Raw genomic sequence first — 144,179 nt, 5'->3', positions numbered from 1 at the left:
TTTTAATAATTAATAAAATAATAATAATAATAATAATCTGTTAAATTGATTATGTTGATTGATTATTGAAAAAGAATAATATATTGATATATTGATGTTTAATATTTTAATATAGGGCTATTTTCTGTTCCCTTTTTTTCCTGTGTTGTTTAATTAGGTGATTCTAAGTTTAAATATTGATGATTACAAGCTTGGGGGAAGCGCAATTAATTGCAATTAATTACAGAAATTGTGCAATTAATTAGTTAATTTTTTTTAATCGATTCCCAGCCCTAAAATATATATATATATATATATATATATATATATATATATATATATATATATATATATATATATATATATATATATATATATATATATATATGTATATATATATAACTGACATCTCAGATGCATTCAATCCTTGTCACCTCTTTTTAACCCAAAAAAAACTAAAAAGGTCAGTAAAAAGTTTAGCTCCTGTAATCTTAAGATTGTAATCTTGTAAATGAGTGTGTGTGTGTGTGTGTGTGTGTGTGTGTGTGTGTGTGTGTGTGTGTGTGTGTGTGTGTGTGTGTGTGTGTGTGTGTGTGTGTGTGTGTGTGTGTGTGTGTGTGTGTGTGTGTGTGTGTGTGTGTGTGTACGTGCGTGCGTGCATGTGAGTGCATGTGTGTATGTGTGTGTGCTTGGCTGAATGTGGATAATCTTCAGTGCTGGAATGTTTAAAGCTCTTTCCGACTTGCTTTCCTTTGATTAAATGCTCCCTGTAAGTGCATTCCTCATGAAAATGTCATACTTCAAACTGGAGTAACTGGGCCACGTATCCTCACCACAACTCAAAAACAGGGCATCCGTTGATTTATGAGATAAAATAACAGCTCAGGTGGGCCCAGCAATTTAAAATGGATATATGTTTGTTATTTGTTGTGTTCATGAGAAGAATTGTATTGTTGACTACTATTTTGAAGTGTTGTGTTCTGACATAATGTGTGGAAAATGGAAGTGATGAGTAAAGAAATGAAGGATGAAGTTTGCTACTCCTGTCTCGTGTGCTGTTTAATAACTCATGACAGATACCCCAAATTGGCGATGAGGATTAGACTTTTTTTTTTCATTATCGTTGGTCAAAAAAAGTGTCTGTTACAAACGTACTGTCACGTAACGTGGTAGCAAGCACACAAAGATGAGGAGGAACAGGAAAAAGGATCTTTTAATAACAAAAACTCAGGAAAACACGCTATAACAGACGAGAACGGACGAAGAATGAGGGAGAACACGTATAAATGCAAGGGCAAACAAAGGAACTTAGGCCACATTTACACATAGCCGGGTATTTAGAGAAACGAATATTTCTCCCCCTCCGTTTTCAAAAATAACATCGTGCACGCAATATCGTTTTCAAAAAAAGTTGTCGTTTACATCAACCCGCATAAATACAAAGGGGCGGCAGTGTAAGGAGAAGGATAAAGCCATGCAAGCCAATCAGAATCCTCAAAATCGACAACGACGAATAGCACGAGCGACTTCCTGTTCCTTTCAAAACAATAGACATGGCGCGAGGTTCGTTCGTGTGGACAGACAGCGAAGCAAATGCAAACAGGCCAAAAGCGTTTTCACAAAAGTAAAAATGAGTACCACTTTAACAGCATCCATGATCAAATAGTAGCCAAACAAACTCATAGACAGTATGGAACAAACTCTGAACATAGGGCGCTCACATGACGTAAGCATTTTCTGGCGCATAATGTGACGTTTGAGAACCTAAAACCCCGTTTCTCCTAGTTGACACGGCAACACATAACCGGCGTTTTCAGAAATCTCCACTTTGGCCGGAGTTTTTAGAAATAATCGTTCTCTGGGATAAAAACTGCGTTTTCGTGTAAATGACAGGCCAAAACGCAGGGAAATATCTGCGTTTTCCCATCGTGTAAACGGGGCCTTAATCAGGTAATTAACTGGACACAGGTGAATGAAATGACTAATTACACTGACTGGGGAAAACTAGGTCACAGGGACTGAACCAAAAACAAAATGAAGGGGGAAACAGAGCACATACGTTACAGAACGCCCCCTCCAAAAAAGGCGCGTCCTCGCACCGTAACTAGACCAACTGAGGAGGGAGGGATGGGGCTCTGGAGGAGGGCGTAGAGTAAAAGAAAATGATGCAGAGTCCGGGGAACAAAATACTGTCCATGGAGGAGTGGAAGGTGGGAGGATCCAGTGAGAGGCCAGGAGCAGAAGTCGGATGGATATCCAGAGACCAGCCAGGATGCTTCCCCATGGCGGAGTCGAGCAAGCGAGGAGCCATGGTGTAAATCTCATCGACGAGGCCATGGGGATGACGGATGGAGACAGAGCTGGTGGAGAAGGAGCCAAGAGGGCTGTAACGTAAATGACTCTGGGTCAATGCGAATTAGCTCAAGAATATAGGGAATTTGGGAAATATTACTAATCATAACTCATGGTCATAATTCATAAATCGCATATACATTACTTTATCAATTTTCGGAAATACCTCGTTCTGTAACTGGTCTCGTCATCAGTCATTCGTCCAGCGAATAAATGTAAGATTATCAGTTAAGAAGGAGTATCCCTGTTTACAAACTCCAAGAAAGTTTCATCTTCTGGCCACGAACATCAAACTTTCTGAGTTTATGAATTAAAACTACTCAAGGTAGTCAATATCGAGCTTGTAGCTTAGATCTTTGATTTAATTGACTTACAAGGTGGTTTTCAAACACAGAGACAGTTAAAAGTATAAATGGATTTTTAATAAATGTAAACTAGAGAGATTATATGAGCTACAATATAAACGTACGTAAAAATGCAAACAGTAAAACAAACAAACATTTAACCAAACAAAAACATAAAACATAACGTGATAGAGAGAATAAAAAAAAAGAAAGAAAGAAAGAAAGAAAGAAAGAAAGAAAGAAAGAAAGAAAGAAAGAAAGAAAGAAAGAAAGAAAGAAAGAAAGAAGAGATAGAGGGTAACTTAATTCACAGACCTAAGAGCTGGACACCTGAAATCAGCTTTTAGAGAGAGATAACGTTACTTGCAAGATTCTGTGCTCTTTCAGTGTGGTGCTGAAGAGGGGGGCGCGCGTGTGCGCGTGTCCGGCTGGTTTGCGTCTAGCTTCGTCTTCTGGGTCATTTCGCAAGACGATGTAAAGGCTCACTTGAATTTAACGTTACCGAGAAAGTTCAGATCATTTCCCTTGTGGAGGGGAAAGGCGAGTAGGAACTTAGTTGCAAAAGAACGGCAGCTTCTACATGACGCGGGGCATGCGTCCAGAGGCCAAGGCAAGGCCTGTCCAGCTGGTTGCGTTGGGAGGAGAAGCGCTGCGCGTGGAGGAGAAGGTCAGAAGAGAGGATGAGAGTTGAGAGTTGAGAGTTGAGAGCGGGAGCAAACTGAAAGTTTGGACTTTTATCAGTGTCCCGTGAGCAGTGTCCCACGCCCCCTTTTTCGTGGCGACAGCGAATCGGATCTTCTGATCTGAAGCGGGAAGAGGTTTCTTTGTTTGTGAAGAAACCCCTACTTTGACTGTCATGTGAGAGATCGAAAACAACATTCATATTTAGAAATATGGTATTTCCTGGAATAAATGCATATTATTGTACTTTGCAGTCAAGATTCCACTCCGACATGTTTTTCCCATTACATTGACACCTCGAATGACGTTTTTGCATGAAAGAAATACAGGGTTACATAATTTCCTCATAATCACTAGCATAGTGATTTTGATTAACATAATAACGTTGCATAGATACCTCAGACATTATCTGGCCAATTATACACACATAAAAATACATATCAAAAACATTGCTATTGGATCACATGTGTGGAAATGTCCGTTTCAAAGTCCACACGTGTGTGTGTGTGTGTGTGTGTGTGTGTGTGTGTGTGTGTGTGTGTGTGTGTGTGTGTGTGTGTAAAGTCACGCGGTGCTGCGGGAGGTTTCAGCACTAGGGAATTAACCCTAAGGCGGTCAAAACAGAAGCTCTTGTTTTCTCCTCTGACAAAAGAGGTTGTGTATGAAAATCATGATTCGCTACTTCAGAACATCTGAGTTACATACAAAGGACATTTGTGCGTTTATGTGTGGTGACTTCTCAGTCTGGAATGTCGCATAGAGTTTCGTTATCTCTTTGCACATAGAGAGAAATGGGGGCTTGGAATGCAGAAACTTTGCAAGGCTGGGGGATGTGGTGTCCTGTATCTAGTTACCCTCAAAAGGGCCATAAAGTGTCGCGAAACGACCATTTGTTGCGACTAGCTGGAGCCGATGTGTGATTTGTATTTGTTTGAAGCTCACCGCGTGGTGCGGTTTGTTGATTTTGAGGAGGGGGTCTGTTTGATAACCCCATGATTCACTTGATGCAGAACCCATCTGGCAGGATGTCATAGTCATTGTTGCTACAGGGCAGACGGAGAACCGATGGCCAGGCATGATACCGCAGCCTCCGGTGGCCGCGACGGATCTCCCGAGGTGGAACAAGGGTACCGGAGGTCTGAGGTGGAGCCGGAGCAACTGAGGGCCGGAGGGAGGCGGAGCCAGATGGAGACGTAGAGGTGGAGAGATGGCACACAGCAAATGGCTCGCAAGTCCGTCCCGTAGGCATGGTAACATACGACCGAGGTGGAGCCGGAGGGTTGAGGGAGCCCGGTGAAGCTAATGGCCGATGGTCCCAGATGGAGCTGAGGGAGGGAGGAGCCAGGGCAGAGTCTGGACGTGATGGAGTGACAGGATCAGTGGCTGGAGGCAGAGCACAGAGGAGCCATGGTGTAAATCTCCTGGAGAAGGAACTGAGGGGCTGACGGGAAACAGCAGCGAATGGGAAGAGGAACTGGCGGGGATCTGAAGAGGAGGCGGGAGAGGAAGGCTGGGAGGGCATACTGGAAGCACAGGAGAACTTTTGCTGGACGGGACCAGTGGAAACACAGGAGTATAGTTGGGTGGGATCAGCGGGGGGAGGGGATAATCCTCTTCAAAACAAAAGAAATAGTCCAGAAGCATCTCACCCTCTGTGGCGGGAGTATAAGCGGGGCCTATACATTCCCTTACATTCCCTCGAACTCTACGAGGACTCCCTCGACGGCGCACGTTGTTGCCGGCTCACACACCTGCTCAGACGTTAGTTGAGGCTCCTGCTCTGCGGCGATGGAAACTTTTGAATAATTTGAAATTATTTAAATAAGAGGTTTAATAACAGCCAGCTTGAAAGTTTTTGGTACATATCCTGATGACAATAATGAATTTATAATATTAAGAAGAGGATCTATGACTTCAGAAAGCATTTCTTTCAGTAGCTAGTCAGTATAGGATCTAACATATTGTTGATTTTGATGATTTAACAAGTTTAGACAATTCTTCCTCTCCTATAGCAAAACATTTATGGGTTGTTCCTCAGGGGGTCTATAGCATGACGTTTGGAAACATATGAAGTTGAAGCTTTTTTTCTCGTTAATTTAGCCACTATATCAAATAAATACCTACGGTTGTGTTTGTTCATTTCTAAGAGAGTGGAAAAGTAAGCAGATTCAGCCGTTTTTTAAGGCATTTCTGTAGGCAATAACACTTTCCTTCCACGAAATGTGAAATACCTCTAGTTTTCTTTTCTTCTTAGCTAACACTACGAACTGCCCAGCTGCAACTGCAACATGCGGGAAGTATAAAAAGAATGGACATTGTGCTAAACGTGCGAGGTCTGTGAAATTGAATTTCCTGATGTTACTGTACTGTACACAGAATACTCAGCTTGTACTCCCAGCATTACAAGCACAGTGACATTTACTTTTGGCTCACAGACTTGTGTGGTGGATTCGGTGGTTGACAGTGGGTCTTCCATATCTATCCTGCCCTACAGCACTTATGCATTTCAGTAACGTTGTGCTGTCGCAACCCACAGCTAGGCTTGTTAAAAATTAAAAATTCCTAATTCCGGTGGTTGGATGTTTGTCAGCGAACGTTTCCCTACATGACCACTCTATGACCGTTCCTGCTAAGTTCTTCATTGTGTACAAAGGGACACTCTTCATGGGGAGGGACCTAATGTCTGCACTGCATGTGAGGATTGCAAACAATATAGGCCTGCCTCCTAATGTCGTTTCTGTGTAAACACCGTGTAAAGCTGGATGAAACCGTCACACCTGTGCACCAAAAACTTCTGCCACTCTCTGGTTGTAGTTCTGGGTCAAAGGAATGAAATTGCTGCTGGGGTGATAAAACACATCGACGGCTTTGCATGGGTGTCACCAATTATTGTTACGCAGAAAAAGTCAGGTAAAATGAAGATGTGCGTTGACCTCAGAGAGCCAAATAAAGCAGTGATTGTGGACTCTTTTCCATTGCCACACATGGATGAACTACTCTCTGCTCTAAAAGGTGCTACTGTTTTCTCTACAATCGACCTGACTACCACTTACTACCAAGTGCTGCAGCATGAGGACAGTCATGACCTAATGGCCTTTATTAATCACTACAGACTGTTCCGTTTTTGTCGTGTTCCTTACAGATTGGCTTCAGCACCTGAGGCATTTCAGAAGATGATGACCATCATCCTGCCTGACATTATCATCCATGGAAGTGACATGTCCCTGCATGACAAAGCACTTCAAGCAGTCTTACAACGACTAGAAGCTGTTGGCTTTTAGCTCAATAAAGACAAGTGTCACTTCCGGCAAACCAGCCAGCTGTTCTTAGGTCATACTGTTTCAGTGGACGGTCTTCTTCCAGATGAATCACGTGTACAGGTGTTTTAAAATGCTCCTGCTGATTATCTGTCAAATTTGCCCTTACCATGGTTCTCCTGCAGAGAATGCTGTTGCTTCAGCTCCTGATGATGATGTTGATGAGGAGTTTGTTGCTTTTCTATCTGCTGCCTGTAATTCTCTGTCTGCTGCTGATGTTGATGCTTCTTGTCCAGCTCTAACCAAACTTTGTACACAGATTTCTAATGGTTGGCCTCCTTCACCCAAGGGACTGGGCGTTAGGTTGTTGCTGTACTATAAACTGTGACTGGAACTGTCTGTTAAGGACAACTTCATCTTCCGAGGCTCACAGCTGATTTCACCTGCTGCTCTTAGCACAAAGTAGCTGGTCTCCATAGCGCACAAAGGACATCAGGGAGAGATGAGAACCAAACAACGCCTTTGTAATCTCAATTGTTAGACAGGGATGGATGTTCAGGGTTATGATGCTGTCCATTCCTGCCACAAGTATCAGCTCTATGACAAAACTGTCAAGTCACATCCTGCTCTTCTCCAGCCAGTGCCGCTACCAGATGGACTATGGCAGAAAGTGGCTGTGGATATAGTCGGGCCATTTGACACTACTGTATCCAACTGCAGGTTTGCTATAACATTAACGGATTATAACAGCAAATGACCTGAGGTCTCCTTTACTCACACTGTCATTACGGATTCTGTGGTTTTGTTTCTGTCATCAGTCTTCAGCCACCAATGCAGTCCATTGAGTATTGTCTGCAACTTTCGCTTTTTTGCTGGAAGGAAGGGATATCTGTCACCATCATTCTTCTTTCTACTACCCGGCAGCTAATGGTGCTGTAGAGAGGTTCAACCGTGTGCTCAAACACACTGTACAAATGGCCATCCAGCAACATAAGTCATGGAAACCTGTGGTAACTGACTTCTTGGAGGTGTACCGTGCCACTCTACACGCTGCAACTGGTACTTCACCCTTTCAGTTCCTCTATGGCAGGCAAATGCACACAAGGCTGTCTATTTTGCCATCTGCTCCAGTGTACCACCAACTGACATGACTATTCGCTGAAGGGTTACACGGGTGCAACACAAAATGAAAAAGTACACTAATGCCAAGCGTGGTGCTCGCACTCCTTGTTTGCAGGATTGGGATAAAGTGAGGGTATGGAACCCCTTGCATGTTGCTAAGGGACACCGAAAGTTTACTGATCCTCTAGTTGCCAAAAGACTGGGGCTGGGAACATACATTTTTGGTGATGGAAAGACATGGAAGACACCAACAACTCTGGCTAAGAACACTGCTCCTACACATACACTCATAATATTAGACTTAAACGTGATGTTCAAAAGCCAGTTAGTTGAAGGAGTGAGTTACTTTGTTAGATCTGATGTGTAGATGTGTCTGCATTGCCGATGCAACTCTGATGTTCTATTCTGTTTTGTTTTGGGTTTTTTAAAGGGGGAAAATGCTGTGTTCATCAGATGAATTGTATTGTTGACTACAATTATGAAGTGTTGTGTTCTGACGTAATGTGTGGAGAAAGGAAGTGATGAGTAAAGATGATGGATGAAGTTCGCTATTCCTGTCTTTTATGCTTTATTGTTGTTAAACAACTCGTGACAGATACTACACAATTGCGTGGAAAAATTTAAATAAGTTCTGTCAGAACCACTATCGTCAAATACGATTGACAATTAACCTAGCATGGATAAGAGCAGGGAGAGCAGCAATAACCCCCCTTAGGGTAAACAGAACAGAACCAACATGAATGTATTGCAGATATCATTAATTAATTTTAATGTACAACATAATTAGAGAATTTTAGTCTGATTCAGGGGTAATCAGAATGCCAAATCCTGACTGACGAGAGGAGGAGTCAAATAACTAAGTTATAGTGAGGGTCAGAAAATACAGAAAGGAGTTTTGAAACAGAATGAATTGATTTCAGAAAGTCATGATTAAAAAAAAGAAAGCCAGTAGATCAGTCAGAATGTCAGAAGGCAGCACTTTCTCTTATCTCATATTAAAACACTGGATTTTCCTTTCATCTTTTCATTTTTTTTATTCCAGCCTGTATTTAATAATGAGGTCATTTTGAGGTTTTACCGCCTGCTGAAGTCAAATAAAAATAATTAATGTATGACAGAAAATTCTTAAAACTGATTCTTTTCTTTTTTTTATCTTTGCTAAGCATATAGTATAATTTGCAATCAAAATGGGTTACACTTCATTTCGATGGTCCACTTTAGACATTCTACTAAACTATAAGTAACTTTGCACTACACGTCATCTAACTCTCAGAGTATTAGTTACAAAGTTACAAAGTTGCATACTAATATAGAATAGAAAATAGAAGCATTTAATTTTGAACCCAGAGTATCAGTGGAAATCGGTTAGAAAGTTGTCAGTGTCTCCACAGAGCTTTAGACAGATTTGCTACAATAGGTATGGTGCAGATGTTGACACACACTAACACACACCACAAGATGTACTGTAGAAGCGCCCAAGTGTGGTCAAGTTGGTTTTGAGATCTGCTTTGATCCCATCTATGGGTTTTAGTCTCATACATGTGTAGCCATGGAAACAGATCAAACATCTCTACAGCACACCACCTAAACATCACTAAAACCGATCTCTGGTCAAATCAGTGGAGTGGGAGAACCAAGACCTGCAATCTCCTGAGCCATTACCATCTCTCTTTAACTCACTCACTCCCTTTACATTCACTTGTTCCTACTATTTGGGTTTCGTTGTGTCCTTGTGCCCAACAACACTCACTCATTCATTTGTGGTTACATGTTTTCCACTTTTGTACCACTTTACAGCTGCAATTGGCATTAAAAAAAAAAAAGAAGTAGTTTTTTAAGTTGATTAAACTTTGACAGATAATCATTTGTTCTGTTGAAGTTCTCAGTGGTTTCACATTCTACATTTATTGTGCAATTTTGGCACTTTCTGTGTTTTTTTTTTGTTGTTTTTTTTGTAGGGAGAACTAAACCAGCACATTAAAAACTGCCAACCTCAAATAAAATACAAAATAAAACAGCTTATTTAATATTTAGTTGGACTACCTGAGGTTGACAATTGACAATTGTTTTTCAAATAAATGGTATTATTTTAACTTTCTATTCATTAAAGAAAAAAAGTAACATCACGGTTTCCACAATGATATTAAGCAGCAACTGTTTTCAACAGTGATAATAATAAGAATTGTTTCTTGAGCACCAAAACGGCATACGAGTGACAAAATGATATTTGAAGGATCATGTGACACTGTAGACTGGAGTAATGGCTTTTATGTCATGTCAGTGCATGAGATATCAGTGTTCTACTTCCTTATTTGTATGTGCTTGTATTTCTCTGAGGCCCCGTTTACACGAAGGGAAGACGCAGATATTTCCCTGTGGTTTGGCCTCTCATTCACACGAAAACCCAGTTTTTATCACAGAAAACAATAATTTCTAAAAACTCCGGCCAAAGTGGAGATTTCTGATAACGCCGGTTATGTGTTGAAGTGTCAACTGGGAGAAACAGGGTTTTAGGTTCTCAAACGTCACATTATGCACCAGAAAATGCTTAACGTCATGTGAGCGCCCTAGGAAGTCACTCGTGTTATTCGTTGTTGTCGATTCTGAGGATTCTGATTGGCTTGCATGGCTTTATCCTTCTCCCTACGCTGCCACCCATAGGTTTGGCATAGTTATGATGGCGCTCAATGGCGTATTTATGCGGGTTGATGTAAATGACAACTTTTTTGAAAACGATGTTGTGTGCACAATGTTATTATTGAAAACGGAGGGGGGGAAATACTCATTTCTCGAAATACCCGGCTATGTGTAAATGTGGCCTGATTGATCTGGTTCTCTCTCTCTCTTTCAGACTAGGCTCCGCCCCTGCGCACCTGCAGCCTGTTCAGTGATGTTCTGGACTGGATATATAACGAGAGAGCGGGGAGAGAAGGGCGTGGGGGTTGACCTACTACGATTTGTTTCTAGCGTCGTGATCGCTTCGATCACTGTTTCAGCTCTGGCAAGAGCTTGGCGTGCACTGAAGGAGAAGGGCTTGAGTAGAGTGTCGAGAGAGCCCTGTGTGCGTCATGATGTTTCCGCCAGCTGCTGATAAGCTTTGTTTCATTGGTGCTTGTTTCAATGTTTCGTTGTTCTATGTTTTTTTTTTTTTTTTTCTGTTAACATTATCTGTTGCCTGCTGATACGTGGTGTAGTTCCAAGAATAAACAGTTAAAACACATCTCATGACTCCACAATCACCTTAGTGGGGTCAAAGGCTCCACTGACCTAGGACCCGAAGATAGCCTTAAGATCCTAATTAGATCCTAAGAACACTAAAAATCTTCTAAAACAATAAATTAGTTCACCTCAAATGATTTCCTGCAGAGTAGCTCTGCTAAGCAGCAGGGATGGTGGACCAAAATGGTGCTGTTTGCCAAAGGTGTGAATTTATGAAGGATTACCTGTCTGGTTGCTGAGGTTCTTAGACAGCATGACTAAGCTTCTAGTATTACTCAACTTCATTGTTTACAATGCTTTAAGCAACCATCTGGCAGCAGAGTCAGTGACGTTTGCAAATCTAGTGATATAGCCAGTGATATGTATTGAATGTGGGTGGATGGTGTGCATTATGCATTGGACTGAAGTATGTGGCATCTGATTGTTTACCACAGCAGTTTCAGAGTTTGATGTACCGATACAACAGAGCTTAGGCTGTTTTATTTGAGTCTGCAGTGCCAATCTGTTAGACAAACAGTGTGTATTTACTTAGAAAAGAGAGAGAAGGAGAGAGACAGATCAAAATCATTCTTAAAGGGATAGTTCACACACAAAATAAAAATTCTGTCATCATTCACTCACCCTTATTTCGTGTTTAACCCATAAAACTTTCTTTGCTCTGTAGAAAACAAAAGGAGATATGTTGAATAATGTTCAGACTTCTCTTTTTTATACAGTGAAAGTAAATAATGAGTTATACTGTTCAGCTCTAAAAAAGAAAATTCTAAATAAAGTCTTTTGAAGCCATACAATAGCTTTATATGACGGTGTCATGATCCCGGCCCCCCTGGTCCGCACCAGTTCTAAGCTGGCTGCTAGGCGTTGCACTGGGGGGTCGCCTGCCCAGCCTCACCCCCGGCCTCCAGACTCCCCCGAGCTACCCGACTTTCCCACCGCCGGACAGACAACAAGGGAAGGTGATGGGGGGGGATTCAGATGGGAACGGGAAAGGCTGCCGCAGATCGGCCTCTCCCCCAGCTGCGCTGGACTTGGGCCCAGCCCCGCTGCACACCTCAGCCTGACGGTCCAGTCCTTAGAACAACTTCTGAACCCTTTGCCTGTTCTGTCACAGCCAAGGACGCCATGTCTGAACAGTGAGTTACTCGATCTTAGTGCTGCATTTGATACTATTGACCACAACATTCTTTTAAATAGACTCGAAAATTATGTTGGCATTAGTGGAATTGCATTAGCATGGTTTAAATCATACTTATCTGACCGTTATCAGTTTGTAGCAGTAAATGAAGAGATGTCTCATCGATCACAAGTTCAGTATTGCGTACCACAAGGCTCAGTACTAGGACCAATGCTTGTCACTCTGTACATGCTACCCTTGGGAGATATCATTAGGAAGCATGAAATTTGTTTTCATTGTTATGCTGATGATACTCAGCTCTTTATTTCTTCACGCCCTGACGAAACTTACCAATTCACAAAATTAATGGAATGGGTGATAGGTGATATAAAAAATTGGATGACTAGTAAATTCCTACTACTATTTCTGAAAAAAAAAACAGGGATTCTAATTATTGGACAAAAAACTTCCTCACGTAATAACCTAGAATACTGTCTAACACTTGATGGCTGCTCTGTCAAGTCTTCGTCGTCGGTTAGGAACCTGGCTATGCTCTTTGATACCAATCTTTCATTTGAAAGTCACGTTTCTAGTATCTGTAAAACCGCATTTTTCCATCTTAAAAATATATCTAAATTACATCATATGCTATCATTGACAAATGCGGAACAATTAGTCCATGCATTCATGACATCAAGGCTAGATTATTGTAATGCTATTATGGGTGGTTGCCCTGCACGCTTAATGAACAAATTACAGCTGGTCCAAAACGCAGCAGCTAGAGTTCTTACTAGAACCAGGAAGTATGACCATATTAGCCCAGTTCTGTCAACACTGCATTGGCTCCCTATCAAACATTGTATACATTTTAAAATATTGCTGATTACTTACAAAGCACTAAATGGTTTTTCTCTGCAGTACTTGAGCGAGCTCTTAACGCATTATAGTCCTTCACGTCTATTGCGATCTCAAAATTCCGGCCAGTTGATAATACCTAGAATATCAAAATCGACTACTGGCGGTAGATCCTTTTCCTATTTAGCACCAAAACTTTGGAGAAGTCTTCCTCCGGGAAGCTGACACACTCAGTCAGTTCAAAGCTAGACTAAAAACACATCTCTTTGACCTAGCATACACATAACACATTATAGACTTCTATAATTCAATGTTAGGCTGCATAGATTAGGTCAGCTGGAACCGGGAACACTGCCCATAAATCCTGATGTACTTGTTACATCATCAGAAGAATGGCGTCTACGCTAATATTAGTCTCTCTATTTATCCAGAGGTTTACTGCAGTCCGCCGGATCCAGGCTGTATCCAGATCTGATGAAGGACATGCGCCTGGACGTGACGACAGCGCAGTCCTGAAATGTCATCTAGTATCTCCCCTGTGAAGGCCTCCCTACCCTCCCTTTACCTCTCTACAGATAAAGCGTTGTCGGGATAATTCCGGTTTGCGTGGCTACGCGGAAGCGATACAAATTCTGTATTATAAATTTTAAGGCCAGACAAGTAGTATGTTGAGGGTTGATTTGTAGGGAAGGACTACATGCCTGCGCACATATATTCAAACGCGCATACCTATAGACTGAACTCGTAATGTGCATGTGCACGCCATCTGCATTCTTACTGGTTCGCGTTTTTGAAGTTTGTGCAGAAAGAACGTAAGAGTTTTCTGTTAAAACGGTGTTGTGTTAGCGGCCCCTAAGTTAACAGCTAATGATCCTTGCGACGGAAGTGAATCAATCAAACTAACTTTAGCTGGACAATAACTTTATTCTAGAGCTGCTATAAAGCCAAAACAATCTCTGTTACTTTAATTTCCTATTATCAATGTAAAGCCGCTTTGGAACAATCTACATTGTTAAAAGCGCTATATAAATGAAGATGACTTGACTTGAACCCTCTGCCTGCCCTTGTACGGCCAAAGGGGCAATCTGTAAACTTCCTGTCTGCCCTGACATGACCACGGAGGTCGTCCCTGAACATCTGCTCTGCTGTGGTGGTCTTTAGCTGGTTCTCAAGTATCAAACGCGAAACGCAAGTAACTTGGGCGGATCCCGACGCAAATCTAAAATGGGTTGGTCTGAAGTAGCTACATTACTCCTAGGTGTTGTTTGGGCATAACGTGAAATAAACCAACCAGAGCGTCATCTCACATTCCCTTTAAAAGCAGCCGCGCTTGTTCCATGGCGGATTTGCCAGGCGCATGCAAGGAGCAGTTCACAGCCGAGTAGACCAACGTTCTCGTCAAGGCCATAAAAGACAGAGAAGTGACATTGTATGGGGATGGGAGAAACCGACCCAAATTAGCTTCGGTTAAACAGGCGTATATTAACTTGGGTAAATGTGTAAGCTAGGTTTATGTATTAACTTATGTATTAAGATTTCCGTCCTTCGGATGAGACGTTAAACCGAGGTCCTGACTCTCTGTGGTCATTAAAAATCCCAGGATGTCCTTCGAAAAAGAGTAAGGGTGTAACCCCGGCATCCTGGCCAAATTTGCCCATTGGTGCCTGTCCATCATGGCTTCCTAATCATCCCCATATACTGATTGACTTCATCACTGTCTCCTCTCCACCAGTAAGCTGGTGTGTGGTGGGCATTCTGGCTCAATATGGCTGCCGTCGCATCATCCAAGTGGATGCTGCACATTGGTGGTGGTTGAGGAGAATCCCCCCTTCCATATGTGAAGCGCTTTGAGGACTTACAAATAAATGTAACAAATTATTATGCCTATTTTTTCACATCTTCATGGACACCACAGTGATTTCCCTTATGTGGTAATATTTTTTCCTTGTAATTATGTATGGTTTGCAAAAATGGGAAGCAAAGTGTATGGGTGTTGTGCACACTCTACATTATGGCCTATTTTAAGCATGCGCCGTTGCACCCTTAAAATAGCATCTGAATAATGCGCCACTGACTTTAGACTAGGTTTTTCCTGGTCTGTGGCGGAATTGTTTTCTGAAACTGCAAAATTGCACCAGGGAACATTTGCGCCGGAACACGCCTCCTCTTTTCGCTGAACCGCCCCGGGAGCGCAAGTTCATTCCCTAATTTACCGACGTGCGTCTGTGGAGGAAAAAGTCAGCTGTGTGTCGGGTGCAAAATAGGAATGATACATGCGTCGGTGTACAAAGTCAATTGCGCTGGGTGCAAGATAGGGCCCTATATATTACTTTGATATAAATGATAGGAGAAAGTAATTTGACAAAAAAAATACTGCACAAATAGCTACAGTACATACACTAATTTTAAACAAACACACAGAACTGACAAAATAGATGTTCTATAGACATTTACAGTTTACATGCAGCCTCCTCTCTCTCACACACACAAAGTCAGACAATATCCCATGGCCTTGAAAGCACTTGATGAATTTTCATCTTCATTTGGCAAAAAATAACTAACTCCCCCAAGTCTACAAAACCAATCACTCTACAAAACTAAAAAAGAACAGGAGCTTTGTGTTGATTTATGATTCAATAAATAAAATAAAATAATTTTGTGTCCTGACTGTATAAAGTGTTTGATGGCAGAACAGACGATTTTTTCCCTCATCTTCAGTCTCACTGTTTCTCAACAGGTTCATTTTCTCTCTGGTTCATGCTTGAGGTTGAGGGGGTGGAAATCTGACACACACACAACAGCAGTAACAGCAGCAGCTTAAAGCATGACTAATCAAGCATGAAGTGGCATGGACGCAATTGAGCAAATTAACAACCAAAAACAAATGCTAAACAAACCATGACTCATATAACAAGTCAATTTCTTTGTGTGCCATTCTGTGCCTCCAAAAACCTCACTCATCTTTGACGTCCATGCCAAATTATGGCATTCAAATCTCAATGAGCTTTTAAAGCAGGTATGCCAGGTGCTTAAAGAAAAATGGAACGTTTTTATACATTTAAAACATCCTAACATTCTGGTTCATAAACATGGCGAACCACTGAGGTAATGGAGAGATTGCCCTTGACTATGCAGACATGCAGAATAAGACCTTGAGCACCAGGGCCAATTTCCCACATTTGTTCGTGTGCGAGTTATGTGGCCTGCCTATTAAAATGGTAATCTCAGCTCACAGCTGTTTTCATCATCATTCCAGATTGAAGTTTTGTGTCCTGGTTACTCTTATATGCCACACGGACAATTGAGATGTGCAACAGATGGTAATAAACCGACATTTAAGAAAAGCAGTGACATACAGCTCTGGCACAAGACTTTCCAGATTGGCACTAACAGTCATGGAGAGATGAGGCAGATGAAGATATATCTGTTTCTGTCATAATCTGTCAGACTTGTTCATGATAAGTAATAATGAATAGTAACCATTAAATTTGCATACTGTCTATCCATCCACTCTCCGAACTGCTTGTTCTCTGTAGGGTGATGCCTCGATGCCTGGAGCCTATCCCGGCCAAAGGCAGGGAAACAACCTGGAAAGATGGCCAGTCCATCATAGGGCTTTTGCATACTGTACTGTATACGTTAATCTAATGTGAAATGTGACAATGAACACATACTATTCTGAAACAATATTATTATTTGTTTTAGCAACAAAACAAAAAAACATACTCGGTTACTAACGTAACCTCGGTTCTCTCTAGAAGAGGGAACGAGTACTTGCGTAAGTATCTTACGCTAGGGGAAAACCTCTTTTCCTCGAGATATTGAAGCTAAAAATTATCCTTAATTTTGCAATAATGTAAAACGCATTGCAGCAGCATGCAGACATGGGTGAGACAGCTCGCGCGCCCATTGGCTGCACTGCGGCAACTGCACCAGCCTATCGATAGAGGCCCCTCATGACGTCAGAACCAATGAGGGTGCTTCGCGCCCATTACGTCATGTCCCGCCGAAAGCGGGTGGGGCTAGGGCTATAAATACGGCCCAGAGAGGCTGGTTTGGTCAGTTTTTCATTGCTGAAGCGGCAAGATACATACACGGCAAGATACGCAAGTACTCGTTCCCTCTTCTAGAGAGAACCGAGGTTACGTTAGTAACCGAGTACGTTCTCTTACGAGAGGTCTCTCGTACTTGCGTAAGTATCTTACGCTAGGGGAACACAATGTAAAACGCTGTGCGTGCTTGAGACATAACACTAAAGTCCCAAGGGCAGGTGCCCGGGGCTCATACAGTGCCTAATCACAAGGGACTCACAGAGAATCCGGGAAGAGGGGCTAGAATAGCATCATTCCTGTAATATGGAGCTCTGATAAGAGCATGTTATATCAAGTGTTCCACACAGCCAGGGCGAACTCGGCCTGGACTGGTAAATATGGGGGACTTACGCACTGCCCACAGAAGTATACAGACGATCAGTGATCGACGCTCTAGCAGTTTCAGCATCCTGAGCCGATAGCATCGGGCGGGCAATACTGAAAAATTAAACCGAGAGCAACCTAGCTTGTAAAGCGGGAACCTCGAGGTTATAAAACCTTATAAATGTAGACGGGGAGGCCCAGCCTGCCGCCATACAGATATCTTGCAAGGCAATCCCACTGGACCAAGCCCACGACGAGGCCATGCCTCTTGTGGAGTGCGCTTTGACACCTATCGGGCATTGCAGGCCCTTGGATGTGTAAGCTAGCGCTATAGCATCAACTATCCATCTGGATAGACTCTGTTTTGATGCAGCTAGTCCCTTAGAACGTCCGCTGAACAAAACAAAGAGCTGCTCCGTCTGTCTGAAAACAGATGAGCGAGACACATAGGCTCTTAACGCCTTGACCAGGCAAATGAAGCCTGCGTCCCCTTCCTCTTCAGATACCGGCAGGCCCTACAGGGAGATAACCTGTGCCCTAAACGGTGTATTGAGGGATTTAGGAACATATCCGTGCTTTGGTTTGAGTATGACTCTCGAGTCATTAGGCCCAAACTCCATACACGTCGCGCTCACTGAGAGCGCTTGCAAATCCCCTATGCGCTTCACTGAAGCGAGAGCCAGAAGAAACACTGTTTTGAAAGACAAGAGTTTCAGGTCTATTGACTGTATTGGCTCGAATGGGGCACCTTTCATGGCTTCCAGAACCGTGAAAGGTCCCAAACGGGAACTGAGGAAGGTCTGGGAGGGTTCAGCCTCTTAGCTCCTCTAAGGAAGCGAATGACCAGATCGATCCTTTCTAATGACTGGCCAAGCGGTGGTTCAGCGAACGCTGCTATGGCCGCCACATAAACTTTGAGCGTGGATGGGGTTCTGCCCCTCGCTGTACACCAGCTAGTGAACACAGACCATTTTGAGGAATAGAGCCGCCTCGTAGATGGAGCTCTAGCCTGTGTGATCGTGTTTAACACTCCCGCTGGGAGGTTAACGGGTACCCGTTGATGGCCCACACATGTAGGGACCAAAGCTCCGGGTGAGGATGCCAGATCGAGCCATTTGCCTGCGAGAGGATATCCCTCCTCACCGGTATCGGCCACGGGGCGGTACTCGTCAGCTGCATCAGGACTGGAAACCAGACTTGGTTTGTCCAAAAATGGGGCGACGAGTAGCACCGGGCATCCGCTCTCCCTGATTCGCTCTAACACCTGGGGTAGGAGCGTGACAGGGGGAACCGCATAGAGCGGGCAGCAGGGCCACGTGAGCCAGCGCATCCCTGCTCTTGGAGAAAAATTCCTGACAATGAGCGTTCTCTTGAGACGCAAATAGGTCTATTTTCGCTCTGCCAAATGTCCTCCATAGCAGTTTGATTGTCTGTGGGTGTAAAGACCATTCTCCTGCCGGAAGATGGTTTCTGGACAGTCTGTCTGGTCCCACATTCAGATCGCCGGGCACATGCGCTGCCCTGAGCGAGCGAAGATTGTGCTGAGCCCAGACCAGGAGGTGTTCCGTCAGCCTGTGAAGGATTCTGGATCTGATACCTCCTTGGTGATTTATATAAGCCACCACTGAACGGACCAAGACGTGGTGTCTTATCTGGGGACAAAAAACGCCTCAGCGCATTGTCGACTGCCATCATTTCCAGGCAGTTTATATGCAGAAGCTTCTCCCGTTCCGACCACTGGCCGAATAACGGTCTGCCCTCGAGCAGCGCTCCCCATCCCGAGGTTGAGGCATCCGTAGACACCACCTTCACACTCGAGGAAGTCCCCAGGCTTACTCCTGACCGGTACCAGTCGGTCACTGTCCAAGGTTTCAGAGCTGCGACGCATTTCTGATCGACCTTGAGGCGCGCGAGACCGGAGGTCCAAGCTCTGCGCGGCGCGCGCTTTCAACCAATACTGCAGCGGGCGCATGCGAAGCACTGAGGATGCTGAAGCCATGAGACCCAGCATCCTTTGAAACTTTTTGAGCGGGACTAAAGCGCCGTGGTGAAAAATCTCTGTCATGCGCTGAATACTTAGTCTGCGCTGCGGCGACAGCTGTGCTGTCATTGACAGCGAGTCCAGATCTGTGCCCAGAAAAGATATTTTCTGACTGGGAGACAGCGAACTCTTCGCCCAATTGACTGTGAGACCTAAATTCTCGAGGTGATCGAGTAATATGGTCCTGTGTTCTATGAGCTCCGACTGTGATCGAGCTAGAACCAGCCAATCGTCCAAATAATTCAGCACTCGTATGCCTCGGAGCCTGAGGGGTGCGAGCGCTGCATCCATGCACATCGTGAATGCGCGAGGTGCCAGGGATAGGCCAAATGGCAGGACTGTGTACTGATATGCCTGACCCTCGAAGGCGAATCTCAAAAATCGCCTGTGACGTGACGCTATTTGTATTTGAAAATAAGCGTCTTTCAGATCTATCGACATGAACCAGTCCCCTTGGCAAATTTGCGAGAGGATTTTCTTGGTCGTGAGTAGTGTTGTTTTTGGCGGCCTGTTTTAATTTTAGTTTTAGTCTAGTCTTTGTGTCAAGCTGTCATTTTAGTTTTTATTAGTTTTAGTCACGTTCATACTCTTTTTAGTCTAGTCAAGTTTTAGTCGACGAAAACTGATGACATTTTAGTCTAGTTTTAGTCAACGAAAACTGATGACATTTTAGTCTAGTTTTAGTCAATGGAAATTGTATTTTAGTCTCTTTTTAGTAATGCAATTCTATTTACCCTAGTCAATATAGAATTGCAAACAAGGTTATCTTATTATATTTAGTATATTTAGCTTTGGCTGTGACGGTGGCAGTTTTTTTTTTTTTTTTTTACCACCGCGGTAATGGACCAACTACCGGCGGTGGTTGGGGGGTTATTTAAAAAAAATAAAAACTCGTTTTATATTTCCACACAAAGACGCGTGATATAGCCTACCACTCTGCGCTTTGAGAGGGATGTGGGACACGAGCAGGAAAGAGACCATCGATCTCTTTATGATATCTTCGTGTTTTCTACTTGATGTAAATTGGTCTGAAGAGCGAATTTTATCCTTCACAAGGGCGAAATATTTAGAAATTATATATTTATTTCGTTCTATGTTTGAGATTGCGCTGCCAGAGAAAGTGAAACTAAAAATCACCCGCGCGTGTGAAACGCGTTTTACAACTAAACTTGACTAATGTCTAATGACCTATGTCTAATAGGCCTAACAAGCACAAACTGTGTAAAAAATTATTTGACATGCAAGTACAAATGTAGGCTATCTGTCCTACAGCGTTTTTCTACTTTACCACAGTAAAGAATACGAATATAATAGGCCTAATTAAAAGCGAACCAATGAAGAAACGTTTATAATCCTTTTAGAAAATGGGTGAGACGTGAGTGAAGATTTGGGAAAAGAAACAAGAGATTCCATGCAGGGATGAGTCACGATTTTTGGATATTCGATTAGTTTATTTAATTATAGAATATCGAATAGGTTGTGCGATTATTCTCTAAAATAAAATCTCCATGTTCTGGTGCTGATGCGGTGACGCGTTCATGTAACCGCGGGTGACGCTGCCAATAACATAGCCTACAGCTGTCACAAAGAACCGGCAAAAGTAATGATTATGAATGTGTCAAATATCAAAAAGACATTTTAACAAAATAACTAATGGAGTAATATTGTTAAATTCGCTGATAATCGGGTGACCAGATCGCAAACCAGAATTTAAAGCTGATAAGCTATAGGTTCACGCACAACTCTCTCATTCGTCGTGACGTTATAACATTTCGTCTCGTCTCGTTTTGGTCAACGAAAATGAAGAGACATTTTAGCATAGTTTTTATTTGGTAAACCACATTTAGTCTCGTTTTTATTCGTCAACGATATTGCATTATACATGTATTTTAGTCATCGTCACATGACCAGCATTTACGTCTCGTCTCGTCTCGTTTTTGCCAGGTGATAACGGTTCGTTGACGACAATATTTCGTCATAATTTTCGTTGACGAAAGCAACACTAGTCGTGAGCATTCTGAACCGTCGTTTCAGAAGTGCTTTGTTTAGTCGTCTTAGATCTAGAATGGGTCTGAGACCCCCGTCTTTTTTGGGTACCAGAAAAATATCTGCTGTACATGCCCCCTCCGCTCTGAGCTTGTGATAAGGGTTCTATAGCCCCTTTGCTCAGTAGCTTCGCTATTTTGGCTCGAAGTAGGTGTGCTACTTCCTTTTCACCGTAGTATCGATTCGCGCCGCTTTGCGTTGCGGGCGTCGACCGAACTGTAGCGAATAGCCTCTTTCTATAATGTCTAGCACCCACTTCGAAACCCCGGGTAGCCTTGCCCATGCGTTTGCACGAATGGCTAGGGGTTGAATGCGAAGCGCGCTCTGGTCGCTCAGCGACAGAGGGGCTTCAGTGTGCTGCAACATAAGCGTCGCGCTTATGACATTTGAGGCAGGGGGCGCGCTGATAACAGCGGGCAGATTGCCCGCGCTCGACTCCTCTGCGGTGGTCAACCGAGAGGGGGAGGGCTGGGCGAGTCCCGTAAGACCTGTCATGTCTATGTGTGAATGTGGGCGTGGGATAGCGGCCACATTTACAACACTGAGAGCATTGTCCGCCTGAGCAGAGCGAATGCATGTTGGTTTCGTTTTACAGAAACCTTGAGACATGCAGAACGTAGTGTTTGTGGGCACTGGGCAGTGGGCACATTTACCACATTTAATGCGCAATCGATCTGGGTCGATTTCATGTGCGCGAGCCCTGTGTGACGGGCTGTGTTTCAGTGTAGGAATGAGCACTGGGCAGTGGGCATTTTGTCTACACTCATAACACCATCGGCCGTGGCCGGAACACCAGAAAATACACTCTTATGGGTTTTATCTGGGTAGCTGTAAAAGCGGCGTTTGTGTGCAGGCAAGCGGGCTGTGTCGCCGACTTGTTTACTGCAGAATACACTGGAACAGTCGCATTTACTGGAACTGAACGAGCGAGAAGTTGCCATAGAAACAGAGAGCGTCAACATGCTGGCGTTTGTTTGCAGGCGTGCGTGTATTACAATAGGCTCGTCCACTGCAATATTGACATTTCCAGAGAAATGTATGAGAATGGAGGTAGATCCAGCCGCAGCTGGACTAGGGACACTCTCTTTTCTCCTTTCGCCAGTGACGCACGGGAACCATAGAAACGGTGTTTGGGTGCAGGCGAGCGGGTTGTACAACGCGCTCGTTGGCTGCAAAATGCACATCTGCAGTCGCCTTTCAGGGAACTGACAGAGCGAAGCATTGGAGGCATAATTTATCTGCCGTTAGACCGGGATTCGAACACCGGTCTCTCATGAGAAAAACCAAAGATTCCGCCACTGAGCCACAGGGGGGTACACAAAGGCTTTCAGATGCACGAGCATATAAGAGCGTCAACATGTTTTCTTCGGCGTTTGCTTGCAGGCGCTGCAATATTTATATTTCCAGTCGCCTGATCAGGGAACTGAGAAATGTGTGAGCAAATTCAGGTCAGTCCAGCTTCGGCGGGACTATAAACGCTCTTTTCTCCTTTCGCCGGTGAGTGACGCGTGAAAGGGGCGCAGGGGCAGGGTATAGCTTTCTTGTACGTAAAGAAAAACTAACCCCGACCGTCCGCTTCCAGCCTCCCCTGTGAACGGCGCAGTTTGCGCGGCTCGAACAGAGGGAGAGAGAAAGCTAGCCCCGTGACCGTCCGCCCCTGACATCCCCTGTGAACGGCGCGGTTTATATAACAATAATAACAATAATAATGTTATTGATATTACTATGATCATGATTGTTTCGTAAGAAACAGGAAGCTGTAGTGTGCTGTTGCTTTTATGCTTAATAAAGATATTGTTCGTTCATCATTTTGCTTCACACTTCATTCCTGTGGATTTACTACAGCCGAGCCAACCCTGACAATATTCAAGACATCCTATCAAATATGTACAGAGTATCTGGTGAGGCAGCACACAGGCTGCTGAGGACGAACACACAGTAGCAGAGGCTGTGATTGGTGCGCAGAAAGGGGCTTTTCTGTTTCACTCTCTGCCAAAAAAAAACAAAAAAAAACATGGAACAGCAACTTCCTGTTTATTACAGCAGAGAGCCAGAGAATGGAAGTGAGACAACCCTGGAGCCAAAGAAAACCCCACTACATCCTGAGACACAGAGATGGAAAAGATTAAATTCTATACTGTAAATAAATAAATTGTTTAGACTACTGTGGATTGTTATTGTTTTCAAGCAATGCAATTACAATAAAGGTCTCAGACAATGTGGTTGTTTTTGTTTTCAGTTAAAATGTAAATGTTTAACACTCCTTTCTTTAATCTCTTCACTTCATCTTGTATGCCACAACCTAACTTGAACTCAATGCCGTCATGGCAACTGAACCAGGTAAGCAAATATGAAAGGAATAAAAAATGCAGTAATTTTTCAAACTGTCTTCTAGATCTGTATGTACTTATGTGCATTAGTTTAAATGGGTCATATTATACTACTCTTTTATACTTTTTTATATATTTATATAGAAAATATTATAAACACTATACCTATCATTTATATAATAATAATAATAATAATAATAATAATACATATTAACATATATTATTAAATTCCATTCATAAATTCACTTATAAATGAATATAATTAATTGACATATAAAAGTCTTTTTTTTTTTTTTTTGGCACAAGACTTTCACAAATTTTATATGTCGACTTCATAAGTTTATAACAACCTCTATTGATGTAGTTAACCCTACGATTAGTTTAACTTGTACCTGTATGTGAAATGGAAAAACACATGCAATTTAACACACATATAATCAAACAAACCATGTACAACCTTCATCATTATTGAAATAACAGTGTTTGTTTTTGTGTGTTTTTTTACCACTGTAAGCTGATTTTGGAATATTATCATAGAAGTGGTGTAGAAATGATTGACATGTGGGTGAAACACAGTCTCTCCAGAGCTCTTCAGAGAGCGTATGAGGACCGAATGACGGAAAATGCCTCGGCTTTTACTTTCTTCCTAAATTCATTGTTTGACCTCTCTTCAACTCTCCGTCTATCTCCTCCCTCATTCACCTCATCCATTTGTCTGCACCACCCTCTCATCCTAATGGATGCCACTAGCTTTTCTTAGATCCTTCCACTCCAGCAGTGTACAATCTTTCTTTGTCTCTCACTGTCTGCACCTGCACTTTTTATATGAAAAATGATTGCATGCTGAGCACTTCAGAGACATGGTGGAGCACCGTTGGGAGAGAGTGCCAGGCAAAGCGTCTGGCTGAACTGAATAACTTCTTATTCATGCTCTCACGCTTGTGAGTGTGAATGTGTGATGGGGAAAATGCAGACTTGGGTTAATGATTCATCAACTCAAAACAAGAGAGGGGAAACTGTGGATCAGTTTGTGTGACAGTGAAAGTGCAAATAATGGAGTGATTTCCAGGAATCACAAAGCTTTCACACAACAGTCCTGTGACTATTTAGAACCCTCTATTTAGCAAGAACAATTTTTTTGCTGTACATAGTTCTTCGGAGATATATATATGTTTAAATTATAACTTTAAGTACTGGAGGTATCATACATAAATCGTTTCCAAAGAAACATGGAATTTTAAAAGATATAAACCAATAACGGTTTTGGTTTCAGTTCCTTGTCAAGTATTGTCTTTACGTTGGTTTGTATAGCTGTTGCATTTATTTTCTCCTGCGATCTCTCTCTGTGTCTTTGCCTGTTGTTATCTTTGTTAATTTGGTTTAAAACCGTATGTAAAAAGCTGTATTTAGATCAGCATCTCCTCTCCTCCTCTGACACTGTCGTAACAATTATAGCATAATGGAACGCTGAAAGGAAATTATATGACATCCTATGGAACTTTAAAAGATTTGAAGCTCTATCTACCTATCTACCAAAACTGTTTGTCATAAATCCTCTAAAGAAAGACTGAAGAGGAAGGTAAACTTTAAAAGTATCCAAGATTAGTTTCTGCAAGACAAATAAAATATCTGAAAAAAAAACACTTATTTCCTGCTAGCTCACCTACTCTATTCTTTCCCATTACTGTCAGTGCAGTAAAGAAGATGGATGAGTCCATTTTTAGCTCAGGGAGGTAATGCCAGCCCCTGACACAGCTGAACACTGAAGCTTTAAATTTACATGTTCTGGGGGGCTCATCATTTCCATCAGTATAAACTCATCCTGCATTAAAATTTTTCAGACCTGCACACACACACACACACACACACACACACACACACACACACACACACACACACACACACACACACACACACAGAACAAGTATCTGCTGCAAAACAACTGATTTATGTTCACTTGCTTTTTTATTCTCTCTGAAAATTGCACTTTGAAATGAACAAAGTCAATGCAAAAAAACAACAACAGATATTCATCAAACACGCAACACATTTGCCAACTAATTTGGAACAACAGACATTTCAATTTCATTCACACCAGAGGAAACAGAAGAAAGATGGGTTAGCTCACATTTTTCTTCAGGGGCATTACTTGGTGAGTTGAGAATGTTTTCTAGGGCTCAGACCGAGGAGGACCCATGCAATAAAAAGTACAAAAAAACATATCCATATACCCTACAAACGTCTAGGTTACTATTTTAACCCCCGTTCCCTGACTTTACGCCGGAACGGAGCTGACAAATTGGGATTTCGCCAGAGCCCAATCATCTTCAAGTGTAAACTAAACGAGCCAATGCACATTGGCATTCGAGATTTGCATCACGTGCCCTGCCCCGCTCCGTGTGCGATCGCATTTCAAGTTTTGCGCTGAGGAGCCAAGCCAAGTGGTGCAGCAATTGTGGCGATGAGACGTAATGTCTCTGTTCCTTCTTTTAGAGAACGGGGGTTACAATAGTAACTGCCCCTTCCAGTGATCTATGTAAGCCACCTGATCCCCCCCGCACCTACTGGGGTGGAAGATGGGACAGGGCTTAATGCATAGACGGTCAAACACTGCTGTTCCTTCTGACCCACACACTGAGACAATTGGATAACACTGGGAAAGTGTGCCTTTTCCAAGAGGAATAGAACCACATCCTGCTAGTAGGACCGAAAATGTTGACCGAAAATCCTTGCAGGTCCCGTACCCTCTTAACAGATGCCAGTGCAGTCAAGAGCACCATCTTAAGAGATTGCAGCAATTTAAAGGGCACTCTCTGTAAGGCAGCTAAGATTAAGGAGAGGTCCCAATAGAGTACAAGATGAGGGTGGGGAGGATTCAGCTTCTTCGCGCCCCTCAGGAACCTGATGATCAGGTAATGCTTACCCACAGATTTACCATCTACTGCATCGTGATGTGCAACGATTGAGGCAACATACACTTTCAGGATGGAGGGAGACAGCCTTCGCTCCAGCCCTTCTTGCAGGAAGGAAAGCACAGCCCTTATCGGGCATCTCCGGGGGTCTTCTTGGTGAGAAGAGCACCATTCAACAAACAGGCCTAACCGCCTGGGGTATATCGCCTAAGTCCTCCGTGTCCCATCCAGAGACCCCACGTGGAGGTTCCAGAGGTCTGGACTCGGGTGTCATAGGGTGCCCCGTCTCTGAGAAAGCAGGTCCTTCCTTAGAGGAATGCGCCAGGGAGGGGCTGTTGTGTGGAGCATGAGTTCTGGGAACCAGGTCCGGCTGGGCCAATAAGGCGCAACTAGCAAGACCTGCCTCTAACCATCCCTGACTTTGCAGTGTCTGTGCGAGTAGGCTCACTGGGGGAACAGTGCAGTCGGGGTCCCATCCAAACGCCCAAGGCTGCAGACCTGTTGCACGTGGCACCACAGCCAGTGGTGGAGGCATCTGTTGAGACAACAACCTGCCTGGACACTTGTTCTAGGGGAACTCCAGCCTGTAGAAACTTGAACCACAGGCTGAAGGTTTGGCGACAGACTCTGCCGTGAATTCACTGCTGAAGCGGCCTCATATGAAGCAATCTGAGCAGCATTACCACGGCTTCCCCAGGAGCCTCTGAAATAGTTTCAGTGGAGCCGTCGACCTGCCCTTGAGCGAGGTTCATACATTAAAGGGATAGTTCATCCAAAAATTTAAATTCTGTCATCATTTACTCGCCTTAACCCTCTGGAGTCTGAGCGGTTTTCTGGGCTCTGGAAGTGTTCTGACATGCTCTGACATTAGTGCTTTTTTCAGTTATTTATAAACATGTTAATGGCAAAGGTGTAAATTCACTCTATATAGCACAAACAGGGCTACCAAAATATGTGATCACCATGCATGTATATTTTTAAATTTTTAAGAGAATAATGTTTATGCGTGGTTATTGAAAAAAATAAAAATGAAAGTTGCTGAAATATGACCTCAAAACTCATAATAAATATGTGTCAATAAGACTTTTGACTAATGGATGTTGTTCCTTCGAGTTCTGGCTTCAAACTTATGTGAAAATAGTCTTGCTTTATCGTTCACATAAAACTATACATTGATTTAAATTGATGTAAAACAGGTTTTGCTTGGAAAGCCAATATGCAAGGGGGGCGTGAACGAGGAGTGGTTTACACCTGAAAATACAATGTCCCACCCACTCTGCATAATTAGCCATTCATTCAGGTGTGACACTGACTGAGCCACAATGCAAGGACAAAAGATATATTTAGAAGAAGACTTATATTGACCATTTAAGATTTTGCTTACATCTATCTTGTAAATATGTTTTGCTATTTTATTAAAAAGGTTACAATTACAACAATAATTACAATTTCAACAATATTTCAAGTGTACTCTTTCTTTGTAAAAAAAATTATTATAGGCCTACATTTTATCTATGTATTCATTAGTTTTAATATAGCCAACATTGGAACAGCTAACATCTTAGTTGATGACTTTATTTTTGACAAAAATAGTATTTTATATATATAGAAATTGCTAAACAAAAGCTTATTTGATGTGGCAGTATATTCTACAGTAAAAACTGTACCCACATCTAGTCAACAAAATGTTGTCTTTCATATTTCGCCTGACTGTAACGTTGTTTTTATGAAATATTAGGGCATATAAATGTTAATTTGCAGTTTAATACGTTGCTTATACAAATAGCCTTCATTTAATTTCAACATATTTCAGTCGATTTTTACTCATCTCAGTATAGCAATACAGTTTGCTAAAACATCATCATTCATTCACACACGCGATTTAAATTTAAACTGTCTTTTTGCGAGCTGTGGTAAACAGCGCGCATCTCTGCCGTTCATTCATTCACAAAACAGAAACGCGATTCACGTGAGAAGGAAAAAAACTTACTACAGTTTTCCTCAGCTCAGTCGGATCCTTGCTCCTCGATATACCCGCAATTCTGAGGGACATTTTCCATTATTATTATTCCTCACAGCACTGCGAGACGGTGTAAACAAGTAATGATCTGAATAAACTTGTGTTTTCTCGAGCTGATATGGGGGCGTTCACAGGTTTGCGTGGATTGCCTCATTCATTTGCGTTTGAATAGCGCGCTCTCCGTGGGCGGAGTCACATTACATTTGAATGAGCTGTAATGAGCTCGACTGGAATCGCTCTCTTTTAATACAGATTTCACAAGATGAGAATATTTGTTTTTTATATAAATTACTTCATTTAAAAGAAGAGAATTCAAGCTTCATGCCTGTGTGTCTGTATGCCTGTTTGACTGAGTATTCGCTGAGTTATTGTTCATTTTCGGACGCGTTTCAGAATGGACTTCACTGGCAGAGAGAAGGCAGAACTCGCTATGTGTTTATTTTTCTTTATTTGGCAAAAAGCACAACACTTTGTTTTTATCGTGAGTATACACAAAAATAATACACATTTAACAGAATCGATTGATGTATGAAACTCCTATGGAAAATCAAAGTCAGAGTATTTATGAGTTTCTTTTACACTGATAAAAAAAAAGCGAGCTGGTATCGCCGGCGATACAGCCGACCTCAGGGGGTTAAAGTTGCTTCAAATGTGAATTTCTTTCTTCTGCTGAACACAAAAGAAGATATTTTAAAGAATGTCTGAAACCAAACAGTTGGTGGACCCCATTGACTTCCATAGTATGAAAAAAATACTATGAAAGTCAATGGGGTCCATCAATTGTTTGGTTTCCAACAATCTTCAAAATATCTTCTTTTGTGTTCAGCAGAAGGAAGATATTCAAACAGGTTTGGAACAACAACACTTTCAAAATGCTTTTGACAAAAGTGGGGGGGTTAGTTTTACCTACAGTAACAAAACTCGGTACGTATATTATTCTCATTGAGCCAGACAACTTTCTAATTGACAGTCATTAGACAGTCTCCGACCAACAGGAAGTCAGATATTTTGGTTTGAATGTGGATTTATTTGATATTTCAGACTCTGAGTTTTTAGCTACTCCTAAGTATTTTATTTTATTCACACCAAACTTTTTCAACATGATGAAAATACATTAAATATGCTAAATTGTGAACGGATATTAAATATCTCAAACGGTTTTGCTATAGTGAGGGATTAAAGTAATGTCAAAAAAGTAAACAGAAAGAGTCTATTAAAAATGGGTATATTGTGCCATCTAGTGTTTTATACTATGTATAAATGTGTTTTTTCTTTTAAACAGTGTTTTAAAGAACACTAATTTCATTTAATTCAACACTGCATTTTTATTTATATTTAAACATGATCAAAGTCTACTTTCTGTCAAAGGTAGGATGTTATTTCTTTTTTTTCTTTTTTTTTAATGTTCTCTGTCTCTGTCTCCCTCTGTCTGTCCTCCCCCTCCCCCTCCCCCTCCCCCTCCCCCTCACTCCCACAGTCTCACTCTCTCTCTGTTTATGTGTGTGTGTGTGTGTGTGTGTGTGGCTGGATGTCTGTCTGTTACAGAGACAAGAGTTTAAGCCTTTCATTGCTGTGTGATTTTTCCTGCACTAAAATATTTGTCTTTTTGCGTAACAATTTTTATATATATATATATATATATATACAGTACCAGTCAAAAGTTTGGAAACATTACTATTTTTTATGTTTTTGAAAGAAGTCTCTTATGCTCATCAAGCCTGCAGTTAAAAAAAAAAGCATATTAGAATGATTTCTGAAGGATCATAAGACACCAAAGACTGGAGTACTTGCTGATGAAAATTCAGCTTTGCATCACAAAAATAAAATTACATTTTAAAGTATATTAAAAAAGAGAACCATTATTTTAAATTGTAATAATATTTCAGAATTTTACAGTTTTTTTTTTTTTTTTTTTTTTTTTTAACTGCAGGCTTGATGAGCATAAGAGACTTCTTTCAAAAACACTTGACTGGTACTGTATATATATATATATATATATATATACACACATTTTACGCCGAACCATCCCTTTAAAACATCAGGAAGTCTTTGCTGAAAGGAAGAAATTTATTATTGAGAGCATGTACGAAGAACGCAGCTCAATTTAATATATTTTATAAATGTTTTCTAAGGATAATGTCCAAAGCAGTCTGAAGGGTGAAAACCACTAGAGTTTGCAAGCCAGCCCACTTGAAGTATTATTCTGTCAGTGTGTCTGAGTTTTTGTTATTCTGTGGTAAATATCTGCACCACAAGAATGTTGCAATGTATAGAATGCTAAGCTCACTCCGCAGCGTCAGTTACAGTAAAACATCTGCTTCCATAAATGTTTTTCTTGTATCTCATGAAGAAACATGTATGAGATGTCCAGCAAGTGATTATTTGACTAAGGCTTATGAATGTGCTCTTCAAAGACACTCAAAAGGGTAATTCTGGCAGGACCACTATCGTCAAATACAATTGGCAATTGCATACAGTTAGGATGCCATGAAATATTCCTATAGGTAGACATGGATCAGCTGAGTGTCAGCTGATGTGAGCTTGACTAACGTGACCTGCCAGAACTGACGCTACGCTTAATATCATGATTTATTGGTGTAAATTTAAAGTAGACAAATTAAATGATGATGAATCTATGTTTTACCAGCTACTGCATTTAACCAAATCAGGGCTCATTTCCCAGACAAAATTAAAACTCTTCCCTTTAATGCCTTTTATGCATTGTTAGTCATGTTTCTTCATTTTAAATCACTTGTCACTCCTGCACAAAAACTAGCTGTTTGGGGAAAGCAGTCTCTTTGTATATAATCAGAAACTAAAAATTCATGAATTTAAATTGAACAGAGCTGCTTCCTTTCCTTTTCTGCAGTCAGCAGATCTATCAAACCGATGACTATGCAGAAAGTGCTGAGTATATTCTCAATTTTTAATCCCTTCTTTCAAAACTCAAACGCCCTCCTGTGAGGGATGAGATGTCGACAAGTGTGCACTTATACTGCAACTCAAGCTCTTTGGGATATTTTCCTTCTCCGTCTTTAGATGCATGCCATAATTTTTCTTTCAAGACAAATAGACAAGCAGATTTTTCTTGGCAAATGATTAAATAGGTAGAAAATCCAATCCATTTACAGTGCCATATATAAAGATTACAACCACAGAGACCTGCGGGTTTGCTCTTTTTACATGGAGAAGTATGTAATCACCAGCAATCCATAACACCCTAGAAATCTCATAGCAACATTCTAGAAAGCCATAGCAACATCTTGGCAACCACTTACTTGTCTTAATGGAATATTTTGTGTAAAATAAAAGTTCAACTCAATCAACAGCGTTTGTGACAGTTTATTACAACAAATAACATTTCAACTTGCCCCTCATTAAGCAATGTTTCACACTAAAATCATAACACAATTTAGTTTAAATTTGGCAATTCAACAGAAAAAAAGTTTTTTTTATAAAGTGTTACCATTAATTTGTGGCAATCAACTGTATGCCATAAGTGCTTGTATTGAACCCAGAATATTTATTTAAGGAAATATAAACATCTAATATTCCACATCATTATGAGAGAGAGAGAGAGAGAGAGAGAGAGAGAGAGAGAGAGAGAGAGAGAGAGAGAGAGAGAGAGAGAGAGAGAGAGAGAGAGAGAGAGAGAGAGAGAGAGAGAGAGAAAGAGAAAGAGAAGAGAGAAAGAGAGAGAGAGAGAGAGAGAGAGAAAGAGAAAGAGAAAGAGAAAGAGAAAGAGAGAGAGAGAGAGAGAGAGAGAGAGAGAGAGAGAGAGAAATTCTTGAAAACTGCCAAACCAGGGTTACTGGCCGTCTCTTCAGCCCTGGGACTGGATGTTTGCCTTTGCCATGCCATGTCCATGTGTCTGAGATTTAAATGTGTGTCTGTAAGTGTGCACACATATGTCAAAGTGTGTTGTTTATTTAAAAGCTTAGTAGTTCTTTTATCTGCATGGGATATTGAGTGAACACTTTGAACATGCCTTTTCTCATATAAGAACACATTAACTTCAAAGCATCCTCGCTATGTTCCAGAGGCTGGAATGTGATTATTATGTGGCCACAGAAAGCTGCTAAAGTAGTTTTTTTTTTTTTTTTTTTTCATCTCCATCTCTTTAGAAAATGTTGGCACAAAAGTTTACCTATATTACTTTTCAGTTACAACAAACTTTCTCTATATTCTAGGTCAAGATATATTGTAATCAATAACTGACACCATCTATTTGCTAGTGCGTATGATATATGTGTCTATGTCTTATAAGAATGTGTGTTTTCTGTGGTTGCAAGCTTTTGGGTTTCAGTTCTTCTAACTGCTTGAATATGTTCGAGGTTTCTCTGCTATGTAGACAACTGCGGATGTGTGTGTCTGTGTGTGCGTGTGGTTGGCATGGTCTTTTCTCTCTCATCTCCATCTGGTCTCCATTAGGACTGAGAGTATAAAACTATTGCACTAAGAGAGGGAGCTCCACAGAGCCTCTGATCTCTTAACACACTAACACGCTCTTGCAGCTATGGCCACAATGCTATGGGTCTGTCTGCTTTGTCTACAGGGTTGTCTGCTTACACATGCTCTGGACTGCACGGGCAGAAGTGTGGACTGTGCCGGCACACAGGTTACAGAGGTCAAGGTAAGGTCTGGTTTGAGATCTTGCATGGCTGAAGAATACAATACGCTCCATTTGGGATGCATCATAGTCTGCTTAAAGTGCTTTTTAGTGGTACTGGTACAGTTGGGTTTACTTGTGTAATCACATTTATAACATATTCATTACATATTAACAGCACATTAATTACACATTACATCAAAATACAACTGTGCTTAAGTTAATTTCAGGCAAATCACTGAACTTAATATAAGAAACAAGACTTTGTAGTTTATGGTCTACACTGGACGACAGTAAAAGCCTTGGAATGCTAACCCACAAGTTTCCATTCCAGCTTGGTTTTGCGTCACAATAGCAAAGCAAAAGAATAGGGCAATTATATTGGCCATGAGGCATTATGAGTATTTTTAGATGTTTAAGGAGGCAGTAAAGACACTGACCAGATGTGTTTGAAGGGTCAGAACCACAGACACAGATGTCATTTCACTCTTCGCTACCGTGGAGTCTGAATAGCTGTGACTCAAAAGTCTGTCATCCCAAAATACCCTGAAAATACCAAACGTCTCCAACTTTCCATGGCATTTCAACGTGCCAGAACGCTACTTTCCACTTGCTTAGTTTTCCATTTCTTCTGTCTCATGTCCAGAGTTAACATACAGACATGAATACACACACCTGTGCGTGAACTATCACACAAACACTCATGTGCTCTCTACGGTTGCACTTCAACTTCAATTTAGTAGGTTCAGCTGAATTTCCATAGTTCAACAGTACTTGGAAAACAATCCTTTCTTTTTCTTGGCTTTCTGAAACAGTCATTTCTAGGGAACTTTGTGCTGCTACTCTGCTAGATGTGGCTGGTTAATAAAGAAAGAAACATCATAAATGCTGCGCTTCTTTAATGTCTAAATTGTTTTAAGTGAATACAGTACATTTTAAGATATTGAGGTGGAAAGGAAGGGATGAAATGGAGGAAATAGTAGGAGTGCTGAGAGAGTTTAATCTTATTTCTTTTAGTCACTTAAAAGAAGTTTTGAATTTATGAACAACAAATAAATAATTTAATAAAATTAAATAGTGTCTTGGTCGTGAAGAAAGGTATTAATTACAAAGCATATACAGTATGTGCACTGAGAAGTATTATACAGTGACCAATTATCAGAGCTTTGATCAATATTTATTTAGTAATATACAGACTCCAGTGAAAGGAAATTAAACAGACCAACTGTCTAGCTCAAACGGTTACTATTGTGGATTGTTTTCCAAACAAGCAATCTCCACAGATAGCCATCTTTACAAAACCAACCGTGGAGGCCATATAAACACTAGTTTGGATCAATAAGTTGCTGTTAAAATAATTAATATCCCAATAATAATCCTCTTTCATGTCCTTTCATAGGTTGAAGAAGAGCCCTTCTCTTCTCTGGTGAGTCTGTGGCATACAGTTTAAACGTTTGGGGTCAGTAAGATTATTAATGTTTTTGAAAAGTCTCATATGTTCACCAAGGCTACATTTATTTGATCAAAAATACAATAAAAACTGTAATACTGTGAAAACGTATTACAATAAAAAAGGTTAACTATTTTAATATATTTTTAAATGTAATTTATTCTCGTGATGGCAAAGCATTCAACAATCATTATTCCAGTCTTTACTGTCACTTGATCCTTCAGAAATCATTGTAATATGCTGATCTGGTGCTCAAGAAACATTTATTATCATCAATGTTGAAAATCAATGTTGAGAACAGTTTTTTGAAATAAGCATTTATAATGTGACTTTTTCTTTGATCATAAGGCAAAAATTTGCCAACATCCATTCTCTGTTCTCAGGTGAGGGTGCGAAGACAAGCTCAACTCACTCAACAGCCTGGATCTTACTCAGTCAAAGGATCTCCAAACACACTCATTCAGGTGAGAAACACATTCATGTAACATAAGAGAAAAACATTTTGTACTCTGCAGAAAACGAGAGTGAGAGAGAGTATAAAAGTTCATGTACTTTTTATTCTGTACTTTAGACCGATAGGTCGAGGCGGCATTTGAATGCCAGTAAGAAGAAGCCCAACAGGTCTCGTATCGGCTCTTACTCACTTCTTTCCCACAACCACGCAACTAACCCACTACAGGTGCATATCCATGACAGCCACAATAACATTTTAAATTGCAAGTGATGATATACACAAATTAGACTTAAACAACAATAGTGCAATTTATCAAAATGGTACTATGATATTATCATCTACTACCATTGTATGTATCATGGTACTGTACAGACGTTAAATATGCGGCCACTTCGAAAAGCTGAAAAAAGAATAAACTCTGATGATCTCTGCGACAGGTTGTAAGTGTGCATAGACAGTTCGAGGATGTTCCCCATCCAAAAGTGGGTGCATTAAAGGTGAGTTCTCTCAAACATACACACATTTCAGACAATTCAGTGTCAAAGGTTATAAGTACAACTCCATCTCTATTTTAGTTTGTGAAGAAGAGGTCCAGAAGAAGTGCACCAAAGAGAAAGAAGAATGTGAGGAATAACACATGCTCATGAGATGTTCTTTGAAGCACCAGACCCACACTTACTTCTGCTGGACATCCTGTTGACTTTCTAACTCATTTAAATCTGAGATTATGTACTTAAAGAGAGTAGACTCTGTTGTGCAGATAATGTTATCACTATTAATGACAAAATTTAGACGGTCCCAGAATTTACAATTAAACACACAAAAAAACTACTTCAAAATGAACATAATATATGCAGCATACTAAGCTTCAAAACCTGCATAATACTCATTTAAAAGAAATGTTATAGTTTAATTATCTTTTGCTAATATGATTCTGAACAATGTTGTACTAAGTTATAGAAGTCTATATACACTGCTTGAAACGATACAATATATCTCAAATCTTTTGTAGATTCCTGATTAAATAACCTTTCTTCAATGTGGATGGTCTGAACTTCTTCCCATAAAACTGATTATTTCAAACTTTAAAGGTTTAAATTAATATTTGGAGAGAAGAAAAAAAATGCTAAATAGCATTTAATCATTATATAATGTTTAATATCTAAAAAGGTCTGTACACTGCCTGTCTGATGCATATTGCTGGGAAAGCATTTTCTCAATCTGGCAAGCTCTAATCTGATTGGCTGGCTTTGCCTTCTTGGAGTCGGAGTACACAGCTTATTTTATCAGGTTTATAGCTTTAGATGTTGGTCAAACAGTGGTTTCCTACCTAAGTGGGCGATTCTTGGCCCAGTGCACTGCAAAAGTGGAGCAGACTTGTCTGGTTATGCAAGACCAGCAAAAAGCCAGTATGCTTGCAGACTGCCAGAGCACTTTGGCAGAGAGATCGGTGATGCCCAATTAGAGAGAAAACACTCAGACTTCATCTATAGCAACAGACGGCACATTGTTGTCTGTGTGTGCGCATGTGTCTATATAAGGTACCAAACTACCAGCCCATCTGTGCATAATGTCCTTCCAGTTCTGAAGGAGGGACTGAAAAAATGCAGTAATCCATTAAAGAGTAATCCATTTAGTGACATAGCACTAGGCCAACCGACATAACACACTCAAACACACACACACTAGCACTAGGGCTTTTATAAACACACCAGACTTAAGGACAACTAAACAAGATCTGATGAGGTGGGATGGAAATTCTGGGAGGAAGCCATGACACAGAGACATGGAGAGATGCAATATTTAAAAACACACATTCTTCACACCAGTCTGCTTAAAGGAGTGGTATAATGCCCTTTTAACAAGATGTAAAATAAGTCTTTGATGTCCCCAGAGTGTGTATGTGAAATTTTAGCTCAAAATACCCCACAGATATTTTTATGTAGAGTGTTAAAATTGTCAATTTTTGAGGGTGAGCAAAAACGCACCATTTTTGTGTCTGTCCTTTTAAATGCAAATGAGCTGCTGCTCCCGGCACAGAGGGCGGAGCTACAACAACTTGTGTCCTTTTACCTCACACAGACATACACTCTAAATTTCTAAAACTTTTAGCCTTTTATGTTCAAACCGGAGTCAGACAATGATGGAGAGACTCAAGAAGAAGTGATAATGTAGAATGCAACATGATGAAAATACAAAAAAAAACAAATATATTGCTATAAAATGCGCTCTATAATGTGCTGTATTCCCATTTCGCAAACAGCCATTTTTGATAACAGAATTAAAAAGAAAAGAAAAAAACATATTATCTACATTAATTTATTATAATATTTGATCTACATTAAATTAAAAAGTACAGTCACATTTCAATTAAATACAAAAATTGAACTTTCAAACATTTTCTTTATATTATGTACGTACTTGTGATATCCCATAATGATTAGAGTATAAGAGTATGATATATTGCTTATTTCTGTTTAAGTAGGTCACTTGGAATCCAATCGCTGTTTTTCTAAGATAGTCGTTAGTCATTTTCAAGAAATAATTAAGAAGTTTGTGTTTGGCTATATTAAGGTGAATCAGAGTTTAGCTTGGGCTCGTCTCTGTTGGTCTCTGAGCTCCAGGAGAGCAATGGAGGACAAATGAACCTCATCAGGTCCGTCGGCTATGCGTAGAGTCCGTGCATAAGCATACCTATATAAACATATAACCACACAAAAATGCTTTTAATATGACAGCACATCACTAAAAACTTCTAGTGATTCTCAAATAGCTATCAAATAGCTTTAAGAAGGTTGACTGTTTATGGTATAAAATTATAATAATAATTACAATAATGATTGTAACATTTATATAATTATGACTATTAGTAGTATTATCATCAATAAATAATTATTTAATTCTTAATACTAAAAACACTAGAACAATTATTTTAATTTACAATGATTATACATCAATAATAATAATAATAATATGTATATTTTTGATTATTATTATGAAATTATTATCATCATCAAATAAATAAAAATTAAACTCTTAACACTAGTATAATTATTTAATTTACAAGTATTACACACCGCATTAATAATAATAATAATAATAATAATGGTAACATCAATATTAACATCAACTAACAATTATTTAATATGGTTTAAAATATATAACAAATTTTAAATAACTTTTAACAGATTCAGGTAACAAATACTACAGAAATTAAGAAAAGTAATTAAATGTGAAAAAAAAAAAACACTGCGTAGTCTTCACTGTGTAATTGAATACAGATAAATCATTATTTAAGCTAGAAAAGTGATTCAGTCAAGAGCTGTGAATGATTTTCTTTTTTTTGTTCTTTGAATAACATTAATGACAGACAGCAGCAGGTTTTTTAGGCTGGTGTCACTTTAAGACCTGACGCACATGATGCAGATCTGACTCACAAAAATGGGCATTTTGACATAATTCATTATCTCAAAAAAAAGAAAAGAACTCAATTCGATACTGCACGCTGTCTGAGAAGCGGCTTCTGTGCATGCGTTTTGAACACATGATGTTAACGCATGATGTTTCGCAGAAGTTAACACTAAATAACAGGACCGCGGGAAGTGGGGGTGCTGGGGGTGCTGCAGCACCCCCTGTTTTCACAGAATTGTAAATGCAACGCATATGTTTGTTCATTAAAATGTATACATTTTTTGCATTTAGTCATTTATTTGTAATAAACACTTTAAGTGGGCTATTTAAAAATTGTTATTTATATGTTAAATTATCTTTTTAAAACATAAGCGCAGAGTGTTACGTAATATTGTGTGTGTGTGTGTGTGTGTCGAAAGAATTTGCCCGCAGCTGCTCAAAAAAAAAAACCTTTAAAAACCCCACTGTCAGTGTTTTGTAAGGAACAGGCAAATATGTAAAATATAGCAGGAGACATTTTAATTGTTTACTAATAAAACAGTTATTTTTTATGTCAGTGTCGGCTAGACAGATGAAGTTGACGACTCGCGATCTTCGCAGCGCCAGAGAGAAATGCACATTTCATACGAATTACATAAGCAGCGCAGTCTGTTTTCTTTCGTTTTGAATTGTTCTGCTTAACAGTAGACATTTCAAGCTATCCAAATGTCTCAGGTCTGTGAGGCAATAGGCTACCTTATAGGCCTACTACGCTGAGTTTCATTATGAGACGAGCTCCAGGTTCGCCAGCGCCTCCGTATCCTGATTATTTATTTTCTAATAGCCTATATTTAGGCTACTTCTTATTAAATCCAGACAATTTGTTGATGAAACATCGATTAAAATTAAGATACAATTAATACAAAACGAAATTAAATTTAAAGACAAGCTTTGTGCTTTCAGTTTGAGGTCTCTGTGAAAGTTTTAAAACATTATTTTAGTGCCGCTTTAGAGCGCTCACGTCCGTAACGGAGAACTGTCTGTAACATTTTTTTATTTATTTTTTGTGAAATAAATTTCTAAAAAAATGCGACTTAGTCCAGTGCGACTTAGGCTATAGATGTTTTTTTCTTCATTGTGGCGCATTTTGTGACTGATATGCGACTCCGGAGCAATAAAATAAAAGGGACTCCGGAATAAAAGCAGAATCAATAAAGTCAAAAATGTGATGTGCAGTCAGGTTTGAGTGTGTGCGCGTTTTTTGAGGAGTTTTATAGTCTTGATATTGTTTCTTATTCAAAAGTGGTGACGCCCCTATCCCCACCCTCCCCCTCCCCCCCCCCCCCATCCCCCTATTCCCCCCCCCCCCCCCCAATTTTTTTTTTATAATAATCAGCACCCCCAACCTAAAACCTCTTCCCGCGGCCCTGCTAAATAATATCTCTATATATTTCAAAACCTTGTCTTGATTATAGATATCAAGGTACTCTGATTCATATATTCATACTTAAATGGCACTGTATATACAGTATATACACCACATGGTATTTTCTTCAAGATAAAAGCAATGTCTTTCAATAGTATTTTATGAAAATTCCATGATACTTGAAATAATTTAGAAACTCATTTACCTCACCTACAAAATTTCAGCAAATGAAAATATAATGTACACATGTTTTCAGGAAACAATAATTTACTCACATTTCTGCAAGTGGGAAGTCATCAGACACTCCTGCACCACCGTAAACTTGAATGGCACAGTCCACCACCTTACTTGCCATCCTGCCTGCCGCCACCTTTATCATAGCAATCTAATGAAGAAGAAGAAAAAAATCCCACAAGGTCAAGATATTATGGGTGGCAAACAGATCTGTGTGCGTGTGTTTGTTTTGCTTATGTCCTTCATTTGAAAGTGGTTTAATTAAAAAGTACCACACTGGGACCTTACAGGCACAGACATCTCCACAGGAACATGCAGTACAAGCTAATAAGATTCCATCTCACTAACGTAATCCTCGGTTGTTTCGTACAATTATAGATTTGTGTGGATCTGGTATGCATCCAACAAGACATTTAATTTTGAATACACAGACATGAGAAGATAAATATGAAATCTGCAATTATGTTCGCCCATCTGCTGGAGGACTGCGCCTCATAATAAACTAATGTGCAGAATTCAGAAACGGGCTGTATACAGTGATGGGTACGCATGTATCTACTTTTAAAACCACCCCAGCAGGAGACGTGCTTAAGGTGTTTGGCTTTTCTCCGAACCCACAATATGAATCAAACATAAGGTGTTGGTTCAGCAAGGAGGAAACAGCAGGTAGGCTAACATTAACAGAATCGCTGCAAGAATATGCTTCATCTCTATTAGCAGAAGCCTGAACACTGTGTTACCGTGACTATAGCCAGTGGGATACGGAGCCCTACTATTCTGACTGACCCTAGAGAAATTGAAGTTGAGCAAATGGCCCCTGACACAACTGCAATGGGCCGCATGGCAGAAGGTGAAAAGTGTGTATATGGAGAGAGTTGAGGGCTGGAAGAGGAACTGGATTAACACGTGTGTTTTTATTAAGTTTTAAAATAGAATGGTTTTACTTTCTATTACTTTTTTCCATTATTACAGTAGATGAGTATATTATTTTTGTATACATAAACACCACCGTCTAGCAGCATTAAGCAGTTTGTGTGAATAAACGTCAATTTCAGGTGCCAAATAAAACCCCATACTGGAAAAGTTAGTCTCTGACCCTGGCCAGTATTTAATTAATAGTTCATTCAATTTGTCAACTTTTTACAGGGTCATTCAAATAAGCACTTTCAAGCTTTTTGATGTCTAAGTATGGAGCCCCTGAAGGGGGCTTTCACTATATTACAATGCTTTTGCAAATTTTTCCAGGGGAACGCAATACTTTTGGGAGATAACACAAAATGTATTTCTTGAGGTATCGCAAAACATTTTGTGAGAGAATACAAAAGTTTCCCAGGTGAACACACAAAAAACACTCAAATATATTTTTTTTATTTACTCTCATCTGATTTCTTTTTCATCACCATGTCAGGGGGTCTGTACTAAAGACCCTGAAAATCTCATATCTTTCACACATCCTTTTGCATCCCCTTACAGACTCCTGCACCCCAGGTTTGAAAACACCTGCTCTAACCTGTACCTGTCAAAAGTTTGGAAAAATTAAAAAATATATATGTTTTTGAACAGATTATGTATCTTATGCTGACTAAGTATGCATTTATTTAATCAAAAATCATTGTTTTCACAAAAATGTTAAGCAGGAAAAACAGTTTGCAACATTGATAACAATTATAACAATAAATGTTTCTTGAGCAGCAAAACAACATATTAGAAATGATTTCTGAAGGATCATGTGACACTGAAGACTGGAGTTATGCTGCTCAGGCTCTACTGCTCTCTGGAGCTGGACACATCCCATGTGAACATATCACTTCAACAGACACATCTGTTGATGAGGAGTGACAGAAAGAGAGGATATGAGTTCTGAGATAAACTTTGTGTGTGTGTGTGTGTGTGTGTGTGTGTGTGTGTGTGTGTGTGTGTGTGTGTGTGTGTGTGTGTGTGTGTGTGTGTGTGTGTGTGTGTGTGTGTGTGTGTGTGTGTGTGTGTGTGTGTGTGTGTGTGTGTGTGTGTGTGTGTGTGTTGTTATGAAAGGTCAGTCTGTCAGAGTTGATTTCTGCACATCTTTCATCATCTATTTGGAGTTTCAGAGATGTTTAAAAGCATGAGAGACAGACAGACAGAAAAGAGTGAGACAGACTTTGTCAAGTCAGTTTAATTATTTCAAGTGCAATTCAGAAAATGTATGATCATGTCAAAGAAAAAGAAAAAAAAGAATGATAACTACAAAGTATAACAGTAAACTTTACCTGTTGTCTTGCAGCCTTGTTGCCCTGTGTGTCCAGTGTGTGAGCAGCATGTAATGTTAACAGACGCGTCTGCGCAATGGCGATTCGACACTCTGCTATCCAATGAGCTACCACCTCCTAGAGCCAGAAACAAACACTGAATATATTACACGCATTAAACCAAACAAAAAATACAGGATTGATGCATGAATTACAAATACACCAGCTGATATAAAAAGCTCATCCACTGGGTGTCAGTAATGAGCCGTTTGCTATGATAGACAGGGTCAATTTTCACAAAATCAGAACCCCGAAGGCATTTTGTGATTATTTATATTGTACAACATTTCTAGGGGTATTAAGGGGTGCTGAATCCAAATCTGCTGTATATGAAGCTCAAAAATGTCCCAAAATGCCTCAAAATTGAGAAATTCAAAATGGCCGCCACCACCAGGCTGAAATCTATTTTTCAATATATCTTTTTGACTAAACAAGGTACAAACATGAAATAAATGTGCTTTTGTAAGTTTTCCTACATGGGCAATTCAATGCCATATTCAGATTTGAGATGTCATGTGAAGAAACTGCTTAGATATTGCAGAAATAGTTGGTTTTAACTATGAACTATTATTAACTAATTAATAATTAAGTTATTATTATTAATATTATCAGGCTACTTTTACTTAGTTTGTATTTTGTTTTGAGGTAAAATGTGTCAAATGTGCTGTAATGCACTCCCCAACCTTTGCCCTCCCCAATATCATCCCACCCCTCCCCCAAGCCAAAGTCCTTTTAGGCAAGTCGTGCCACTCGGCCGCCATCTTGGCAACGCCTCCGGGCAGCTATTTCGGACTAACAAGACCAGGCTCCTATCTAAATGAATGGGCAGAGAGTCAGAACTGCACTTTCACTGGTCACCGGGACATAAAAACTGCATGTATAGAAACAGCAGTAAAATATGATAAAAATCGCTGAAAAAGTTTGATGACTTTGCCCCAAAATAAGGTTTAAAACACCTTTTTCCCCACAGGTTATACTTTTACTACGCATGCGCAAGGGTTCACGACACCAACTTCATATACGTCTCTATCCAGAATGCCGGTGTTGTGCAATATCAGAGACAATTTATATGGCAATATTCAATGTCAATATTGTTCTCCATTATTTAAATATAAGCATGTTTGCACTTTATCAGTAATAACAATGTATTGTATAGATAAGTTGTTTTAACTATTCATTAAAATGAATCGGTTCAAAGGAGTAGTTCGCGAATTGGACTACGGTTGTGTGATTATCCCAGCAGTTAGGACATGGACATCCCACAAGGTTAGTGTCAACACAGAAAACATTACATCACTGGATAGGTTTTTTCGTTTATTTAGAGAGTAATTTTATGTCAGCTGAATGTGCGTAACGCATTTCAGAGAAGATAAGGCAACGTATTTTAGCACAATTCACACCTAACGGTAATTCAGGGGAAAAAAAATCTCTGAATGCTCCAACATGAAACTTTGGTCTTCCGACCTTTTACCATCATGTTGTTTTATTTTGATTAATATGCGTGCGGGAGAGAGAGCAAGACAGCGCTTAATTTGGAGACGGTGAAGTCTTGTTTACACTTTCGCCTGGCTCCGAAGAGAGAGAGTGCGCGCGCGCAACCGTCTCTCTCTCTCTCTGCTCGTTTCAGTTAAATATGCGCCCTGTCACAAGCGCAGCAGTTCATCTACATTACTCACCGATCAAATAAGACATATTTTGTGTCTTTTACTTAGAATGTAAGGTAACATATTTGTGGTCGATATAAAATGCTTTAACTACCTTTGTAGCTGTCGCAAAACCTTAAATGTGCGCATGCGTCAGTGGAACCAGACGATAGGCTTAAATGTTTCCCGGCTTGACTGTTAAAAGCAGATGATTGGCTTTCCAGCGGGAGGGGCGGGACATGTGCGTACAACCGCCATCTTTGCTGTTACGGGTTTTCCTTATATAGTTGTATTCTGTATTGAGGATTGAGGAAGTGGCATGTCTCTTATATAAATTGTCTCTGCCCGAGCTTAGCCTTTCTCACACTTCTCAGAACGGCTGATCGGAAACATAAGACAGCTAACAGGTAAAGTCATGTCCAGTGTATATTTTCATAATGGGACATGTTTTCATAAACATCCCAAGGGGATCAATAACATTTCTATCTATATATCAATCTATGTAGTTTAAATAATTGCAGTATATATTTGAGCATTTTTGATCACTAAAAGAAGCCTATTAGCGCGATTAGCTAGATGATATCAAAGTCAGTAAACTTAACACACTTGCTTTTAACCTGACTGATTGGAGGAAAGACTTTAAATGTATTTCATTTAACCCTTTCGCACGTACGATCACACCGGTGTGATCAGTCTAGGCTGGTCCCTGGAGCGTACGATCATACCGGTGTGATTAGAACGGTCAGTGCATCATGTGATCAAGTGCTTAATTCAAATGTGCTTTCGCACATTGGCTGGCGCTGAGCCAGAGACAGGCGTGCTCAGAGCTGTCATATATCAAAACTTTTCAGTGTTTTCAACCACATAATGTTTATTTTAGGTTTCAGACATATAAATTCACAAAAGTACTAAAAAAAAACAATACATTTAGAGTATGTAAAATACACACTGATGTCTATGGAAGAGGCAATAATAATCCTTTCCATTATAATTAGACACGTTTTATTCATATCAGATACACATTGTGTAAATAATTTCAAAGTTTACTCTATTCTTCTCCCAGTCACCTGCCACTAACTTTCATGTATTTCAGGAGAAGTGGATGAATTCATGTGTTGTAAATCCAACAGATCTGATTCTCTGAACTGCGTCTGCGGCACAAACTAACATGGCGGCGCCCATCGTGCATACAGCTCAACTAACGCAATCGTTATAAAGGTGTTTAAACAACAAAACACTTCCACTTGCATATATTTGACAATCGGATTATCAGATATTTCATGCCATAGCTAACAAATTTGTGAATATTTTTAATAAAAAAGGAAAAATGACAAAAGCAGATCATCATTCATGCTGAGGTCTAAATAACGGTCGCCTTGAAAAACTCACACTGGGGGGTGAGCCAGAATATTTTAAACTTACGTGTGAAAGGGTTAAAGATGCTCTAAGTGATGTTGGGTGACGTCACTTCTTGTTGACGTTTAAAGTATTGACAAACAAAACGGAGGCTAGCTAGACCCTCCCTCCTCCTCATCCGCACACTAACTCCCCAAACCCCACCCCAAATCCTTGTCGGTTATTGTCTGGAACAGTTTGTTATGTTTCGTGGTGCGGGTTAGCCCAGTTTGTTTTTGTTGCTGTTTGTGGAGCCTGTGGTGTCTGCAGAGACCATGTTTTTTTTACAGTGTGTTCAGGGGACAGGTAGCTAGCGGATAGTGAGCAAACTATTTGTCACATAGTTTGCTGTATGTGACAAAAAATGTTTTTGCCTAAAAAACGCGTGACATCGCTTAGAGCACCTTTAATTTATTTAAATGTAAATCTCTTTGGGTATTCTATTGGGTATTCTATTCTATTGGGTTCTACTTGAACCATTCAATCCCTTTTAGTAATCCTTCATGAATTTTTTCAAATTTTTTCTATTGAAACGCCTCCCACGGCCCATCTGCAATACCTCGGCGGCCCACAGGTTGGGAACGAACTCTTTCTTGTAGGTCTGAATTAGTCAATTGATGACAAAAACCATGGCTGAAGAAATAGACCATAGACCATACCCAAGAAAGCTTAATGCCATCTGAGCCACAGTTATGTACAGTTATGTATCATATGCCAGGAAGACAATAAGAATAATCTCATGACAGTTAGTAAGGATGGCCTCCAGTCAGCTGACACTATAAGACAGCTCCGGATGAAATTACACCATGACAATTTCCGAGATGCAACCAATCGACTTACTGAGATACTTCAAGGAGACTTGCATCAGCAATTCTTATGGCATAATGGTGTGATCGTATGTTCCAGGGACCAGCCTAGACTGATCACAGCGGTTTGACCGTACGTGCGAAAGGGTTAAATGAAATAAATTTAAAGTCTTTCCTCCAATCAGTCAGTGTAAAAGCAAGTGTGTTAAGTTTACTGACTTTGATATCATCTAGCTAATCGCGCTAATAGGCTTCTTTTAGTGATCAAAAATGCTAAAATATATACTGCAATTATTTAAACTACATAGATAGATAGATAGATAGATAGATAGATAGATAGATAGATAGATAGATAGATAGATAGATAGATAGATAGATAGATAGATAGATAGATAGATAGATAGATAGATAGATAGATAGAAATGTTATTGATCCCCTTGCATGGGATGTTTATGAAAACATGCCACATTATGAAAATATACACTGGACATGACTTTACCTGTTAGCTGTCTTATGTTTCCGATCAGCCGTTCTGAGAAGTGTGAGAAAGGCTAAGCTCGGGGGAGGGGTGGGATGATATTGGGGAGGGCAAAGGTTGGGGAGTGCATTACAGCACATTTGACACATTTTACCTATAGTTCATAGTTAAAAACAACTATTTCTGCAATATCTAAGCAGTTTCTTCACATGACATCTCAAATCTGAATATGGCATTGAATTGCCCATGTAGGAAAACTTACAAAAGCACATTTATTTCATGTTTGTACCTTGTTTAGTCAAAAAGATATATTGAAAAATAGATTTCAGCCTGGTGGTGGCGGCCATTTTGAATTTCTCAATTTTGAGGCATTTTGGGACATTTTTGAGCTTCATATACAGCAGATTTGGAATCAGCACCCCTTAATACCCCTAGAAATGTTGTACAATATAAATAATCACAAAATGCCTCCAGCACTTTAAATAAGCACATTTTCAGAAATTCTGCCTAGTCTATGAGGTAAGGCCAGCCAGCGGTCAATCAGAGCAGATTCCAAAAGATTCCTCTGGCAAGCATCTTGCATTATTGAGGTCTAAGACTCTCTATGCACAATAATATTTAAACAGTGCAATATTTAAACCATGGAATGGAAGAGTCTTCTCTTCCATTCCATGGTCTATTAGATAATCCTGACAGACACAGAATAACTTTCTCTACAACACAACCTCAGGATACAAAAGAAGCACACCGTAGCATACTTTTATAAAATGTGCATATTACAAAAATAATATACTTAATTGCTCATATTTACTAATAACATACTTCTTTGCGAACTGGATGTTTTGGGATATTTAGCTGGATTTAAATTGTAATCAAAATTATTCTGTTGTTAATTTCTTTTATATGCAATTAGCTGAACTTACACTTTTTCCCCGTACATTTTTAAATGTAAAGCATTTACATTATATGACAATATATGACATTACATAATATGACAAGCATTTAATGTAAACTAATATACACTTAATTCATGAACAGTATTTCAATATTTGTAATTACACATTTGTAATGATGAAGCTACAATTTAGTATGTTTAAAATACATGAATTAAACAATGTGTAATGTCAAAAAACACACTACAGTTACTATAATCAAGTAATTCACATGTGCTTTAGTATTTTAGAAACTAAGTGTACAACTTTAAAGCACAGTTTTAGATTTAGAGCACTTAAGCGGTCTTTTCATTTCATGAATAATATATTATTTGCAAGTTTTCTTTGTAAACCTTTTATGATCTGAAGTACATTAGTGCACATTCAATACACTTCTTTTTCATAAGGACAGTCTGACCCAAAATATTCTTTAATTATAATGAATGAATGTTCAAATGATAATGTTGGGTTGTGCATCAAAGAGTCCAATCTACAACATATCCAAGGTAGTACAATTAACAAACCAAAAAAACAAACTTTAAGTCAATCACATACGTACATGTTGGTACAGTCTCTTTCCAAAGGCTTGTCTATGAGCTGCACGTTGGCATAGCAGTTCCAGTGCCCACTCTGCCAGCCCCACAGCCCTCATGCAGTGATGAAGTCTACCTGGTCCCAGCCGTCCCTGAGCGATCTCAAAGCCCCGACCCTCACCTACAAACAAACAATCAGAGAGCAAACCATTTATCTAATCAATGAATCAAATGACAACCATACATTAATCAGAAAGCTCCACAAATAGTAATGCAAAATGATATTATATAACAAGCATATATACTCACCTAAAGGATTATTAGGAACACCTGTTCAATTTCTCATTAATGCAATTATCTAATCAAGCAATCACATGGCAGTTGCTTCAATGCATTTAGGGGTGTGGTCTTGGTCAAGACAATCTCCTGAACTCCAAACTGAATGTCAGAATGGGAAAGAAAGGTGATTTAAGCTATTTTGAGCGTGGCATGGTGGTTGGTGCCAGACGGGCCGGTCTGAGTATTTCACAATCTGCTCAGTTACTGGGATTTTCACGCACAACCATTTCTAGGGTTTACAAAGAATGGTGTGAAAAGGGAAAAACATCCAGTATGCGGCAGTCCTGTGGGCGAAAATGCCTTGTTGATGCTAGAGGTCAGAGGAAAATGGGCTGACTGATTCAAGCTGATAGAAGAGCAACTTTGACTGAAATAACCACTCGTTACAACCGAGGTATGCAGCAAAGCATTTGTGAAGCCACAACACGCACAACCTTGAGGCGGATGGGCTACAACAGCAGAAGACCCCACCGGGTACCACTCATCTCCACTACAAATAGGAAAAAGAGGCTACAATTTGCACGAGCTCACCAAAATTGGACAGTTGAAGACTGGAAAAATGTTGCCTGGTCTGATGAGTCTCGATTTCTGTTGAGACATTTCAGATGGTAAAATCAGAATTTGGCGTAAATAGAATGAGAACATGGATCCATCATGCCTTGTTACCACTGTGCAGGCTGGTGGTGGTGGTGGTGTAATGGTGTGGGGAATGTTTTCTTGGCACACTTTAGGCCCCTTAGTGCCAATTGGGCATCGTTTAAATGCCACGGCCTACCTGAGCATTGTTTCTGACCATGTCCATCCCTTTATGACCACCATGTACCCATCCTCTGATGGCTACTTCCAGCAGGATAATGCACCATGTCACAAAGCTCGAATCATTTCAAATTGGTTTCTTGAACATGACAATGAGTTCACTGTACTAAAATGGCCCCCACAGTCACCAGATCTCAACCCAATAGAGGATCTTTGGGATGTCGTGGAACGGGAGCTTCGTGCCCTGGATGTGCATCCCACAAATCTCCATCAACTGCAAGATGCTATCCTATCAATATGGGCCAACATTTCTAAAGAATGCTTTCAGCACCTTGTTGAATCAATGCCACGTAGAATTAAGGCAGTTCTGAAGGCGAAAGGGGGTCAAACACAGTATTAGTATGGTGTTCCTAATAATCCTTTAGGTAAGTGTATCTGTGCATGGCAAATTGAGTCATTTCATAACCAGCCTTGGGTGTAAAAAAATAGGTTAAACCAAACAGTGAATACCCATAAGTCAAGTTTGTTTTGTTAAGTGCTTCCTTTAAGGGGTTTAATCAATATCTATTATGGTTTAATAAATTAATTCCTAGTATTCCAATAAAGCTTATTTTATCCCTGTGAGTAAGTGCACAGGGCGCTGAAGTTATTGAAGTTTTTGTGGGCTCATTAATCTGCAAGAACAGTACACAAACATACTCACACACACACACACACACACACACACACACACACACACACACACACACACACACACACACACACACACACACACAGAGAGTAGGTGTGTACAGCGCGTGCACAGACAAACACACACGCACTCAGATGAATGAATCTCACCAAGAAGAATGTTGGAAGCAGGAACTCTCACATTGTCAAAGTGGATCTCAAAATGGCCACCATGGATCGCATCTACAGAGATAAACAATATTTCACTGTATAGTAAAAGCAAGGGAACCCTCTTTAATCTGTGTCATCACATACAGTATACTGAAAAGATATGGTGGAAAGACAGATGTGGAAGAACAGACAGAATCAAACAGAGGATGCTGAGAGGGAGAATGTTGTGATAAGGAAGTAGAGCAATAGTGAGAGAGGAGGCTTTAAAGCACAGAGATGAAAAAAAGATGAGTTTGAAGATCTGATAAGCTTCATGTGGCACAGCACATTGTGTTAATCAGAACTCACCGTCTTGTCCGAAAACAGTAAGTGGCCTTATCTTCTTCACTCCTGGAGTGTTCAGAGGGACCAGGATCATGGTGTGCAGCCCATGCCTGAAAAACATTTGCACATTCACACACACACACACACACACACACACACACACACACACACACACACACACACACACACACACAACAAAACAAACAAAAAACACTCCTGAATGAACAGACAGTAGGCTAACACTTTACAATGACCATGTTACACATAACCCTTATTAATACTATTTATCGTAATTCCTCTTATTAATATTATTCATCATAATTATTAATATTATTCATACTTACATATTTATACAAGTTTTATATAAATATTTTACATACATGATTTTTTCACATCGACTGATGGACAGTACTATACTGCAGCATGATTAACCAATAGTAGAAGTTGAGTGTTGCCATGCGGTTCTTAAGGTATTCTAAGTATTTTCACCATGTTGCCCTGTGGTTGCTATGGTGCTTTTGTCAAATAATTCCACAATGAAGACTTTATGATATTCTGGCATCTAGATATGGGTCATCCATCTTTAATGTGAGTCCAAAATGTTTCCAACATTGTACATTAAACCCTTTGTTTTGAAAACATCCAGGAAAACTTGATTTCTCAGGATATGACCACTTTCATCTTCCTATAGCAAGGAAGAAGTCCATTGAATGTGTCTGCTGTAAGAGATATTCATGAGATATGAGGGTGAATCAGTTTTAGCTTCATACTACTTGGATTCAAATGAAATACAGATAAGAGAAAATTCCACCCGCTTTCTCTTTTCAGCTGCCAAGGTTGCTATTCACTGCAGGGGAGAAAGAATGCACTGCTAGACAAACAGAAGACAGAAAGAGATGATTCTGAACAAAAAACCAGCACAAAATACATGGAGGAGAGAAAAGCAAGAAACTAAAGAAGACTTGCAAGATAGAGCAAGAGAGAGAATTAGAGTGATCGCATGATACCAACGTCATAAAAACAAAAATCAAAACAGACATTGAATAAATATATATATATATATATATATATATATATATATATATATATATATATATACATACATACACACAACGAAGACAGAAGCATCTGGGACTTAGGGGTGAGGCCCAAATCTAGGTAGTAAAACCTGAGGAAAGTGTGCGTAGAGGACCAGCCCGCCGCACCACATACTTCTTGTAGGGAACTAGAACTACAGGGAGTAGAACGATCAGAAGTAGGGATGTCCCGATCCGATCACGTGATCGGAAATCGGGCCCGATCACGTGTTTTCAGACTGATCGGAATCGGACGTTACCTCCCGATCAGGACTCGGATATATATGTATATATATTCTCATTATTTTCTAACACATCTATAGCTATGCGGTGCCACAGAGTTACGCCGGTTTCACACTGCACGCGAGCAGAGCGTAAGCAGCGCAGGAGCAGTGCGTATGGTGAGCAGGAGCAGGACACGCGCGTTTTGCTTTCACACTAGCAGCGTTTGTCACGCGCGGCTGAACCGCGGGTTGTGTACATACAGAGTACTCTATAATGGATAAGTTGGCATTGCTTTATTTCGTTTTCAAATACATTTAAGAGAAAAGACTTGTCAAGAAGCTTATTTTATTAATAATTTCATTTAACTTTTGGTTCATCTTTGTTTTTATTGTTCTGGCAACAAGTTTGTTTTTGGACATTTGTTTTCTTTTTAAATTGCTGTTGGTCATTTGATTGACTGTTTAAAACACAATAGATATCATCAATGCACTTTTTGGATAAAACTGCGGTGTATTTTGGCCATGATCAATGCATTGTCACTTTAATTCAGCGTAAGCGGCGCAGCAAAAATGGCAAGCCGTTTTAACATTTAATCATTTAAACCGACTAGTCTCTATTTTCATGCTACTAGTACTTATTTTTTAGATACTAGTAACTATTACTAGGTACTAGTATGTATTCAATAAACACTAGTACTAAGTCATTAGATACTAGTACCTATTAAATAGATACTAGAACCTATTAAATAGATACTAGTACTTATTCATTAGATACTAGTACTTATTCAGTAGATACTAGTACTTATTCATTAGATACTAGTACTTATTCATTAGATACTAGTACCTATTAATTAGATACTAGTACTTATAAATTAGCTACTAGTACTTATTCAATAGATACTAGTACCTATTTATTAGATACTAGTACCTATTTATTAGATACTAGTATTTATTCCGAATGTTACTAGTAAGATTTTTTATTTTACTAGTCACAACTGCTTTTTTACTCGTCTTATGTTATGACTAGTCAGAACGGCCACTGGATAGTTCAATAAAAAATCTTACTAGTAAAATAAAAAATCTTACTAGTAACATTTGGAATAAATACTAGTATCTAATAAATAGTTACTAGTATCTATTGAATAAGTACTAGTAGCTAATTTATAAGTACTAGTATCTAATTAATAGGTACTAGTATCTAATGAATAAGTACTAGTATCTAATGAATAAGTACTAGTATCTATTTAATAGGTACTAGTATCTATTTAAGAGGTACTAGTATCTATTTAAGAGGTACTAGTATCTAATGACTTAGTACTAGTATTTATTGAATACATACTAGTATCTAGTAATAGGTACTAGTATCTAAAAAATAAGTACTAGTACCTAATAAATAACTACTAGTATCTAATATATATGTACTAGTCACAATTGGAATACATACTAGTCAGAACTGAATAGTTGATATCTGAATGACAGATCCCCATAGAAGCCAATGGCAAAAAATTGTATTTGTTACTAGTAACAAAAGAATAGTTACTAGTCACTATTGGAATAAGTACTAGTATCTAATGAATAAGTACTAGTATCTATTTAATAGATACTAGTATCTAATGAATAAGTACTAGTATCTAATAATAAGTACTAGTAACTAATGAATAAGTACTAGTATCTAATAAATAAGAACTAGTATCTAATGAATAAGTACTAGTATCTATTTAATAGGTACTAGTATCTAATGAATAAGTACTAGTATCTATTGAATAAGTACTAGTATCTATTGAATAAGTACTAGTACCTAAAGAATAAGCACTAGTATCTAAAGAATAGGCACTAGTACCTAAAAAATAAACACAAGTATCTAAAAAATAAGTACTAGTAGCATGAAAATAGAGACTAGTCGGTTTAAATGATTAAATGTTAAAACGGCTTGCCATAGCTGCTCTGCTCTGCTACGCACTGCCGCGCCACCTCTGCGTGCGGTGTGATGCTCTAATCTGTTAACATGGGCGTCGAAAAAAAATACGCGCTGCACGCTCTGCTAACGCGTGCAGTGTGAAACCGCGTGCAGTTAGGAGTGCAGTTCCTAAAAGCACATTACTGGCTTTGCAAACACTGTGGCACTTTTATATTTTATTTGTTTACATGCCTGCCGGGTATTTTAAGTTGAGGTGCTATTTGTTTATATATTAGACTTTTTTTTATATTTACTGTTGCACTAAAGTCCAAAAGTGAAGAATTTATGTTATTTATTACTTGATTGTTCAAGCTACCTCACAGAAGTGCTCTGTTTGTTAACAGAGTTGTTGAATGTTAAAATAAGGTGAATTAAATAAAAAATAAGGAACATCCTGGATCTGTTTTTTCGCTCTTCTTTATTCTTTTTTTATGTATCATAGAAGTATCGGATCGGGACTCGGTATCGGTAGATACTCAAAATCAAATGACTCGGACTCGAGGGCAAAAAAACCTGATCGGGACATCCCTAATCAGAAGTCACCACTGCAATGGTCTCATGTACAGCAGATCAAAAGGTATCCCGTTGAACGCAGCTGCCATCAGACCTAACAGTCTCGAAACTGTTTGAAAGTGAGTGACTGGCCTAGATTTATCTTACTCATGACAATGAAGATCGAACCGATACGAGCAGGAGACAGACGTGCCTGCATCATCGTAGAATCTAACATCTGAAAAGGTGGTCCTCCGTAATGGAGAAAGCACACTTTTCTTTGCGCTCAGCCTTAACCTCCTGGGGTCGGCGGTCGCGCCGGCGATACCTTCCTACTTTTTTTCCTTATCAGTGCAAAAGAGACTCAAAATACTCTATTGATTTTGATCTTACGTTTAAGTGTTATACATCATTCAAAACTGTTAAATGTCTTCTTTTATTTTTGTACACTCATAATAAAATCAAATGTTTTTCATACAATAAAGAAAATAAACGTTCTGCCGTCTCTCTCAATGTGAAGTTCATTCTGAAACGCGACAGAAAATGACCTGTAACTCAGTGAATGTTTGTCACACAGACTTGAGACGTATGTCTTTACAAGGCTTGGAGTCTCTATTTTTAAATTATGTAAATTATATTAAAAAAACAAATATTCTCTGTTTAAGTAATCTGTGTGAAAGCAACGACATGTACAGTTTCTCAAACACGTCCTCATTAACTCTGATGTGACCACACCCACACCCGCACGAGCGATTGACATGCAAATAGTCCACGTGAAGGAACGCAGACCTGTAAACGCCCTCATTACCTCAAAACAAAGAATCAGAGACTTCAGTAACGTACTCCTCTGCTTTTCATCGAGTTTGGAAGACTGTGTTTGTGCTGTGCGGTTTACCTTGGATTTACCTCAGAAGAATTAGAAGAATGCGATTTGAAGATGAGAATATTTTTAAGGTAAGACATTTCCACTCATAACTCGTAAGCATGTAATTGTTGTATAAACTTTACATTGTAGCAACTAGTTAAACTGGTGCCAGACTAAAATGTACGTTATGAAATGAGACTGGAGTAAAAACATGAAGTTTTGTCGTACATGTATATGTATCTATATATGGACAGAAACATGTTGAAATGTGAATTAGACCGGTAGGCAACCTTTCAATGCTAAATGTATATACATGTACGACATGAGGATGTTTTTCGATAATAAATCACAGCATGATAAAAGTAGGCTAATATTAGTGTTTACTCTAATATGGTGAATATTATAATGTTTAGACCCGTGTTAACTGTTAAATACTGTGTTTGTGGATATCTGCTCAAATGTAGATATAATATGTTAAAAATAATGCTTCATTGTTTGGAGCGGCTCGATCGCTTCAGTAAATGTTCTCTGCACGCGCTATGAGTTTGAGTCACCCGTGCTGTGCGTTTGAAAAGCAAAATGCGCCAAACATTAGGCTTCATGTTTTTACTTACTCCAATCTCATTTCATAACGTCATAACGAATGGAAACATTTGAAGTAACATGTAATAATCAATATATTTTTCTCTAGTGTAGTGTTACTGAAGTGATCCTTTTTAACGATTCATTTTTTTTGTCATTTGTTGTGTATCTTTGGATTATGTTGTGTTGTAAATAAATTCTTTTTTAAATCTCTCCTCATTCTTTGTGCAAGGTTCCTCATAATGATAGGGCCTGATAGCACCTGATAGGGCCATTATGGGAGGGTCTTTGTTTTTCTCAGGTGTGAAACACATCAATATTCATGATGATTCATGCCTCCTCGCATAAAGCGTTCTTAAACAAAACATGTCTTACAAATTTTAAATCAATATATTGTTTTATCTGAATAAGTAGGCAGGATGATTTTCACAGAGTTTTGGAGCAAATATTCTAGGCTACGTGATACAATTTTCAAAAGTCTTGTGAAGAAACAATCAGTATGGGTTTCATGACCTTATTTCAGTGACAATTTATTTATTTATTTTTTCACAAACCACGCATAAATGTCATTATCTCAAAACTACCAACTTTTACATACATGCTGCTGACATATTATTGTAGCAGAGTTTGTGCTAAATACAGTGTAATAAGACTTTAGCCATGAAAATGTCACAAGTAACAGAAATAAGCACAAATGTCAGCGCATGTCAGAACACCTCCAGGGCCAGAAAACAGCTCAGACCCCAGAGGATTAACCCACTGAAGCACACAAGGTGGCAGGAAGGGCACCGAAGGGAAATGGGAACTGTATAGTGAAGTGTTAATCACTGGTGTCAGGACCTCTTCCCCGAAGCCTTCGTGGAGATAATGATGGTCCTCAGATCTGTCTTACCTCGAAAAGACTTTGGCTGAGAGCGCCACTCTGACCCCCAGTCTTTTAGTTGGGGCTCAGGAGGCGACACTCTGCTTCTGTTGAGATATGTTTGGCAGAAGTTCCAACGCTGCCAAAAAATCTACAAAGGGAACCAGTCTCTCGAGAATGGTCAAAGGTGTTACAAGAGAGACCAATTTGGTGCCCTGAAGCAGCGAACCAGCAGCGAACAGCCAAACTGAGACCCTCCTCAGATGGTGGCGAGCATCCCAGCGTCACTACGTTTCCGGGGTGGAGACTGAGATATGGGCTCGCCGGAAACTGCTGCGCCCCGAAGTACGCAAGGTTGGCAGAACAGCCCCCTTAGGGCACTGAAGGGAAATGGGCACCGTATAATGAGGTATTAACCACATCCCCCAGAGGGAACTGTCCTCAGAGGTCTGGCGCCATTGGCATCAGGAACTCTTCACTGAAACCTTCCTCGAGATAATGACGGCCCTCAGATCTGTATTTTCCCGAGACGACTTCGGCTGAGACTACTAAAGGAACCAGCCTCTCAAGACTAGTCTCTAGCATAACTCGAGTAGCCAATCCAGTGCCCTGAAATGGATGACCGGCAGGAAACAACCGAACCGACCCCTCTAAAACCCTCCTCCCAGTGCTGCTTCGTTCCCAAGCGGAAACTGAGACTAGAACTAGCTGGAGACAGCTGCGCCCCGAAGCACACGAGGTGGCGGGTTTGGCAAAACAGCCCCCTAAAGGCACCGAAGGGAGATGGGCACCGTATAATGAGGTGTTATCGATTTCCTTCTGGGAATTTCAGCATTTAATTCCTCAGAATTAAATGCAGCCAAAGATCAACCTGACAAGACAAAACTGAGACAGACTAAATCCAGAAAAACTGCGGCAACATCTCCAAGACGCTACCTAAAAAACTATGCGCAACTGTACCTAGGACAAAAGCTGTTTTAAACACAAAGGGTGGTCACACCAAATATTGATTTAATTTAGTTAATAGAAGTTAATTGATAAATCAAATCTATTTCTTTTTTAAAGTATCCTCACTTTACAGCATTTTTTACACAAGTGCCTAAAAGTTTTCACTATACTGTAGCTTTGCAGGTTTCTTCAAGTGTCTTGGAGAAGTTGCCGCAGTTCTGGCAATTAATGGCAAAATGAATGTTTGGAAATGTAAATCAATATTTCCTACTGACACACTACAGCAAAAGATACAAATAACTGGGTAACACTTTATAATAACTGCACGCTATTAATCATTAGTTAAGCATTAGTAAACAGTTAATTCACAATTTATAAAGCATTAATAGACATTAATAAGCATTTTATAAATACAGCTATAAATGCTTTATTCTTGATTTAGAAGCATATCTATAATGTGTTTAATAATTGTATTTTCATACATTATTAATGATCAATTTATCATTTCTAAATGAAGTATAGCATTATTTACAAAGCAGTTATTTAGGAGTTGTCAGTGTTTCATAAGATCACTTAAGTGTAAGTAAATGTAGTAACTTCAGGTAGTTATAAAGCATTTAGTAGTGGTCAGTTAACTATTTTTGTGAGCTCATCTAAAGTGAGGACTAGTTATGCCTTGTAAAGCATTTATAACGGAGATTTAAAGGCTCATTGATCTGAAAAAGGAAACAAACAGAACATAGAAATATTTAACTGAGCCTTTAAATCTCCCTTGTAAATGCTTTACAAGGCATAACTAGTCCTCACTTTAGAGGAGCTCACAAAAATAGTTAACTGACCTCTACTAAATGCTTTATAACTACCTGAATTAATCATGAATTACAGTATAAATACATGTTATTAAAGGTCCCGTTCTTCGTGATCCCATGTTTCAAACTTTAGTTAATGTGTAATGTTGCTGTTAGAGCATAAATAATATCTGTAAAATTATAAAGCTCAAAGTTCAATGCCAAGCGAGATATTTTATTTAACAGAAGTCGCCTACATCGAACAGCTCGTTTGGACTACATCCCTCTACTTCCTTCTTTAATGACGTCACTAGAACCATTTTTTGACTAACCTCCGCCCACAGGAATGCTCCCTCAACTCTACCGAAATTCGTTTATGTACTTGCGCACTTCTTATAACTTACTTTGTTTACTCAGCTCTTACAGTGATTTTCTGAAGTAAAACTGATGCTTCATCTTTTGTGTGATGTACAATAAACTTTATTAAACTCATCAGTATATGTTTGATCATCATTTGGACCTGGTCCGAAACAGCAGACTTGTAGGCTATTAATAAATAATGGATACATGGATACACTTAACCAGAATGGCGGCGCGCGCGGTCGCTGTGGCTTCAGGCTCACCACCAAGGTGCTGTTTTTGTGTATTTTTCTTTTTGTTCGTGGTCTATTTAACGGACTATTGTAGAGCTAAACTTCAGTACAGCCAACTGGAATTGTACAACATCGGATACAATTGCCAGGTTCCCATAACTAATGACTACCAGAGATCCAACAATATCCCACCGGAGATAACAAGACCAGCAGATGCTCTATGGACTGTTGTCGGCTCTGTGAAGCGGCGCAGGCGGCGTAAAGAGCGCAAACAGAAGCGGGGGTGCCGGTCTGGCCAGCTAGCCAGGCTAAGGAGGCAGTCCTTTAAACCAGCGCTCCCCAGCATTTTTCTGACAAACGCCCGTTCGATCGTGAACAAAATCGACGAAGTGGAAGCACTACTCGTAGGAAATTTATTTGTCCGGGATTGTTGCATCCTGGTAGTGACGGAGACGTGGCTCCGGGAGGACATCCCCGATGCTTCAGTGCAGCTAGCAAGCCGCACGATGCACCGTGCGACAGAACAGCTTCAGCTGGGAAAAGCAAAGGAGGAGGTTTGTGCATTTACATTCATAACGACTTGTGCATGAACAGTAAAATTGTCACCACAGTCTGCTCCCCGGACATAGAGGCAATGTCCGTCATGTGCAGGCCATTTTACTTGCCCAGAGAACTGTCTGTAGTGCTAATAACTGCGGTTTACATACCCCCGGCTGCAAATGTTAGCTCAGCCCTTGCTTATTTACACAACTTAATCTCTGAACAGCAGCGTATATATCCAGAGGGAGTACACATTATTGCAGGGGATTTCAATAAAGCTTGTTTAAGGACTGTGTTGCCTAAATTTGTTCAACATGTTAAATGCCCTACTAGAGGTAACAACACCTTGGATCATGTTTATACAAATATCAAGCAAGCTTACAGATCCGTACCCCTCCCTCACTTGGGTATGTCAGACCATCTCTCCCTGCTCCTTATTCCGGCTTACATACCACTCAGGAGAAGAACAAAGCCCATCATCAGGACTATTAACACCTTGTCACAAGTCACACAGAGGCTGTACTGGGATACATCGCTCATTGCATGGACACCGTCACCATAGAAAAGCGTGTTGTGATTTACCCTAACCGCAAACCCTGGATGACGGGTAAGGTCCAGTCTCTGCTAAAAGCACGAAATTCTGCTTATAAATCTGGGGACCAGGCTATGTACAGCAGGGCAAGGGCAGACCTCAAGAGGGGCATCAGGGAGGCCAAACTGGACTATGCAAATAAGTTGTCTGACCACCTCTCAGACAACGACCCTGTCACGGGTGTGGTGCAGGTTAAAGGAGATTCAAAGACCAAAGGCTCCAATTGAAACGATTTACTTAAATCTTCCTCACAGGTACATACAGGCAGGCCGGATGACAGGCAGGTAACACACCCTACGTATAACTAACAACCGACCAGGACAGACTGAACCGAGGAAACTAAATACACACCGATGAACTGAAAACAGGTGATCCAAGAGAGGGTAATTAACAAGACACAGGTGATACAAATGAACTAATGAGGGTAACCAGGGAAACAGATGAGCTAAACAGAAAAACAACACTGACAGTGACGTGACATTACCTCCCCCTCCCGGCAGGCGCGTCCTCGCGCCGTACAAGAAATAAGGGAGGGGGGGTGGGCGTCCTGAAGTCCTCTCCGGAGGGCTATTAGGGACCGAGGACTCCAGGACGGTACCAGCATCTCGGGGGACCAGGGCGGAGACGTCCCCTGGGGGTGGCCACGGAGGAGCAGGAGACCACCCCTCGGGCGGTCCAGGTGGATAATGCTGAGGAGGCGGCCATGGCAGAGCAGGAGACGACCAAGGCGGAGACGGACCCTCAGGCGGCCATGGTGGAGATGACGGACCCTCGGGCGGCCATGGTGGAGATGACGGACCCTCGGGCGGCCAGGGCGGAGACGACCCATCAGGTGGCCAGGGCGGAGACGACCCATCAGGTGGCCATGGTGGAGAGGACCCTTCGGGTGGCCATGGTAGGGACGACCCTTCGGGTGGCCATGGCGGTGCGGACCCTTCGGGTGGCCATGGCAGGGATGACTGATAGCCCCCCCCCCAAAATTCCTTTGGGGAAATATCAGGTTTTAACACTGGACTGGAAGAGGCAGGGGGCGAAAGCGGCTCTGGTCAGGACAGGACCAGTGATGAAGCGGGCTCTGAGCTGGATGGGACCAGCGGCGAAGTGGGCTCTGAGCTGGATGGGACCAGTGGGGAATAGGGCTCTGAGCTGGGCGGAACCAACGGGGAAGAGGGCTCTGAGCTGGGCGGAACCAGCGGCGAAGAGGGCTCTGAGCTGGGCGGAACCTGCGGCGAAGAGGGCTCTGAGCTGGGCGGAACCAGCGGCGAAGAGGGCTCTGAACTGGGCGGAACCAGCGGCGAAGAGGGCTCTGAGCTGGGCAGCGTTGAGGGCTCTGAGCTGGGCAGCGTTGAGGGCTCTGAGCTGGGCAGCATTGAGGGCTCTGAGCTGGGCAGCGTTGAGGGCTCTGAGCTGGGCAGCGAGGAGGGCTCTGAGCTGGGCAGCGAGGACGGTTCTGAGCTGGGCTGCGCCAGCGGTGAAGGCTCTGGGCTGGACGGGACCAGCGGCGAAGGCTCTGGGCTGGACGGGACCAGCGGCGAAGGCTCTGGGCTGGACGGGACCAGCGGTGAAGGCTCTGGGCTGGACGGGACCAGCGGTGAAGAGGGCTCTGGGCTGGAAGGGACCAACGGTGAAGAGGGCTTCGAAGAAGGCAGGATCAGCGATGAAGGCTTTGTGCTGGGCAAAACCAGCGGTGAAGGCTTTGTGCTGGGCAGGACCAGCGGTGAAGGCTTTGTGCTGGGCTGGACCAGCGGTGAGGGCTTTGTGCTGGACAGGACCAGCTATGAAGAAGGCTCTGAGCTGGACTGGACCAGCGGCGAAGAAGGCCTTGAGCTGGACATAAGTGGTGGAGAAGGGAGATCGGGCTGGACGAGAGGGTCAGGCTGGATGAGTGGATCGTCCACGACTCCCACTGTGAGGGAAGAGCCACACACCCACAGAGTGCGGTCGATGAACTCCGTGAAGGGGAGATGAAAATCACCCCACAAGAGCATCTGCTCTAGTGGATTGCTCAATCCACTCCAAAACGTCATCTTTAGAATATGTGGATCTTTACTCACATCTTGAAAGTAGTCAAGGTATAATTCTGCATATTCCTCCAAAGACAAACTCCCTTGCTCCATGTTTAGTCAGGTCGGTTGTTCTGTCACGGGTGTGGTGCAGGTTAAAGGAGATTCAAAGACCAAAGGCTCCAATTCAAACGATTTACTTAACCCTCTGAGGTCGAGAAACGCGTCGACGCGTTTTGCTGGATTTTTTTCACATAGCAGCAACATAAACTTAAATTACTCCGTCATTTATGGTTATACAGAAAAAAGAAATATAAAAAAATAATCTGTGATATTTCTACTTTTGTATGTGTCCACTTACAATCAAATCAAAACATTGTGCTTTTGTAAAATAAAGAAAATAAACAGGGTGTGCGTTCTGCCTCTCCGTCGCGGTGAACTTTTTTTTCTTGAGCACGTCTATAAACTGAAACAAAACTCAGCGAATACTTCTCACACATTTATGAGCCATATACCTTTATACACATTTAAGTGTGTACTTTTAAATGATCGGATTCAAACTGAAAACAAATATTCTCTGTTTAAGTAATTTGTATAAAACCAACGGTCCAGTATCTCAAACGCTTGCTAATTACTTTTTAATTCGACACGCCCACTCGCGCAAAAGAGATTCACATGCAAATCTCCACATGGGACGCGAACGCCCTCGTTACCTCAAACACAAAACACCAAAACACTTCACAAGTCTCTGCTTTTCGTCGAGTTTGGAAGACACGTCTGAGCTTACATTGGATTTACCTCAGAAGAAGAAGAACGCGATTTGAAGACAAGAAAGATGTAAGGTAAGAAATTCTTACTTATTAGTTTATGGTATTGTTGCATAAACTTCACATTGCAGTTGAACTGTTGCTAGATATATGGTGAATATTATACTATTTAGACCCGTGTTTCCTGTTAAATACTGTTTGTGGATATCTGCTCAAACATAGATATGTATAACCATGTTTAATATTTTGGAGCGCGATGGCGTTTGAATGTATCATATTTTGGAGCGCGCTGTGGGTTTGAGTATCATATTTTGGAGCGCGCTGTGGGTTTTAATGTATCATATTTTGGAGCGCGATTGCGTTTGAAAGGAAAAATGCACCAAACATTAGGCTTTATGTTTTTACTATTATCTCATTTCATATCATCATAACAAATGGAAACATTTGAAGTAACATATGATAATCAATATATTTTTCTCTAGCGTAGTTGTTCTTGAAATCTTTTGGAAGATTTAATTTATTGTTATTATTATTTTATGCAGCACTGCGTAGCCTATGCCTACAAGGCACAACAAACATGGTGTTCATTATATATTGTTGGAAACGTGTGTGTGTGTGTGTGTGTGTATTCTGTGAATTTTAAAAAGAAATTTTAACCAGAAAAATCTCAAATCTATTCCCAAAATCGTGCAGCCCTATAGTTTCTCTTGATATCAGTATGTTCACAGTTTTTTCTTTTTTTTTTTTCTTTCAGGGACCAGATGCAACTGAGTCCTGCTGACTTCAACATTCACATGAGTCTCTGTACATGAACATGGTAAAGTGAAAATCAAACACCTTGGAAATGAAAGGTATGTACAATGTTTTTAGGAATGGCACAAAGGTCTCTGTCTTTGGATCATTGTTTTCAATGTGCTCTTTTGTCATTTGTATTTTTGGATTGTGTTGTGTTGTAAATAAATCCAAACAATCTAAAAGCCATTATTTTTTAAATCTCCTCATTCTTTGTGCAAGGTTGCTCTGAATGACAGGGCCTGATCGCTCCTAATAGGGCAGTTAGGGGAGTGTCTTTGTCTTTCTCAGGTGTTTAAAGCTTACATATTAATGAGATGATCACGCCTCTTCGCATATGGCTTTGTCACACAAAACACGTCTTAGAAATTTTAAATCAATATATTGTCTTATCTGAATGAGCAGTCAGGGTGATTTTCACATCGTTTTGGAGCAAATATTCTAGGCTATGTCATACAATTTTCAAAAGTCTTGTGAAGAAATAATCAGTATGGGTTTCATGGCCTTATTTCAGTGAGAATTTTTTTTTGTATTTTCACAAACCACGCATAAATGTCATTATCTCAAAACTACAAACTTTTACATACATGCTGCTGATATATTATTGTAGCAGAGTTTGTGCTGAATACAGTGTAATTAGACTTTAGCCATGAAAATGTCACTAGTAACAGAAAAAAACACAAATGTCAGAGCATGTCAGAACACCTCCAGGGCCCAGAAAACAGCTCAGACCTCAGAGGGTTAAATCTTCCTCACAGGTACATACAGGCAGGCCGGATGACAGGCAGGTAACACACCCTACGTATAACTAACAACCGACCAGGACAGACTGAACCGAGGAAACTAAATACACACCGATGAACTGAAAACAGGTGATACAAGAGAGGGTAATTAACAAGACACAGGTGATACAAATGAACTAATGAGGGTAACCAGGGAAACAGATGAGCTAAACAGAAAAACAGAAACACAACACTGACAGTGACGTGACAGACCCAAGGCAGGTATGGAAAGGTCTGAAATGCATTACAAATTATAAGGGCAACAGAATAAATACATAATTAACTTTCTCATTAGCAGAAGAACTTAATCACTTCTTTGCTCGTTTTGAGAAAACCACAACCATCTCCACCACACATATATCCCTGACGACGCCACTTTTAGAGCCCGGCCCACATACACTCACTCTTCAGGCACAACAGGTTCGCGGTGTGTTCAGGGCAGTGAATCAGAGGAAAGCAGCAGGCCCTGATGGAATTCCTGGGAAGGTGCTCAAGGCCTGTGCTGACCAGCTGTCTACTGTGTTCACCAAATTATTTAACCTCTCCCTGTCTCAAGCCACCGTCCCACACTGCCTGAAATCAGCAATAATAGTCCCCATTCCCAAGTCCACCACCATCAGCAGTCTTAATGACTACAGACCGATTGCACTAACAGCTGTGGTGGCAAAATGCTTTGAGAAGCTTGTTCTAAAACACATCAAGGACTGCCTCCCCCACAGCTTCGACCCCTACCAGTTTGCCTATAAGGCTAACAGGTCTACCGAGGATGCTATTTCCACTGCCCTCCACACTGCCTTACAACACCTGGAAAAACCTGGGACATCAGTAAGAATGCTTTTTATTGATTTTAGTTCGGCCTTTAATACCATTATACCGGACATCCTCGTAACCAAGCTGGCCGACTTGGACTTTTCCCCCACCTTGTGCACCTGGATCAAAGACTTCCTCACCAACCGTCCACAGTCTGTCAGGATTGGCAACAGGAGTTCATCCACCCTGACGCTCAGCACTGGCTCCCCACAGGGCTGTGTGCTGAGCCCCCTCCTGTATACCATTTACACCTCTGACTGCACTCCCAAGCATTCCTGCAACACCATAATAAAATTTGCTGATGACACCACTCTCGTAGGACTCATCCCTGGAGATGATGACACGGCCTACAGAGACGAGGTCCAGCGACTGACAGCGTGGTGTGATAGGAATAACCTCACAATCAACACTAAAAAGACTAAGGAGATGGTCATGGACTTCCGCAGGAGCAAAGCTGACCCCCTCCCTCTCTGCATAAAAGGTGACAATGTGGAGAGGGTGTCATCTTTTAAGTTCCTCGGCACCCACATCTCCAGGGACCTGTCGTGGGCTGCCAACACGACTGCCCTAGTCAAAAAGGCCCAGCAGCGCCTCCATTTCTTGAGGGTACTGAGATGGAACAGGCTGCAGACCAATCTGTTGGTCTCCTTCTATCGAGCCACAATTGAGAGTGTATTGGTGCATGCCATCCCTGTGTGGTACGCTGGCTGTTCATTGGATGATAGAAGGAGACTACAGAGGGTCACCAGAACCGCGGAGAGGGTGATTGGCTGTCTACTCCTGCCCCTGGACTCCATCGCCAGTTCCAGATGTCTCACCAAAGCCAGGTCGATCATAAAAGACCATCTTCACCCCGACCATCACCGGTTCACTATGTTGCCCTCAGGGAGGAGGTTCAGATCCCTCAAAAGCAAGACCAACAGGCTGAGAAACAGTTTCTTCCCCTGGGCAGTCAGAACTTTAAATGAAGCAGACCACTGACTGACTTTGCATTCTTACAGTCGTTCTGTTGTGTGTCTGCACGCGTGTGTCAATGATTTTTAACAATGATGCTGCTACTGTTGTCTATTTAATTTTCTTTTTATTTATTAATCTCTTTATATGTTTTTATCGTAGATGGTTATATTGCACCTGGGTGGCCCTGTTTGCAAATTTCGTTGGGCAGGAGACTGTCCAATGACAATAAAACTCTTGAATCTTGAATCTTGAATACATACAAGCAGATGACAAATACGTTATAATAACCGTAATTAAACTACTAAACTATACCTGTTCCATCTCTATACAGCACTCTGACTCTGTAGGCATTATTGTCCGACTCGAAATGAACACCGTTACTGAGAGTTTCTGATATTATCATCATTCCGTGAGATGAAATTGTCCTGAGAGACTGAGCGCGAGCTCATGAAGCTCCGCCCCCTGTGTCGTCCAGCAGCAGCTTATTTGCATTTAAAGGGCACACACTAAAACAGCGCGTTTTTCTGAGCCCCAAAAATGACAATTTAAACATGCTGTAAAAAATGATCTGTTGGGTATTTTGAGCTGAAACTTCACATACACACTCTGGGGACATCAGAGACTTATTTTACATCTTGTGAAAAGGGGCATAATTCGGGACCTTTAAAGGTGCTCTAGGTCATCGGTTCCCAACAGGGGGGTCGCGGCCCACAAGGGGGCCTCAGCGAGCTCTGTGGGGGGTCGCGTCATATTTTGAAAAGTTTTGAGCAATTTGCATTAAATAAAAGTCCTTAACTTTTTTCTGTTCAAAATTTAGATAATGAGCGAGTTCATCATGAATCCATTTTCCAAACCGTGTTTTTGTCTTATCCTGAATCACTATGGTACACCTATAATAAGTGTTTACATTGGGACTATTTTACCCTGGTTCGGATCGCTGCCGCTGCGGAGTAGCCCAGTACCTGCGTGACTCGTCATAGACGCACACAGAGAGAGAAGTAGTTCCGGCTACAATGTTCTTCCGAAAGACGCATTATTCTGTTAATAAACGCAAGTTTATTATCGCTCGCTCGCTATAGCACCAAAAGCCTAAAAAATAAAGCCTCACATTGATAAAGCCTCACAAATAACATGCAAGTATTGAGGCCCCAGACAGAAGTCATTTAGTAATAGCCTATATTCATTCTTTTTTTACCTACACACAAGTGTGAATACTGATATTTTTGTTATTGCATTTAAAATAGGGCAAATTTATAGGCTACTCCTAGGCTTACATTTTTAAATTACAAAGGGCCTACTAATGTTTTTGTTATTGTATTTTCAATATTATAGGCTATTATTTGTGCATAAACATATCTGTTTATAGTAAACATACCGTTTGTTTGAAAACAACATATTTTGTCATCCTTGCTGCAAGCTTTCAAGAGCGAAAATATCATTAAATGTGAAGGGGGGCCCTAAAATATTTTCTTGGGAAAAAGGGGGTCTCAGACAAAAAAAGGTTGGGAACCACTGCTCTAGGTAACTTTTTAACCTTAACTGAACAGCTTCGGAGTCAGTGGAATGGTTATATTACTTATTTTGGGTTGAATGGTGGTGGTTTCGCACACCCCTGGTGCCCGAGAGCGGAAAAAACTCACTTGCAACTTTGGGCCGGCGGGTCGGCGGCCTCGCCGTCAGGAAGTATCGCGTGATATCAGGTCTCGCGATGTAACGAATTGCTTGACGGCACTGCACACGTACACGCCCCCATTCAAGCACCGGCTAGCTATAAGCAAAGGGCAACGATAGATTGAGTTATGGCTGAGCCTGTAAAAAAGAAGCAGAAAGCTAGGAAATCTTTGTCGGAGGACCAACGAAAGAGGAAACGGGAGACTGACCGAGCAAGAAGTCAGACTCGAGTAAATCGGACCGGCTTTTTCAGAATGAGAACTGAGAGAAACAGAAGCCTGCAAAACGGATGCTGATCCTGCTGTTGCACTTGTAAGTATCTTTGGAATAAACTGTGTTTAATATTTAAATTTCAAGTAATTGTGACCTCAGGATGTTTGCTATTGTCTGTAAAGGTTTTTATTATGATCGCTGTCTGTTACAGGCTTACTAGTACGCTGACGTTAGATACTATAACTTTGATATTAGCATTGTCATTAGCAAACACGTTTGATTTCTGTAGTTATTTGTCCGTTCCTCTGTCAGTTTTATTTGTGTAACTTACACTTTTATTTTATGTCACTAAGTCAACGCGTCTAATAGGCAATAAACATGTTGCACATATCATGATCGAGCTAGAAAAAACGTTCTCTTACGAGAGGTCTCTCGTACTTGCGTAAGATATCTTACGCTAGGGGAAAACCTCTTTTCCTCGAGATATTGAAGCCAAAAATTATCCTTAATTTTGCAATAATGTAAAACGCATTGCAACAGCATGCAGACATGGGCGAGACAGCTCGCGCGCCCATTGGCTGCTCTGCGGCAACTGCACCAGCCTATCGATAGAGGCTCCTCATGACGTCAGAACCAATGAGGGCGCTTCGCGCCCATTACGTCATGTCCCGCCGAAATCGGGTGGGGCCAGGGCTATAAATACGGCCCAGAGAGGCTGGTTTGGTCAGTTTTTTATCTCTTCAGCGGGCCTTCGCATCGGAAGCCGCGCCGTCTGAGTCAAGCACCCAGCGGGATTAGTGCATCTGAAGCTGCTGGTCGACATCTCGCCGCCTTCAGTCGCCGTTTCTACTGACGCTTTCCGGCGTACATATCCTTTTCTCTGCTACTGTGTTTTGTGTATGTGTGTGTGTTCGCCGCCGCGACACACACTCTCATTGCACTAAAAGAGCCGGGCGTCTTTTTCAAGACGCCCCTTTCCCCCCCAACCCGCAAAGCTCGCCGGTGCGCCCGCTTGCCTTGCCTGCTTGGAGGATGATACCTGCTCTCCCTCTGTTCGAGCCGCGCAAACCGCGCCGTTCACAGGAGATGTCAGGAGCGGACGGTCACGGGGCTAGCTTTCTCTCTCCCTCTGTTCGGGCCGCGCAAAATGCGCCGTTCACAGGGGAGGCTGGAAGCGGACGGTCGGGGTTAGTTTTTCTTTACGTACAAGAAAGCTACCCTGCCTCTGCGCCCCATTCACGTGTCAATCACCAGAATTTTTCACACACATTTCTCAGTTCCCTGATCAGGCGACTGGAAATATAAATATTGCAGCGCCGGCAACCAAACGCCGAAGAAAACATGTTGACGCTCTTATATGCTCGTGCATCTGAAAGCCTTTGTGTTCCCCCCTGTGGCTCAGTGGCGGAATCTTTGGTTTTTCACACGAGAGACCGGGGTTCGAATCTCGGTCTAACGGCAGATTAATTATGCCTCCAATGCTTCGCTCTGTCAGTTCCCTGAAAGGCGACTGCAGATGTGCATTTTGCAGCCAACGAGCGCGTTGTACAACCCGCTCGCCTGCACCCAAACACCGTTTCTATGGTTCCCGTGCGTCACTGGCGAAAGGAGAAAAGAGTGTTAATGTCCTGCTGCGGCCGGGCCGAATTCTATTTCTCATTCCCCTCTGAAGTTCAGGCGACTGGAAATGTCATACTGCAGTGAGCGAGCCTGTTGTAATGCACGCACGCCTGCAAACGAACGCCAGCATGTTGACGCTCTCTGTTTCTATGGCAACTTCTCGCTCGTTCAGTTCCAGTAAATGCGACTGTTCCAGTGTATTCTGCAGTAAACAAGTCGGCGACACAGCCCGCTTGCCTGCACACAAACGCCGCTTTACGGCTACCCAGATAAATCCCATAGAGTGTATTTTCTGGTGTTCCGGCCACGGCCGATGGTGTTATGAGTGTAGTCAAAATGCCCACTGCCCAGTGCTCATTCCTACACAGAAACACAGCCCGTCGCACAGGGCTCGCGCACATGAAATCGACCCAGATCGATTGCGCATTAAATGTGGTAAATGTGCCCACTGCCCAGTGCCCACAAACACTACGTTCTGCATGTCTCAAGGTCTCTGTAAAACGAAACCAACATGCATTCGCTCTGCTCAGGCAGACAATGCTCTCAGTGTTGTAAATGTGCCCGCTATCCCACGCCCACATTCACACATAGACATGACAGGTCTTACGGGACTCGCCCAGCCCTCCCCCTCTCGGTTGACCACCGCAGAGGAGTCGAGCGCGGGCAATCTGCCCGCTGTTATCAGCGCGCCCCCTGCCTCAAATGTCATAAGCGCGACGCTTATGTTGCAGCACACTGAAGCCCCTCTGTCGCTGAGCGACCAGAGCGCGCTTCGCATTCAACCCCTAGCCATTCGTGCAAACGCATGGGCAAGGCTACCCGGGGTTTCGAAGTGGGTGCTAGACATTATAGAAAGAGGCTATTCGCTACAGTTCGGTCGACGCCCGCAACGCAAAGCGGCGCGAATCGATACTACGGTGAAAAAGGAAGTAGCACACCTACTTTGGGCCGAAATAGCGCAGTTACTGAGCAAAGGGGCTATAGAACCCCTATCACAAGCTCAGAGCGAAGGGGGCATGTACAGCAGATATTTTCTGGTACCCAAAAAAAAAAAAAAAAAAAGACGGGGGTCTCAGACCCATTTTAGATCTAAGACGACTAAACAAAGCATTTCTGAAACGACGGTTCAGAAGGCTCACGACCAAGAAAATCCTCTCGCAAATTTGAAAAGGGGACTGGTTCATGTCGATAGATCTGAAAGACGCTTATTTTCAAATACAAATAGCGTCACGTCACAGGCGATTTTTGAGATTCGCCTTCGAGGGCCAGGCATATCAGTACACAGTCCTGCCATTCGGCCTATCCCTGGCACCTCGCGTATTCACGATGTGCATGGATGCAGCGCTCGCACCCCTCAGGCTCCGAGGCATACGAGTGCTGAATTATTTGGACGATTGGCTGGTTCTAGCTCGATCACAGTCGGAGCTCATAGAACACAGGACCATATTACTCGATCACCTCGAGAATTTAGGTCTCACAGTCAATTGGGCAAAGAGTTCACTGTCTCCCAGTCAGAAAATATCTTTTCTGGGCACAGATCTGGACTCGCTGTCTATGACAGCACAGCTGTCGCCGCAGCGCAGACTAAGTATTCAGCGCATGACAGAGATTTTTTCGCCACGGCGCTTTAGCCCCGCTCAAAAAGTTTCAAAGGATGCTGGGTCTCATGGCTTCTCCTGGGGACTTCCTCGAGTGTGAAGGTGGTGTCTACGGACGCCTCAACCTCGGGATGGGGAGCGCTGCTCGAGGGCAGACCGTTATTCGGCCAGTGGTCGGAACGGGAAAAGCTTCTGCATATAAACTGCCTGGAAATGATGGCAGTCGACAACGCGCTGAGGCGCTTTTGTCCCCAGATAAAAAGACACCACGTCTTGGTCCGTTCGGACAACATGTCAGTGGTGGCTTATATAAATCACCAAGGAGGTATCAGATCCAGAATCCTTCACAGGCTGACGGAACGCCTCCTGGTCTGGGCTCAGCACAATCTGCGCTCGCTCAGGGCAGCGCATGTGCCCGGCCATCTGAATGTGGGACCAGACAGACTGTCCAGAAACAATCTGCCGACAGGAGAATGGTCTTTACATCCACAGACAGTCAAAATGCTATGGAGGACATTTGGCAGAGCGGAAATAGACCTATTTGCGTCTCAAGAGAACGCTCATTGTCAGGAATTCTTCTCCAAGAGCAGGGATGCGCTGGCTCACGTCTGGCCCCGCTGGCATCACAGTCGGAGCTCATAGAACACAGGACCATATTACTCGATCACCTCGAGAATTTAGGTCTCACAGTCAATTGGGCAAAGAGTTCACTGTCTCCCAGTCAGAAAATATCTTTTCTGGGCACAGATCTGGACTCTCTGGAAACTCTATGCGTTTCCCCCTGTCACGCTCCTACCCCAGGTGTTAGAGCGAATCAGGGAGAGCGGATGCCCAGTGCTACTCGTCGCCCCATTTTGGACAAACCAAGTCTGGTTTCCAGTCCTGATGCAGCTGACGAGTACCGCCCCGTGGCCGATACCGGTGAGGAGGGATCTCCTCTCGCAGGCGAACGGCTCGATCTGGCATCCTCGCCCGGAGCTTTGGTCCCTACATGCGTGGGCCATCAACGGGTACCCGTTAACCTCCCAGCGGGAGTGTTAAACACGATCACGCAGGCTAGAGCTCCATCTACGAGGCGGCTCTATTCCTCAAATGGTCTGTGTTCACTAGCTGGTGTACAGCGAGTGGCACTTCACCCTCACGCTGTGGGGTGCCGGAGGTTCTCTCCTTTTTTACAAGAGCTTCTGGATAAGGGCAGAACCCCATCCACGCTCAAAGTTTATGTGGCGGCCATAGCAGCGTTCGCTGAACCACCGCTTGGCCAGTCATTAGGAAGGAACGATCTGGTCATTCGCTTCCTTAGAGGAGCTAAGAGGCTGAACCCTTCCAGACCACCCTCAGTTCCCGTTTTGGACCTTTCCACGGTTCTGGAAGCCATGAAAGGTGCCCCAATCGAGCCAATACAGTCAATAGACCTGAAACTCTTGTCTTTCAAAACAGTGTTTCTTCTGGCTCTCGCTTCAGTGAAGCGCATAGGGGATTTGCAAGCGCTCTCAGTGAGCGCGACGTGTATGGAGTTTGGGCCGAATGACTCGAGAGTCATACTCAAACCAAAGCACGGATATGTTCCTAAATCCCTCAATACACCGTTTAGGGCACAGGTGATCTCCCTGTCGGCCCTGCCGGTATCTGAAGAGGAAGGGGACGCAGGCTTCCTTTGCCCGGTCAGGGCGTTAAGGGCCTATGTGTCTCGCTCATCTGTTTTCAGACAGACAGAGCAGCTCTTTGTTTTGTTCAGCGGACGTTCTAAGGGACTAGCTGCGTCAAAACAGAGTCTATCCAGATGGATAGTTGATGCTATAGCGCTAGCTTACACATCCAGGGGCCTGCAATGCCCGATAGGTGTCAAAGCGCACTCCACAAGAGGCATGGCCTCGTCGTGGGCTTGGTCCAGTGGGATTGCCTTGCAAGATATCTGTATGGCGGCAGGCTGGGCCTCCCCGTCTACATTTATAAGGTTTTATAACCTCGAGGTTCCCGCTTTGCAAGCTAGATTGCTCTCGATTTAATTGTTCAGTATTGCCCGCCCGATGCTATCGGCTCGGGATGCTGAAACTGCTAGAGCGTCGATCACGGATCGTCTGTATACTCCTGTGGGCAGTGCGTAAGTCCCCCATATTTACCAGTCCAGGCCGAGTTCGCCCTGGCTGTGTGGAACACTTGATATAACATGCTCTTATCAGAGCTCCATATTACAGGAATGATGCTATTCTAGCCCCTCTTCCCGGATTCTCTGTGAGTCCCTTGTGATTAGGCACTGTATGAGCCCCGGGCACCTGCCCTTGGGACTTTAGTGTTATATCTCAAGCACGCACAGCGTTTTACATTGTGTTCCCCTAGCGTAAGATATCTTACGCAAGTACGAGAGACCTCTCGTAAGAGAACGTACTCGGTTACTAACGTAACCTCGGTTCTCTCTAGAAGAGGGAACGAGTACTTGCGTATCTTGCCGTGCATGCGTCATGTTCTGATTCGCTTCAGCGATGAAAAACTGACCAAACCAGCCTCTCTGGGCCGTATTTATAGCCCTGGCCCCACCCGATTTCGGCGGGACATGACGTAATGGGCGCGAAGCGCCCTCATTGGTTCTGACGTCATGAGGAGCCTCTATCGATAGGCTGGTGCAGTTGCCGCAGAGCAGCCAATGGGCGCGCGAGCTGTCTCGCCCATGTCTGCATGCTGCTGCAATGCGTTTTACATTATTGCAAAATTAAGGATAATTTTTGGCTTCAATATCTCGAGGAAAAGAGGTTTTCCCCTAGCGTAAGATATCTTACGCAAGTACTCGTTCCCTCTTCTAGAGAGAACCGAGGTTACGTTAGTAACCGAGTACGTTCTGATGTTTTCTTAGACAAGCAAAGGTAAACCGTCATTCTACCAGATGAACTTATAGACCTTAATAATATAACTTTAGACAAATATTAGCCTCCGATATATATATTTTTTATGCTCATGCCCATTCTCCCAAAAACAAACAAACGTGAAAGCAGTAGTTCGCCTGGTTCATATCGTTCGTTCCCGGTAAAAATACTAGTATGCATGACAAAAAAATAAAATAAATCGCCATCAGTTGGAAAGAAAATATTGCTTTACTTGCCTCGGTAGACATAACTGGTTTTGAAATAGCCGGTTCCTCTGCTCAGCTGGGTTGACAGCTGATCAGCTGGGTTGCTCGTGGCGAGGGGGGAGGGACAACAGTTCGTTTTTACGACAGAGTGTTTGAAAGCATTTACTACCAGACACTAGGGGGAGCTTCGTAGAGAAAAAACACTCAGACTTGCCTGGTGTCCCTTTAAAGGGGTCATATAATGCCATTTTTGTACAAGCTAATATGATTCTTTAGGGTCTAAATTAAAAGTTTGTAATATATTTTAATTAAAAATTCTTATTAGTATTGTAAGAAAACACTAATTTTACCTGGTCAAAAACAGCTCTGTTTTCAGCACGCCGTTTGAGTGCATGTGTCTTTAAATGATAATGAGCTTTGCTCACCCCGCCCCTCTGTTCTGTGCGGACACCGTTTGTAATAACACAATAACCATAACGCGTTGTTCATTATAAACGTGGGATTATGAATTATATTGAGAACGTCGTACATAGAAAACATGCCGTAATGTACCCTGAGTGTAAAAATAGCCGCATTCGTGAAGCGTGCAAGCGATTTGCAAAGATTAATATAAATATTAATATAAAGGTTAATAAAACGTTACACTCACTTCAGTTCTCCTGGAGGTGCAGCAGGAACACGAATAGTTGGTAACAATCCTTTTTTCAGGAGCAGCTTCTTAGCAAAACCAGCTTTATACTGACCTCGTTTATAAAGCAGTCTGGTGTGTGAAATTATTCACGCTCGCAAACATGAAAGCATTGACGTTGATCGTGAGTAATATTTCCTTCGAAAAAAAACTCAAGTCACTGCGTCTTCAGCGGTTCGAATTAAGGAACATCAATATGACTGCTGTGTTCGTTATTGCACCGAAGAACAGAACACCGCCATTCTGCTCATAGACAGACAGTGCTCCAGCTATCAACAATGACCGCGCCGGTCCGCGCGGGCTATGATTGACAGCTCGCTCACGAGCAAGGGCGGGTCTGTGTTGAAACGCTCCTGTCAATCAGCAATTGTGGGAGGGGCGTCGATTTTGTGACGTCACAATATCGAACAGCTTGATTTGAGATGGGGGGAAACATATAAGAAGATTTTTTTAAAACCACTGGATGGATTTCTGTCATTTTATGATGGTTGTGTACAGGCACTGCCAACACACATTTCAGTACAATCAACTTGTAAAAGTGCATGTACCATTATATGACCCCTTTAAACTATTTATTAACACACCAGGTAACTATTACTATATGTCTGAATAATAAGATGTATGTATGTACATTTAAATAGTTTATTAACAATTTACTCACACTTTCTAAGTGATCTTATGAACCACTGACAACTCCTAAATAAATGGTTTGTAAATAATACTATACTTCATTTAGAAATGATAAATTGATCATTAATAAAGTATGAGAATACAATTATTAAACACATTATAGATATGCTTTTAAAACAAGAATAAAGCATTTATAGCTGTATTTATATACTGCTTATTAATGTCTATTAAAGGGATACTTCACCTCTGGAAAGATGAATGTGTATTTAAAATAAGTCATTTATGTAGAAGAAATGTGAAATTATTTTTGAATTTGGAGCTTTCTAGACTGAGAAAAGCCAGAAAATGTATTTTTGGCTCATGTGGATGAAAGACAACAACTCCCAGAATGCACTTGCTTCGCTGCCCTAGGAGGGCACTCCCAAGCCACGCCTACCGGTAAGAGAGCGCAGTAAACAACAAGGCTAGGCTACTAGTGAGTGTCCGTGACGAGTTTGCCCGGGATTTCGAGATCGCCCAAAATGTCCGGGATTCCGCTTTTGCGTTCTACAGTCGCCATTCATTATGTTTACTGTGGCTAGCAGGACGAGGCTGAGGGGCGCGGGAGAACAGCACAAGGCCGGTGGCGTGATTACTGATGATGAGCAACACCTGTGAGACGCACCGGTCTCGTGGGCTCTCTCTCACGGAGGAGTGGGAATTTTCTTTGCAATGTTAAAACGCACATCGACCGACCACTTGTTTAGCGTTCACGTAAACACTACATTCAGATTGACCAATCGGAATAAATTCAGTTAGACTGAAACAAAAGGTGTGCATGTAAACAATGAATGGCGACTGCAGAAAGCAAAAGCCGAATCCCGGACAATTTGGATGATCTCGACGGCCGGACATGTCCGGGAAAAAGAGGATGGTAACCCCTACTACTCAGCTTTCTCCTACTACTCAGCTTTCTCCACAGAACAAGAGCCTGTTAGCTTAGCTTCCAAAGAAAGATGGTTGACACTGTGTGTACATTCTGTGAGTGAGATCCCACCCTCTATGGGCGGGTTGAGAACATGCGGGACAGCTCCTCCTACTGGCTGAAGTCTTTAGCCTCTGGCCCAAAAATCCTCCGATGACGCAAAATTACGATTTTTGCGTCATCGGAGGATTTTTTCCAGACAAAAAATACATAAATCTCTCGTCTCAGGGGGATATGAGGGTGGAAAGCACGGTAATTCGAAAATACTACAGGTTTTCTACTAATACAAAGCTTAATGCTAAATCCTGAAGTATCCCTTTAATGCTTTATAAATGATGAATTAATTGTTTACTAATGCTTAACTAATGATTAATAGCGTAGAGTTATTATAAAGTGTTACCTATAATGGGCTTAAAACCATTTTTGGGGGGGGTGAAAATACTAACATGCTTAAGACTTTTGCACAGTACTGTATGTCAATTTGAAAAGTAATTTACCAAGGTATTTTATTATTTTACCATAAAATCTGACTACATTTTAAACATTAAATAAACAGTTTTAAATATGCCTATTTATTTGTGTGATTTATTTATTTATATTTTTAAAGTAAATTAAATTAAATTAGTTAAATTATTGACAAATTGATAATTTATTATTTTAGTGGATATCCTAAATCTCCATAACAACAAATTTCTAACCCCATGAATTAAGTCATACACCATTTGTGCTAAGAACATGAATGAGACCCCCAGCTCTGTAAGGGTTTAAGGCTTCGACCTAGTTAAATTCGGTTTCACTTTATTTTAATGGTCCCTTTAACACATTCTGTTGACTATAAGTAACATTGCACCTACATGTCTACTAACTCTCATTAGAGTGTTAGTAGAGTATAATAGACTGGTAGGGTTAGAATAAGTTGACATGTAGTTGCAAAGTTACTTATAGTCAGTAGAATGTCTGTTGGGGGACCAACACAATAAAGTGTTAGCAGATATTAAGCAGACAGTCTACTAATACTCTAATGAGAGTTAGTTGACACTAATAGTAATTAATACTAATAGTTAGTAGAATGTTTAAAATGGATCATCAAAATAAAGTGTTACCCAAAACTGTAATATTAATATATGAGTAGTACATTTTTAATATGCTCTGCAGTAAAATGGGATTAAAGTCTATATAGTCAGCTTCGTGAAAGAATGTAGGCAAAGCAGATCTCAGAGCTGACCACAGGACCTCATGCCAGAATGAGTGAGTGAGTGAGTGTGAGTGTGAGTGTGAGTGTGTGTGTGTGTGTGTGTGTGTGTGTGTGTGTGTGTGTGTGTGTGTGTGTGTGTGTGTGTGTGTGTGTGTGTGTGTGTGTGTGTGTGTGTGTGTGTGTGTGTGTGAGTGTGAGTGTGAGTGTGTGTGTGTGTGTGTGTGTGTGTGTAAAAGATCTGCCAACGTTAGCAATAAAAAAAAAAATTATCAAAAGAAGCTGTGTGAGGGAATTTCCCCAGCCTGCCTAACAAAATTCAGGTCCACAATTGACCAAAGTTACTATATAGTGTCAAACATTTAACCTGGCTATATTGCTGAAAGAAACCGTGTGTGTGTGTAAAAGATCTGCCAACGTTAGCAATAAAAAAAAAAATTATCAAAAGAAGCTGTGTGAGGGAATTTCCCCAGCCTGCCTAACAAAATTCAGGTCCACAATTGACCAAAGTTACTATATAGTGTCAAACATTTAACCTGGCTATATTGCTGAAAGAAACCGTGTGTGTCAGAGTTCCAGTACCTGTCACTATTTGAGTCCAGTGACTTGCTCCTGCACATGACTATGGCAATCTCACACTTTGGGTTACCAGCACCTGTAATAAAAAATAAACACACACACACACACACACACACACACCGAGTTTAACTTGCCGCATTGTTGTTATTGTTGTTTTATAAATAAAGGCTAAAAGAGCATTTTCCACTAAATCACTTGTGCATTTTGGTTTTATTGTGTGTGAGATATAATGTTATGTAGGATTTCATTTCAAACAGTCTGCCAGACAAATGTATGATAGCTAAATATCATATTTAAAGTAGGAAAAAAATATGCAGCTGTCAAGGTGTTCTTTTGTGTTAGTGTCTCTAGAGGGAGCTCTTTCTCACACTGACATGCACTTTGCACAGGCACTTCTGAGTGTAGCACTAGTTTCTGTTGAACATGAACTGCAGTTGCTAGCATGTGAATGCACTTACACACAAACACTGCAATGCTCAAAGCCCTTACAACGAAAATCATTCACAGACCGCCATAATGTACATCATGACTCAAAGCTGCTATAATTCACAGCAAAGTGAAGCACACACAGGCCTGGAGCCAATCTGTGATCCAAGGGACAGATGGGTGTGTCCCATGAACACTCTTTTCGAACATTCGTTTATTGTCCAGTTTTCTGACAAACAACATAAGGATAGCAGATCAACATGATATTGCCCCAATCAAAGGAGTAAAGGCTCAGTTTATTGAATGTATAAGAGGTGGGTGTGATAGGAGCCTACAGGGAAAAGCATCCCACATTGGCACAAATACCATACCTGCATATGTCCATTTACAAGATAATAAAAATAAAATAAAAAACAACAAAGATCCTTTAAGGCTTTTTTACTCTCTTTCTTTCCAAGTAAAAAATGTCATCCCAGTGCTTTCTTGTAGCTCAAACAGTAGAGTGTTGGCGCTTACAACTCCAAGGCCATAGATTCGGTTCCCAGGGAAAGCAAGAACTAAGAACTGATAAGAATGTAAAATGTGTACCTTGAAATGCAATGTAAGTCGTTTTGGATAAAAGCGTCTGCCAAATGCATAAATGTAAATATCTTGAAATAGGGCCATTCTTTGACAAACAGATTTTTTTTTCTTCTTTTTTTTTTAACCTCACTAGATGATGTCAGATGTATTACTAAAAATGCATTTAATATTCATTGAACTTCATTCAAGATATATTTTCAGAAAATAAGTTCTAATATTCTGATGCAATTTGCTCGTAAAGCAAATCTATCATGTTTTGAGGATTTTTCTTATATATCAATTCACCAAATACATTGCCTAAGTGATATGTACATACATAAAAGAGACGAGTACATTTTTTTAATGTAATTGAAGATGTAAATACAACATGTATTTTTAACACTCAACTGCAGTGTCCAGCTGTAACATGAGTGAACAACCAAGTGTTGATAAGACAAATAAGTAGTTTGCTGAAAAACTACTCAAGTTACTACGTTACAAAGTACTTAAGTATATTTTTCTATTTTTATCCAAAATGAGGTGATGTCAGCAATATTACAGTTAAACACTCTCATGTAATTTCAGTTTCATTCATACTGGAAGCAAGAGGGCGTCCTTATAGGAAATCTCTTATATGGACATCAGATGTTGCTACAGCTGAATAACATGCAGATAGAGCCGCTTTTGACTGATGAAACATGAAGACAATAAACAGACTGCAATAATCTGTTTATCTGTGTTCTTCAAGCCATCTCAGGTATTCTCGTAAGAATGATGTATATCTATAATGCAACGCTTATCGACATAGCCAGTGTCAGAGTCATGGGCGAGGCTAGCCCCTTTTTAGGGGTGCTTCAGCACCCCTAAAAAGGAGCTCAGCACCCCTAAAACTTGGAGTAAGAAATTTTGTTATTCTAAAAAAATTGTTCGTCTTTGACAAGGTTAAATAATGTCCAAAACATACTCCGTAGTTTGTGGTTTAAAATGTATGTGTTAAGGATGAAAATGAAAACATCCCCGCTTAGCAAATGGTGTCATCCTCTTCTCTTCTTCTACTTCTCCTCTGTACCTGCACCGCTCAGCACGACCGTCATCCAGCGCAAAACACACGCAGCGTGAAGGCCCGTACACACCGGGACAAATTTCGCGCGCGATATTCGCCGACGTTTAACGCCTCGTGACTAAACAAAGGGCGCCAATGTGAGTGTGCACACCGACGCGAAAAACGGCACGCGTAAAAGCGTAATTTTTTTTTAAACGCCTCGGGTTCGTTTTTTTGGTTTGACGCGCCGCGTCAAAAACTATCCGACCAATGAGATTGGCGCTTTTGCTCACGTGTCTGGAGCTTCTGAAGTTACAGTAAAACACAACTTGGGGGCGCTCAAACACAAAACGGTCTTGCCGAGCACACATACGTAACAGCGAAGAAGATATACGCCAAGTAGCGTCTACACTGCCCATAGACAGACACTGCCGGGAAGAAATGACGAGGAAGATGCAAGGCAAGATGAATGTAGAGCTGTTGGTGTCGGAATAAAGAACTATATGACAAACGCGACAGCGACTACAAAAATCTTGTTAAAAGAGAACTGTTATGGAGTGGTATTGCAGAGTATATACTGTTATGGAGTGGTATTGTATTTCTATTTTACATTAAGCGCCATCTAATGTCAGGGAATGAATTTGCATGTTCACTCGGCTCATCGTCAGCGAAAATCGCTTGGGTGTGAACACAAAAAACGCGTTGAAAAACGCTGGCGAATAACGCGTGCCGATATTCGTCCCGGTGTGTACGGGCCTTGAGAACCATAGGCGTCACTAGGCCCTTTTTAAACTTCTGCCTAGCCCCCCTAAACATTTGTGATTAAGTGTAGGCTACACAAATTCGTGTTCGCAGAAGCTGCTGAGAGCGAATTTTAGTAGCACAACTGACGCTTCAGTTTACAGTCATGTGCGAGTTAAGGCCCGTACACACCGGGACGAATTTCGCGCGCAATATTCGCCGACGTTTAACGCCTCGTGACTAAACAAAGGGCGCCAATGTGAGTGTGCACACCGACGCGAAAAACGCCACGCGTAAAAGCGTAATTTTTTTGAAACGCCTCGGGTTCGTTTTTGGGGTTTGACGCGCCGCGTCAAAAACTATCCGACCAATGAGATTGGCGCTTTTGCTCATGTGTCTGGAGCTTCTGAAGTTACAGTAAAACACAACTTGGGGGCGCTCAAACACAAAACGGTCTTGCCGAGCACACATACGTAACAGCGAAGAAGATATTCATGGGTTTCATCAGGTCCCTTTCCACAGGTGTATAAAATCAAGCACCTAGATTATGAATGCAGACTGCATTGTGCTTGATTAATACACCTGTGGAAAGGGACCTGATGAAACCCATGAATACGCCAAGTAGCGTCTACACTGCCCATAGACAGACACTGCCGGGAAGAAATGACAAGGAAGATGCAAGGCAAGATGAATGTAGAGCTGCTGGTCTCGTTGGTGTCGGAATAAAGAACTATATGACAAACGCGACAGCGACTACAAAAATCTTGTTAAAAGAGAACTGTTATGGAGTGGTATTGCAGAGTATAGACTGTTATGGAGTGGTATTGTATTTCTGTTTTACATTAAGCACCATCTAATGTCAGGGAATGAATTTGCATGTTCACTCGGCTCATCGTCAGCGAAAATCGCTTGGGTGTGAACACAAAAAACGCGTTGAAAAACGCTGGCGAATAACGCACGCCGATATTCTTCCCGGTGTGTACGGGCCTTTAAGAAGATGTAAGTAGCTAAACTAAACATTTTATATTTGACAGTTTTTTAGGTCATAAATGTTAAATGAATGACAAAAATAATTAGAAAACTAATACACTTTTGTCTAATTTCGCCATTTTGAGCTGAAAATAGGCCTATATAACGTGTGATTATGTCATTGTGAGGGGACAAGAAACATTAACAAAGCCGTTTTCATAGGCACAAGATTAATAATGCATGTGTATGTTGAGAATTAATATAATACAATTTGTAGCCTTCAGTAAATTAAAAAAGTTCAGCTTTAGGAGGGGAAGAGACAGGGCAAGATCAGGAGACTGAGAGAAAAAGACAGAGTGATGGAGATGAGGAGAGAGCATGTTTTACATCTTTTTCTTATCCTTTTTTGGCCTTCAAACATCTTGAAATGCACATATCAGAGAAATAAAAATGTTTAACCCCATAACAACCTCAAATTTATGACCTCTTTGATTATAAAGCCCTGTCTACGGCCATGTATTAGGCCTAGATCAATAATGAATGTGTACATATTGTGAATGAATTTAATAAACTTAGTTACCTAGCTTTCCTGTAGCTTTGTCTGAGAAAATGATTCATAAATCAACCTATCAGTTGACCCTATGTTTACTTTCTTCACTGACAGACAAAAATGAAAAGCCTATATCAGTCAAAGCTCAGCTTTAGGAGGGGAAAAGACAGAGCAAGAGAAAAACAAAGAGAAAAAGAGTGTGATGCTGATGAAAAAAAAACAGCTGCCCGCACATGGTTTTAAAGCTATTGTTATCCAATTTTTTGGGCCTTCAAAACATCTTAAAATGCACATAATGAAGATCAGAGAAATCAAAATTTTCTCGGGGGAGCATGCCCCCAAACCCCCCTAAATACCTCACATTCGGTACCTCAGTGATTATAAAACTGTGCCATATGCATGATGTTACTGAATGAATGAATGAAACTAGTTAATAATGAGCATTAGACCATAAACTAACTTTTTTTACTTTTTTTTTATCATACCAACATATCAACATATTGGGGGCTGAGCCCCCCTAAAATGAAAATCCTAGAATCGCCCCTGGTCAGAGTATAGCATTTTTATAAAATTAAAGGAACCGTCTGTAAGATTGTGGCCAAAACTGGTACTGCAATCACTTTCAAATGACTGTAGAGCGGTGTATCCCCTCCCCCTCCCCCCTGACTCGAGGTTGCCAGTTAGGCTGCAGGATCCAGCAGGAACGTAGGCTGCTACAAGGAGCTTCCAATGGCAAGTGACGAGTCCTACACACATAAGTTTTTTTTCGGACTTTGTCACGACGTATTTCGGATTCATAACGAGGTCTTTTAGGTTTCGTAACGTTAGACATTTTTTATCCGACACCTTTGTAACTGAAGCTGTGGTAACTAGAGCAGAGCTGGCAACCCGGATGCCGAAACACTACTGACTTCGTGATTAGTAGATAGGTGGAGGGTGGGGCATCAGGCCAAAACACAACATCAACATCAGTGGAGGGCTGCAACTTCACTTTTAAATGACAATATCCTGGCCGGACTACTGTTGTCAGTGATATAAGTATTTGAAATGAACATGATTTCTTAATGTCTAGTGACATATCAGGGCCATTTTATGATTAATTGAAAAACATTTCTTACATACGGTTCCTTTAAATATTTTCTGTCTCACTCTGTGCTAAGAATCAACATGGGACCACTGAAGCAAGTTATTTCAAACAGGACTGAAGTGTGTTTGTATAGTGTTTTTGGAGCAAAACATTATATTAATCTCATAAATTGTTGTGTTTGACACTATGCTAAGCAAACATACTAGCTATCCCTGTTGCTAAGAGCGATTGTTTGAAGTCCACGTAAGATCATTTGAATGTTTTTTTAAAAAGGGTGAGAGGTCTGATCAAAGAAATTAGGGATTAAAACAGTATGAATAGAAAAGTGCCAGTAAAAAATTAAGTGGGGTATGGGTTAACATGTTAAATAAAATGCTTTTTTTTTATTCTACCGAAAAGAGCCCACTGTTGCTATAGGAACGAGCTACAGTTTTATGTGCATCTGATTGACAGATAATTCATGCTATCTTATTTCACTGTTGTTTCTAATGTTGAGGTTATTTCAGCTTCATACAAAGTTTGCTTCGTACATTTAGTTTAACTGCATTGTTAAAGTCAAGTCAAGTCACATTTATTTATATAGCGCTTTTTACAATACAGATTGTTTCAAAGCAGTTTTACAGAGATAACAGAAAAATAATGCAAAAAAGTTTGTTTCCAGAAGAAAATAGCGTCACAGTCCAGCTTAAGTAAGTTCAGTGAAGTTTCATTTTTGTTTTAAATAAAGTTCATCTATATAGCCACTCTGGAGTAAACCGTGATGTCATCGTCCAGCTTAGTTCAGTTCTTGTATAATAGTGTGAATGCAGGAAGATCAATATTATTGTTGAATAATAAATTGAATGTCCCCAACTAAGCAAGCCAAGCCAATGGCAACAAAGGTGGAAAAAGGCGACAGTGGCAAGGAACCAAAACTCCATCAGGTGGCAGAATGGAGAAAAAAAAAACATAGGAGAACCCAGCTCAGTCTCCAGTTCTCCTCTGGCCAATGAACGAACAGTGTATGATTCAGGCAGAATTATAGGTCAGAAGTCAGATTGGTTTGGAACAATCAGAATATTATCCAGTTCCATCTGGTTGAAGATCGGAGTCACGCTGGTATGGAGATATGTTTGTTGAGGATCAGTGTTGATGGCTGTCGTGTCGATGAAGGGCAAGAGGGCAAGCTTTACCATTCAACTGAATTGTGTGCGTGCATTTTAGTCACTTAACTTACATTGTTCTTGCTCCGTTCATACAATAACTGCGTCCTTGTATGAACCGAGTTTTCTATTTACTTCAACTACTCAGTGCTCTGGTAATATGAATGGTATGACCCATTTCAGTTTAAAGTCAGAATATGAGTATAGCTCACTAAATATGAGCATACATTCACTAAAATATTGAAACGTTAGCGATACTACTGATTCAAAACGCGAGCGCCAGTGATTGACTGTCAAAGCGTGGTTTGAACCGCCCCAGCTGAACTGGAAGTTTTGATTAGTTTTGCACCCGAGTCAGACCTGTCTGTTATTGGCTGAAGCGCTCAGATCTGTCTGTTATTGGCTGAAGCGCTTCAGATCTGTCTGTTATTGGCTGAAGCACAGGGCTCCACCGCAGTAGTTTGCGGTGTCTGTAAAAAGTGTCTGTCAAATGCCAGCTAGCCCTGTTGCTCTGTCGGCACCTTTGTCAAAGTACTTTGTACTTATGGTGAAAAATAAATGTAGCGAAGTTGAATACATTAATAAATTAAAAGTACCACAATTTATTTATACTCAAGAAAGTAGTATTTGTAATTAGTTACTTTCCACCTCTGCAAGTCCATCAAACAACTGTGGTGAGTTGGATCAGTAAAAAAAAAAAAAAAAAAAAAACGCTGACTCATGTCATCTCCTGTTATTGTCACTTGCACTGCCTGCCACACGTATAGTATAGCTTTCTCTGTCACTGGGGAGGGTTACACATGTGATAAATGCAGGGAGATAGTCAGGCTGACTGAAAAGATTTCAGAACTAGTGACACGCATCCAAACTTTAATCGAGGACAAAAAGAATGCAAGGGCTTTAGATACTGCTTTGGATGTGACTAGCTTATGGCTCGTTTCCACTGACGGTACGGTTCGGGTCGGTAAACCATGAATCGGCTAGAGTTTCCACTGCCAACAGTACCCTTACTTGATAGGCGTGGCAGCCTATGCCGGAAAGAAGCGATCGACGTCATTTTCGCGCGAAGAAGAAAGCGACATAAACAACAATGGATGACATACAGCAGATCTGGTTCTTGCTTCTCGGCATGTTTGTCACAAGAAGCCAAGCGCCGCCGACGACATTAGACGTTTATCAATAGCAAGTACGCAAAGTTCGGACTTGCCAAGTCCAGCTCAGGAGAATGACTCATGAGGACGCGAGTCCGGTAATTCTGCAAATGGAACAGCGCGTTCTTCAAAGCGTCAGTCAGCTCGCTCTGCTAACGTTACTCCGGTTATCTCTGTATGTACATTTTAGGCAACAATAAAACTAAATATGTTTTAAAATACCACACTGCCTCTTTAAGTTTTCATTTAAAGAAATCTTAAACATTATAGCCACACAAATGTGGTTCAGGCAACGCGTATTGATTATATTCACTGCATGTAACGTTAGCCTATTTATAACAAAAATATATATATAACACAACCCTGCCTCTTTTCGTTTAAATTAAAATATTATGGTTCAGGCAATATGTGCATTTGTACTCTGATCATCTTCACTGTAATAAAATAAAAAATTACAAAACTAAACCCTGTCTCTTTTTGTTAAATTTCAGTTTTATCAATAATAGCCATTATAAAAGTATAAGTAAAAAGTACAAGAAGCTATACAATAAGAAATAAAGCAAACAATTCAGTCAAACATACAAAGTCAGCGCTCTAGTCTAACGATACAACGGTAAAGTTAAATAGCCTAAATATAAAGTTATGAAATTTCACTTAGCCCTCAGTTCGGCCAGGGAACAAATTATAGATTCACAAGACCAAATATCGCCCGTTAGATATACACAAGACGAATTATATCTCATGTTTAACCACTACAGAGACGTCAGATTCAGCGGCAAACGTCAGAAAGACCAGCCGAGGAAAGGCTGTTCCAGGCGGGGTACATGAGCGCTGAGCGCCCGGTGATTGCACGGATCTCAAATTTTCATAAATCTTTATAAATAAACCACAGATTTGAGCTTTAAACAACTACATTCTCGCCTGAAAAACTCTTAAAATTACATTTCGTGACACAGTAACAGTAGTATTATATTAAACTGTATATAAAAAAATGGCGCTTCTTATGTTGTCATTCCACTTGTAGAGGAACGTCCCGCAGTGAGTCTAGCTCCACCTTTTAGTACCGTTCCACTGTGCTAGGTACCACAACGGAAGGGTACCCAAAAAGTGGTACGGTACGGTTCGGCATTTTGGTACCATTCACAACTTTTGATAGTGGAAACGCAAATAAATGCGTACCGTACCGTACCGTACCGCTCAGTGGAAACGAGCCATTAGTGAACTCTGTATGTTGTTTGGTTCCGGCTGTGGAGCCAGTGCAGCAGGGCAACTGGGTGACTGAGACGGCATAGTCGCGGGACAAAACACTGCTATGAATGGCGCAGATGCGCGCTTTTGTTTACTACACGCACTTACATTAGTAAACATGCCATTTTTACATGAAATTTTACACATTGACTAGTTTGGCTTTTCCCAAACTATATTGCTATACTGAGATGAGTGAAATCGACTGAAATATGTTGAAATAAAATGTCTTTGTATAAGCAACATATTAAATCCAAATTAACATTTATATGCTCTATAATATAACATAAAAACAATATGTTACAGACATAATGTGAATGTTTAGACAAGATTTTGTTGACCTGTTTGGATAGATTATGAAGTGTTTATTGTAAAATAGCCTACTGCCACATCAATGAAGCTTTTTATGATCATATGCTAAATATGTAATATAAAATATAAAATTCTAATTTTGTTCACATATTTTGTGTTTTTTGTGACCTTATTTCAGCAATTTACAATTTAGTTTTTTCAATAACCACACATAAACGTTATTTTCTCTAAAATACAAATATGTACATGTTGCTCACATGTTATTGTAGCCCTGTTTGTGTCCGTACGGACCAGTATGTGCTTGCCTAGTAGCAGCTGTTTCAATTGTAATTGTTCCAGTGCAGTCGGAGTCATCTCCATCCTGAGAAAAGAGATCCTCTGCATGGAGGATAGTTTGCTCTTTTCCCGGTTGACCCGAAACTCCAGCTGGCTGGAGCACCAAATCCCTGTGTTTGCACAACTGCTCTTGTGACTGGGCCAGTATGAGTCAATTGTCGAGGTAGTTGAGGATGCGAACGCTGAGTTCTCTCATGGGAACAAAGGCCGCCTCCATGACTTTCGTGAAGACGCGGGACAGCCCGAAAGGGGCGACAGGCCGAAAGGGGAGGATTTTGTACTGGTATGTCCGACCCTCGAATGCAAAGCGCAGGAACGGTTTGTGTCGAGGGAGAATCGAGACATTAAAGTACACATCCTTCAGGACAATCACTGCAAACCAATAGAGGATGGATGCATTCGAAAATGCATTTCTGGGTTAACATTTCTCCCACTGGGGTAAGCCCCCACTGTAATCCTCATGTCACCCTGGCTATTCACCGAAGTAGCTCCTTCTGATTACCAAAAGAGGAACCAGACCGGGGCATAGGCGAGGGGACTCCAGCCGAGTCTCGACCGCGGCACTGAGATGGGTAGATGATTCATCCACAAATGCCACCACAGCGTGCTTCAAGTCCAGACACGTAAGGCAGTGATCGTGACTATCAGACGGAGCCAAGTAACAATCACATCCAGAAATACACAGGTGGAATAACATCTTTTAAAAGACACAGTGTCACACCCAGGGTCTCTCAGGCGAGATTCCAATTCGTCAGTTCACTTCTGACGTAACGTCGAACGTGACTGAATGAAAGAGAACTACACTTACTGTAAACTAGCCCAAATACTATTTTATTCATGAACCATTCATTCAATTGTGGATGTTTCTAGAGATCCCCAAAGGCTGGTTTTTGGAGACATTTCATGCTCAAACACTTAAGGCAAGACATTAAAAGGCAAAAATATTGTTTTTTGAGATTTCAGACTATTTGTCTTTTCATAATATGTTGTTTCAGACTAGTGGAAAGAAAACATCAAAATACTTAAGTGTTTATTTTATTTTATTTTATCTATTTTTATCTGTACATTTCAAATACAATACAGTACATACCTTTAAAGACTGTTTTCTCAAAATGAGTTTTTTCTTATGTACTGAGCCAGAAATCTCCACTTCAGTAGCACGTGCATACACCAAACTTAACAGTTTTGTTTCTATTCTGAAGGATTTTACAGAGGGGTCATATATAATTTGCCTGCTTTTATTCATTTTATTCCTAAAAAAATGGTGAAATGTTTTTGTTGTTTTTGTTTTTCTGGATGTTGATGGTATTTTCTGATTTATGGAGTGATAAAAAAAAAAAAAAAATAATAATAATCCCCTCTGTAAATTTTATTTAATAAGTCAACAAAATGAAATAAGCATTTTGAAACTGACTTTATCCAATGTTCAGATTTCTGTTCAAGAAATGTATGAAAATTGGTGCATGTTTAATTAGATTTTGCTAAGCTTTCCGAAAACTTGTTGTAATACAAAAATGTTTGCAATTCTTAATGTTATCAATCAACTAGGGAAGTATGGTGATATCTATTCGTTTTTTGTTGTTTTTTAGCCTATTCACGTTAACCTAGCTTAACATAAATTAAATTAAATTAAATTAAATTAAATTAAATTCAGTTACAATGGAAAAGAAATACCTGTTATGATATAACCATGGGAAATTAAAACACAAGAACCCACAAACTCCCACAAGGTAAAATTTGGACACACTGACTCGTGTGCTTTTATGGGAGTGAGCATTGGACAAGACGCTGAATAGACAATTCCACACATAACAGAGGCACACCTTAGATTCTGATACACACACACACACACACACACACACACACACACACCCTTGAAACAAACACTCAAGGTTCACGGAAAGGCAAGTGTTTTTCCTAAAGAAGAGTTAGTCACAAGCCTGCATGCGTTTTTGTGTGTGGGTGTGTATGTATATGTGCTGGCAAGCAACGGCTCTTACTTTAGTAATTTGTTTGATGAAAACACAGGTTGTTTCTCAGGGTGTGATATGACAGACTTGTCCTTTCATGTCTGCAGGTTGTCCCCGTACAAGCAGCCAAACACGCGACCGTTAGCTCCATGGTGCATTCCATAAAGAACAGATTCTTCAAACAAACAAATCACGCAGGGCCTTTGGAATGCCATGCTCTCTTAAATAAAAGGATTAAGCACAGATGAGCTACTGCAAGGAATTACACCAGTCAGACAAGACCCTCTATCAAATAGTTTGTTTCACACTTCACAGCTAATATCCTCAATGAACATGGCTGTTCTTTACAAAAATAATCACAGCAGCGACTTTCCTATGCAAACAAAGTAAATGATTGCACTCGGAAAAGAGCAGTTACAAGACTGTAAAGTTAATTACGCACACTGATTTCCTGAACCAATGCCTATAACTGGCTCGGGGAAATATGCCAGTTGGGAAAAATACCCCTAATTTATGCTCCACTGTTCTTAAAGCCCTATTTAGATTAGGGCAGCACAAAAATTTTTTTTTTTTTTTTTTTTTTTTTTTTTAAAGTGTATGCAGTAGTGTACATGAATAACAAATGCTTCTGTGATTGACCTGGTAACTTCGGAAGATATATTTTATTATGGGGGCAAAAAAATGTGCAGCTTACCGATATATAACCCAAGTCTGCATGGGTGTTGCAGTCAGACTATATGCTCAATGCAGGGATAACATGAAATAAAAACTACATCTGCAAGAGCAATCTGAGAAGATAAGATGAGATAAGATAAGACTTTTGCTCAATTAATTTATTTAATATGAGCTAAAGCAACACAATTGCTGAAGATTTTATTACAAATCAATTCCATTAAATTTACTCCACTTAAATATAACTATTAAAGTTACTTAATCCATTTTGGGACTACATGAATCATTTTTGTTGCATTAACAGAAACTTTTTATTGCTTTAACATCTCTTGCTCTGCATCAGGGGATGCAGGGGAATAAATGTTGAAATAGTGTTTTTATAATGTGTTTATTTTATGTGTAAATTCAAGTCGAGTAAAAGGAGACCACTGTCAGTGTTTAATGTTCAGTTATGTTGAAATTTAAAAGAGTTTCTGTTTTGATAATGCTTTTATAGTTATCATTGTGCTTAATTTTGTGTAACCACTTAGTAATTTTTAGTTTACCTGTAAATAAATACAAGATATTTTATAATTAACTTGTATGTGTTTGAGTGATATAACCCTTTCGAAAGGTACCACAGTTATATATTATAAAGTTATTATGCTATAAAAACATACTGGAATTTCAAGAATTCAGCTTGAAGATGATCAGGAAAACATAGCGAGGGAGTTTGTGTAACCTGCTGGAAAAGGGTGATCCTTATTTTCTCTCTCTCTCCTTCCGCTGACGCACACACAAACACACACCCGTGGCCGTCCTCTTGCCCCAGCTGCAATTATCAACTGAGTGTTTCACTTCTCTGGACTAAAGGCAGTTCTTTCCTGGACGGAGTGTGACTCAGACGCTACAAATAGAGGTAAGACACATCGCTGTAATTCACATGCAACAGTCGAATTCCAATCAAAGTTGCGGGAAGCTCAAAGTCTAAGGGTTCTGAGATGATCGCTTAGTGTCACAGCTAAACAGGGGACAATCGTGAAAGTAACTTTAGAGAAAGTAACTTTAGAGAATCGCCATTCAAAGTAAACACTAGTTTAAGAATACAGCAGACAAAGTAACAACAGATGCTGAATCATGGTAATTATATTTACTATGCTTTCAAATGTCCGTATTTAGATTTATTTAGTTGGTTTTATGCAAGTTTGATGTATTACTTTTGCATTTCATTTCTTTGCTGTCATGTATTAAGTCAAAGCAAAGTCCTACTCACCAATCCTCAAAAGGGTTTATGACAGGGAAGGTAAAGTTCAAAATAAACAATGACACAGAAGAATTTAGGTTTCAGAAATACATTATTTGACTCAATGAAAGATGTGTTTGCAAAGAAAGCTCTTGTTTCTGTATGCCAGTGAGAAAGAAGAATGGAATGAGGGTTTACCTGTACAGTGTTAAACTGGCATGATATAAGGGTGTAACTGAGCTGCATAATAGACAGAGGTAATTCAATAAGACTATAAATTCAGCCATGGATTAATGAATAAGAAAAGTGGATCACCTTTCAGACACTGAATCACAGACACACTTATTATGCAGAAAGCCTAGGAAAAACTTCCTGCGTTAATGGTTAAACTGCAACTTTTGCAATTAAAAGATACAAGGTACTATTATACAGACATTTCTACAAAATGGGCTGAAAAAGTATTTGGACACTTTTGCCACCCGTCAAAATGAAAGACAAATAGCATAAGGGAACTTTTATAGCAAAATATTCCACAAAAAGTTGTATTTTGTCATTTGAAAAATAACAAAGTATAATAGGCTTTAGGTATGACATTATGAAATTGAACACGTTCATGTTCAAAAATGTTGTATGGCTTACTATGTTGTGATTCATCAGAATTTCAAGCACAGGAGCCAAGCCATTTCCACAAGACGGAAAAAATATCATCCCAAACAGCGGCTTTTCTGGAACAGGCATGCGGATCATAATTAATCACTAGGATGTTTTTTGAAAAGCTTTTGATTGATGTACAACATTTGGAAAGCACAGTGTGGTATATCAACTTTGTCTTTCCCTGGTACTTTTCAAGTAATTTTTTTAGAAAAATTTATTGATTAAAATTTAATAGACAAACAAAAACAAAAAAACAAAAAACAATCTGCACTAGGTAAAGATCTTAATTTTACAGCAGGTTTGCTTATCACCCAGACACACAAAATCTGATCTGCTCGGCACCCCTATTTAAAGAGCATGTGTTTAGCAGATTGGAAGGTACACTCAGTGCAATGTGCAACTCCAGATGAGCAGATGGCAAAAGTCAAGGATTTGCAGTTTTGAAATGCAAACGACCAGCAGTATGTTTTTCTAGAACCTTCACCCAAGTGTTCAGGGTTAAATAAACTCTCCCTCACTCCACACAAACTATAGCAAATGTACTAAGCTTATAAAACGTCCAAAGCTCAAGTGCTACAAAGCTGCCCATGGGCTTTACTTTGCATTCGCTATACTGTATATGTTGAAATAAATAACAGCACTGCAAGCTGCTCGGATACTGTTGGCCAGCTAAAAAAGTTGCACACACGTGCAGGGAGTTTTCTGTCAAAAGTAGATGTCTCTGTGTTGAGTTGCGTATGATCTGATCAAGACCCTCTGGAAAACTGAATGGGAATGACGACATGGAAGAAATTAGCAGTATGGTTTTTGTTGCAGAAAAAAAATTAGGCTTGCAAACTTCGCTCATTTAAAATATGCATATTTGAAGGTACATGTGGATTAAGCAAACAAAATAACAAAGTTAGAACGAAGCACAGATGACACACTAAATTGACAATTAAATGAAAGAAGAAATAAAAAAAGATAAAGCGTGCACAGACATCTCAAATGTAATCAGATTTGTTAGGCTGTGCAGAGTCTAATGGCATTATGCAGATTTTATTATAGACAGATGTGAGTTTTAAGGTGCTGAATCTTAAGATAACATATAAACCCCATAATTCAGAATATTGTCACGAAAATTCGCTAAATGAAAGATCATTGCCATGAAGACCAGTTTGTAATGCAGAAAAACACGTGACAACTTTTTTCATTAAGTAAAAAGAATCTTCACTGATAGCAGATCAAATATATTATATTAGATAATATATTCAATAAAAATTATGAATATATAAATATATTTTCTAAGGTTACAAAACACAGTAGGAAAAACCTGTTTGAACTCTAAAAGCAATGTCCAAAACATTCAAAGTAGGGAAAGAGGAAAGCTATTATTTCATGTTTGGAGGTCTTAATTGTGATTTAAAGGATGTTTAAAGCAATTCTGTCTGGAAACAAACAGACGTGTTTATTTATTTTTCATTTAGAAGAAAAATAAGCTTTTTAGCACTAACACAGCAAAATAAAGAGCAAAAGATGCACATTAGGGGCCCTACTTTAACGATCTAAGCGCATGGTCTAAAGCGCAGGGCGCAAGTTCACTTAGGGCGTGTCCGAATCCACTTTTGCTAGTTTAATGACCGGAAAATGGTTGGCGCGCCAGACGCATTGTCTAATGAGTAATGGGTGTGTTTTGGGATTTACATGCGTTAAACCAATCAGAGTCTCATCTCCCATTCCCTGTAAATGCCAGTTGCGCTCGTGCCATGACAGATTCGCTATTTACATGACGGAATTTGATAGTGGAAAGACCGAAGCCGTCTCCAGAGCGCAAACAGAACTGCTCGTGCGCGAGATAAAAGTGCGCAAGCAGATCATCTACGGGACAAGCCGGATTCCACCATATTTTTATGTACACAATAATAATCTTTTACATTGTAATCCTTTCATTTTAAATATTTGGCATGTTTGTGTGCTGCTGTGCATCCCTGTGTGTTTAATAAGCAGAGTGTAGTAGCGCGTTGTGGACCCGCCTATAGGCGCACATTCCTAACGCGCTCATTAAATAATGACTTTGACTTTGGCCATTGACTTTACACCAGGTTTCAGTTGGTCAATGGCACAGTCTATTTCTGTTGCCTCAAAATAGCAACGCACCAACAATGCGCCAGAACAAACCTCGTTTTCAGACCAGCACGCCCATGGGGCGCACAAATGGCCGCAAAAGCATTTGCTACTTAAACAACGTGGCGCAGGACGTGAAAATGATAACTGCGTCGGACTGAACTACATCTGTACATGAACTACATCTGTACATCTGTACATCTATATATTTAATATTGTAAGAAAATTTCAGACTCAGTCAGACAGTAAAGTGTTTGTCATATCATATTGTATCGTGAAGGTACACTGTAAAAAAAAAATTTAAGTTGTAAATAAAGATTATTTCAGACAATCTACTTAAAAATGTGTAAGTGAAAATTGTTTCAAAGTAAATCCTACACCAAATGTTTTTTTCCAGTTTACATTTTTTTCACATTTTCTCTGAGTGTATAAAGAACTAAATGAAATCTAGCACCATCAGCAATATTTACATTCGTCCTCTCTGTCTCTCTCTCTCTCTAGATCAAGATGGAAGACCTTTTTGATAACGAACATGACTACCATTACCATGACCATAACAACAGTTCTAACCACAGTGACTATGACACGGATTATGAAATGCACACAGTTTGCGACAAAAAAGAGGTCCGGTCTTTTGCTGGGGTTTTTTTGCCAGTTGTCTACACACTAGCATTGATTCTGGGCCTGGCCGGAAATTCCCTGGTCGTTTTCGTTTACCTTTCCCACAAGCGCTTACGGACCCTGACAGATGTCTTTATCCTCAACCTGGCCTTCGCAGACCTCCTCCTGCTCCTCACGCTGCCCTTCTGGGCAGCAGATGCAGTGAACGGCTGGGAGATTGGTATAGCCGCCTGTAAGATCACCTCCGCCCTCTATTCCACCAACTTCAGCTGTAGCATGCTGCTGCTAGCCTGCATTAGCATAGACCGCTATCGTGCCCTAGCCAGAGGCTCCACCGCAACCCATGCCCCAACCAGGAACAACGGCCGAAGGCAGAGGATGATCATGTGCCTACTGGTTTGGGGGCTCGCCATTGTCATGGGATTGCCAGATATGGTGTTCTACACAGTGATGAACTCCAGTGGCCGTAATGTATGCCGGGCGGTTTACCCACAAAGCATGGCACGGGCGGCTAAGGCAACTATGGAAATTCTGGAAGTGTCTCTGAGTTTTCTTCTGCCTTTCCTGGTGATGATGTTCTGCTATTGCAGGGTGGGAGTAGCGTTGAGTAAGGCCGCTACAGCGGGGGTACGCGGCGGGAGAAGATGGCGAGCGTTTCGGGTGTTAATAGCGGTAGTAGGGGTGTTTCTATTGACTCAGCTCCCGTATAATCTGGTAAAACTGGTCAGAGCCCTGGATGTGATCTACATTTTAGTGACGGAATGTGAGCTTAGCAAAAACCTGGACCGGGCCAGTCAAATTACTGAGAGTCTGGCCCTCACGCATTGCTGCCTGAATCCTGTGCTCTACGTCTTTATCGGATCGTCCTTTAAAATGCATGTTCTGAAGCTCGTCAAACACTGTAGCCAGACAGGCAGAGGGTATCGGCATGGCAACGAGCAGCCCACTGTCGAGATCTCCCTTAAGTCAGGCACACAAGTCCACACTCACTCTTTGTCAGAAAATGAAGACACGAGTACGTTCACCATATGACATGGCAATAACTATGAGGACAGACAACTATATACTAGGACTTTATATCTAAATGTAAAGGTGTTTAAGTAACTTTGACAATAACAGTCATGTACAATGTTCATTAAGTCCAAAGTATAGTTCAGTTTTGTCCTAGTACAGTTTTATACTCCATTTAATAGCGAACACAGGGCCTCGACACATGCACACTAACGAAGTTATGACAGATAAAAATGTTGTTGTATTAGTTTAAACCAGAATTGCAGGTATCTCTTAACCCCCTCATAACAAGCGCTCATCTATTGTTATTGTTGCTGCCATGTCCGTTACTTTCTTGATGGTAAAACAAAATTCTGGGCTGTGTTGTCACATTGTAGACAAAATAATCAGTGCAAAGGAATTCAAGGCACATGTGCAAGCTTGAGCATACAGAGTATGTGCATTTAGAAAAACCCAGCTGGGTGTGTACAGTATGCACACACCAAATAAAATGTACGACATGTGCACTGTCAGTTAAGTCTTGATTCAGTTCCATTGTAAAGATCATCAATTAATAAATAAGTTAATTTAATCTATAAAGCAATCCTGCAGAAAAACAGAAATAACATCATCCAGCTCAGTTCAATTCTCAAACAATAGTGTCAGTGCAGTCAAATCAATAACATTGTTGAATATTAAGTGGCAAGGAACCCAAACTCCATCAGGTGACAGAACGGAGAAAAAAAACCTTAAGAGAAACCAGAGTCAGTTCTCCTCTGGCCAACGAACGAACACATTGTGATTATGATTCAAGCTACATCATAAGTAAGAAATCAGATTGTGGATCAGCAGCATTCAAATATTTAATTCAGTTCCTTTTGCTTGAAGATCAAATTCATCACGGCAGTATGGAGACGAGGCTGGTCATATGTCTGTGCAGTGGACTTGTCTGGTTCTTTCAGATCAAATCATGTTGTACATAAGTAAACTTGCATGGAATCTGTGCCTAAAAAATTCCACAGAACCTGTCGTTAGCAAGCCTTGTGTGTTTATTAAATATTTTGGTTACTAATGGTCTCTGCTAACAAAAATAGTGTTCTTTATTCAGATTGAGTTAATTATATTCCACAAAATTCCCACATCAGTGCAGAAAATGGGAAAAACAGTGCACAGATTCCATGTTGGGAACATTTATCAGTTATTATATTGACTACTTGTATAAAGTGTATAGTGAACTCAGGGATCTTGTGTAGAAAAGATACCCTGTTTCCAAGACAATAGTATTTGTATATTTTTAAATTAAAGCATACTTTATACACTTGGAGTTTTGCTGTTATATGCTGATTTTGAATTACGTATGTGATTTCATAAGTTTGTACAAAAACAAGTACAAGTCACATGTACAGAAGATTATGCTTTATGAACAAGATAGAAGCCACAGCATCTGATTCTGGTTGTAAGTGTGTGGCTTTGATTGCGAGTATGCGAATTAATGGGGAGGTTATTATGACAGCGCAGATGATATGTGGAAAGCAGACTGGAAAAAAGAGGTCCAGAACAATAAAAGTGGTCAACCATAATTTTATTTAAATGGGGGAAGAAATAACTATTTAAAAAAGTAAAAGCCCAGAGAGAGGCATGGAGAGAGAAACTACACAGAGTTTTTGGGATTAATGAGCAAGATTTTAGACATAAACAGCCATATGTTTTACTTTTATGAATTATTAATGTCTGGTGCTCTGAAGAGTCCAGCCTTTAAGTTCATCCTCTTAAGATAATTGAAAGTTGGCGTTATTTAACAAAACTGTTGATTTAAATGAGGGCACTTAGATAATACAGTTAAAGCTACACTTTATTGAAAATAGAAATACTTCTGCTGCAACAGAATATTTGTTCTCTTTTTTTTTTACAGCAGGTCATTTTATCCATCGGGAATTGACTAGATCATGACAAGTGCAGTTTCATGCCAAAAGTAGGGCAAGTGGTTGAAAGGGCTGAAAAGGAAGGAATAATGACATAAGACATAAAAAGTAAAGGAATTTAGGAGACAGTTAATCTAACATGCACAAAAAACATGAACATAAATTAAGAAAGTAAAGTAACATATTAGGAAAGTCGATTTTGATTTCATGTCGACTTTAAAATGGAAATATACTCAGACACTGGTCATGCTGAGCAGCAGAAGAATGATTTAACGCTTATCTAAGGTGCAGATGGTGAGAAACTGGAAAAGTCAGTTCATTGGAAAAAGACAAGAGACAAAAAACAAAGAAAATCATGTAGGCCAGATAGATGGAAAATTGTCAAAAATCTAAAGACAAATCAAGTGATTCAGACCCAAATCAGGTGCCAATAACAATAATTAAGGATTTGTCATGCAGACCACATAAACAAACACATATTCAGCCTCACAGCTCCAGATATTGTAGTATTCATCATGATAAATATTTACATGTGTGGGTGTCTATGTTTGCAGGGGAGTGTGTCTCGTTCCACCAAAGCAAATGTCAACTGTGTTTGTGCGTTCTTTACAGTGTCAGTACATTCATAGCATGCTCAGAAGCTGTTACTCACTATAATGAGAGTGTTTACTACAAATGACTAGATTTCTCCGTTTGTGAGTGGGTGTTCAGATGCAAGCATGGCCTGAATGTGACACCCTACCGGATGTAATGACACATAAAGCGGTTGCACAAAGTGTCATTGTTTTGTTCAGAAACCCTTTCCAACTTTTAATTTGACAATTTTAAGAAAATCCAGCATTTCAACTTGAAACATTAAAGGGGTAGAACAATTTTTTATTATTATTGTATACTGTTCTCTGAGGTCCACTTGTAATGTTAGCAATAATTTTACATAAACAAATAAAAAAATAAAATAAAAAAACTATGGAGCTGCACAGCTATGGATGAAAAGAGAAAATTAAGATTTTTTGGGTTTACAATTAATATTACGATTCTCTCATGGTTCTGAAGACAACTAAACAAAATAACATGTAATTTACTGAGGTTCTGACAAAGTGTCAATTGCTACAGTCTATTTAAAAAATATATATATATATATATTCTGAAGAATCAGAATCAGGTAAATCAGCCATTTTGAACAAATCTCTTGAATTATTCAATGACAAAAACATGTTTTAACATGTCGCCACCTACTGGTGTAATGATGTAATGAAACAATCGTTATTTAAAGCTGCATTCCGTAACTTTTTTGGGTTAAAAATTATCCAAAAGAAATTTTGGAGCAGGAACATAACCAGCCAGTGTTCAAAACTATCTGCTTGCCTTAGCTCTATTCAAAACGGTAAGCTTGTAATAATGTTTTTAATTTCAAGGGTACTGGTGGATTTCCGCGGGAAATTTGAGCATGTCTTTGCGTCATTACGTCACATGTGTACACATAAAGAAGGTGTCTTGGCTAGAAGGCTATATTGCGTATGAGGATGTTGGAGGTGGAGATTTATAGTGCTTTTCTCACAACACTTGATATAATTAAACTTATCAATTTGATGGCGGATCCAGAAAGGTTCAAACGACAATCACCAGTGACAACTGGAGATTCACTTGTTGTAAAATGCAAGTGAGTGGCTCCAGAAAAAAAAGACTGCAACCCATTTTGAAAACAAGGATAATATCGGAAGGGCATTAAATGTAGTCACGCAATGCTGATGTTGTTAACATTAACAATTTGTTAAAGTGTAATTTGCACGGTTTGACGTGATATGATAAGCGATCGTTAGATTTGATCAGCGCGATTTACTGCAATGCTTTTTTTTCCCTTAGTTGGTCAGAACAAGAGTGGACGTTACTTGTTCAGATTATATTTTCTGGTGAAAATTCTAATGTTGGTCATACTTCCAAAAAGTACAATCTCTGATTCTGAATGACAGTATCCACACCGGTGCGGTAACTGACAGCCGCACATTCTCCTCAAAACATTGGATTTAGAGACATTGAGCCTAGGCACAACGCACATAAAGTTGATAAATCCGCGAATATTTACAATTGCAGATTTCGAACAGAGATGGCGACAGAGGAAAAACTATGGACTGCAGCTTTAAAGCGTCAAGCAACTTTAAACTTTTGATCACTAGCATAGACATCAGTGTTAATATCAGAACTAGAAACGTTTATCCCAGTACTTCTTTGATCATTTGAATTATTATAATAGAAATTATGATACTGTGTGGTTGAAAAGACTGTTTGTGAAGCTATTTTATACCTAGACAACTGCTCTCTCTGGCTCAGCGGCAGCATGAATGTAGATTTAAATGTTCTGCTGTGATCATTCTTGTCAAAAGTTTAATAGACATAGCCAAATCATTGTCATTTAGGAATAAGATTGTGTGAATGTTTGAATTGAGATTGTGATCTTTTAACGATTAATTGTGTAGGTCTAAAACATCATAATTTAGAAGTAATAGGCTATTTTCTATCCTGTTTTGACCCTCTCTTTTGGGCGTGCCAGATTCAAGACTTGGAAGCAGGGGTGTTGGACAGGGAACTAAGTACTAAGAACTAAGTAACAGGGGCACTCAGGGAGGGGGGCCCACAAAGATATATTGATAATCCATAAAATTATTATGACAAAATTACATAGTTATAATAACATGCTATCAGTAAGAATAACACATTTCAAGAGTCAGTTTTTACTCTGTAAATATTAGAAATGTTAATTACATGCCTTGCGTGTGCCCTCCTATGTTAGCGATCCCCCCTATCAAAAGGGAACGTGGTTTGGTGTTTGCCAGATTTGTCTCTTGAAGAGTTGAGAGTTGAGGCGGGGAGTCCTCACGCTCATGGTTGGAGTGGCGGAGTGTGAGGCACGGAGAGCACTAAGCCGACGTGAACTCGCCACTGAACACATCATGCTCCAAGTCAGGATGCAGCTGTTGCTTCCTCAACATTTACAACTTTTTTTATCTGCAGTGTTGAGCATTGTAGCCAATCACAGAAAACTCTGTTGAGTGCATGAATGCAGTGGCCAATCAGAGGTGTTTATGTTCAGAATCAACCTCTGTTCAAAACATTGGAGCTTTCTTTCAGGCCGAGCTCACTAAAGAATTCTTACATTATAACCAACATAGTGTAGACACGATGTAAACAAGAGATTCATTGTTCTTCTTTGATTATAAGTTTGAGTTTTCACAAGAGTGCAGAACCGAAACTGAAGCTTTTGACAACTTGATAAAAAATTGCATTACGTAATGCACAAATGTTTGTTGTACATAAATCATAAAATTGTCATTAGGAAAATATAGGGGAAAAAATTTGACAAATTATTTGTTATGGTTCAGCAGTGTATTTGATTTATTAGACAATTACACTTAACATGTCTGTTCCCCTCACTTCTGAAATGATGGCTACAACCCTTGGTTGTGTGCCCGCCCGGGGCCCATTATTTACCTTTGGCAGGTTTAGGACTGTCGTGGACGGCTCCTAAAGTTTTTGATATTCTTGTGACAAAAAAAAAAAAAAAAATTTCAATAAGTTTAAATTGACCTTTATAAAGCCATTTTTAAACCTGAAAAAATTTATTCATCATCTTTTGTGTCAAATTCTTACATTTAATCAATAAATTCAATTAGAATAATAAGACACAATAGGGCTGTTACCAATCAAATGAAATCCGTATCAGCAAAATTCATCTTTCCAATGCAGAGGAACCAGAGAAGCTGCATCTGAAGTGGCATTTAGATGCATTTACACAGACTGTTTAATGCAGCTCAGAGGTGACAAACGCATTTAAAATGCAGTTACAAATCAAATGCATGAATAATGTTTTGTTGTTCATCAAAAACATTGATGATATATAAAATAATTTTTCTTATTTGTGTAAAGTGAATTTTAAGTACTTGAAGTTACCACAGTTATAGTTGACGAAGTGTATTGTGTAAACGAATCATGAATGAATGTACTATCGTTCGTTGAACTGTTGTTCATTTGCAGTAAAGTGAAAGTACGTCAAACGATCTATAACAGACAATGGCACATGGTAAAAACATTGGACCTCATTTATCAATCTAACGTAGAAAAAAAGCCAGCCCAGACAGGGTTTACGTGAATCATGAAACATTTGTATGCCGCCAATCCCATCGTACGAATGATCGTACATTGAAAAAATTCATCATTTAAATATAACGGTCCTAAAAGTTAACGGTTTAGAAGCCTTGCCCCTAGGATTTACGACATGGAGAAACGTAACCCGACCAAGAAGAGGAAGTAATCTCATGAGAGAGAAATGAATCTTACTCCAAAGACACAAGTTAACCTCATAATTGCAAACAATTACATTAATTTATATGTATATTAAATACCAGTAAATAAAACAAAACATTTACAAACATTATAATTAACTTATTAAAAATTAAGCGTACAAACGAACAGTATTTTTAACGAAGTCCCAGATTGTATCTGTAAAACAAAGTTCATACATGCTTTACTAATGTTAGGGCCACATGGAAGGCAACACAAAGACTGTTTCTCACAACTTAGCATTGCATAACGTCTTGTGGCGTCTCTGAGGCATCGCTATCTTTTTATTGCTTGAGTAATTCTGCATTTGCGTCTCTCGTATTCACTCACCTGCAACTAAATGTGCAAATAGGTGGGCAGGGCTAAGGAAATAACGTAGAAGTAGGCGTTGTTCTTCTGCAGAGGCAGTCTTTCGTTGCACTCAAGCGGCAACATTCTAATCTGAAAAATGAAGCCTACCCGGAAGTGCGAAAAACTGCAATACATCGAAAATCCGCTAGGGGCAGGTCCCAAAAGGGAGCAAATGTCCATAGACCCCCATGTTAAAATGTCCGTTTTCACAGCATAAATTCATGTTTTTACAGGTTGGTCCCATGGACTTTTATTGTATTTTTCGATAGGTTCCGAGTGCCTGACAACTGTGAGGGGGGTGAATTTTTTTCTAACTCGTTAGTTTAGATCGTATTTAGATATAAAATGTATGACAAATGAGGGCAAATAAGGGCGATTGACAGCTTGATTGACAGCTGATAACGAGCATAGGCTGCGCCAAGTGGAATTCCTGAAATTTGACGTCTCGGCCATGATCTGACAACACATCATACCACCTCTGTATCCTTTCTGAACATTTGTATTGAAATATCGTACAAAGATGGGGCCCCATAAACGGCCTCAAAACCGTTCTTCAGAAAGTGTATGGGTGACGTCACAGACGCTTTGTCCATATTTTTTACAGTCTATGGTTGCACTATGACATCATACTGAGACTAAATCTGAAACAAGTTTTTTTGGTAGCTTGCTTTCAATAAAAGCTGTTTTTGAACTAACAAAGAAGTTTTGATTTCTGAAATTTACAGAACGTTTATATGTATTTATACATATTTCTCAGTTCATGACACCCTTAAGTTGGAAATTGGAACACTTAATTTTGTAAAATATAATAATAAAAAATAAAAAAATAATAATAATAATAATACATTCATTATATAATATATAATTTAAAAGTATATAACTTATGAGATATATAAATTATTAGATATAGTTAATAATAACAATAGTTGCTATTAAAATTTCTAATTAATTTATTCTTTTTATAAAATAATCAATATTTTATTAAAATTTAAAAGATTTGAGAAATAATATTTTTATTTTTTATATATAAAATATACAGTATGAATATAATATAAAATATATGTATTGTTAATATAATTTATTCATTATTGTGTATACACAGATAAATTTACATTTGTTAATATTTGTTAATAATTTGATTATTAACATACAGTAATCTGACATACAATAAATACACTCGTCTTTTGTTCCGCACTATGATGTCCTTCAACACCCCCTATTCTTTTCTCCAGTTTTTTCCCTTTCCACTAATCAGTTACTACCACTTTTGAAAGAACCGCACTGCCTTCACCAATTAAGACATGCTAGAGGCTTCAGCATGCACATGGAAACACGCTAAGCTGCACAGCTCCCCAGGCCTGTTTTTCCACAGACGATAAGGGTGGTCTGGAAGCGATTGCACACATGCACGAAGGAGTAAAGGAGCTGTGAAATGTTGAAGTTCAAGGCCACCAGATATGCACAAAACTCACCATAGGCCTGGGAGCTACCAAAGGAAATTGTCTATCCCAAGAGAGAAAAGTGAAAAGAAGGAAAAGAGGAAAAAATGTGGGGGAAAAAAACATTGAGGGCAGCTAGTTCAGCCTTTGCATTTTTGTGGCTTTGTGGATGTAGCGGAAGTCGCAAAAGAAAAGGATATGAGAATGGTTGAAAGGAAAGAGAGGAGAAGGCCAAAGGGTAAAGACGACAGCTGTCTGGTTCTGTTTTTGCTCATAGGGATGAGTTAATGTATAAAACGTTCAGAAGGTTCATTCAGAAAACAATGAAAGGAAGAGTAAAGAGTGCTATGAGAAATTATTTTAGCACAACTTGCAATGACAAAAGACTGTACTGGAATACATGGCATTAGGCAAGGATGAAATTTGTTTTGATGAAATTTGTAGACAGATTTCCTATAAAAGCAGCCAAATTGTTGAGCCTCATGGGTGATTATGCTAGTCTTAAGACAGCAACCCATTTGCCAAGTCAAAACAAATTGATAACGGTAGGTAATGTCATACTTTAAGGTCATTCCTAACAAAAAAAAATGAATGCAGAAACATGTGCCTCGTTGCTAGGAGACACATGACAAATTAAAACAATATGTGTTCTAAAATCGGCTCAAAATACCATGCATGCTAGCTTTCCTCCAACTAGATGGAATCCGGAGGTTTAAAAAAAATAATCATACACTATGCTATTTTCTGTGAAAATTGTCAACTCAATTCTGAGTCAATTCTCTTACGGCAACTAGCGCAGAGTCTTCCACACTGTAAATCAGGGAAAAAATATGGGCAAATGTAGTGTTGTGTATTCCAAAATATGCTTTTCACTACTACCTGTATGTAGTAGTATGGTTTAGTATGGTTGCAGAAAAAATAAATATGTTTTTTTGAACATTAATGGAGCAACAAATTTTGTGTGAAAATAAATCATAAAAGTGGATGGTTTGTTTGAAAATCTTATAATTGTATGAGGTGGCGAGGGGGGTCCTTCAACCCGCACACAGGGTAAAAGGCTCACCAGCATGAGGCAAACGGCAAAAAATATTTATACAAATACTTTAGCTAAAATAATATGTTTTTGATAATTTCTTAAGTTAATACTTGTTCAAAACAATAATTTTAGCAAAGTTTGTACTGTTTTTGGTTTATTTTGATAACTTTTTTTTTTTAATCACTTTTTTTTTTTTAAGTAAAGATTCTGAAAACATTGAATGAGATCCCATAATAAATTAAAATAGCTTTACATTAGTAACAAATAAATATGACTCATATGCCCCGCAGAAATACGATAACGCAAGTCATTCCAAAAATCCCCATGGGCATCATACTATACCGTTGTAGCTGAATAAACAGAAGATTGAAACTCAATAATAAAGATGATAATAAAGTTTATTTATACTTCAATGCTAATCGACATAGCCTTTATCACTGTATAGAATAGTCTGAAATAATACGTTGTGTGCCTTATTCTGTTTAAGAAGCCACATCATCTCACAGAAGGATGCTCAACTGTCGATATGAAGTGAGTTTGGAGTAAAGCATGTTATTAAATGTTGTCTTTTGTTGGACAAGAGGTTCATAAATGCTTCTCATGTTTGGAAAGATGTTTGACACGTGTTGCTTTTTCAAATGCATGTTAAAAGCGACTCAAACTCGCAGTGCTCTCAGATGGAGCAGCATTTATTTGCAACATTGACAAATTACAAGCATTTCAGCATGACACCGTTTTAAGGCGAGACACTACAGGTGAATAGGGTAAAAACTTTGACTAGCAGATATCACCATGAAACTTTCCCAGTTGATTACCTACATTAAGATGAGAAAAAAAATGTATTACAAGTTTTCTGTAATTTAATGTTTAAATATGCAAATTAGGCAATATCTAATTAAATATGCGTAATTTTCATATATTTAAAAAAATGAAATCTGAGTATTGGATAAAGCCAGGTTAAAAATTATTTTTTCATTGTGTTCACATATTAGATGGGAAACAAATTACAGAGGGATTTATGGACATCTACTTTTGTTATCCTGTAAATCAGAAAATACTGTCAATAGCCTTAAAAAAATGATTTTCGCCATGTTTTTTGGAATAAAATGTTATATAAATCAGGCTAGGAATAATATATTTACAAATCCCTCTGTAAATGTCTTCATAATATAACTAGGTACAAGACTGGAAAGTTTGGTGTATATAGGTGCTACTGAAGTGGAGATTTCGGACTTGGAGTATGAGAGAAAAGTCATTTTGAGAAAACGGGCTTTAAAGATTTATCATCAGCCAATGAGATTGCGCATTCAGCCCTTTTACTTTCACGATTGGTTGCTGATAAAAAGGAAATGACCATATTTGGATCCAACAGGATTGTACAGAAGAGAGAGAGCTTCCTAACGGTGCATGTGATGACAGGGTGCCGGCAGAGATTGCGGAGCAGCATGTTGATTAAGAATGCAAACTTTTGTTGAATTTATGAGAAATCTACAGACGCAAACAGACAAAGTGTAATAAAATAAAGACCTAAATGTGTATTTCAGACTTTTTTTCACCACGAGTCTGAAAGAAGACATGTTATTGAAGACAAATATCCAAAAATCTCAAAATTGACCAGTAAAAAAAAAAAAAGATGTTTTTGCCTGCCGTGTTTCGCCTTAAGAGAAAACTCTTAAGTTCTTTCTGCACAAACTTCAAAAACGCGAACCTGTGAGAACGCTGATGGCGTGCACATGTGTATTACGAGTTCAGTCTATAGGTATGCACATTTTAATATATATGCGCAGGCATGTAGTCCTTCCCTACAAACCAACCCTCAACAAACAAACTACTTGTCTGGCCTTAAAATTTATAATACAGAATTTTTTTTCGCTTCAGCGTAGCCACACAAACCGGATTTATCCCGACAACGTTTTATCTGTAGAGAGGTAAAGGGAGGGGAGGGAGGCCTTCACAGGGGAGCACTGTGTTGTCGTCGTGTCCAGGCGCAGGTCCTTCATCAGATCTAGATACAGCCTGGATCCGACGAACTGCGGTAAACCTCGGATTAATATTAGCGTAGACGCCATTCTTCTTATGATGTAACGAGTACATCAGGATTTATGGGAAGTGTTCCCGGTTCCGGCTGACCTAATCTATGCAGCCTAACATTGAATTAAAGAAGTCTATAATGTGTTATGTGTATGCAAGGTCAAAGAGATGTGTTTTTAGTCTAGCTTTGGAAGACTGTTCCAAAGTTTTGGTGCAAAATAGGAAAAGGACCTACCGCCAGCAGTCGATTTTGATATTCTAGGTATTATCAACTGGCGGGAATTTTGAGATCGCAATAGACATGAAGGACTATAATGCGTTAAGAGCTCGCTCAAGTACTGGGGAGCTAAACCATTTAGTGCTTTGTAAGTAATCAGCAATATTTTAAAATGTATACGATGTTTAATAGGGAGCCAATGCAGTGTTGACAGAACAGGGCTAATATGGTCATGCTTCCTGGTTCTGGTAAGAACTCTAGCTGCTGCATTTTGGACCAGCTGTAATTTGTTTATTAAGCGTACAGGGCAACCACCCATAAGAGCATTACAATAATCTAGCCTTGATGTCATGAACGCATGGACTAATTGTTCTGCATTTGTCAATGAGAGCACATGATGTAATTTAGACATATTTTTAAGATGGAAAAAGGCAGTTTTACAGATACTAGACATGTGACTTTCAAATGAAAAAATTGTATCAAAGAGCACACCCAGGTTCCTAACCGACGACAAAGACTTGACAGAGCAGCCATCAAGTGTTAGACAGTATTCTAGGTTATTACGTGATGAAGTTTTTTTCCCAATAATTAGAATCTCTGTTTTTTCAGAATTGAGTACTAGTCATCCAATTTTTTATATCAGTTATGCATTCCGTTAATTTTGTGAATTGGTAAGTTTCGTCAGGGCGTGAAGATATATAGAGCTGAGTATCATCAGCATAACAGTGAAAACTAATTCCATGCTTCCTAATGATGTCTCCCAAGGGTAGCATGTACAGAGTGAACAGCAAAAGTCCTAGTACTGAGCCTTGTGGTACGCCATACTGAACTTCTGTTCGATGAGACATCTCTTCATTTACTGCTACAAACTGATAACGGTCAGATAAGTATGATTTAAACCATGCTAATGCAATTCCACTAATGCCAACATAATTTTCGAGTCTATTTAAAAGAATGTTGTGGTCAATAGTATCAAATGAAGCACTAAGATCGAGTAACACTAATAGCGAGATACAACCACGATCGGATGATAAGAGCAAATCATTTCTCTAATGAGAGCTGTCTCAGTACTATGGTATGGTCTAAATCCTGACTGAAAATCCTCGCAGATATCATTTCTAAAAAGGAACATAGTTGTGAGAATACCGCCTTTTCTAGTATCTTTAACAGAAAGGGTAGATTCGAGATCGGCCTGTAATTGACTAATTCTGTACGATCAAGTTGCGTTTTTTTAACAAGCGGTTTAATCATAGCCAGCTTAAACGTTTTTGGTACGTATCCTAATGACAAAGATGAATTAATGATTTTAAGAAGAGGATCTATGACCTCTGGAAGCATCTCTTTCAGTAGCTTAGCCGGTATAGGGCAATGTTACTCATTGTGCGGCTCGCGAGCCTCATGCAGCTCGCCAAGCTTTAATTTGTGGCTTCCATGGTGGTAAATAATACAGTGATATGATCATGCAGTCACTACAGATATTTCATAAAAACATTAAAAACAAGTAGAGCTATAACATAATCCATTAAAAACTCAAAGTGTCAGCTCTATTACAAATAATTTAGATCGGATTGAAATGGGTGATTTATCGAGAGAAAATGTAAACACTTGATCGTTTGAAAATCGAAACTTAAAGGACGACATATGACGCGCTGAACGAGCTGTTCTCCTGATGAATAAAGTGTCATATAAATTAGTGTCCTGTCATTTTTTTAATTCTCCTTTCACTCAGCATCTGTGAAGTGAAGCAGGACAACGGCTCACCAGTCCTTGTTTCAGATTCTCATCCACAGACGACTGGTTTTGGGCATTTTTACTGCGTGATAAATACAAACAGCACGGCACAAAGGTTCATAGTCTCCAAATTATGACCAGAATTGGATAAATATTAAGTCTGCTGTTTAAAACCAATGTAGGAGAATTGTTAAGCGACTACAGCGGGAAACTTTGTATAATTGTGCAGTGTGTGCATGTCAAAAAATCGATTCCGATTTGAATCTTGTGACTTAGGCCTGTAAACGAGCACATCAACCCGATCATGTATCCCATCACGATGTTTAGCGTTCATGTAAACTACACTACATTCAGATTCATCAATTGGAATGAATTCAGCCAAAATAACGCTTTATGACAGATGTAACGCTTTTATTTCTAAATATTAACAAACTTGCTTACCATGTCATCAACTATCTTCTATTCCGATTCTCAAATACGTGTAAGTGAGTTTGTTTTGTCGTTTAAAAACCTTTATAAATTATCTTGATCTGTAACGTGAGATGGGCGCCGCCATGTTTGTTTGGGCCGTGATAGATCTAACATATTTGTAACATGGAGTCGGCTTTGCAGCCTTGGCTAAATTAAGTTCACACGAGACTAGATAATGATCTGAGATGTCATCGCTCTGCTGCAGAATTTCAACGGCATCAACATTGATTCCATGTGATAACATTAGATCTAGACTATGATTACAACAATGAGTAGGTCCTGACACATGTTGTCTAACTCCAATAGAGTTAAGAATGTCTTTAAATGGCAATCCCAATGCATCTTTTTCATTATCTACATGTATATTATAGTCACCAACAATTAGGACTTTATCTGCAGCCAGTACTAACTCTGATAGAAAGTCAGCAAATTCTTTGATAAAGTCTGTATGGTGCCCTGGTGGCCTGTATACAGTAGCCAGCCCAAATCTCAAATGTGATTTATCATTTACACTATAATATTACATTAAGCACCAACACTTTGAAACTAGACTTCTTAGTAATTTTGAGAATATTACTATAAATTACAGCAACACCTCTCCCTTTGCATTTCAGACGAGGTTCATGTTTATAACCATAATCTTTTGAGGTGGACTCATTTAAAGTAATGTAATCATTTGGTTTTAGCCAGGTTTCTGTCAAACACAGCACATCTAGGTTATAGTCTGTAATCATAACATTAACAATAAGTGCTTTTGAAGTAAGGGATCGAATATTTAGCAACCCAAGCTTTATCATTTGCTCATTTGTATTATGTCTGTTTTTTATTTGTTGAACATCAATACAATTTTTACCCTTAGATGGGTTTGGAAGTTTTTTGTATTTCCTAATCCAGGGAACAGACACAGGGCCCTATTTTAACGATCTGAAGCGCAAGTGTCAAGCGCAAAGCGCAAGTAACTTTGTGGGCGGGTCTCGGGCGCTGTTGCTATTTTCCCGGCGGGATAAATGCCTCTTGCGCCCGGCGCAAATCTAAAAGGGGTTGGACTGAAGTAGCTTCATTATTCATAGGTGTGGTTTGGGCGTAACGTGAAATAAACCAATCAGAGCGACATCTCACATTCCCTTTAAGAGCAGGCGCGCTTGTTCTAAAGTGGATTCCTATTATAACGGCGGATTTGCCAGGCGCGCGCCAGGAGCGGTTCACAGCCGAGGAGACCGACGTTCTCGTCAGGGACATTGGGGATGGAGAAACCCACCCAAATTAACTTCGGTTAAACAGGCGTATGATAATTTGGGTAAATGTGTAAGCTAGATGTATGCTTTTATAATAAATTGTCTGTCTATCTATCTATCTATCTATCTATCTATCTATCTATCGTAATAATGTATGATTTGCAAAAATGAAAACTGCTGCTTCTGTGTAGATGAGAGAATCAAAGTGCGCGTTGTGCACACGCTACATTGATTATGGCCAAGCATGCGCCCTTAAAATAGCATATGAATAACATGCGCAACGCGCCACTGACTTTAAACAATTTTTTCCTGGTCAGTGGCGCAATTGTTTTCTAAACCTGCAAAATAGCATGAAGGAACGTTTGCGCCGGAACACGCCTCCTCTTTGCGCTGAACCGCCCCCGGGAGCGCAAGTGTATTTCCTAACTTACCGACGTGCGTCTGAGGAGGGAAAAGTCCGCTTTGCGCGGGTGCAAAATAGGAATGATACATGCGTTGGTGTACAAAGTCAATTGCGCTGGGTGCAAGATAGGGCCCAATGTCTCTATATGATGATATCTAGGTGAAAAAGGCTCTATGTGATGGGATTTATCTGACCTTGGTGACGTGAGACAGCTGGCAGACGGTCGGTTTAGCCAGTCTGTCTGCTTCCTGATCTGAGCCCCAATTCATGTTTGAGCTCTAAGACTATGTGCCATATTACTAGAGAGAAGAGTAATCTCCATTTGTTGTTTGATTTTGGCATCTAATTTGGATCCAAAAGAGATGTGTGACGTCAAACTTAATCCTACTGGTAGGCCCCTAATCCTACCGAAAAAATCATGATCCTAAACTTGATATACATATCGAAATCATATGCTCAGACAGTGATTCAACTTTAAAATTGAGTGTCCAAGACATAGTGAACCCAGAGATTGTAACGTGACTTTTTAAAAGCAGGCAAGTGATCAGCTAAAGACAAAAAAGAAGGAAAATCTGACACCCAACCCTAGCGCAATTATTATGATTTAAAAAATACTATTAAATACAGGCTTGGACCCGGAACCAATTATCTTTGTGTCACGACTTATATGGAGCAATTGTGATTAAGTTTAATATTCAGTTTAGATATGACAGAGGATTTTAGAAATGTATAGAGAGAAAGGAAACAAATGCTTAACACCAGATAATTCAGTACAAGAAAGTATGACATTTATATCATCTATAAAGTACACAGTGTATAAATGGAATATATAAGTACACAGTATGTATAAATCAAATATGAATATCCGATAATCATCCAACAAAATCCAGTCTTACAGCATGTAAATCCAAACAAACCGCAGTCCTGTAAGTCAATACGTTCTGTTTAATTAAAATCATGTAATTTCTATCTGCATACTGCAAGTGTGCCTAGGAAAACCAACGGAACTTAAACAACTACTCATCCAGAAAGACAACGACATGAAAAACAAGAGTTCTTATCAATGAAGCAATCCTTTTAATTCAATCTTGTCACATATTTCAATGTTTGTTTCTTTTTTACTAAAAAGTGTTTTTCCACTAAAAGTAGTTTAACAATATTAGCCATACTTGCCGAAGGCTCCTAGGTGAAAAGTGTTAGGCCATTGAATGTCATTACACCAAACTGTCTATGATTAACCGTTTGAAATTCACTCAACATGTGTCAACAATAAAGATATGTTTAGCAATCCCCAGAACTGATGGTGGTTTATGATAGTAGTGGAAAACAACATCTGTACATCTTCAAAAACAGGAGATATGAAGCACTTACACACAACAGACTCATCTGGTAACCAAATAATTTGGATTTGCCATACTTCAAATGTACCCTTTGTACTGATGAATCTGTACATCTGCACGAGTTTAACAGGGCAAGAGATAGCGCTGGAAAGCTTGGATTTCCATTTCTCAGAGACACAAAGATCACTGTTTCCACATACACTGATGAGAGGTTTTAAAACTCCTCAGAGAGACACAAAGCAACTTTGGTGACAATTCAGATCAGACAAAAAGATCTCACAAATTGTGACTATTCCTATCTGAAGATATTTCTCCCATAACTGTCAACCGACCACCCGTGAACTTCACAATCCACAACGTCTGTTATAAGAAGTATTTCTGAGCAACAGGATTTATGAGGTAACAAAATGTTGTTTCATGTGAAAGGGGTCTTTTAGAGGGGAAACTACTACATGCAATGGCAGTGTTGACGCAAATACATGCAACAAATAAAATAAATCAGTAGATTTAACTTTCTTGTCAAGGTAATCTTTTTAGACCAATATAAAAATAAATAAAAAATTTGCAACCCCTTTTACTGAAACGTGATGTTTTAGAGTGAAATAAGATTCAATAAAAAAATTATTTTAACCACTATAGATTGAACGATAGATAGATAGAACGATAGATAGAACGATAGAACAATAGATAGAACAATAGATAGATAGATAGAACAATAGATAGATAGATAGATAGATAGATAGATAGATAGATAGATAGATAGATAGATAGAGTGATAGAGTGATAGAGTGATAGAGTGATAGAGAGAGAGAGTGATAGATAGAGAGAGAGATAGAGAGGATATACCATATATAAGGGAGTTAAACAAGGTCAATTTGGTTATTGACGACTTTAAACGCTTAATAATCGTTTAATTACCTTAATAAAAAGTGGAAAAATAAGAAAAGAAGTTAAAAGTTTAAAAGAAAATAATAAAATAAGATACTGGCAGAGATTTCATGGGACAGTTTAAAGTCAGTTCAGACTTTATGAAGTTAATTTGGTGTGATGATAGAGAACAAAAGGCCTTTGGTCCTTTGCTTTGAGGATGTTTAATTCAGGAGGGCCCCGAAACCAAAAAGACCCATGGCTAGAACCATCTGGAATGTTCTACAGGGGACAATGTCTAAGAGGAAAATACCAAAGCAACTCTAAACATCCCATACAGATTAAAAAACAACCTTCAGCACTGTAAACAGGATACAATGCCATTTTAAACCCTGATCATTGATGTTATCTCACCACAGTAAACGGTAAAACTGCCTTTCATCACATAGTTATTTTCATCACATATAAGTTCTTTTTTTTAATCCCTGTCATGCAAGTCCCAGTCAACACGTCAACAAAATGCAATTATGCATGCCTGCGGTCAGCTTTCCTAAAAATACGAATTAAAATGAAAGCAAGAGAGTATGAGTCTACAGCTCTCAGAGGGCAGACTGTTCATTCAAACGGATACAGTTTAAAAATGACTCATGAAGATTCAGTTTTTAAGTGGAAAATGAGGTAAAAGACAAGCCACAAACTGGGAGTTTTACTAAAATAATGTTAGCATGTCATTTACAGTGGGAAAATCCTTCAAAATGTGACTTTTCCTGAATCTTGTCAAAGGCAGAAAGAGATCATGGCAGGCTTATCCTCGTGGCTCAGATCTAGCTCTGAAGCTGTGAGGCGGGAACTTCGACTAATGGGTCTGTTTCTGCTTTGCCACCCGTTGCGAGCGCTTTGAGTTCCCCAAGTCTGTGTTTATCGTTCACAGATTCTGCATAGCTGGTTTGTGTAAACATCTTAAATGGTTTTTAAACGTCATGCCAGTGATCGTGAAGATTTGGACGAATATGGTCGTTTTGTGGGATGAATCATTCTGGTGATATATTTCTTTATGTCTTTGTGGTGAAAGATTGTTTAAAATACTAAGGCTAAGAAATCGGAACTCCTGCTGTTTCAGTGTTCCTTTTAACGTGTTTAGTCTCCACAGGGGAGAAACCCTAAAAAAATCTACATTTATTTTCTTGACAACTGACAAACAAAATATTTCTTCTCGCCTTCTACTTTCGATCTCATTCTGTGACATTCACACACTTACCGCTGCTCCACCACTTTTTGCCGTTAATGATAAAATGGTCTTTGTTCCTGTGAAGGGTGCACTCCATGTTTGTGGCATCACTTGAAGCAACATCTGGCTCTAAGACAAAAAAAAACAAAACAAGACAAGAGTATCTGGTTCAGTAATACAAATTATTTTAGAAAAAATAAGCAGTGAAGAAATGTTAATGAATTTTTTTTTTTATATTATGTAAAAGTCTGGTTTTAGGGACAATGTGTTTTTAAAGATGCACATTCACAAGAGTTATTTATTTGGTTATATTTTTGTGAACCAAATGACAAGGCTGGTAGTCAATAGGGCAGTGGTTCTCAAACAGGGAGCAAGGGGCCTTAGCAAACTTCAAAGGGGGCCTCAAGATGACTTGAATGTACTTAAAATTATAAAAAATAGTAGTGCTATAAATCTTTTTTTTTTATAACTAATTAAATCGCAATTTTTTTCTGTAATTTCCGTAATTAAATGCACCTAAAATTAACATGCACCTATAAAGTATGTATATATTTTTATATTGTAATACATAATTTCACAATTAATCTTCAAATTAATGTAGAAACAACAAAGATTGTATATTTTAAATATTTGTTTAATGGCATCTTTTTACTAAGTACAATGGATCAGGGCCAGTACCGATACCAATACTGCTACTAATACTGCTACTGATGTCTATTAAATTATTATTATTATTATTATTATTATTCTGGGTAAGAGATTAGTAATTATAGACATTTTTAATCATTGTATAGGCTTTAAAAAGAAAACCGCCTTTAATTTAAATGAACATAAACAATCTTCACATAAGCACATTATGATAAATGTCATATTTAGCCTGTGCCTTTAATATAGCAGGGCTTTACAGTAAGGATTTTTTTCAGATTTTTACCTGCCCCGACAAAAGTTCACTGGCCCCGTCACAAAAAGTTTTTGACCCAAGTTACTTTGTTTTGTTTTTTATGCCACAATTCTCAATTCCAATTTTTGTAGCACATAAAAAAATTAGGACAAATAAACGAATTACAAGTGATAGCACAATCAAATACAATATAAGACAAATACAAGTTAAATAAACAGTGCAAGGGTAGGTCTAACAGCAGTATTCAGGCAAGAAATACTACAGAAATTGAATAACATGATCCAATGTAAAATTAGATATTAAAATACAGATTAATCCTTATTAAAGCTACAAAAGATATTCAGACAAGATCAGTAAGTTCTTTTTTCTCTTTTTCTTTTCTTATTTTTTCATTTGTTCTTTAACATTAATAACACAGATTTCAGCAGGTACATTATGCTGTTGTCACTTTAAGACATGAAGCATAATGATGCTGATTTGACACCCATCCAATTTTCTGTCTTTCTATCTATTTACGTTAATTTAAAATTTAAGTCATTTAAGGCTGCTTACGAGAATATAAAAACTGGCATTTTGACATAATTATGTGTGTTTTTGTTTGTTTAAGCGCAATAAGACACAAAAGATAACTAATATGCTTGAATGAATGATTGGCTGATCATAGGAAAAGTCTTAATGTGGACCATCCTTGGTCGGCCACTCTCTCTTGCTTCACAGAGCTGAAAACAATTAACAAGGTATTTATTATTTTAATTCACACCCTCAACAACTGTTTGTCTATGAAGAACCAGATTTCACATGGTCTTGGAAACCCTGAATATATGAAAGAGCCTAATTTTTAAAAGTATGATTTCTAGACCTGAAAAAGTAATGTAAATTAATAATATCTTAAAACTCCATGACACTTCATTATTTTAACATGAATTATTGTTATTTTGGTTACATAATTTAATCTATGGACAATTCTAGTGTTTGTAAATTAAAAGGGTAGCGGTTGGCTTTAAATATATTGTTTTGGACAATAGGGAGCCTTGTCAAAAAGGTGGTAGAGGATAATCTCCTTTGCTAGTGAAAAAGAGAGACTGGCTGTTAAGGCAGAAATGATAACCTGGCGTAGATATTTCATTTGAAATCTGGCATTTGTTACACACACAAGTAAGAATTACAGCTATCGTCTGTATGACAGCTAAAACGACACACACTGGAAATAATGATATATGAAAACTCTGGGGGCATTACAACATCATCTGTATAGGCATGTTGAGAAACTTGATGCCTTTTTAAATCACCATTACACATGTGCTCACACATATTCACTCTATAGCCATCTTTTGGCTTGCTCTATTAGCAAGAGAATCAAAATCACTTTGTTTTCCTAAATCTCATCCACCAGATATTTCACTCCTTGTTCACTCATTGAACACAGACCTCATTATTAACCTAAATATAAATCCTCCTTATAAGTCAAGTACTAATGAGTGTGTAACATTAGAGAGGCTTGAGTGTGAATCATATCTGGAGACTACTGCGCTCTGTTCTGTTATGTTATGCTGCGTTCAGCTGTTTATTAAATCTTATGTAAACACACCAAAGAAAAATATCCAGTCGCTTTGGCTTTGGGGATTCATTAACTGGATCAAAATTCTATATAAATCACCTTCAGCCACTATCATCACCAATTGACTAACATCACATTGCTTAAACTGCACTGGGAACTAGACAAAGATGCCCACTCTCCCCCTAACTATTCACCATTTTCATTGAACCGTTAGCAGCAGCCATCTGTCAAAACATTTACATTAAAGGAATTCAAACACTAAATATTTCACCACAAAATCAGCCTTTATGCTGATGATGTATTACTGTATCCCCAACAACATTCCAAGAAACGATTAAACTCATTGATTCATTCTCTAATATTTCTGAATACTTATTTAACTGGAGTAAATCTTCTATTCTTTCATTACAGCTTGGATGTGACATCAAAATAAACCACCTATACCTCCGCACCAATCACATTACATACTTAGGCATTCATGTTTCCCCCAGGCTGTCAGAGCTGTTTTGTCTTAACTTTACTCCATTCCTCAAAACAAGAGATGTCTTCAACTCTGGGTGAACTTATCATTATCCATTTTGGGCAAAATATCAGTCATAAAAAAGACAACACTCCCTAAATTAAACTATTTATTCTCAATGATTCCAACACAACCCAGCCTCACCTGGTTTAAATCTCTAGACTCAACAATTACCAAATTCTACGGGAAAATAAGACCCCAAGAATTCAATTGACGACCCAACAGAAACTAAAAACACAAGGAGGACTGGAAGCACGACATACTACTAACTGGATGGAAATAGTTTCAAATAGGATTTACTTCAGAAACCTGTCCACATTGCACACAAAAAAACCCACACACCTAGGTTCACACCATTTGGCATTGCATCCAAATTAAACAAAATCGGGGAAAACGTCACTGAATCACTATCCGTCCTTATGGGATGTCACATTCTAATATCTCCCTCCCTCTGCATATTGAGTGCCATTTCCATATTCAATTTAAACAACACAAACAGTCAATTACTCCTTGTGGCGCAAACTATCGACAAGAAAAATATCCTCATGAACTGGAAATTAAGGAACACCATACATATATTGCATCTTGGAAAAACTTACTAATAGACTATATCTCCATGGAAAACCTGTCCACTGCTGTTCAAAACAATACACTACACCCCTCTTGGTCATCTCTCATAACCTTCCAACAGTCATGAATCTGCTGACCTTCTTTGCCTGAAACCAAACCACAACTTTACCAACTCACTGAGGCATAAATAGTCCTCACTTTAGATGAGCTCACAAAAATAGTTTACTGACAACTACTATGTGTTATAACTACCTGAATTAATCATGAATTACAGTAGGAATACATGTTAATAAAGCATTTATTTATTATAGCACCGAGTAACTATTACTATATGTCTGAATAATAAGATGTATAAATGTAAGTTTAAAAAGTTTATTAATCATTCACTTTCTAAATGATATTATGAACAACTGACAACTCCTAAATAACTGGTTTGTAAATTATAAACTGATTATTTATATACAATTAAATACAAGCATTAAACACATTATAGATATGCAAGAATAAAGCATTTATAGCTGTACTTATAAACTGCTTATTAATGTATATTAATGCTTTATAAATTATGAATTAACTATTTACTAATGCTTAACTAATATTCATAGCATGCAGTTATTATAAAGTGTTACCAAAAAAATAATTAAGAATTAAAAAAAATGTCCAGTCAGTCAGATGAACCAGAAACCAGCTAAATTTTAATAAGCTTCCTTAAAACTGATCAGTTAGCTAGTACATTTTGAAAATAAGTTGTTTTTACACGTATCACCTGTCATACAGAAGCAGGATCGTATGTCTCCTCTCAGCAAGGGCTCCAACCAGAGTCTCTTCTGTTCCTCAGTGCCAAACAGGTGCAGAACTTCCATATTCCCAGTGTCTGTTAGACATTTACTGTATCAATACTACCATAAGTCACTCAGAATTTACACTGCTGTTCCAAATTTAAGGTCAGTAAGATTGTTTTTAAGAAATAAATACTTTTATTCAGCAATGATAAATTAAATTGATCAAGTGAAAAACTTTTATAATGTTATTTCTAATATTTCTATTTCTAATAAATGCTGTTCTTTTGAACTTTCTATTTAACAAAGAGTCTTGAATCCTATATTAAAATATTAAGCAGCACTGTTTTAAAAATTGATAATAATAATAAATGTTTATTGAGCACAAAATCAGGATATTTTAAACTTCTGAAGGATCAGGTGACACTGAAGGCTAGAGTAAAAAATGCAACAAAAAAAATACATTTTAAAATATATTAAAATAGAAAACTTTAAATTGTAAAATTTCATAATAGACTAATGTCTTTCAAAAACATTTAAAATCTTACCAGCTCAAGATTTTTGAACGGTAGTGTAAATACAATTGTGTTGATTGCTGACACAATCAGCGAGATTTTCTGTTTTAAATAGAAAATACGTCTACAAATCACACCAAATGTAATTCTATGACATGAAATTTACACTAAATATAAAAATAAATATCAGTAACGACAAAAAAAAAAAACATGTGGATATACTCAAAATATGACACTTCTCTGATAAACCTGATTTTCACTAATTATGGTTGTAAAACTTGTTACATTTCATGTTACTTTTATTATTCTGTACTATAATATATAAAAATACACATATATTATAAGTAAGAAGTGTACCTTAAGTAGCTTTAAGCCAAAATCAAAAAGCCTCATAAAAACAATCACATTTCTGACCCATGCAAACACCCACCTGGGGCTTGGCAGTTGAAGACTTCGGGGGCGTAGAAGCAGTGTCCTGTCTCCTCTGCGATGTGAGTATAATCCAGCTGAGAGAGGCCACTCTCTGAAGGAAGAAACAAATTCCACAAGCCTGCGGCTCGAGCCTTTGCCTGCACACACGGATACATAGAGAAAATATTACTCACTCCAGTTCAATTAGATACATTATTCTTTGACACTACTGATGAATTTTGGGGTTGGTATAATTTACTCCAGCCATTACTCCAGTCTTCACTGTCACATGACCCTTTAGAAATCCTTCTAATATGCTGATTTGATGTTCAAGAAACATTTCTTATCATTATCAACATTGAAAAAACAGTAATGCTGTTCAATATTTTTGTGGAAACTATGATGGATTCTTGTACAAGTCTTTTTGTTGTCACTTCTGATCAATTTAATGTAAATCTTACTGACAACAAACAGCAGTATAAGTTGTGATATGATGGTACTATATAATATTCCAATGATTGTATGTATCATCACCTTCAACTCCTCTAACACAGGAGGTGTGTGCCATCTCTCAGGTGTGTCCTTGTGTTTGGCATAGTACTCCTTTACTTTCTATACAAGAGAAAATAAAAGGGGGAAATAAGATTCTCCTTATAGTAATTAAACACACAAACAATATAATTGTACACAAACAAACAAATAAATGATAATTATTATTATTAATCAAATACATTATCATTTTATTGTCTTTTTATAAAAAAATTAACTATAATTTAATATATATATATATATATTTATTTATTTATTTATTTATTTATTTATTTATTTATTTAATTATTTTTTTTGCATTTTATATTTTCATAAATTCAAATAACCAGATAATCTCCTGATAATATGAAAGATGTTTTGACATCATATCTTTCTGTACTCTCGTAAGGATTTCCCACACAGCTGACGGCAGTGCTGACCTTGTGCGCAGGAAGTATGTGCTTTCTCATGAACTCTTTCACATGCTGAAGGACAACCTGACCTTTGGGTGACTGCATGAACAGCTGATGAGAGATCGGCAGGGATAATGTTGGGCTGCAATCAAAAAACACATCCTTTATAAAATACCATAATTATTTATAATTACAACCAAGCAAAATTTCAAACAACATACCCTGACAATAAAAACACAACCGATAATTATACACCCTGCTTACATTGAAACACCTTTAATTACATATTCTGCTGTTTCCGAAACAACTTCAAAGATAAGCCACAAAATAAAACCAAAACACAGCATGCTTTTTAAACAAAACTTGTTGTCGAAGTGAAATAATGAAAGATCCTTTTGGACATTGGAAAACTGAAAATAACCATTAAGAGATTATCTGTCATGCAAGTAATTCCTCTAATGTGCATGAAGAGTTGAGATTGTGCTGTTGTACCTGAAGGCAATCTGTAAACCCAGCTCGGCTAACGGCTCCACGCTCTCTCCAAACTCAGCTGCGTTCATTGAACTGGCATTGCCCAACAAATGCCTTGCATAAATCCCCTTGCATAAAATGGGGAGAGAAAGAGAATTATTGGTCCTGAATAAGTTTAGCACCTGTGTGATTTTCTCTGTGTATTAGTTGTGTTTTATAAGACAAAATAAACAGAAGGTTCACCAGTTATTCGCAACCATGAACTACTGCATACAACTGACATTCTGGGAGTAAAATCATCTACCTTCATAGAATATGTTTATTAAATATGTTTTTCTCATTTTAATACATGGCTCTGGAATACTTTCTGACATACTTTGTGATTTTGATTGGTCAGTTGTAGTCAAACATACTTTAGTTGGTTAATGGCCATGAATAATTGACAGTTTTTCCAAGAAACTGATTTCCCTCATGTACTGTACTACCATTTAAAAGTTTGGGGTCGGTAAGATATTATTTTCAATGTTTTTGAATAACAATTTTTTTCTTTCATATTGGGAAATAGTATTATAAGTTAAAATAATAACTTTTTTCTATTTGAATATATTTTAAAATGTAATTTATTCCTGCTGGCAAAATAGAGATTTTCAGCAGCCATTACTCCAGTCTTTAGTGTCACATGATTCTTCAGAAATCATTCTAATATGCTGATATTATGCTCAAGAAATATTTCCTATAATTATCAATACTGAAAACAATTATGCTGCTTAACATTCTTGTGGAAGTCGTGATACATTGTGTCAGGATTCTGATGAATAGAAATTAATAAAACAGCTTTTGTTGGAAACAGAGTTTTTTGTAAAATTATAAATGTCTTTACTGTATGTTTTTTTTTAATTAATTTAATGCATTATTGCTGAATAAAAGTATTAATTTCATAAAAATAAAAAATAAAAGAAATCTTCCTGATCCCAAACTTTTGCACAGTAGTGTAGCTGTGCTAGTTTCATGTCTCTCATTGTACTACACTCTCCTTTTTCCCTCAAATAATGAATATTTCAAATCAGAATGATATTAAATGTCCATTAATCATGTAATAATCTTGGAGAAATATGACTGTGGCGAGCAGGATGAGGTCGAGGGCCATGAGAGAACGGCGCGAGGCCGGTGGCATGATTGATAATGAGCGACACCTGCACGATGCACCGGTCTCGTATCTCTTACGGAGAAGTGGAAGCATAAAGGAGGAGCGACGACAGTGGAGATCGAGAGAGACCAGTGCGTCGTGGAGGTGTCGCTCATTATAGATCACGCCACCGGCCTCGTGCCGCTCTCTCACGGCCCTCTGCCTCATCCTGCTCGCCACAGTCATATTTACAGGCAGAAACAGTTTAACTTTGTTTTAACAAAAATGGCTTGACATGGCCTGCATGAACTTAATACCTGCGCAATTGCAGCCATTTTGAAAATGGCCATGGAAATAAAGAAGTTTAGCTGGGGGAGGGAGTTTGGGATCCCTCGACAACAGCAGTAAATGGAGATCAGGTCATCTGGAGATGGAATTCCTGTTCAAAAGCAACAGATGGATTAAAGCAATAATAAAATTACATAAAAAGGAAACTGTTTCCTTAAAAGCTTAGTTAACCCAAAAATGGAAATTCTGTCATCATTGATTCACCATCATGGTGGTCTAAACCCATAAGACGTTGGTTCATCTTTAAAACACAAATTAAGATATTTTAATGAAACCTGAGAGGTTTCTGTCCCTCCACAGAAAGTCCAGCTAACCAAAACTTAAAAGATCTAAAAGGGTTATAAAGGCATTGTAAAACCAAACCAATTAATCAAAGCCTTATGGGTTTGGAACAACATGAGTGTGAGTAAATAATGAATTATCCCTTTGACTCTACAAAAATATTTGTAAAAAAATTTTAAAAAAGAGATTCTCCACCCTTGACTCCTGTAACTCCGCCCATTGTGCTGATGACTTTGTAGTGACTGGGCCAATAGTGTGGCATGAGGAAATAGGCCAAGTCTGCTATTGGCTGTCCAGTAGTGGACAATTCCCAATCCAGCACAGCCAGCACACGAGCCTGAAGAGAGATAATAAACCTTTCAGGAGACCCATATGTTCCCACATGTAAAAGTCTGAACTCTTTCATAGGAGGGACTGAGGTATTGGTTTGACTGACAGAAATACATTGTTATATCTATTACCCATCATTACAAAATATAATGTGGGAAAATAGAGTTTCAATAAGCTTACTAAGATTGTTCTGCTAAAAGACATGTGACATTATAATGGGTGGTTAATTTAAGACTTGCTCTGCCAGTTGGTTTTGATTTACTTGATCTTTACAATTCTCTCTGTAATAAATCATCCGCTGACAACGGTATGTAAGCTTAAAAAATCTTAAGGCTCTTAAAAGGTAATGCCACTGTAATAATGAAACATTTCACTTTGCATTAAACTTGATTGCCAAGATTAACTGGAGGAATTTCCATACTTCATATTAAGGCATAACATTTTTACAAATTTATACTTTTATTCAACGAGGACACATACAGTATATTGATCAAAAGTGTCAGTAAAGTCATTTATAATCGTACAAAAGATTATATATATTATTTGATGTTTGATTTTCAAACTTTTAAACGGGTGTAACGGTTCAAATTACTCACGGTTCGGATTGTATTACGGTTTTAGTGCTATGTTCAGTAAAAATAAGGACTAATGTCAAATAAAAAAAAGAATATAAGAACAAATAATCAAACTACAAGCAATAGCACAAATAAATACAATAGCAAGAGCAAATGTGCAAATAAAATAAACAGTGTTTTTTAATGTGGTCTAACAGTGGTTTTCAGATACAGAAATTGAATAATCAAATGTAAAATAACACTGACTATAATCTTGACTAATAAATTGATCCTTATTAAAGTTACAAAAGTTATTCAGTCAAGAGCAGTGAGGCACCATTATGGCGTTAATCAATTATTTATTTTGTTTCATTATTTAAAACAAAAAAAATCATCAGAATGGAGGGGGCCCATAATTCATATAAGAGTTGCTTAATTTCCATAACTTTAAACAATTATTGAAAGGAACTGAATCAACACTGAACTGAACAATGACACTATTGTATTTCTAGAGCTGCTTTACAGCAGAATTGATCTCTATTTGCATCATTGATCATTATTTACCCGTTTATCACTGTAAAGCTGCTTTGAAATAATCTGTATTTTATAGAGCGCTAATACCTATATAAATAAAGATGACTTGACTTATCGTAGGTATTAGTACCTCTGTAGGGTGGAATATCAGGTTGTCAATTCGGAAATCTCCATGAACAAGGGACACTTCATTGTCACTGGCTGGCAGGTTGTGGCTTAGCCAATCACAAAGTTTATCCATGGCAGGATTCTCTTTGTGGGCAGAGGCTTTGTACTGCTTTGTCCATGTAGACACCTGAAAACAAGACATAATTTCAAAAATAAGTTTATTGCCGGGTTAAAAGATGACCATAGATATAGAGTATAATAATAGTAACAATAAAAATGTTGATTTCAGTTCAATACCTCATAACTGATAATGTCTTTATCTCACCTGTCTTTTACAATAACCTGACCCCTTTCCGTATCCCATGAGGCTTAGCGTATCAACGTCCAGAGAGTGAAGTTTGGCTAGAGTCTCCACTGCAGCCACATACAAAGCTGTTCGCTCTGCCGCACTGACCCCTGGGAGCCTCAAGTCCCTGAATATACGTCCCTGATGTGCAGACAAACATATACAGAATAACTGATGTTCCTCCATTCTTAAACCATTGAAAACTACACGGACTAAAAAGTTGAGGCGAAAAATCAATCATGACTGCCCCCTTCTGGCAGAGTGCATAACTTGAACTGCTAGAGCTGTTAGACTGTATTTCAAAGATAATTCAAAAACAGAGAAATGTTGGCTCAATGTGGCTATATTTAACTCAGACATGGTCCAACATTGTAACAACATTAATTAAATTAACAATCAAGGTAACTTCCACGGCGTACGAGTACCTGTACATGCTCCATGATGTAGAACTCTGTGCCGATAACACTAGTTTCTGTGCAGTACATCACAGGGTGAGGAACGGGAAAGCAAACAGAATACAGAGCCTTTTGAACAGCATACTCTCTATCTACCTGCACACACAAAATCAAACAATACATGATCATGTTTTGTTTGACTGACACCAGTATGATGATATTTAATATTACACATAATTACTGTTACAGTTGGTTTCAATGTTATTTTAGTACTATTTATATAATAGTATATTATTTATTAATATTTTGAATTCATTTTTATATGGGTTTTATATACATTTTTATTATAGTAGTACATATAAAAGTGCTATATAAATGCCTCATTCATTCAGTCATTATATATTATATAATTTAATATTAGTTTGTTTCAGTAATTGTAATTTTGATTTGTGCTCTAGTCATTTTTATTAGCCTCGTGAATTAACTTCAATTTATTGCAGTTTTTGTAATTTTAGTACTTTATATTATTTTAATAATTTGCCAAGGCCAAATTTCTCATTTTAGTTTTTTTGTAAGTTTAATCTTTTCATCTAATTTTTTTTTTTTTTTTATGTCAGCTTTATTTCATTTTATGAAAATGATTTTTAATAGTTTTAGTTTATTATAAAAAAAAATTAAATATCCACCTGTCTCATCCAAAATGCGCCAATTTAGAAATTGTAATAGCAATTAATATTTTTATGGCACCAGATATTAGAAATCTGTACGGTTTTGCCTTTTAATGAAACCTGATCAAGTTAGTTGAAAAACGTGACAAAATACAAAAGATTGATAACTGTCAAGTACCTGGCATAGAAAAAGTGTAAAGCATTTACTAAAAAAAAAAAAAGAAAAAAAAAAAGTGTACAATCTTGCACATTTCACTTAGTATTGTTTGGTTCTGTCTCCCTCTGCTGATTAACTAAAGGCTACTACATGCAATTATGTGTTGCGTTGTCAAGTACAGTCACTGGTGTCAAAGTCCTTTCTGCATGTTCACAACAGCGTTTGATTAACCCAACTAAGCTGTATTAAACTCACCATTACAATATTCTATAAATATGCATGTTATCCTGCTTTTTTACACTAATACGATATTTAACAATAGTAGCCTACCTTATGAGCTCCAGGCAGCAGTTCTCCTGGAGGTTTCTTTCTGAGCACATAACGCTTGTTTGCAGTCTCAATGTAAAACGTTGGGTTGGACTGACCAGCTCTATTCAAAACAAATAAATAAAATAATACAATAACAGACAAGCAAAGCATGGGTTTTGACTGAATGAGGTGCATCTAAAGGAGATGTGTTGGGAGATTTCTTACATGTACTGCTGCACAGTTAAAGTTCTGTTGTCTGAAAAGCTGTCAAGTTTCCCTGACAAATATCTTTTCAAGTTATTGGTGTCAAACCGATGTTCTGGACGGACAGCAGTGGTTTGGCGATCCATGACGACTTTAAATGATATTGAGAAATAAAGTTCACGATTCAAACTGTTGCTAGAGATTTCAAAATAAAAGTCATCAACTAATCGAGAAAACAAAGATCATAAAAGTCCCACTTCTGAAAAGTGGCACAGGAAGCACTTAGATATTAAGCAAAGAGGACCCTTGGGTGTGTAAAGTTTATTTAAAATGCTGTCAAAAGAAGACCAATGGCCAAAATACTTACAGACCTTAATGTAATCAACAACATTATGAGAATTGACTGAAACCATTGTAACCATGGCAAAGTTCCGGCGTTTCTCGTGTTTGGAATCCTTTATTTATGTTCTGCAACAGTGTTCAGACGCTAGGCGGCGCAGTTTTAAAGCCCTCGTTATCTGTTGCGGTCAGGTGGGACTGTCCATCCAAACACACAATAAATGCATAGACCCCTATGGGACTGTCATTCTGCATGTTTCAATAAACTGTTATTGATTCAAAGCTCTGATAAGATAATAATAAAGAAATTGATAGCATGTGCTTAATAACTGTGCACACTTTACAATTTGACCTTTTAAACAGTATTAAGCACCAAAATGAGAATTGACAACCTAGTTTAACTGCAGGGTGTACATGATGGCCAAATTTTTACTAATGAATGAACTTACTAAATAAATAACTTTTTCATGTTTCAATTGTCATATTAAATAATTTACCCTATAACATGGAATAAAGATCTGACCATTGTCTTGATTAAATTTCAATAAATGTAATATTTTTAATAATTATATATTTCTGATATCCCTTGTAACACAAGTAAGCTACCAGTGTAAATGAGTGTGTAGCTGTAGCCCATATAAAGCATGCATTATATTATTTATATTAAGCATTTAGTTGTGTTTGTTCTTTTTCTTTTTTTCTCAGATTTTTTTTTTCATACAAATATAAATTACACTTATACTTCCATTCCAAAAGTTTGGGGTTGTGGGGTTTTTGAAAAAAGACTTATGATCACCAAGGCTGCATTTAGTCGATCAAAATGTGAAATATAATTACAGTTTAAAATAGCCATTTTCCATTTTAATATCTTTTAAAATGTAATTAATTTATATGATGGCAAAGCTGGATTTTCAAGAATTACTCCAGTTTTCATTGTCACGTGATCCTTCAGAAATATTCTAATATGCTGATTTGGTGACCATGATCCTGTTTTTCAGGATTCTGATGAATAAAGTGTAAAGAAATAGCATTTATTTGAAACAGAAATATTTAGTAACATTATCCTTGTTGATTAAAATGATTAATTCATTTAAAATTACTGACCCCAAACTTTTCAAGGGTAATGTATATTTAAGTGTATTCAAACCTTCAGCTATCTATTTTTTAAATGATCTGACAGTTAATAACAATAATATTATGAATGAACAGCAGGTGTCAGTAACCTTTACACAAATAATACTATAGGCTAGCTATGATGGTCTTCAGGAAAAAAAGGGGAAATTAAACAGCCTTATCAATATCCAAAACACGTCCTTCTATAGATGTGATTTGTGGAATCAGGTGTTACATATGAACTTGCTATGAATATCTTTCTGTGAATAAAGTTGATTTAAATAAGGCAAGTTTGATATTATAACCTGAGGATTCTGAAGAAGAAAACAATCTAAAACAACGCAAACTCATCATTATTTAAACAAAAGCTTTAGTGGCATGTTGTTAATAAATTATTCACAAGTTTTGTATATCATTTCAAATATACTGTATGAAATACCAATAGCAATACATGATGATATGGTGCACATCAGTCCTTGACCCCAGTCAAAAATGCTAGCATATAAAAGTATGTACAACGTGTAACAACGTGAAAAAGTTAGTTTCAATGCTTACAAATATAAAATAATCATTAAAATTCCAATGAACAAAAAAATAACCTCTGTAAAATCCTTTGTATTGGATATGTAATGTGCTATGCATTTGGTCATGTAGGCCTACTTTAATCACTTTATGCAAACACAGTCTATTCTTCTGCTCTTGTGTTTGTTTGGGTCCAACAAGACTTCAGTGATATCTCTGGCATTTAGCTCACATGCATCCAGGTTTAGATTTGAAAAAGGGAGTCACAATTTTATGCCATGATGGACATGACTGAAAATATATATTATATGCATCCAGAAGAATAAAACAATTAAACCAAGCATCATTACTTGCATTTTGCAAAAATATATAAATATAATCTCAAACACAATTACTTAACATTTCTCACACTTGCAATCACTTTTTTTCTTCCTGTTTGTATGCTTTAAAGGTTGGAAAAGATTATTAAAGCACCAAAAATTGTGATGTGAACTAAACCAAGAGTAGAACTTTCTCATGGTAGCAGGGAAACATGACTGTAAAGTAGGCGTGTGTTTCTTTGTGCATGTGTGTGCATATATATTTGTGTAAGTAGGAGCCATGAGCCAAGTATGTATGCAAGTCTTTTGTGTTCAAGAGGAAAGAAGAAAGTTCAGCTACATATTCAGGGAGTAGAAGAGAGGTCACAAGCTAATACAATTCACTTCAGAAATATGTCTTACATTGGCAAATTTAATTTAACTAACCCCAAAGTATTTAGCACTAAGGCAAAAATGGCTGTTAAGATTAATAAAGCAGTGATTTTTGTACAAAATCAAAGGTTTCAGTTGATGTAATGGGTTTTCATTTTACATGTCCTTTTTTCAGGATTTGGTTGTTTGAATCAGCATTTATGTTTAAGTTTTTTACTATCACAACCTTCCATTTTGATAAATCTTTATGCAAATCTTTTTCTTCAGGAGCATCTTTAGATCATCCACTAAAGCCAAAGGATTGATTCTCAGAGCGTAGACTATTTCTGAATAAGAACAATTATTTTCCAGGCAGGTTCTGGGCATTGGGCCTTGAAAAAGATCTCTGGGACACTGTGGATTTTAAATAAAAATAAAAATAAAATATTTCAGGCCACCACCAATCTGTGCACCAGGAATAGCAACTTTTTTTGTCTTTTTTTTTGTCAGTTCCTATTATATTTTCTTGTCTACAACATGACTCGAGGTTGAATAATGAGGCACGTTGGTGAATACAGTCTCATTTTGGGCTCAGGCCACCAAATCTGATGGACAGATTCTGTGTCTAGTGGTGATCTCTTCATTAAGACTTCCTGCAGCATAAACACAATCAGAATTAGCCTCTAAACTGCAGCACATCCCATCGCTTGGCAAAATTTACATGCAGGCTATCTGCATCGTAGAGGTGGGGTTTCAGTGCCCCTTTGTAAATGTCCACCCATGCAGAAAAGTCTGCATCACTCCAAGATGTCAGTTTCGAAGGGAACCAGGTGGTAGTAGGACAGGTTAGTGACATAAGCTTCAGGATCATCGTCACTCAGGTCTTGGTCCACAGGATCCAGAGATTCTCTCCCGTCCTCATCATACCTGCATTTTCAGAGATTTGTTAACAATAATTATATATGAAATGATGGGAAAACAACATCTTAAGAAACAATATAACTAAAACTCAGCCAGCTGCCTGTCTAGACTATTTTTAAGACATCATAGCCATAACTCTATAATACTTCACCTGCTGTATTAAAGGGATAGTTCACCCAAAAATGAAAATTCTGTCATCATTTACTCACCATTTACTTAAGTTGTTCCAAACCATATGAATTTCTTTCTTCTGTTGAACACAAAAGAAGATAATTGAAGAATATCGGTAACCAAACAGTTCATGGGACCCCATTGATTTCCGTAGAATTTTTTTCCATTCTATGGAAGTCAATGGGGTCTATCAACTGTTTGGTTACCGACATTCTTCAAAATATCTTCTTTTGTGTTCAGCAGAAGAAAGAAATTCATGCAGGTTTGGAACAACTTGAGGGTGAGTAAATAATGACAGAATTTTCATTTTTGGGTGAACTATCCCTTTAATCAGAAGTGTTCCGGATGTAATGAGGAACTGTGTATATCATGTATAATTGTGGGAATAATGTCATCAGACATCTAATTGGGAGGGTCTTGAGTTTCATTCCAGAGCTTCCTACTCACACCCAAGGAAGGAAGTACCACTTCCTGTGTGTGACACCACTATGCACTCAAGGAAAACATTACATCAAGCCTTCTGTCAATGGCTGATGTAAAAATCTGTTGTGTGAATGTAATCAAGTGTATAATACATCAAAGTTTATCACTATATATTTCCGTTATATTTATGTACTCAGAGAATTGGACTGGGATGACACAGAGGGAATGTCAGGCACTTACGAGTGCTGGGCTGAGTCAGTGGAGGAGGGTCTCTCTTTGTCCAGTGGAACGCTCTCATCAAACACAATGGTCTCAGTGTTCGCCAGGCAAAACCCATTAGACCTCATGATCTCTGTAGAGAAGTCAATGAATGGTCAAAAATAAAATTATCTCCAAAAAAAGTGTCTAATTTAGTTTTTTTGTTATTTATAAAAGAACATAATAATAAGCAAGGCTCTTACAGTATGTGAATCTGTCCATATACAGATTTATATATATATATATATATATATATATATATATATATATATATGTATATATAGTACCGGTCAAAATTGGAAACATTACTATTTTTTATGTTTTTGAAAGAAGTCTCTTACGCTCATCAAGCCTGCATTTATTTGATCAAAATACAGAAAAAACAGTAATATTGTGAAATATTATTACAATTTAAAATAATGGTTTTCTATTTTAATATATAATAATTTAATTTATTTCTGTGGTGCAAAGCTGAATTTTCATCAGCCTTTAGTCATCAGCCATTTAATAAGTGTCACATGATCTTTCAGAAATCATTCTAATATGCTGATTTATTATCAATGTTGGAAACAGGTCGTGGGGTTCACAAATGGACCTAGTAGAGAGGTTAGAGAAGGGCCCAACCCTTTCTCTGCCCTCACCTGCCAGGTCCAGTGCTTTACCTCAGGGTCTGGAAGCACACTTTGTGGTTTCTTCCGCCCTTGGTGAGGCTCCAGTACTGCAATTATCGAGCTCTGAGGAGTTGGACTCGCCACCTCATACTCCTGCATATAGCTCATAGAGGTCATGACCCATGCTGTGGCCAAACTTAAAATTGACTGGTCAGCAGAAAAACAGGAGGTTCATCACTTTCACGAAATGCGTGGATGCAACTGTGGCTCCACTGCGACTCCAGGGCTTTTGCGTGTTGAATTATATCGACGATTGGTTGATTCTAGCTCAATCAGAGCATATGGCGGTTCAGCATCGAAATGTCTTGTTCTCGTCCATATGAGGAAGTTGCGGTTAAGGCTCAACAGCATGAAGAGTTTGCTTCTTCCAGCTCAGAGAACCACTTTTATAGGCGTGGTTTGAATTCGACGACGATGTAGGCACGTCTGTCTCCTGCTAGTATCGATTCTAGTATTAGATTCTCTCAGCCGTAAATGGGTTAAGGCTAGGCAAGTAACTCACTGTCAAACAGTTCTGTTGGGTCTCATGGCAGCTGCGTCCAACGTGATACCTTTTGGCCTGCTGTACATGTGGCCCCTGCAGTGGTGTCTCAAAACCAAGGGGTTCTCCCCGAGCGGAAACCCGTTTCGCATGATCAAGGTCACGGGGCGATGCCTACGTGCCTTGGTTATGTGGAAAAAAAGTTTGGGGCTCCTTGTCATCGTGTAACGCTAATGACGGAATTGTTTTGCGACAGGATTTGTGATGCGGCATACTCCATTCCTGGGTATAGGGTGCTTTTTGTCTTAGTGTTGACAATGATTTCACACGCTAATACGGCCGCGTGGGTACAAGGTTCCCACAGCATCTCGACGCAGCTTGAGTTCCCTTAAAAGGAAAAGTCTCAAGTGACGACTGTAACCCTGGTTCCCTGAAGAGGGAATGAGATGCCGCGTCGCCCTGCCATACTCCCTACATGCCTGTGGTCAACTTGCTTCAGTCTATCAGAAGCTAGCTCTGTTTGTTCCGGGAATGCTTTTTAGTTTCCTGATCGTGACGTCACCTGCCTATGAAGATCTGTCACGCCATTGGGCTGATTTCACACATGCTTAATGAAGCAATCAAACAGGGGCGTTCCCACAGTGTCTCGACGCAGTGTCTCGTTCCCTCTTCAGCAAACCAGGGTTACGGTCGTAACCTGAGATGTTTTTTTCAGTATTTTTGATCAAATAAATGCAGGCATTGTGAGCATAAGAGATTTCTTTCAAAAACATTACAAATAGTAATATTTCCAAACTTTTGACCGGTAGGTTGGTTGGTTGGTTGCATTAGCTATAATAATATAACAATTATATAAACAATACTATTTTAATATTACATAATACTTATGTCTAGTTTATTCTTGGTTTTGTGATAGAGCCCTGACGCTACTGTATTGTCTTGTCTTGTGTGAGCGCGCAGTTTCGAGTGTGCTTGAGCTGGAGTGACCAGACGTCCCGAAAAATATGGGACAGACACGAAATCTAAGCTGTTGTCCCGAATCCCGAATCCGGTGTTGTGCCGAATTTCGACCCCCGCCAAATTATTACCCCCCTAGTATTGGTAGGTTTAGTTGTGGGGGAGGGGTTAGGATTAGGGGTGGGGTTAGGATTAGGCAATCAGGTACTGACTTCAACAAGGGGGGTAATAATTTGGCAGGGGGTCGAAATTCGGCACAACTTTCGGGGCCTTATTGTCCTGAAAATTACACTAAAGCAAAATCTTGAGTAGTTATTGTCTGATAAAACATTAAAAACTGTCCGTGGAGGTTGAGTCATCCTGCAGCCAGCCCCCGCTGGCTGCTCATTGGCTGCAGCATCTTTTTTCTTTTCTTTTTTAAGTTCTACAAAGAGACAGTAGGCGCGAATTTATATGCATTGATAAGCGAGCGCAAGTTGCAGCAGCTGCGAAGACAATGAATGTGCAGGCAGCCAGTCGTAAAGGAGTGACTGATTGGTCGCGGCACTGTGTGCAAAAAAATACTTCGGCCTAATGTCTGATGTCGGGTTACACAAAGCAAATTATCTACACAATTATTTTGTTTTCTTATTTAATGACCGACAATGTAGTTGTAATAATCATTTTGGCATAAGGCTTATTAGCATTAGGCTATAGCCTGAAAGGTCTGATTTACGCACTGTTACAACAGTCATTGTTTTTTCACAATGACATTTGAGTTCATGATTTTAATGTTGTTTTTTTGTGGCAGACTAAAGACTAATGACAGACTGTTGATCTTTGAATAAAAATATGTTTGGTTTAGGTTTGAAATTCATTTATCATTATAGGCTATGTAGTCGAATTTCAGCCAATCTCATCTCACCCTAGCTTGAGCCGTGCACTCTTCTGTCCATGTGAGCTGTGCGTGGCGTGGTGTTCAGATCCCGGTATAGTTTGGTTTCGGTTTTGTGTCGGAATTCCGACATTCATGCTCTGTGTGTTTGTCGTCTGTTGTGAGCACACGAGGTGAGCATTTGGAGTACCCGTTGGGGTAGCTTATGTTTGTTTTTGTTAATTTTTTTACTAATAAAAAAGCCCATCATCAAATTGAGCCCTTGCCTTATAATTTGTATAAATTGTAATATTCATCAATATCAACAAACATTTTAACATTAAAAACCCACCTGAAATAACTGGACTTTGAAAGCATGGCTGAATTTTGTGGACATTGTCATTCCTCAGGACCTGATCTAGCGGCGAGCGTTCAAAGAATGTTAAGACAACCTCTGACCTAGAAAACTGAGAAAAACATCATTTTAGAATGAGCTTATGATAAGACCTTAGTAAGTCATTTAGGAAGATGTTCAGGTAATAAAGTAAAATAACAATACATGCTTCTTGTTTGTTGCAGTCACACTTTAATAATATACAAGCCCCTTTTTCCTCATACTGGTGTCATCAGTTAGATCTCTTACCTTCCAGGGCATGTTAATGGTGTTTTTCAACAGTCGCTCCACTTCATTTAGCTTTGTCTCAATGTCTCTTGCTTCTTTAATCTTCACAAGCCCTGTGAGAGCACAAACATATCAGCATATCCAACCTTTCTAAGAATCTTTTACATCAGATCAGTATTCTGCCCCTCAGCTCAAAATGTTTTATTTGTAGTCCGTGCAGTTTTTGTGGCTCATTGACTAATTCACTAACAGGCCAATAACTACTTTACAAGCATTCCGATTATTGTGCTGTCTAGACAAAGTTGTGGTGATATAACGTTCAGGCAACACCTAAAACAACTTTATCTGGCCCCATAAAATGTAAGAGACCACAGAGAAAATCATGTCTGGTTTAAAAAAAGGTTGATTTAAATGTGAGCAAGTCTGATAAAGGTCCTCTCCTTTGTATTAACAATACTATAATTGACAATAATCAATCAGAAAATCATCTAATAGATTTAATTACTTTTAATGGATTCATACTGAAAGTCATACTGAAAACAATGACGAATGCACGTCTAATCATCCAGACCAACCCAGAGCTGTAATTATGATGATGGTGATGACAACAACACCCACAATCTCTAGTCACAAACAAAGATTTTACACAACGGCCTCTTCTTATTCAGGCTGTGAAAGACTTCACAAAACTCCACACTGTAATTCATGAATGACTATTCATTACTAATGTCTCATGCTGATGACATCACCCATAAGGGCAGAGGTTTTAGGTCATTAAATCACCTTTGGATCATAATGACTTTACCAGCCCTAGATGAGTTATGCTGTGTCTTTAAAAATCTCCCATGTTTACCATTATCATACATCTGAAAGAAAATATTTTAGAGGCAACAAATCAGAGGATTTGGCTTGCTTACAGATAAAGCCTATACGAAATAATTTCCGGTGTTTATTTTAACTTGACACATTTATGCACATCAGAAATACAAAAAATAAATAAATAAATAAATAAAAATCTTTACTGTAAGGAATTAAATAACAAAAAGCATAAGACACTGTACTGTACAGCACTGTAATGATCATATATAACTGACCTTTAAATGTTACAGTGGACAGAATACTGAGCTCTTTAGACTTACAGAAGAGATAATAACACTTCAGCAAAATGAGTCAACAGATGCATAACAACATTCATGTTGCAGTAAATCATCCATATTTGAAAATATGAGATGCTTAAGAAAGAAATTGCTCTTTCCCAAACAAGACACCAGCTAAAATTGAACTTAATCCAGCTGTACTGTTTGCTGGGATAGATATCCATGCTCTTCCGGCGTTCTTCCTGTCAGGATTTGCTGTGGAAGTGTCCGATTCCTGTGGGATAAAGATTTAAGCCTATATAAAGATTGCTGTGTTTGTGTGTTTAAAAAGACAATCTCAAGCTCTCTACCGTCAACATTCTCCCTATGGGGAAAGAGCACATATCTGATCCATTTCCATTTTGCCACCGTTTGGTTTAAACTGTTTCCATATGAATAACAAAAGAGGAGCCATGTGTTAATACACACCAAACAGATGGGGGAAACCATTTTGACACCTGGTCTTTCACTGAGTTCATTGATATTCTACCCAAACCAGCATTCACATTTTCCAAACTGCCCCTCAGACACAATATAACACTATAATATAACATAATTTAGATATTATTCAGTGCATGATGCTGTGTTGTAAACACTCAGCATGATGTGGCTAAGCAAGCAGGTCACTCTAGCAGATGTACTAAACTCAAGAACTGATAACAACAAAACAGTTTCATAAGAAACCTGTCTGGTGCAGAAAAAGAGAAATAAAAGCAAAAATATCTAGTCATGTCTGTTCATGGTGATTAATCTGTAAACCATTAACACATTATCTACATAGCCGTGTTGGGACTGTTGCACATTTTGCAGTGCGTTATCTAGATGCATGTTTGCATCAGTGGTCCAAACAGCAAAAGCAGACTTTGATAAAATCACAAAGATTGAGTAAGAGAAGTAAAGCTACATTTCTAAAGGAGTTGGCTAACAACTGATAACAAGTACAAAACTATTTTAAGAAAATAATTTGTTGTCAAGTTGAAAAAAAATCAACCAAGTCTGTTGATACAAATATCAATACAAAACTCTATGGTTTCCAGGGTGTTCTGGTTAGCTGTTAGCACATTAAATGTATCGCCTGATAATGTTTTTCTAATAAATTATTTGTTTGTTTTTATGTCCAATAACTGAAATGCAGAACCGATTTTATTTTAAGGTTTTTTGTTTTTTTGTTTTTTTTTGTTATTGATCAGTTTCATCTTCATATCGCAACAATAAAAATATTGCAACAAAAATTTTCATCATCTTCCTAGTGTTATTCCCACACATTTGCAGTGAACTCTTCAAACACACATTTTCATTTGGAACAGGTTTTTTCATGCCGGATGCCCTTGCTGACAAAACCCAGCACTAGTCCTGGACACATTCACACTCGCGACAATTTGGCATATCCAATCCTCCTAACATGCATGTCTTTGGACTGTGGGGGACATCGGAGCACCCGGAGGAAACCCACGCTGACACTGGGAGAACATGCAAACTCCACACAGAAAGGACTCCTGTCTCAGCCGAGCTCGAACCTGGGACCTTCTTGTTGGGAGGCGACAGTCCTACCCACTTAAAATAAATTGACTAGCTCTAATGTTTTCAGTTGGAAAACATAAATATAAGTGGAGTCTTTCAACTTTGCATAAATGTAATCATGTGTTCTAAACCAGTGGTTCTCAACTCCAGTCCTCGGGACCCGCTGCTCTGCACATTTTGTATGTCTCTCTTATCTGACACACTCAAATCAGTTCATGGAGTCTCTCCTAACGAGCTGATGATCTGATTCAGGTGTGTTAAATAGGGAGACATACAAAATGTGCAGAGCAGCGGGTCCCGAGGACTGGAGTTGAGAACCACTGTTCTAAACTATAGTTTTAAAGCGTTAAAGTGTCGTTTATTACACTAGATAGTAAAGGCTAGCTCACTGGAATAATTTTACATTTTCACGAAAGTAAAAAACAAAACAGTAATACATTACATCAGAGTCCATTGCAAATGGCATGTTATTAGAATGTTTTTATTGCGGCTTCAAACCTGCTGACAGTGTTATTTTTTGTGTTTTACGGTGAGTAGTGCAACTGCAGCAAATTATTATCTCATCAAAGATGTAATTTTCCCCCAACACATTTTTAAAAACGTATCGTATATAATTATATATATTTTGCCCCATAAATTTCTATAATACACTAACAACAACGTACTCAAGCGGTATCGCAATCACTCGTGGAGATAATACATTTTTCACAGAGCTGTAAGTATATATGATGATGTTTTGCAGTTGCTAAATTAGCTGGTTGCTAAGGAGTTCTGGATGGTTGTTGATGGTTGCATTATACAGTTGCTAAAGTGGGTGGTTTCCCACCTCCAAGACTAACATTCTGTACCCTAGATATGGCTTGGATCCATCAATCAATGTAGGTCTGGTATTTTTTATTTTATTTTTTATCATTCACAAGGCAAAAATCCCTTAGCAAACAAACAACTGAACTCAATAAGCTGGATTTGAAGTATCAGTGTGTTCTGTGTGCATGTGTGTGTGGTCACGGATGCCACTGGAGGGCTAAATTTAGGAGGTGCCCCTTACAGCATCAGCCTCATAATGACATGACAGCTATATGTCTCACTTGTTGCGAAAATTATGTTGTTGTTTTTTTTTCACTCAAAAACAAGCAGTGGGTCAGTGGAATCAAAGATTGAGCCAAGAAAGAGCCAAAGAGGTTAAGTATCCATTCAGTGCTAGTGCTAGGCAATTTTGAACCTTCTAAATCATTATGCAAATTGCACCTCAAGCATACAGGGATTGTAATGGAATGGATGTGAAGAGAGGGTGTACAATGAACAGACTGAACAGTGTACAACACTAACACAAACATAAAGCATAAGCAGCACTGTCAGACACAAACTCTGGATCCAATAACATCTTCACCACATCACCACAAAGAAAAAGGTACAAACAAAGCAGTGAAAGAGGTGTGAAAAGGGTAAATATTCAGGAAGTGAGTAATTTCCTTCTTGTCTTGTTTCCAGGGTGCCGGTGATTTTGTTTTCAAAGGTTGTGAATGCTTATTTCTGTCTGAGGGATAAAGGTCAGGCATTGCAGCCACAATATAAAAGCCCTTTGGCACATGGTTTCCAAGACCGACTCTGCTTCAGAGGCTACAGACAAAGCCAAAATCACCAACCCAAAACAAGATGACATGTGCTAGGCATCACGCCAACATTGAATGGCATGCCAGCCACAAATCCCCAGAGCAGGGTGCCATGTGTCCAGATGCCATGTCACACAATCACGCTAGTCTGAAATGTCTGGTTAAAAGAGTTCTGCATGTCATTTGTCTGTTAAACGCAGTGTGATTATCTATATTAAGTAGTTTAACATTGCAAACTGATGGTATATCTTTAACTCACACAAAAACATGAACCATACAATTTTCTACTGTTTCACAATGAGACAAACTTAACAGTCATCTCATCTTGCACAATGAAGATATCTGTCAAAACTGATCACAAATTCCTAACAGTGTATGAGAGGACACTACTGAGGAAAGAAAGCTGACCCAATTGCATCATAGCTGATCTATAGATGTACGACTCATTTTTAAGTGCCTCATGGGACAGTTACAGTTTGGGCCAATTTGAAATTTTAGCACTGTTATGCTGCAATAATGCAGTTATGTAGGTTTCCATTGTAATTTTAGCCTGATTTAATAATTGAATCCCAATAGTAGTGTGTATGGCCTGTCTTGGAATGTAAAAAACAAACAAAAAAGAAACCCTGCTCTATATTCAGAAAGCTAGTCACTGACTCATGTGTTTCAGACAGCAAGGAGCCACATGATAGGTCTGGTTTGTGTGTCACTGTATTTAGTCCAGTGTGAATTATTAAGCAGAATACTTGAACCTTGTCCCTAAACAAACAAAAAAAAAGAAAAGAAAAAAAAAGTGTTTGCTTCCGGGTGGGTCTTTTCTGGTAAAAAAAATAAAAATAAAAATCTTCATTTTGAAATTAGAACACAATATCCATTGTTAGGTTACCTTAATATGTGCTAAATTAACTGGTTTTATTCTAGACAAAAATATTATTTAATATGGCTGAATAAACCTTACTACATTGTTAAACCAACAGAAGTCATTTTAAACTGGTAGAAATAGCAGAATATCCAACTCTACTTTCCTATATAGAGTATAGGATATAGAACAGAAAAGAGAAAACAGAGCACTGTAAAGTACAATAAAGTAGAATATAGTCTAGATTATGGAGTGATAAAGAGTATATAGAGTAAACATGAATAGTTGAGTTGAGAGGAACATGATAGCATGGTAGAGTTGAATAAATAGAAATTGATTAGAATGAATCATTCAGATCAATGACAGATTAAAAGAAACGGAATTGAGCAACAATTGGAGCAACATTCATTCGCGAACTGGATATGAATAATCCGCTTTTTTTTTTCTTTTTTTTTTTTTTTTTTGCTTTGCAATCTCAGATGTAAGGAAAGGGTTTGAAGAAGATACATCTGAGTAAAAGTATCAATTTGCTCTTTTAAAATGTAGTGACAGTAGCAGTCAACACAAATGATGTTAAGACGTATAGAATAGAATAGAATAGAATAGAATAGAATAGAATAGAATAGAATAGAATAGAATAGAATAGAATAAAGTTGGTAAAGTAGAACTGATTGCACTTTATTCATAATAACACTTCGCACCCACCTACTATCAGAGGACACTTTGATAAATCTCGTCTGTCTTCGGGGAAACACTCCAGGAGTCTTTTTAAAAGTCTTCCCAAATCCGAGGAGCTTCTGTGCAGGTAAAGAATGTTTCTGTCTGACCATTCAGTCCTTATTTCAAAGAACTCCTCTTCATCTCCTCTAATGATGAGCCTGCGGATCCCGTTAACCCAACAATCCTTCACGAACATGTTCACCAGGGATGTGCCCTCAAAAATCGCCGATGCCATCTTCAGTGCCTTCACTCCAGCATTCTGTGGACGTTCTGCTCAACTTCAACAGCATTTAAGTCCCTCAAATTGACGTGTTTGAGGTGGAAACCACAAATGTACCGGTTAATAAATATGAGTTCGCATTAAAAAAAAAAGCATTTAAAGGAACTTTAAGGGAAGGTTTCGATTCGTTTACGTCTTCAAACGTGGCAGACGGATATGCAAGAATAGCGCTAATATTTAGTTAAAATATTATCCTAAACATTTCTGTAGTCCTTATAGGTGCCAAAACGTCGCGCGTTTTATCCTAAATTACGCACATCTATCCATCAAAAAGTTTATGCGTTCTTCTAAATGTCTAATGCAACTTAATATAACGGATTGCGACAGTCTCGGCAGTCTACGCATCGGCAACTGAGCCTCTTTAGTCCCATTATCATTAGATGTTATTAATAATCACAGAAAAATCCAGACTCGCTCAGCTGAGCAGAGTGAATAACAGACGCCGAAAACAGGCCGAGAGTTTGAGACATAAAAAAGACAGCGTTTCCTTCTATTGGCAGAAGTTGCGTCTTCACCCCTCCTTCCTTCTCATTCACTTCCACACAAAGCGCTATGCGAGGAATTCACATCTGAGAGAGAGAGAGAGAGAGAGAGAGAGAGAGAGAGAGAGAGAGAGAGAGAGAGAGAGAGAGAGAGAGAGACTGATCACTCACTCCCCCAGTGAACGTCATTCTGTGAGCGTGTGCTCTATATTTGGGAAGTCTAGTCATTTTAAATGCGTGGTCTATTGTCGTTTTAAAATCTATAAAATGCTATGAAAATAATTTAAAATATACAGTTATATTGTTGTTGTTACCCAGGGAAGTTGTCACAGGGAAAAAATTTCAGCAACAATAAAGTTTTAGTCAAAAGTCCGATTATACCTTTTTTTATTTTTTTTATTACAAATAAATTGGTGTTGTTGGGGCTAAACAGCATGCCTAATTAACATCTTTTTTCAATAAAGGTTTTTTGTTGTTGTCAAGATTTAAGGTGTCACAGTACAATAAAATACACAGAATCTAACTTATAATTTCAGTATTTAAAAAAAAAATTAAAAAAAATTAAATACTAGCACCAAGCATTTCCACCATTACATCAATGCACGCGATAAAAGTAATTCAATGACTTGACTGGATTCAGTTGAAATAAATGAAAATAACTTTCACATTATCACAGCAATTACATCAGTGAAACCAATAAATAACTTGTGTCATGAATCCACATTTCTATTATTATTTTAATGAATTCCTACTACTTCCTATTCCTCTTTTAGTTTTGGCTGATTCTCTTAGAAAATAAACCTGCACACCTGATCCCAATGCTGCTGATATCCACGTTGATAAGCTCTGATTGATTGTTGAGAACTTACATAATTAAAGTTATTTATTTTATATATTTTATTTTTATTTATTTTTATTTATTTTTTGCATAAAACATACACTGCATAAATGCATAAACATTCAGCTGTCAAACAATGGATATAGTAAGTTCACACAAAAAAAATAAAATAAAAATAACAGCCCTTTCAGCTCATTAGGGATCTTTTCATTTTTTTTAGAGAAAGGTGACGAGAAGGATGGAATGTTATTTTTCTTCAGTTATGCCCATTTGGCATGAGAGCTCAGTAATGTATTCCTGATGTGTGTTGAGTGCTTCCAGTACACTATCATATCCTCAGCCCAGTCTGAAACAAACCAAACCATAATGGCCTCATATAAAAGCTTATAAAGTCAGCTGTAATTAATAGCTGATTTTGATTGAGGCAGAAAGACGATACCTCTTATTAAATGTTGGGTAAATAAAAGCAAGACCAAATTATTGCGAAATAATTCATATTTCACTCATAGCTTTATATGCTAAACGTTAAGTTCTGATTTATTACAGCAATTACATTAGAATAGTTTTTTTTTTTTTTTTTATGTGTGAAAAGGTATAATGATATGTAATGCACTGTCAAGTCTTTCTTTTTTTTCTTTTTTTATCTATACAACTTCAAACCAGTAATGGCCTTTTCTCAAAATGAAGGCAGAATGGAAATAAACCATTCTGCTTTTGACATATACTGTAGCACATGAGAAAGGGCAATGTATAGCCTATATTATAAAATGTAAAATTTCATATTTGTGCATGTGTGATTTACTTATTGTGGGGGTTTATAGAAGTTTCTAAACAAGGGAGTGAAACACAGGCTAAAGTTGCTGGTAATTGTAACATTAGCCACACATCCTCCTGAAGTGATGCTGAAATTCAACACCTTCAGTCACAGAAAGATGCAAATGAAGCCAAATCATTTTAAATTACACAAGCTTTCAAGTGCTGACAGATATTATTGTAGAGTGTTTGACACTGCCTGCAATTCTGTTTAAATGAACATTGTCATTTTACAGTTTCAGAGGGAGGAACAGAATGTTTCAAGTTTCAGATTCATTAAGAGTTTCACTAGACATTCTCACTCTGAATCACAGAGCAGTAATGGTTACACCACTGAGACATGATGTCTCTGAATAGATCTGACCAGTCATACTGAGCATCAGTCTAAGTCCAAGTTGGTTTCTAGCCAGTATAAAGCTATATGTAAAATTTGCCAATCAGTAATTTACATATATTTTGTTTATAATTAAAAAATTCTAAAGAAACCAAAAATACAACCTTTCAATATGAACATATGCCTTAAAATAGAAATGATAGAAAAGTGGAAAAAGGGCAAAAGAAGGTTCACACACACACACACACACACACACACACACACACACACACACACACACACACACACACACACACACACACACACACACACACACACACACACACACACACACACACTCACACACACACACACACACACACACACACATTCTATTCTAATCCAACGAGAGCCAGTATGTGGTTTTAAAGGACATGCACATCTCTATTTATATGCATGAAGAAACACACAAATAACCATTACACCATTGTCATGTATGTGTCTCTTCCTGTGCACTTAATGTTTCTCAATACATAAAATATATGCTTGAAGTTATGGCCCTCTGTACGCTATAAAAGGGCTTTACACTTCCTGAATATAGGAACACAAAAACATTAGAAGGATTTAGAAAAACACACATAAATACATAAATCTTGAGTATATTTTCTTTAACAAAATATATTTAGTTGAAAATAGTTATGTACAAATATAAATATATCACAGACAATATAAATAGCTTATT

At 39.1% G+C, this 144,179-nt stretch overlaps 5 protein-coding genes and 1 long non-coding RNA gene across 8 annotated transcripts; 3 read left to right on the top strand and 3 right to left on the bottom strand.

Moving 5' to 3' along the window:
• Positions 1-32,455: 32,455 nt before the first annotated feature.
• On the top strand, positions 32,456-36,243 carry LOC309509371 (uncharacterized protein). Of its 2 annotated transcripts, XM_082184031.1 has the most exons (6): positions 32,465-33,320; positions 34,696-34,722; positions 35,130-35,210; positions 35,318-35,425; positions 35,638-35,697; positions 35,776-36,243. In XM_082184031.1, the coding sequence occupies exons 1-6, from the start codon at positions 33,204-33,206 to the stop codon at positions 35,845-35,847; spliced, it is 465 nt and encodes a 154-aa protein (XP_082040157.1). In that variant the 5' UTR covers positions 32,465-33,203; the 3' UTR covers positions 35,848-36,243. The 2 variants fall into 2 exon arrangements, with proteins under 2 accessions (XP_082040156.1, XP_082040157.1); XM_082184030.1 differs by having other exon boundaries at positions 32,456-33,320; positions 35,638-36,243.
• Positions 36,244-37,367: 1,124 nt separating this feature from the next.
• Positions 37,368-127,072, bottom strand: acad11 (acyl-CoA dehydrogenase family, member 11). The gene is made up of 20 exons (XM_082183997.1): positions 126,882-127,072; positions 126,678-126,777; positions 125,553-125,678; positions 125,107-125,268; positions 124,804-124,968; positions 123,451-123,592; positions 122,943-123,064; positions 121,521-121,627; positions 121,056-121,170; positions 120,622-120,699; positions 120,107-120,245; positions 119,149-119,256; positions 114,864-114,962; positions 78,437-78,509; positions 50,606-50,691; positions 50,258-50,329; positions 48,349-48,503; positions 42,497-42,613; positions 40,292-40,401; positions 37,368-37,894 (listed from the first exon to the last, which is right to left on the bottom strand). The coding sequence occupies exons 1-20, from the start codon at positions 127,004-127,006 to the stop codon at positions 37,780-37,782; spliced, it is 2,316 nt and encodes a 771-aa protein (XP_082040123.1). The 5' UTR covers positions 127,007-127,072; the 3' UTR covers positions 37,368-37,779.
• LOC309509354 (uncharacterized protein) lies at positions 70,900-73,337 on the top strand. The gene is made up of 2 exons (XM_082183999.1): positions 70,900-71,919; positions 72,061-73,337. The coding sequence occupies exons 1-2, from the start codon at positions 71,370-71,372 to the stop codon at positions 73,320-73,322; spliced, it is 1,812 nt and encodes a 603-aa protein (XP_082040125.1). The 5' UTR covers positions 70,900-71,369; the 3' UTR covers positions 73,323-73,337.
• ackr4b (atypical chemokine receptor 4b) lies at positions 91,407-97,551 on the top strand. Of its 2 annotated transcripts, none has more exons than XM_082184009.1 (2): positions 91,407-91,535; positions 95,118-97,551. In XM_082184009.1, exon 2 carries the CDS (start codon positions 95,124-95,126, stop codon positions 96,267-96,269), a length of 1,146 nt encoding a protein of 381 aa, XP_082040135.1. In that variant the 5' UTR covers positions 91,407-91,535; positions 95,118-95,123; the 3' UTR covers positions 96,270-97,551. The 2 variants fall into 2 exon arrangements, with proteins under 2 accessions (XP_082040135.1, XP_082040134.1); XM_082184008.1 differs by lacking the exon at positions 91,407-91,535 and adding an exon at positions 91,559-91,756.
• LOC309509377 lies at positions 106,392-114,857 on the bottom strand. The gene is made up of 2 exons (XR_014209880.1): positions 106,492-114,857; positions 106,392-106,460 (listed from the first exon to the last, which is right to left on the bottom strand). It is a non-coding gene; the product is annotated as an uncharacterized lncRNA (long non-coding RNA).
• Positions 127,073-128,665: 1,593 nt separating the features above from the next.
• On the bottom strand, positions 128,666-141,550 carry pxdc1b (PX domain containing 1b). Its single transcript, XM_082184026.1, has 5 exons — positions 140,697-141,550; positions 134,884-134,975; positions 134,593-134,707; positions 131,261-131,372; positions 128,666-130,432 (listed from the first exon to the last, which is right to left on the bottom strand). The coding sequence occupies exons 1-5, from the start codon at positions 140,944-140,946 to the stop codon at positions 130,303-130,305; spliced, it is 699 nt and encodes a 232-aa protein (XP_082040152.1). The 5' UTR covers positions 140,947-141,550; the 3' UTR covers positions 128,666-130,302.
• Positions 141,551-144,179: the final 2,629 nt, after the last annotated feature.

This window comes from Leuciscus leuciscus, assembly GCF_965113295.1.
Source record: "Leuciscus leuciscus genome assembly, chromosome: 11".
Lineage (NCBI taxonomy): Eukaryota > Metazoa > Chordata > Actinopteri > Cypriniformes > Leuciscidae > Leuciscus > Leuciscus leuciscus.
This window is presented reverse-complemented; position numbering and strand designations above follow the sequence as displayed.

Excerpts from the sequence above, each read along its gene's own strand:
- LOC309509371 (XM_082184030.1), top strand. The coding sequence starts at position 33,204 with ATGGCCACAATGCTATGGGTCTGTCTGCTTTGTCTACAGGGTTGTCTG. Across the intron at positions 34,723-35,129 it reads AAGAGCCCTTCTCTTCTCTG|GTGAGGGTGCGAAGACAAGC; the intron begins GTGAGTCTGTGG and ends CTCTGTTCTCAG. Across the intron at positions 35,211-35,317 it reads CTCCAAACACACTCATTCAG|ACCGATAGGTCGAGGCGGCA; the intron begins GTGAGAAACACA and ends TCTGTACTTTAG.
- LOC309509354 (XM_082183999.1), top strand. The coding sequence starts at position 71,370 with ATGCTGGGTCTCATGGCTTCTCCTGGGGACTTCCTCGAGTGTGAAGGT. Across the intron at positions 71,920-72,060 it reads GCAGGGATGCGCTGGCTCAC|ATCTGGACTCTCTGGAAACT; the intron begins GTCTGGCCCCGC and ends TTCTGGGCACAG.
- acad11 (XM_082183997.1), bottom strand. The coding sequence starts at position 127,006 with ATGGATCGCCAAACCACTGCTGTCCGTCCAGAACATCGGTTTGACACC. Across the intron at positions 125,679-126,677 it reads TGCTGCCTGGAGCTCATAAG|GTAGATAGAGAGTATGCTGT; the intron begins GTAGGCTACTAT and ends TTGTGTGTGCAG. Across the intron at positions 78,510-114,863 it reads CAAAAAGTGGTGGAGCAGCG|GTGCTGGTAACCCAAAGTGT; the intron begins GTAAGTGTGTGA and ends TTTTTATTACAG.
- pxdc1b (XM_082184026.1), bottom strand. The coding sequence starts at position 140,946 with ATGGCATCGGCGATTTTTGAGGGCACATCCCTGGTGAACATGTTCGTG. Across the intron at positions 134,708-134,883 it reads CCATTAACATGCCCTGGAAG|TTTTCTAGGTCAGAGGTTGT; the intron begins GTAAGAGATCTA and ends TGTTTTTCTCAG. Across the intron at positions 130,433-131,260 it reads ACTGACTCAGCCCAGCACTC|GTATGATGAGGACGGGAGAG; the intron begins GTAAGTGCCTGA and ends CTGAAAATGCAG.